We start from the raw sequence: 106063 nt of genomic DNA, 5'->3' as shown, positions 1-106063 counted from the left end.
AGATACTTTAGGCTGCAGAGTTTGGATGCAGTAGGTTCCTGCGTCAGGGATTAAGAGGATTTGCTGGCCGTTTATTGGACTTTCAGTACGCAGCGTGACAATATCATTTCAGAGCAACTGACACGAATGGTGATACAACCGACTTGAGGGGGAGAGATCTTTTGCAGCCTCATATGCGGGAAGTTACTGCATGCCGATACTTGGCACCTGCCAAGTACCAGTGACTGCAAGGACTTCCTGCAGTCCGGGGGGAGGGTGAAGATGTTTTATTATCTTATATGAGATTTTACAAATTATACATTATATTTTAGTGTGATTTATATTATCTTTAAATATTTTATAATATAACACGACCCCACATCATTTTTCTCTATAATTTTTATTTAACATTCTGTGTTTACTTAAATGATACCAATAAAAAAAGTATTTTATTATATGCTGAATAATGTATAAATTATTAAATTATCCTTATCTATTTTATCCTCACAGTGTAATTGTTTACTCAGTTCTTTTGTAAACTGTCGTCTGAATCATGTGAGATGAGAGGGGAACAAAGTAGCCAACCAAATATGGGAAGGAGATTTTGGGGGCAGTCAAGCTAGAGCCGACGGACCCCATACCCCCGGAACTATGTAATCTTATTTTGGAGGAGGCCTCTATCCCGTTAGACAAATAGGCCTAACTTAATATAGCTTGCTATTCAAAAAAAAAAAAAAAATCATCCTCACATCTCTTATCTTCCTCATTGTCTTTACTGACTCATTGTGCCTAAGCCAAAAATTTTGATCCCAAAATCAAAAATCGATTGAGATACTTGATTCGCTCCATCTTCTTCGTTGAACTCTCGATCAAAGTAAGAATAGATTAAAAAAAAAAAGGAGGAAGATGAGAAAAGGTGATGACAACAACGATGTGAGAGGAGGTGGTTGGAGGAATACGAAGAAAAATGGCGGAGGGATAAAGACGAGGGAAGTGACAGCGGGGGTATTATAGTAATTTGGTTATCACTAGTTAGTTAAAATAATATTAAGGTGCAAAATATAAATTATATAAAAAAATGATAGATTAGTTTATAAAATCTTAAAAGACAGCGTAAATTATAGGGTGTGACCAGTCAAATTTTCTATCTCAGGTCGACTCGATAATTAAAGCACTTCGATGGCATAGGAGTGTCGTTACCAAGACGTTCGGCTACCAGACACGGGTCGGTTGCCAAATCCGACGACTAAGGTGGTAGTCTGGATGGTTCTTATATATATTGTCGTGATACGTGACATGGATCGTTTGTAGATGGAACTTTAATCGAATTCAAAGTTTAAATTATACAGAATGGAAACAAAGTGCGATATATATTTCATAATTGGAAGCAAACTGTTGATGATGTTGCATCTCACCAATCTTTCAGCGTCAAACCTAAAAGAACTGTATACTGGTCGTCAGTTACGACACAAGGGACAGTTGCGATGTGATAAGCATCTCAGCACTCTGCCAACAAGACCTAAAACTATGGCCCACGACCTGGCCATCAATTTAGATATCTTCGTGTATCAAACACTCGTGAAAGGAACAGAATTACAAGCTTCTTCCTTTTTTTTTTTTTTTTTTTTTTGAAATTGAACAGAATTACAAACTCACAGCATATCTCAGCTGACAAAGACCTTCCACTTTTTGACTCAACTCTGGTACAAATTTTGGCATCAAAAGTAACCTATTTTACACAGCATAATACTGGAACAACGCTTAACATCTCGTAGCCAACCTTATTTAAGTTCCTCTACAGTACATAAGTTCATGACAGCATGAAAATAGAATGCTTGTTGAGAATTCTGTTTCATCACTTGTAGAAATCGAAATCTGTCTCTGGCTTCTTCACGTTTGTCCGATACCCTTTTTCAAAGTCCTTTGGGAGAATTATATATCGGTTCTTCCGGACTGCATGCATCCCAGCTTCCTGGCAGATAGCAGCAATCTGCAAGACAATTCACCAAATTATCTTTTAAGTCATCCACTATCTTAGGATAATTGCTTCATTTCAGGTTATGCAGCATCATAAATATAGACATTCATCAATAAATCAGCAATCTAACAGATGGAATTACCAAATCAAAAAGTACATTGAAAGCAATACTAAAGCTGTATAGGTTGCTTTGATGCCTAATGATACGAGTGGATACTGGAGGGAGCAGCAGGTGCAGAATGCCCTACAATTTTCAGCTCCCCAAGGCATCAGAAAGGGAAGCACTAGCATAATAAAGATACAGGTTCCAAACATAATATTCATCCAAACCCTGTTGGCTTGTATTACACGATTATATTTAAATTCACATGGAAACCTATATATACCAGTAAAGTGATGCAACTCCCAGTTAAATTACATCTTATTTACCTCAAAAATACTTCAACAATAGCGTAGATTTTTAAGTGCGAGGGGCAAAAATATTTTCTTGCTCTAGTATTCCCTATCAGATCCTATTCCATATAAAATCTAAAAGCCATAGAGAAAGAGCAAGAATTGCTTGGAAGAAAAACTTTATGCCATATGCAGATTATGCCCTTTTTAAGATATTGATGTCAATTTGTTGGATTATAGCATAAGGGTCATTCTGCAGGCCCCATAAGATGATCAGTAAAGTGGACTCTTGAAAAGACCAAGTCTGACACCATGTTGTGAAATGAGATTAGTGATTACACACTCCAAATCTTGAACCGTTAGAAAGTGGGCTAACCATAGAAATCATGCCTTAATATTGTCATTAAGATAGAAGAAACAAAGAACAGTTCAGTGAAACTAATAATACTAAGTATAATAATTTAAAATTAGAAAAATTTGCATATAACACCTTGCTTTTTAACAAAATTACAATTTATATTTTACAAATTAAGCCTTATGATTTAGCGAACATGTGCAGAAAACACTTTGAGTTAGATTTGACCTAATACCGTAAAAATATTACGTTAAGTAGAGACATTTTATTTCTAAATTGATTAAAATATATTTATCTCTAAAATAACTAAAATATCCTTAATATGACTTGATTGAGGGTATTTTTATAAATACTTTACTATAGTTAACTTAACTCAGATATTTGATTAAGTTTAATTAATAAATCTAATAGCATGGTGCTTTCTACACATATTCACTAAATTATAAGACTCAATTTGTAAATAGTGATAATGTAGAGTGTAAACTATAATTTTATTAAAAGACGGAGTATTATATGCAAAATTTCCCTTAAAGTTAATAGATGAAATAGAAGTCAACAACTATCCACAATGCAGATCTAGAGGAGATTTGGAATGAGAAGTCCATTAGTTATCTGCTTATTCATAGTGTTGCCTAAAAAGAACAGCTGACGATAAAGAATGAACTTTGCTAGCTTACCTTCAGCTTAGAAGTCTAGATTTCATCAATTTCCAATAAGCAAAGTTCATAACCATACCATTTAAAAGGGAAAAGTTCCACATATTTAATGCAAAGGGAATGCAAGAGCAACTGACCTCTGCAGCACTGATTTTATCTGGTCTAGAAACATAATCTTCCAGGTCAACCTCATCACTGAGATTCATTTTAGCAGTGCAGACCTGAAGAAAATCCAAAAGACATAAAATTCATTTTTAAATTGAGAATAAAAATATGAATTGGAGGAATATATTTGTTTTCTCAGCACATGCATTGCCAACTGAGAAAAATGGAGAACCAGCGTGGTTAGAAAAGAACATATAATAACAAATGTCTTAATAATGTATGTGATAATAACATGAAAAGAAACAAGACTATAAAAATAGGAAAATCCAAATCACAGTGTGAGACACCGACAACCAAAAAATGTTGTCAGTTAAGACAAATGCCCTTCAAGGTCATAATATATGGTAAGTTGGCTAGTTGTGAGATAAACCAACATTCTCTTTTCCTATTAGAATTGTTAAGTTTAAAAACCCATATTTCATCAGCAACATTGATAAGTAGATCTTATCAATCTACTCAGACCAGTTATATAGCATACCCTATTTCGAACTTCTAAGTATTGTCTACTTAACTTACTTGAAATACTAGCCTCTTCTGCCGTCTGTCTGGCAGCGGAAGTTCAATTTTTCGATCAAGTCTACCCGGTCGGAGAAGAGCAGGATCTAGAGTATCAGCTCGATTTGTTGCCATTATAACCTTCACATTCACCGTCTGATCAAATCCATCCATCTGTAGAAGGGGACAACCATCACAATTTATTAGCACAAGAGCATGAAATCAGGCGAGCTATATGGTACTTAGTACTTACAAATTAAACATTCACTGTCACCCCCACCAACCATAGAAGACATGCTACATTATGGTATTAACAGAAATTGTTAAGATTATTCTCAAAGATTTTGAAAAAACTAAAAAAAAGAAATTACATTAGAACTTATTTATCAAGCAAGACATATTACTTAAAACCCTATCCAACATGAGTTCCAACAAACTATAGGCAGAAGAGGTTTAATCTAAGAAGCTAGACAAGACCAACTAACGATGTGAATGTTGCTAACCATATAATTAGCAATCACACAAGCAAGGGCTGCCAATCAGGTCTGCAGAAGGAAATTCATGAGAAAGAGCAAATAATATAGATTATTTACGGTGAAAAAGGAGGAGTCATTATATACTGATATACATGACAATTTATTTGCTTGGCCTGCTATTAAATCCCTGATTTAATTCATTTTTTAATCACATTGAAAGGGAAGATCCATCAAAAATAAAAGAGACAAAAAATATATGTCAACATTCAACTTCCTAAATCAGTCCCACCTGATTCAATAGTTCCATGAGAATACGCTGAACCTCTCTGTCAGCTCCAGTTTGAGCATCAAAACGTGCGGTAGCTATAGCATCAACCTCATCGATAAATATGATAGCAGGGGCATTTTCTTTAGCAAGACGGAAAACATCTCGAACCATTCTTGGACCCTGTAAAGTGCCAAAGAAGAATTTATGCATGAGAATAAAAGAGAAATGAAATATAGAACTTTGACCAAAACATTCTTTCTCCTTTACAAATTTTTCAATGAACCACTGGTATTATTAGTATGAAAACAAATACTTATGCACTATAATATACAATAGATCTGATTATACAACTATATAAGTAATAAAAATCATACCTCTAATGTATATGAACATTAAAAGTACGAGGATAAATTTTAATCATACCTCACCCAAATACTTCTGCACAAATTCTGATCCAACAACTCTGATAAAAGCAGCAGTTGTATGATTAGCAACAGCTTTAGCAAGCATTGTTTTTCCTGTGCCTGGGGGACCATACAGAAGAACACCTCTAGGGGGGTCTATACCAATCTGCTTGTATAGATCATGGTGTGTCAAAGGTAATTCAACAGCTTCACGAATTTCCTGCTTCTGAATATCACATCCTCCAATATCCTGAGCAGAGAGTTACAAGCAAAGGGAAACAAAAGTTAGACAATGCCTTATCTAAACATAAAATTGCAGCAGACTTGAGAGAAATAGACGAATTATAGTTGCCGAATAACCAACAACACAAACGAGAAGATAGTCGACCCAGTAGTTGCAACTAAAGGCTTGATTGTTGTTATTCTTATTGCTTATAGTTAATATGTCTAAACTGAAAAATACTTGAATTTAAGTGAGTAATTCACAAATAAGTAGAAAGTACAAGTTAACAAATCCGATAGAACCCTCCAAAACACAAAGAAACAACTGTATTATGTAGATTTCTTCAATGTATACTAACGTAATCTCACCCCATTTTCCTCTAGCTCCAAAATTCGAACGGACCAAAAGATATTCAAGAGAATGATGGGAACTCAAGATTTCCAAAACCAACACTAATTATTTATGAGTAGCAGCCAAGGAGCAGATCCTACGGTTTCCGCTATTTAGCAAGACATTTATTTCTCAATCGAAATTTATAATTCTCAGATCAACTGAACTGACGTCAATCCCCAGACCCTGAATAATCAACACAAGCAACTTGAACACCTAGGTGAAACAACAAAAGCAGATCCCATACTTTTATACGACACCACCATCAAATCTTCATTCCTTTAAAGAAAAATCTGATCCCAGAAAACACCCAAATTCGCACCAAGCTCTCCAAACTTTTAAACCAAACTCCAGCAAAAAAAACAAGATTTACGGTGTTAAATCAACTCCAAACTCACATTATAAGTGACATCGGGCTTCTCCGACTGGCTAAGGAGCGATATACTCGAATCCGCCTCGGGCGGCAGCACGTCGACGAGAGCATTCGAGTGGCGGTGGAGCGCAACGGACGCGGAGGGCTTGAGGAGCTCCCTATTGATCGTGCTCAGGATCCGGACGTAGTAATTGGATCCGGTGGTGGACCCGACAATTCCATTGTTCTGGTCGACCATCTCCATGAACTGCCCGATGACAAGGGGCACGGATTGGATCCGCTTCACCTCCTCCTGGGCACGGAGGAGCTCACGCTTGAGGTTCTTCTGCTCGTCCTTGACGTACTCTTCCTGGATGTCGATGAACTCGAGCTGGCGTTGAAGGGACTTGAGGCGGCCGTAGAGGTCATCGTCCTCGTCGGAGCTAGTGGCGTTGGAGGAGCTGGTGGCTGAGAAGCTCGGAGGTGGATAGGAGGGGGTGGGAGTTGGTTTGGGTTCTACCGCCATGGCGGAGGCAGCCATCTTTTTTCTTCTCTTCTTAGCTCGAGTTGGGAGAGGAGGGAGGGTTTCTCTGAGTTACGCAAGAGGAGGAATCGGCTTTCTTGGAACAAAAGCTAACAGCAAACAGCTCCGAAGAGGTGTTACTGTGTTAGAGACCTGACCTCGCTCACGTGGTTCGGATCCGGGTCGGTCGTTTCTTTGCTTCCAAATTGGATCGGATAGATATCGGGTTTATAGTTTTAGCTTAATTATATCTTAGACCCTCTCTAATTATCCAACATTACTTATACACCCCCTAACCATCATAACCTCGAGAAGGGTTAGGTAGCTGGCGTAACAATTGATTTTATAAAATTATTCTCTATTCTTGTGTTAAAGAAGATAAATGTTGAAAGAAGAGGAGAGGAAAATGATTGATAAAAATTGAGAGAAAGAGATTATAAATGTAATAGGGTATGTTTGGAAAGGAATATGAGAGAAATGTTGACACGAATGACCGCAAAAATTGGTCAACATTCACATCTTGATGTGCGACAGTAAAATGTAGAAGTAGAATAATAGATATTAAAGAAAAACATTGTCTTTGATAAATTGTTCTATTTTTTGGATTAGTGTTGGATTAACTATTGACCACTTTTATTTTGTGCTACTGTTTTCTTATTACATTTGAATAGCTCTTTTGCCTAATTCCTCATAGTATTACGTTGAAAAAGAGAGCATCAAATTAACTTTAGACAGAGGTGATGATATTTTCTTCAAGAAGATCATATCCCATAAGCTATAGCAATCAACAAGCATCGAAGATCTTAACACCCACAAATGTCTGCACATATGGACAAAGGAAGCAAATTAACCCATCAAGCAGCCTCGTAAAAACTACCCCCATGAGCTCCCAAACAGAAATCAAGAGATGGAGAACCTCCTCCTCCTCGGCTTAGCCAAGTCAATCCTACCACCCTCCTCGATGCTCGACGTATCCTTCGACCCATTCTTAAACGGGTTCAGCTTCCCCAGAGTGCGCGAAACCGACGCGAAGAACTTGGGCTTCTTCGGCCCCACGGCGGCGGCCGCCGAAGCTGATGGCTTGCTAACGGATCCTCCTCCCCCCTGGGTCCTTTCCAAATCCGACAGGTACATCCGCATCCGTGCCAGCTCGGACCGCAGCACCTCGTTCTCCTTCGCCAAGGAGGCGTCGCCCTTCGCCGCCGACCGCGCTGCTGCGGCAGGAGAGGTGTGGTTGTCCGCCGGCCCGCCGCCGCTGCGGAGCTGGAGCTGGTCGTAGTAGAGGGCGTGGAGAACGATTTGGAGGGGGAGGCGTTTGTTCTGCGCCGCGTGGAGCCGGGCCTCGTAGGAGAGCTTGAGTGGGTCCATCACGCTACACACCTTCTCCCTCTCGATCTCGTCCAGTCCTGGGTGAGCCTGCGGTACATTGTACACATTTTAAGCTTGTGATAGGGACCGAATGGAAGAATGTGGATTATACTAACGTGCGCGGATCGTGTACCTTTAGGTAGATATCGACGGCGCGGTAGAGGTCGTCGTCAAATCGGCGCGCCGACTTAGGAAGCGCTCCGGCCAACCCGGCGAACTTGGACACGGATAGCTCCTCGTCGGTGGCGATCTCCCCGACGAATGAATCCACGACCCTCGCCACCTTCTGCAATGTGGCGGAGCATAGGGCACCGCCGCCACCGTAGAACAGCCCGCCGCCGACGCCTCCTGCGCCAGCGGTCGTCTCCTGCTCGACGAATAAGGAGACAATTCGCCGGACGCTGTCGAGGTCCTCGACCCTCTCCCCGGAGGCGTCGAGGGAGATGGATAGGAGGTCGCCGACGGTGGCCTGGTCGAGGGACGCGGCGATCCGGCGCTCGAGCTCGCGGCGGGAGGCGGCGGAGGAGGAGAGGGAGACGGCGGAGCGGAGGAGGAGGCAGAGGAAGCCGATGGGGAGGGGGGCGTCGCAGTCCGGGGGTAGGAGGGAGACGATGGATTCGAGGAGTGTGCGGTGGCGGGCGGAGGCGGAGGAGGAGGAGTTGGTGGTGATGGCGGCGCCGCCCACTTTGCGGGAGAGGAGGTCTGGGAGGGAGCGCTCGGCGAAGGCGGCGATGGCTGTGGCTAAGGTTTTGGGGGAGGCCCCGCGGGATTTCATGGCGGAGAGGATCTTTTGGAAGGAGGTAGGGGGTAGCGATCCTAATTCGGTGGCCCACCACTCGGGCGGGGAACGAGTCGGGAGGCTAGACTCGTTGCAGGCCTACAACAACAAAAAGGAGAATTAATTTTAATCTAAATACTACTATTATTAACACCCTATCGTATCCTAAAATCCGTAGATATTTAATCCTAACTTACTTAAAATATATCTTATTAATTCACATAGTTACTTAGAAGAACTAAGAATCCAACCTTCAAGCTGATGGCATCAACGCATTGTTGCACGATCCCGAGCTCCTCGGCCATGGGGAGGAGCCCCTCGCACGAGCGGAGCAGCGCGACCGAGGCGGGGAGAGTCTTGAGCGCGGCCTGCGCCACGAACTCCTCCGTCCGCCTCGCGAGGTTGCCCTCGCAGTGCTCCTCCGTCATCTCCAGGTACTCCGCGGCGCATCGCAACGCCGCCACGTTGTACACAGAGATCTCGAAGTTGACGCCATAGCAGAACCTCGCCGCCTTCTCGAACGCCTCCGCCCCGCCGGGCAAGTCCGAGATCTTGATCTCCGCCACGTCGGACGCGCTCGAATCCAAGATCGCCCTCCTTATGAATCCACTCTTCGCCACCAACATGAACTGCTCCATTCTTTACCCAGTTACTTTAGAGGGGTATAAACACAAATATCGAATATGGAGAAATAGTTTTTCATTCCACACCCTATATTTTAACTAGTCTTACAAACCCATTGGAATGGGATTTTCTACGATCTAATGAATAAAGAGCGTTGTAATAAAAATAATGAATGATAGGGTGTAAAATAAATAAATACATAATATGGGGTGTGAAATGAAAAATTACACTGAACAGAGCTCTCCACAGGGGGGGAGAAATCGAAAGCAAATTGATCTTAAATCTAATCAAAATCCAATATTTCACCTATACGCAAGCAAAACGAAGGAATGAAGGCAAGTGTTTACTTTGTGGAGAGGGAAGCTGGAGTTGCCGACTTTAACGACGACATCAGTAGGGATCGCTTGAGAGAAGACCCTGAAAGAGAAGAGAAGAAATAAAATGAAAATTAAACGACAGAAGAGATTCAGAGACCACGGGCACTTTAGGAAGAAGGGGAGAAAAGTAATACCATTGGCCGGTTCTCTCCATGGCTGCAGAGAGATGGGAGCTTGGGGCGGAGGCGGACCTCTCCATTAATGGTGGAAGAAGAGCTTCTAATGATCTTCTTCTTTCTTCTTCCTTTTATTTTCTGCTAGGAGATGACTAGATATATAATAGAGATTCTTGCTACTCTCTCACTCTCTCTCTCTCTCTCTCTCTCTCTCTCTCTCTCTCTCTCTCTCTCTCTTTAAAATATATATATATATCTACGTCGATCCGCTAGGCTTGGTAGTTCCTGAATTAGAGACCATGCATTGGTACTTGGGTTTCGTGGGTTTCTTTACTCTTGTCTGCTAAGACTTTGGTTAGATTATGGAAGGGTCTACCATGGCTCGGCTCGGCTCGGCTAGCTTGACTTCTTATGCCTTATTTTGTCACTGTCAGAAGTCAGACCTACATATTGGCTCGACGGCTGGAGTTAGAAATCAAGTTAAGCGGCTCGACGAGTCGTATTTCCGAATCGCTGTCTCCGCCGCTCGAACGAGTGGACGGAACTGCCCCGTTCTTAAGTTATGGCGCCGAAGTGACCACGTCGGTCAGTCGAGCTGGCAAGGGACAAAGGATAATGTGGTGGGACCCACGGTAATCCACCCATAAGATTACCAGACGAACTATTGTTGGACACGCGTCTCGTCCGAGTGGGGCCAAGCCGCCTTCGTTCCAACAGGATCAGATGGAAAGACATTCCCTAAGATAAATTTTCCTCGATTCTTTTTTTTCTCTCTCTATCACTTGTATTATACATCTAACTAGGGTTTAGTTTCTTTTTTCTTTTTTAATTATTGGTAGAGAGCTCGCTAATCATAGATTAGGCATATGAACTAGTACTCTTAGATTTATACGAGTCACATGAGCTACCATGAGCCATAACTGGCCAAAATAATGGCACACACATGCAATCCATCTAATTTCTTCTCTAAAAAGCTTTTAAACTCATAATTTTCTATTACAAGTGGTCACACTCCTACTACTACGTTACAGCAATGAGTTTATATTCCTTTATTAGCTCTTGTTTTTTTTCCACAAAAGTCAAAGCTGAGAATGATGCTAAGCAGCTCTTTAAGTCCTATTCCATTCACCAAATTTGCCTCATTTTCGGTCCTGCTCATCTTTAGAATACACAAAGTTTGATGCAAATCAATAGATCGCAATTGCTTGCTTGATTATATATATTATATATATGCCTGCGTGGTACTAAATATGCGCGATCAATAATTAGACAGACTAACTAGGGTTAATCTTCCATAGGATTATTAGAAAATTAGTGCTAGTGATGCTCTATGATAATTTTTTAATGTTTTATTACTAAGCATGACAGGAATAAGAATATAATTATGACGAAAAAAATTGTGTTGATTAATTAGATCATGTAAGCGACTTTACTTTTTCGACTTACTTTTGTAGTTTTGTTGGACGTATATCTAAACAAGATCCCAAATCTTAAAAAGTAAAAGGTGGCACATTGGGGAGCATGCATGGTGAGATAAAAAAGATCAGAAATACTAGTTCGATCACATGGGAAACAGTAAAAGTGAGCAATTAAATTTTCAGTGCATGTGAGGTAGAGACAAACTAGTAGATTCGTGAACTTGGGAGAAGAGCGTCATGAAGAAATGGCACTGGGGATGGTCATACATGATCAAAACTTAGCGTCAAAGATGGCAAAGCAACCTTCTTTGTCTTAGCATGGCTAGTGGATGGGTTGGAAAAGGAGCTCAGCATAGAAGAAGAAGAAGAAGAAGAAGAAGAAGAAGAAGAAGAAGGAGGAGGAGGTTTTAATCAATGCATTTGACAAGCTGAGTCGCACCACCAATTCCAACTTGTAGTTTGAAAAAGGTTTTGTGGTTTGGAAACTTTGGGCCCTCACTCTGGAAAGGGTACCTCTAACTTATACAAGTAGAGGTTTACGTATATTTTGTTATTTATTTTTTGTGGCATTTGACTCTTTAATTGTCTAATATCTCTCTCTTTTAAATGGCTAACATTAATTGATCATTTTTTTAAAGAAAAGAGTAAAATTATCTTTTTAATAATCTAAAATTAATCCTGTAACACTCTTTTTCAAAAATATTTAAGAGAGTCGATATATCACCACAAATAAATGAAAATATCTATATGAAAAAGAGAAATAGTTTAAAAGATTTAAATATAATTATCCACTGCGTGCCTCGTATCTAAAACATGGAATATTTCAGTAAAATTTAGAAATAGAACAGAGAAAAAGAAGAAGAAAAATTAGCAAACTTGCGGAAATAGAAGATAAGAAGATCCAAGGATGTGATCTTGAGATAGGGAGGTGTGTTTAAGCATTCCTAAAGAGACACTGTAGTTACAAGAGAATTAGAAACTAAGCATATGAAGTAGTATTTAAGATCTTGAAAGCAACAAACGAGACAAACTGATGCTATATGCAAAAGATGGCCTTGCTTTTCCGTGTACATAAGCTATCTATTCTATCATCTCTGACAGAAATAACAATAAACAGGCTACAATAGTTGAAGGCTTGATGCAAATAAATACATCATTGTGAGGAAGATCCATATATACCACACCATAATTGATTTTGTCTCCTGTGTCCTCTACATGGGTCAATTCTTGTTTCCTCTGAGCACCAACAACCGTCCCTTCTGTATTTTTACTCTCAAATATAGTATACTTAGTATTCCTTCTGCCATTGTTGAAGCTTCGCCACAATTCTTATGGAATTGACCTCCTCTGCCTTCTCCTGCTCTTGCCTTCCGTCCCCCGTGATTTGCTTGAGCTTTTCTGTTGTTTATCAGTGGGGCCAAACATTGCTATCCGGCCTATCCCTCGAGAGATGGATGCAAAGAAGGCTCTGCCATGTACCCCTGACCTACCATCCCTCATGCCATTTTTCATGCATGCTTGTTCCTTCTCTAGTTCACTAAGCCTCACTCTCATTCTGGAGACCTCCAGCTTAAGTTCTCGGTTTTCCCTCCTGAGAGAGGCATAGTTGTCTCTGGGGGATACTGCAGCGCTTGGGACCCCGCTGCTACTGATCATTCTCTGGGAGAATGGCCCATCACCAGTGTTTCCAGAGAGGGCAGACTTTAAGCGAAGTTGCTCAAAGTAGAGGACACGGACAATCATCTGGACAGGGAGACGGTCATTTTGGGCTGCATGGTTGGATGCATCTTGGGACAATTTTTGGCAGTCTATGAGCTTGCACAGTTTCTTGCACTCAGATTCTGTAAGAGATGGATGAGCCTGACCAAGAATCCAAAATTTGGTCAAGCAAAGATAATCAGAACTGCTTAAAAGTATATAACAGAAGGAAATTAGATTATTCCTTAACCCATCTAAAGTATCTCTATATTCACTTAGATGTGAACAAGATTCCCGCCAATGCAATGTGCAAATGTCTAGGGAGAGCAATATGTGTGTGGTATTACCGAGTGGTGATTTGTCGTCCACTAGTCAGCACAAGCACAACTTGATGATTGGTGAGTACAGGATTGGTTTTGCTTAAAAAAATAAGATATCATTCCTAGAATAAAAGTGGAACAACTAAATAGTTCTAAAATGCACGATACTGTCTGTAATTTGTACAAGAAAGTAGAATCAGTACTCATGGTGCTAAAAAAATGAAGAACAAATGGAGTTAGATAATAAGTAACCTTCCTACAGTAGGGCAATATAAGCAACACAGCATATAAGCATCAATTTTAGCAAGAAAAACCAGAGAATAAAACTAAATTATGTTGAGTATATACAGGTATGAAGTCTTTGAAATGAATCGCATAACTTTTCTAATTCCAGGGTCTGCGTCATGCTTTATCTTAATCAAATATGATATACATATTAATATAGTTATAGAAAAGTTAACTATCAAAAGTTTACACAATTTAAAAATGCCAAAGAACTGCCAAGAAAAGCACATGCATAGCTAGATCTATCAAGTATCAATGAGAAACTTGTAATTATGCACTGAACAAAATCTATACAGTACATTGTAAGATTAGAGTCCTATACTCTTAATAGTTACCTTAAGGTATATGTCTATAGCTCTGTAGAGTCCATCATCAACTATACGAGCATAATCAGGCAAGAGTTCAATAATTGCCATAAACTTTTGCAGCTTCAGATATGGATCTGGGGCTATTTCTGCAAGATATGCATCCATAAGTCTTCCTACTTTCAATACTGAGCTGTGACTTGGAGATTTCAGATCTTCAGATTCATATCCACATTGTGAGGAGCCTTCAGAGTCTTCCTCTTCAATCCTCTGTAAGAAATTTACCAGTATACGATGGAAGGTATCAACATCAAACAGTGAATCACAAGTCTGAAATGAGGGAATGAGAAGGTCATCAAGGGATGCCATTTCCAGTTGGAGACCTATCCTTCTTTCAAGCTCAATCCTACAATCAAGGTCTGCATCCACTTCTATTGCCATCCGCAGCATTCCAAATAGAAAAGATAGAGGAACTGATGTGATCTTCTCTGTTGCTAAAAGACCCACAAGTGTTTCCATAATTAATTTATGTTTGTCCCCAACAAGCAGACCAGAATCCCAAACCTGCTGTCTCTCAATACCCTTTAGAGACATTTGAGCATAATGCATAAGTGATGTGACAATGCTATCTGATCTCACACCTGTTCTCCTCATTGCAGATATAACTCGTTGATAGAGGTCAATTTTAAGTACTGAAAGATCTTCCACCCACCAATCCTGGCAATGCATCCGCAACTTTCCAGATCCGCCATCACATTCTAAGTGAGCCAAACCAGAAACCAATTGCTCTTTGCCAGCATTGATAGCTATTGCATCTATACATCTATCTACAAGACCAACCTCCTCTACTATAGGATGCAAGTCCTGACATGCGCATAGAACTTCTAAAGACTTCTCGAGGCTTTGTAGCACTATCTCATTCAAGTAGGTCTCTGTCCGGGCAATAAGGTTTTCCTCCTGGTAATCTTCTGTCATTTCTAGATAATCAGCAATACAACGGAGATGGGCCACATTAGCAGCAGTTATCTCAAAGTTTGTTCCATAACAAAATTTGGCAGCGAGTTCAAAAGCTAAGGCTCCTCCAGGCACATTTAGAAGCTGCAAACTTGAGAGGCTTGGATCTCTGGAATCTGCTACCATTTTCCGAATTCTTCCACTCCGGGAAACCAAAGGAAACTTCAACAAGAACAAGATCAAACTATGTCATGAGATTATCCTGTTTCTCTGCATGTGAAATCTATAAAAGAATGAAGTTTGTACAAAAGTAACAAGCAGGCTACTTGACAATAGATGGTATAGAACTGGGTAACATATGGCCATCAAACAAACAACCACAAGGAAATACATATTAGAAAGTTTAGAAGAAACTTTGAAGAATAAATTGTACTCGCAACAAGAGATCGTAAATTCATGAAAATATCAAATTATTAATACAATTCATTTGCCCAGAGAACTTCTAATAAGCTGAATAAAATAGTATCACAACAAGCTGCCAAAATTAACTGTGAAAAAAAGACGAAAGTAAGGGCTCACTCATCAATTACTTTGAAAAGAGGCAAAACTTAAGAGACACATTATGGACACATAGACAAGCAGAGCACATGGGTTTTTACCTTGTGCATTAAGAACGACTGCCCGTCCACGTAAATCGTGATATCTCCAGCCACATCTGAGAATATCCTGCACGAATACTTGACTATTACAAACGTAAAATGCACCAATATCAGGATTCTTACTTCCAATATTGAGAGATCAAACTGTCAATGTTCATGTATCATAGTTTTTCTTTTTCTTTTTTCATGCATCTATTCTCGAAGTCTCGCAGATTAGAAACAAGAAGTTCTTCATAGATTCTTATAAACAGCATACAACCAAATAACTTTATGGTATAAGTTTATTTTTATCCTGAAAAATAGGCTTAAAAAATGTGCAGACCATGTATCGCTGCTTTTTTTTTTTCTTCGAACGGTTCCAAGGCGACGACAGTAAAGTTAGTAATTACGCTAAACAACAGAACTAAAAGATCTCATCTTTCCTTGACTTCTCATCCTTAGACAACCAAAGATCACATCTTTTTCTTCATGAAGCGCCAATCGATGAGAAATTCGCACAGAAAACCCTAAAAGAACAAAACGCTGTGGAACTAGTGAAAACCCACAACTGCATTTGATCTAAAACGCGAAAGATCTCATCAACCTAACGCAAACTAAGATCAAAAGAAGGGAACGGAGAGCAAAACGAATCGAATCACCTTCTACTAATCGGATTACAAAAGCGAGGAGACGTCGATAGCTTTACGGAGGAGAAAGGAAAAGAGTTCTCGTTCGCCAAAACCATCTCTCTCTCTCTCTCTCTCTCTCTCTCTCTCTAAACTCCGAAGTCCACTGCCGTCAAAAAGAGCGAGCGAGGAAAGGACGACAGCATAACGGAAGACGACGCGTAAATATGTAGTAGTAAGGGAACCAAAAGAGGGAAAGAGTGTGTACCGACAATGCCATCAGATTTTGGACTTTTTTACTGATGTGCCACTGAGAATAGTTTGGAGACTTGGGGACAAAGGCTGTTACTGTGCCTGAGATCAATCATATGATGGTTCAATTGTTTTGGGGTCCATGGGATGGCCATGGAAGAAGACATGGATGGAATAAAGGTTGGTCCATGGCGAAGATAAAAAAAAAAAGAAAAGTTGACTTGGACCTTTCTATAGTTTATATGGCTTTATGACAAAAAGAAATCTCTTAAATTTTTAGTAGAGTCTGCCTTACCACTACTGGCCACATAATGGAGGTTTCCAGAGTGCCGATTTATTAAGAATCGTGTATCCAATAGTTTTACTCATGCCTAAATTAAAATATAGAAATTCTAAATTTTGAGCCTCTCCGACACACACACATATATATATATATATATTTTATTGAACAATTGTGTTAACCATTTTAGCTTTCATGTCCCATTTCTTGTGATATATATACTGCTTAAATCGAACTTAATTTGGGTATTAGCAGGCATGACATGGGATTTGGTGTCGCCTTCCATCATCATCATAATAATAGGTCACCAGGGCCAAGTGTCAATAGGCCCCTGAAAGAGTGGCAATAGTGTAAATTCGTTGATCTCAGAGTGTAAAAGTATATGGGGAAGCGTGAAATGATGCGACAGCAGTGACACGGAACTCGATAAGGAGGTAATGATATGCTCTAGTGCTTCTTTCCTGTCTTTTATCGGCTGTTTAACCCCAAAAGCGTTCCACCCAACAAAGTACGGCCCTGTCTTCCCTGACCGGAGCTCACCCTTCTCCTCATGCCTTGGGACGTATATGCCCTTACATTTTTCATTATTCACTTAAACGCCACTCGTCAGCCTTCATCTGGATTCAAAATAAGCTTAATTACATTTTGATCCCTTCTGCACTACTGTTCTCCCATCATTCTCATCTCCTCTGAAAGAAAAAAAGAATAATATATAAACTCCTGAGTTATCTATCTAATAACATCACTTCTATTAAAATATTAATAAAGAGAACTTAATAATATATTTAAATAGTTTAAGGAGTGTAAGATGATAGTTAAGAAAATTAAAATATAATTACTGTTATGCATCAATGATGCAACCAAATCAACTCTCATTGGCCAGCGTGTTGGCCACGTTGGTCAAATTAGATTGGAATTAGTTGGGCCAGAGCCACATAAAGTGATTTTAGTTAAGTGGTCCGGATGTAACTTGGGTCTCCTTAAGTTGAAGTTAAGAATAAATTAGGGTGAGGTTAAACACGACCACTATAGCTGTTTTATTATTGAAGTGGCCTCTCGTAAGATTATTATCTAAATGAAATATATTAGCACCGGACATAATATTTACTCAATTACTTGGCTTCATCACTAACTTAGTTGTTAAGAATAAATAAAGAGTTAATTATATATAGACTCATTATTATTTTAATTTCTTTTTTTGCATATATTTATTATTTATTTCTCTGATATTTTGATTCTCTTAACTGTGTTATCACAAATGACTACTTCGGTAAAATAAATATAATTAACTTTATTATTTGTGTTGCTATATTAACAGGGCAGGGCTTTGGGCTTCGGTTTACTTATAATCTAGATCCGACCCGTTATGGTGGGTCAGATTCGCCTTATCTCATCTCCTCCGTTGAAATATCGTTGGCTGAGGAGTTCCTCTCTCGAGTCTTCTTCACTGGAGAAAGGAGGGAGACTTCGTTGAGGAGAAAAAGATGCTATCCGCAGCTATTCTTGCTTCGCCTTCTATGTAAGAATAAGTACTCGAATAGTTTCTTTGGTCTTTACCATGGCCATTTAAGTACTGGTAAATTTATCAGTCATACGCTCCTTAATCTGCCTCTTTCTTCGTTTTTCTTTACTATTTTGCTCTAATTTTGTTTACTCTTACTGTGATTTTTATTGCCTTCCATTTGATTGAAGGTATCATTTTTATTCTATTTTTCATATTCTTTTTTTTTTTTGCATGACTAGGGTTTACTTGGATTTAAGCTTAGGGTGGCGGATCTGATAACTTTCGTTTAATATTTCAGAAATGTTCATAAGAAAAGTTTGGGAATGGTTGGAAGATATACATCTTGTAACGCTACTTCTAACAGCACATCCTTTTCTTATTTGGAAGGATCTAGATGTTGTGAACCTTAGATAGGCTAGTTGGGTGTTCAAATTTCTTCGACAAAGTTTGAGAATTGTTGCTTACTTAATTATTTCCATAAATTGATAGATGTTTGAAATTTGCATGCAAGACTTTAAGTGAATTCTGTTAAATACTTCTTGGAAATCTATTTATATTATTTATATTGGTATATTGACTGGGAAGCTTGCTCTTATTTATTAATTGCCACTAATCTAACACAGGTGTGGAGTTCGTCTTGTTGCTTGCAATTTTCGATCTGGGTGTCAGTTTTTGGCTCCTAGAGTAGGTGTTGGCCTGACTCCAGGTAAGCTTCTTCTTCAATCATAGAGAAATAAAATAGATCTAATCATATTTATTATGAATAAAGACTGTGATGATTCGCATGCTTATTTTGCAGCAAACAGAAGGGCAGCTACTTGGCCTTTAAAGGCTAGTTTTTGGGATTCCATTAGATCTGGGTGAGTCAAAGTACAATTCAATGATCGTAAACAGTTAAATATGTTATCAGGTGAATTGCATATCTACAAAATGTTTTCTCATAAACATGCCATTTGTATTTGGCTTTCTCTGTTGATCTGCAGGTGCATTATTGCTTCCAAATTTCCATTGGAATTTATGCCTTGTCTCCACTTGCATTTGACTCTCTTTGAAGGGTATCCTTTTTGTTGAGTTAGATGTTTAGCAAAGCCATTGTATTTCTTTTAACTTGTCATTTGCTGTTGAACATCCTAGAAGTCATGTGAATGAATGATTAATTACTATTTATATTAGTGACAAAATGTGAGGCATTTTTGACCATTTAGCCTGTAAGGTTTAACCTATTACGTTAGGAGAGGATCTTGCCCAACTCTGCTAAGAATGGAATATAACTAGCTTGGCACATTATTGTGTTTATCTGAGCAGAGGGGTCTGGAGGGTTTTCCTTTGTAAGAAGAAGTTATATTGCCGGTAAAAGGATACTTTTCCTTGTCATACTTCAAGCACAAAGTAGTTTTACACTCTATGTCCTCTTGAGGGTAATTTCTATTGCATATAACAGAGATATAGAGATGAAAGACAGTTTCCTTGTAGGTGCTATCTGCTAGAACTTGATTGAGCCATCTTGAGCTCCTATGATGGTTATTGTCCCTACCCATTTACTCATTGGTAGAACCATTTCCTTATGTCTTTCTTGTTTCATATCATACAACTCTTCAGTTTTAGTTCATGAGCTCATTTGTCATGAGAAGAATTAGAACTATAGATCTACTTTGAACTCACTCAGTTTTCCCTCTTTCTTATCAAAAATCAAATGTTACTGTTCTTATTATTTGATAGGTATTTGATCTCCCCAGGTTGCTTTATGTAATTATGTTTCCTTTTAATGCAGCTTCTTGAAGAATAACAACAGTACACAAATAATAGAACAATCTACGACATCAGTAGAACAAGAAGAACCACCCTTGGAGAAGGAAATAGTACTTCTTGAAAGGACTCAATCGGATGGAACCCTTGAGCAGATCGTATTTTCTTCGGCTGGAGAGGTTGATGTGTATGATCTCCAAGCTCTATGTGATAAGGTGATTTTCCTTTTTTATCTCTCTATCACTTGGATATATGAGAATATAATTGCTAAAATCAGCTTTTTAAGGTATCTGTAGCTTATAAGTTCCTTGAGTTGGTGAAACAGAAGAACTTAGTTGCTTAGCCATTTGACTGCAGTCAAGGGAAGAAAATATAGTAGCAAGAATATATTTTAGAGCAGTGGGTGAATTTAGGAGAAACAAATTGATATTTATTTGCCAAATTGATCAACAGTGTTTTGTATAAATTATAACTGTCTAAGTTATTCATTTTAATATTTTGTAGTTTTTCCTCCATGTATGATGTCCCAACATCACTACATCTCTCTATTTGGTCTAGTCCACCTATCATGATGAACTGACATTTTTTCCTTAATGAAACTCATTTCCTCTTTATTTACGAGCTTCTCTAAACAAATAAAAATTTCCAAGTATCAATTGTGTTTAATGCAATTCATAATCTGGTAATTCACCTGTATCTACTTTTGGTGCAAAATTAAATGGAAATTCCACTAGCTGGTCCAGTCAGCTTTCATACAACTCTATCTGAACAAGAGAGGTGAATAGACTGTATACTGGACTCTTTTTAAGAACCTTCAGAGAACAAGAGAATCTCCTTATAACTGTAAGCAGTGTAACAAACGCACAACTGTTCATAATTGAAAAGAATGAGTAAAACACTAAAATGAGCCATAGGAAACTGGTCAAAGATCTTCTATTTTTTCATTCTTTACATAGAAACTCTGAATAGAACTGTTGTCCTATGTGCAGTTGCTTACTAAAGAATGTTCTGACTGCATTATAATTCCAGTTGTGTCCCTCACTATCGTGTTGTATTGATAATTAGGTAGGATGGCCTCGAAGGCCCCTAACAAAAGTAGCAGCATCTCTAAGAAATAGCTACCTGGTTGCTACCCTGCATTCAGTAGCTAGATCACCAGACACAGGTAATTATGTCTTTTATTAATTATTTTATGTATTTTTTCATTTGTCTGGGCTTATACACCATCCTTGTTCATTATCATTAAATAATTGCAGCTGAGATTCATTTATCTACATGATGAACATCTTAGTACTTGGAGAAGTTATTTGACAGAGGGAGATGATAGGAAGCAACTTATAGGCATGGCTCGTGCTACTTCAGACCATGCTTTTAATGCAACAATATGGGATGTCCTTGTTGATCCTTCATATCAGGTAATGTCACAACTGCCTGACAAGAATATAATGGTACCTTGGCCATCTCGTACTTTTCACATTATTTGAATGCTATGAGAACATGCTAATTTCCTTAAAGCAAAGCGGAAAATTATACTTGAGTGTCTGACCAAACTACTACTACAGAAAAATATATTTACTAAACTATTACATTTTCTGTTAGCCCAGCGCCACTTAGAAAATTATTGTCTGAGATAGTGATTTTTTATAAATTTATCAATTTGCCAATATAATGGAAAACTATTATTATTTTTATATTAATCGCTCTCTTAGACTACAATTTATATATAAAGATCAAATAACGGTTTGTATATAAACTAATAAAGTAAATCGCTGTCTCAGAAAGTGGTTTATATATAAAGTAATCATTTTTGTAGACAACGGATTATATATAAAGTAAATTGCTCTCCATGATAGCTGTTTATATTTATTAAAATGAATAGTTTTTATAATGTAGGAAAAGAAAAAAAAGTAGTATAAGAATTGTTGTTTCAAATAGCAATTTTTCACGTCTTGCTGAGGTAGCAAAAGTTATAGTAGTCTTAGAATTACTTTGAATTGGTAAATAAATTTTCCTGTAAGTAGTTTGGTCAAAAACACCTTTATACACATCCAAAGGTTTTGCTGCCTTTCAGGGTCAGGGTCTTGGTAAGGCACTCGTTGAACAGCTAATCCGGACATTGCTACAAAGGGATATTGGGAATATAACTCTATTTGCAGACAATAAAGGTATGAGCAACAAGCCCAGAGCAATGAAATTTTGTTCAATAAATTACAAGTTTATTAAGCTAGAAGTTTCTCCATCTGCATTTCCTTTTTCAAGTGGCATAACTTACAGTAAATAATCTCCATTCTCGACTATAATCATCTAGATTACAAGATCGTAGAATATATACCATGATCCTATTAGATTTCTAATCAGGGACTCTTACTTTTCAGTCTTTTCTAGAAAAAAGATTGGTAAAACAAATATTATGTACTGTGAGAAGAAAAAAAGATCAATATTTTTACTGAGATAATATAAAATTCCTTCTGATGCATTTGTGGAACAAATTTTCATAGTTACAAAGGATTGATTTTGATCCTATGATCTTGTGAACTGCAGTTGTGGATTTCTATAAGAACTTGGGATTTGAAGCTGACCCGGAGGGCATCAAGGGCATGTTCTGGTACCCGAACTACTAATGGTGTTTCTGTATGTCTGTACCATGGTGTATACACTCTGAGTCGACTGAAACGTCAGGGACGTGCTCAGTGGCACTGAAGTCGCCTGTTGGAATCTACATGTGCATTGGGCCTATGGCCGATGCTAAAAAAAGGTTGTAGCTACTCATTTTGTAATGCTGCTGCTGCGATATTGTAACTACTATTTTTAGTCAGTAATTGATGTAATCTGGGTGGCGGTGATATGATGTGTTAACAGATTTCAGTGTAATCGAACACATTTTGTCAATTCATTCATCATCAACGTTCTGGTGACTACTATCATATTCTAACTTAGATCGCTGAAGTTTATATCAGATGAGCTCCAAATCCCTCTTCCAACAATGATTTTTTTGTTATCCATGCTCCTGCTGGGCCTAATGGGTCTGGATTTCCAGTTTCACTCTCGGAACACAATTTGATCTCGGGCTTAATCGTTGCAACGTTTCCTATCTGTTATAATGCTATTCAATTTTAGATAACAGTTCATGCTTGCAGTAGATCATCTGCTGTAAATTATAATTATTGATATAAAGAATATAAAACGCAGTGCATGCTTGGAATCCTAGGTGCCGTAATAAGAACAAACGTGTTGAAGAGAACTATCCGAGGATTGGACAATTCTTTTCCTCAGGTATTAGCTGGCCTACTGTTTGGAATTTCTAGTGTCCTCGCCCTGCATATTACCTACTAGAAGTTAGAATGGTCGACGGCGCATAGTATGATAGTTTTTTAGTTATTTATTTTTGGATGGTTATCTACTTACTTGTTTCTTCTTAATTCTAGTAGGCAGATCATGATTGAAGAGAAGGTATAAATATTTTAATTTCTTCTCCAAGTCGGTGTTGGCAATGACCAGTTGTCGTTCCGGTCGTTGGCAGTAAACAACAAAGCTCATACTTGGCATAAACTACTACTCTAATGTTCATAATGTTCCATTCTTATTTTTTTAGGAATCTTTACATGATTACTATTGAGATCTTTTAAAATATCACGGTCGTCATCGGGAAATTATTGAACCGTTTTAAAATGATAAATATTTTATGTTTTAAACTTCACAAATAAACTAATAACAATAATAATTTTGATAAACTTTATAATAATTTAAATAATACGGTGGTAATTATGTGGCGTATATTTAAAGAACCCTATCTTCTAAGTTTGTTAGTGTGAAAACTTACAGAAAAAAAGAAAGTAGGGATATATCCTCTTGGAGATTTATTATCCCAAAGGAAGTTAAGTGCTCTTCAGATATTTTCATCAATTCCTTTTCAAGCATTATTTCAATCGCTATTCCAACAATATATTTCAATCGGACTAAATGGATGGCTATATAACAAGAAAAAAGAAGAAGAATAATAATAAAATTAAATCTGTTGGTTAACTTTTGGCATATCTACATGAGTTAATGCACTTAATAGACTTTTTTCTTCTTCTTTCCTCTTCTTTAATTCCTTTCCACTGCCGACTAGATTCGTACTTACAAAATGTACGTGGGAATCGAATAGGTGATACTGTTAAAAGTCAAAGCTCGTGGGTTGACAAACATGGAATTAATTAATCAATTATCTTGGGCTTATTCCGAGTGTTTGAAAGGTCAGTAAAATGATTTACTAAAAGAAAAGAAAGAAAGAAAGAAAGAAAAGGTTTCTTTCTCCTTTGATCAAGGCGTGGGTCAAATCAATCTTGTGGTCACGGTGTAGTTATGACACTGAGCAAGATGTTTTTTTTTTTTTTAAAATAGCTAGCTATATTATACTGGCTTATCTGCCTGACGGGATAAAGGCCTCCTCCAAAATAAGGTTACATAGTTTTAGGGGTATTGGGTCCGTTGGCCCCAACCTAACTGGCCCCAAACTCCTCTTCCTGCATTGTTCCCCTCTCGCCTCATATGACTCAGACGACAGTTTACAAAAGAGCCAAGTAACTCCTTACACTCAGCAACTAAACCCCTCATATTTCACGGACAACTGACCATTTTTTTCATGATCCAGACTAACTCCATTGAGTCGGACTCCACTTCCACCTTAGTGTGGCTCGCAGCAAGTCGCAATCTCAACCGGAGGACGTGCCCCTCAATTCGTAGCGTTGACTCGCCGGCGAACGATTCCCATGTTGCCGCTACCAAGGAACTGTCCGCGACCCTTATTATTGCCTTCGCCCCTCCAAGACGATCCACCTCGAAGAAAGCTCCGTCCACGTTGACCTTGACCCATCCTTCAGCAGGGTGTGCCCACCTCGTCGCTTGCAACCTAGCCGGAGTGTTTCTTGGCTTGCCTTGTTTTGCGTAGTCCTTAGCTAGTTGCACTGCTCGCTGGACTGGCATGTCAACGTGAATCACAATGCCTCCAAACACCTTTGCGTTTGCGCTGTTTCCAAAGCATCCACATGGTGGATGCTATAATTGCCTTGTAGGCCAAGGTCTCCTCTGGGTCTACGGTCCATGACGTAGTGATCCAGTCTTCCGACAGCTTGGATTGCCACTCATCACCCTATCCTTGACTGGTTGCCAACAATCCCTAGACCTCCTTTGCAATTCTGCACCTGAAGAATAGGTGCACCACACTCTCTTTATGGATCCCACACAGGGCACAGTTCTTATCCGGCCCGACTCGAATTGAGTGGAGGCGCGCGATCAAGATGGTTTTTAATGTGTCAACTAAGAACCAGAAAGTCAAATCGAGTAAGAGAGAAGGAACTTGGCTCACCAAGGAGGACCGCAGACTATCAGTTCTTGTTCCTAGAAGATAGGTGACGGGGTTGAAATAAAGTGAAAAATAACAATGGAGGGGAAAATGATTGATTTATACTGATCTATTTGTTTTGGTTTCTCTTTGGCATTTTGCTTTATTCCTAAGCTTTTGGAATTGACAGTTAATTGGGCTTCTTTAGAAAAATACTAATTACATTTAGCTCCCTAAGTTATCACTAGTTTTTTGTATACATTTTTAAATTTTTAACACCCACAAAGACTGCAGAACTAAAAATATTCATTTAAGTCTCTTAATTTAGCGGCTTATATGGGAAAGAAATTCCATAATATATAAAAAGAGTTAATAAAAAAAATTAAATGTAATTAGATTTAGAAAAAAAAAAGAGTTTGAAAGTATTAAGATTCACATACTATGGTTTGTTGAAACAATCCTTTCCCACCCACTCCATCTAGCTCATGTAATTAATTAATTTTTGGTCAAACACTTGTTCCAATTCTACTGATAAGCTATATATTAAAAAAATAATGATAAAATTATAAACTTAGACTTAATTTAATCACTTATTTGTGAATTTAGGTTACTTAGATAAGAAGAGTCTTCTTCTATGAATCCATATCGGAACTCACCGAGTAAATAATATTTGTTTAATATTCATCAACTTCAATATGATTCAATGCTGAGCTAATTTAGTAGCACGGGTTTAAAGAAATGAATAGGTCAACGGTCTTAAAAAGATAGTATGCAGGATATATAGGAGTTTTAATAGTTGGACTAGTCTGTAACAATTTAGGGCTTGAGCATCTGAATATTTGCAAATTTTCTCGTCATTTTACAAAAAGGGTCCTTATTAATTTTTTTTTTCTTTATAACAATAGAATCTTGACTTCTTCAAGAATATAAAGACGCCGCTTCACTGGAGAAGGACACGATATCTTCTGTTCACGCATGCATAAAGAAATTAAGTAATCTACTCATCACTCTGTCTCTTTCTCTCATAGTCTCCTTTTCTTTATGAAATTTTTATCTATTTTATTTGACACCTTTTCTTATGTTTTATAAGTTAGAGGAATTTACTAAAATACAGGAGTGAAATTAAAAATAATATATATATATATATATATATGTCTTATCTATATCTATTAGAATTACAAAAAAAGAAGAAGAGAAAGTGCCGACTTTAATAAACATGAGAATTCTTTTTATAAAATTAGACAAAAGAAAGGGTGTAAAACGAAATAAATATAATTGATGGTGCGAAACAAGAAAAAGATTATTATTTTTCATCTTTACAAAAGAGTCCAACATTGTAACAGCTTGGATAGAAGTCAATCGGGCCTTTCGGCAACCGCAAAGGAAGAAAACAAAAAAAAATTTAAGCGCGGAAATGTCTCTTTCGGATTTCTACTTCTTCTTCCCTCCTCACCCTCCTCCTCTTCTCGATCTGGACTGGAATCGTATTAAAATATCTTCTTGTGGAGCCGCTTCTTCTCTTGCGAACCCTCGTCTCTCTTTGAGGGTATCGAATCTCTCCTAATCTCGATTCTTTCTGAAGAATTGCTGGATTTCATCACCTTGATATACGAATCTTTCAAATTGTAGGTTGGGAGCGTTCCCTCGGTGGATTTCGTCGGGGTGGGTTAGAGACGCACATCCTTTGATCGTTGGTCAAGGTACTGTGGTTTGTAATCTCCGTACTTTATTTGGAATTTACGTTGAATTCTAGTGGTCTAGGTGTCGAAGAAATGCCTGTAGGTTTCCATATGAGCAAGCAACGATCGATGAAGCTACTCGATTAGTTGGAAACCTAGAGTGCATCTTCAGAATCATGTTTAACTTTTGAATAATTTAAAGGACTGAGTTGATTCTCGTATAAAGTACTTGGTCTCTTACCTCCTAAATAATAAATCTTTATATAATTGTAAGCTCTAATGGTTCAGTGAATTCATTATCAGCTAATTTGCAGCCGAAGCTTGAGAGGTTATTCTTACTGTGTAAAGATGCCTGAAGCTCGAGTTGTTCTATATGTGGCCATTTTGGCCATGTCATCTCCTTTCTTTTTGGGGCACAAATTCTCTGTCGCTGGGGCACAAAGAACTGACCCATCTGAAGGTAAGTTATTTATTATTTCTAGCTAGGTTCTCAGTCTATCCAATTCTAGACCATTAAGATGCAGGGTAGGAATTGCAATTTTTCTCATCACAGATATGATTTATATGATTATAAACATACAATAACACATATCTAGAAGCACATAAATTTATATATATTGGTATATGTATATATCTCAGTGGAGTTTATGTTTATATATTTGATCTTCTAGCTGTATGTATAGGATTTGGCTGGAATAGAATATTAGCCATGGGATTGGTGACAAATCAAATCTATTTTTCTTTAATCATATCTATGAATCTAGTGTAGGAAAAATGATACTAGTATGCTAGCAATTAAGCTAGTCTAGAATTCAATGTTGCACTTGAAAAATAAATTTATACAATTAGTCATTATATAATTAAGAATTTGACAACTGCTCTTAGGAAATGGAGAAACAAATCGAAAAGATGAGTGCACATTCACAGTTTGTGATGTATTATTTCTTTTAATGAAAATAATGTTATGGTCTGAGTAAACATGCACGGATGACATTCGGATTTAGTGCTTAATCGTGGAATTTCTGTCTATTGAATATAGAAGGTTAGATACTTGGCTAATTGTCCCACTGCTTTTATTTTCTGTTTCATCATATTACTTTCATAGTGCAAAATCTTTATAGTTCTCATGGCGAATTGTTTATGGAAAATGCCTTTATGATTATCTCTCTAAGTGCACATCAGCCATAATCGATTACATGCTTCTGTTTCAGAAGTTAACAATAAAACGAGGTAAGTTAAAATTTGTATTTCCTGTTCCCAGAAACAGAAAGACAGAGAAAATGGAATAGACACCTATTGAGCCTTAAAATTTGGGTAATTACTTGAAAACTACTTTTCAATCTACCAACTAACCCTGGACGTTGTAACAAATGAAAATTCAGATGTAAAAATGAACTACTCATTACTTCTGAAGAATATATTCTTTTACATTATTTATTGAAGTGAGCTTGCAACTAATAATATTTTTCCATACAGTCAATGCACTAAGGATAATCAGAAGCAAATTAATTGATCCTATGAAGAAGCTTGATATGTGGAATAGTGGAGATCCATGTAGATCTAATTGGACAGGGATCTTTTGCGATGCTGTATCAAATGACAGATACCTGCACATACGGGAATTGTATGAATTAGACAATTAACTATTCTTTTAGCATATTTACTCTATGTACTTCTTCTTTTTAACCTTTTCAAACTAACATATGTGCATTTTCTTAAACATACTTAAATGCTTCTTTGTTGCTTAATAACGGTGTACTATTGCGAAGCTCCAGCTTGATTTCTACTAGAATTATTTTCTTGTCTTGAGTTGTTGATAGTTTGATACTGCCAATTATCAGATACAAGTATTTCTACGACCTACTATTGAAATTTTAGGGACGTGGTTCATTGCCTTAGCCAACCCCAAATAGTTGGAACTAAGGGCTTTGTTATTTTTGTTGTTGTTTTGGTTTACTGGCTTAATAGCTAGCGTATGCTAGTTACAGTTGGATGTTGGTGCTCTCTTGCACCATTTACAAAGCCTTTTAAAGTAGTTATTGGAACTAATAATTTCTGTTTAGAAAGAGGTTACTTAGGCAAGTGCAAGTGGAAGAAGCTTTAGTAACTGATTTAAGCTTTAGTAATAACTGATTTGTGTCATAATAGGAGAGCTTGCCATAAATGACCTTTGACATTTTTCATTTTTCATTCTTTATTCGACGATAACATCTGAACTTGGTAAATTTGGATTTATCTATCAAATTATGTTTCTCACAATTTATATGCTTACTAGATCCCTTTTTTGGTTGGACAACCTGGAAAGGATTGTAAATAGTAATTTCTATACTAACATGTTTTATCAACAAAGGCAATGATAAGCAGTTAGTGGAGGAGCAGAGAAGGCGGCAGCAGCAGCAGCACAGAGAGCTATTTTTTTTGGGCAGAGTGTTTGAATGCTCGGTCCGTGGTTCGAACACCCTCTATTGAGAGCAAAGGGCCTTCTATAAGTCCTGGCATTCGAATGCCTGTCCGGTTGGCTTAGGAAAATTCTCGATGCATTCTAAGTTTCGAACACACCTAGGCCTATCGAATGCCCAACGGACACTAAGTTGATTTATTTTAGAGTTTGATTAGGGTTTGACTTGTTTTCTTATGGTGTTTTCTTTAGACTTGTTAGGCAATAAAGTATTTTATTCTTCTCTCTCTTTTCTCTCAAGTCTAACTAGGGGGCTAAGGTTTTTTTTGATCTCTTTTCAACATTATTCTGCCTTGTAATATTGCTTGATAAGGCTCTGCCAATTGGAATCTATCATATGTATGCAGTATATGTGATTTAACGACACCGTTGTTGATGCTCATAAACCCGAAGACCAGTTTTCCTGAAAAAGTCGGAGGCCCTTCCCTTTAACCCGAATAGCCAGATTAGCCCCTTACTATAACCAACCTCACAGATCCCACTCAATTTTTCACTTGCAACAGGTCTGAAAACATAACATGTATTGCAGGCCCAATAGGTTTATCGGTGTGATATATGAAATAAGACCTCCGAAGTGTTATAGTAATCTCTAAGGTGGTTAGGCTGGATAGCTATTAGCCCCCTCATTGTTCATGTTGCCTCAGTGGCCTTCAATATTATGATAATGTAAGAGGTCTTAGAATAGGATCCCTTATCAGTTCCATGCTAGTTCACAAGTTATCCTTGGGTTTAGCTGAATGGCCAAGCTATTATCTCCTTATCCACATTGCCTTCGTGACCTTCAATATCATGATATGGTACAAGGTGTTGGAAACTTGGAATAGGATGCCCTTCCATGTTAGGTGAAAAATTATTGTTGGCATGCTTGTCATAATTTGCTCAGAGGCCAGGAATCAACAAGATTAAATCATATAAAAGAAAAAAATCTAACAAAATAGAAGATATAAATTATATAATTAGGTTTTCGATCAAAAGTTTATCATTTTTGTAGTTATAAATGTGTAAAATTTTCTTCTTTAGTGGGATAGTGCTTATTTGGTTAAACGGGCTCATGTTGTATAAGTATTTGCGGGTTCAAAAAACCAGCGGTATCGGTTTAACCAGGACACTATTAAGTTTCCACTTCTGTCTCAAAAAAATAATATAAAATAGAAATGTTAAATTTTCTTCCGTTCTCTTGGATAATTGAAAGAACATTGTAAGTTTGTTACTCTTGACACAAAATAGACAAAAAATCATACTTACCAACTCCATTAGCCTAGTGTATGCCTAGTTACAGTTTCCATTGAGGGGAAAAGTGGGGGATGAGGCACTTTGAAGTCCTAGTGAAGAGATAAAAATCTGCTCTGTGACAAAAAGGACTGAGCTCTTCTTACTTCCCATAGTTACATTTAAAGGAAATAATAAAGCAACAACAGCCAAAAATATTGCATGCACTAAATTCCATTGTTTGGAATCAAAGTAAAGAAAAAAATAAAATTACAAGTGGTGCCAATGGTCGCTTCTTTTATTTTCACTTAAAGAAGTCTTTATAAATCATGATTCTATAGAATAATTGCTGAGCCATATTTGCTTATCTCTTTCATAATGTGGAATGACCACAATTCTCTTTTAAAGAGTACTATTGATTATTGAACTAGAGAATTACTTTCCAATTAAACTATGGTTTCTTTTGATGAGCCAGCTTGTACTTCTTTTCTCTTTCCTTGTCCTCACCTGCTATTCTGTTGCTCCTGCAGAAAATTTTCTGTTTATTATGATAACTGAATTTCTTTACCTGCGTAGTCAGTTGCTGAAGTTGAATCTTTCTGGAAGTTTAGCTGCTGAGCTTGGTCTTTTGTCTCACTTGCAGATATTGTGAGTCGTCACTTTTGTCTCAGTTTAATGAATGGAAGCTGCTAACTACTATAAATTCTTTCTCTAGCTTTGCTTTAGATACCAAAACTTCAATATTATTTTCCCAATTATTATTAATAGGCAATTCCAACACTCCTAAGTTCTGATTATATGTTCGCTCCGCTACCCCCACAATAAATTTTGTATTTAGATTTTAATCTTTTGCAGTTTTTATTCTCTGCAGGGATGTTATGTGGAACAATATAAGTGGAAGCATCCCAAAGGAGATAGGCAATATCGCATCTTTGAGGCTTTTGTAAGTTGTATGCCCATAACTCTGATATGACAATTTATGATAATTTTAGTATGCAGTATACTTTACTATTCTTATTATCAACCATCAAGTATAGCTGTCATTAACCATTTGTTTGACTTGAATTTCAAAGTCATTATGTATCTCGAGAAGAATGACTGGTGGATAGTGATCACATGATCTTTATGATTCTGTTATTCTTCATCAAGATTTTCTCTAAGATAATAAGATGAACCAATATTCATGGATTAAATCTGACTATCGCATCAAGGAATTACTGGGCAACTATGTTTTGTTGTAATTACAAGCAATAATTCTGAAATTGAAGAATAGAAAATGAACATAAATTAAACTGACTTGATGCATGTCCTAAGGTGGAGGTGACATTGAGAATTGGCCTTTGCACAAAATACAATAAATATTTGACTATTTCTTGTTCTAAACTTATGATTAGTCCAGATATGAATTTATTGTGTTAATGCTTGCACACATTTTTCAGGTTATCTTTTTTATATAATATTGGCTGTGGGCTTTCTTTCTATCTTTCACTATTTCAACTTTAATGTTTTGAACAACATATTAGAAATTGTAATTTGGATTAATCACAAATTTGCAGTAGTAATGTCCTGGCAGAGGTGCGTCATCTAAATCCCTTTTAGGATTGTTTAGGCACACCCATCACATAATGAACTAGTAAGGAGGAGCAACATCATTTATGTAGAAGGTTCTTTGAGAATGATAGGAACACTAAAACTTAATTGGGAGGAAATGCTAAAAAAAATTATGTGAATGCTTGATTTGGTGCACCTTGCGCTAATAGAGTTGAATGGAAGAAACTGAACCATATACCCAATCCTCTAAATAGTTGGAAGTAAGATTTGCTTATTATTGTTGATGACTACTTTTGACAATTTGGGTTCATGTTTGAAGTTGATTAGAAAGATCTGGACCTCAAAATTAGTTAGCGGAGGTTTCTAAAATTTAATGGAAAATAGGTTTTGCAAGACTAAATTAGAAATTTCTGCTCCAATGCCATGGTAGAATTTTACACTTGATGTTTTTCACCTGCAGTATGCTCCTCTTTCAGCTGAATCAGCTCTAGTAGTGCTTAGATATTAATAAATAATAACTTGAGAAGCTGCCTTGCTTATATCATGGGTTTATATGATTTCTTTTCTTGTCACAATGCCCCACCTGTGTTAGACAAGTTGTTGAAGTCTGTATGTTAAAGACAAGTTGTTAGAGAAGTTAAAAATGAGAACTGCATGGGAAGAGGAGAGCAAGTCTGGAGTGGCATAAACTTAATTAAACAAGTTGTTGAAGTCTGAATTAGATGTGCTCCTCTGTCTGCCCCAAAGTGTATGCATTTTCTGATAATCGAAATACTCATTTGTGTGATTCACGTATTTAGCGTCATGTCTATCGTCATATCATGTAATCTTTGTCAGTTATTTTTTTTTTCCTTCTGGTGAATCTCTTAAATGTTCATTTCAGTTTTGAGGCATGAACCCATGAAGTATATGCTGAATTTGAAATATTGTTTCTTGCTTTTGTCTTGTGTAGTTGGCACACTTTTTCCTGTAAAACTACTTTAGTGTGTGGATACTTTCTTCTCTTTCTCTTCCTTTTCTTTTTATTTTCATTGTTTACAGGCATTACATTCTTTATAATAAAATCATGGGTATTATGCCATTACTTTGGAAGGATGCTGAAATGCTTTCTCCATGGGTTGGAAAGTAAGTACTTGCTTAGTTGCTTGTTCACAATTTACATGGTATTTCAATTTGCAGGCTTTTGAATGGTAATCAACTATCTGGGTATTTGCCGGAAGAGATTGGCTACCTTCCAAACTTAGATAGGTTACAAATTGACGAGAACCAAATATCAGGGCCCATACCTAAATCTTTTGCTAACTTAAGCAGGATAAAGCATCTGTAAGTAGATTTTGACTTACGTTGCCTTCAGTCAGAAAGAATGCCTTTCCTAAGTTGATCCTAATATTTTTGCCTTTCAGTCATATGAACAACAATTCTTTAAGTGGGCAAATCCCACCTGAGTTGTCCAGATTACCAATTCTGTTTCATTTGTAAGTGGTTATATTTCTTTCCTGCTAATTTGTATTCCCAAGTACCAATTTTAGTTGATCTATTCATCATCATGATTCTTTGTTGATGTTTTTACAGCCTACTGGACAACAATAACTTGTCGGGATATCTTCCTCCGGAAATATCAGAGATGCCAAATCTAAAAATTCTGTATGTACCATACCATCATGAATCAGTATAAAGAAACTGCTTTCTATAAAAGTGAAATCTTATTTGTAAGTTCTAGTTTTATATTTGTTACTTTAGATGTCATGAGGACTTGGTCTGCCGGTACTTTTTGTTTTACAGAATTACCTAATGTAACTTCTGGGATTTGGATTATTTCTAATAGGTTGTTTTGATCATCATAACAACAGTTAAGACTTGCATCATCCACCAATTTCTCTAGAACATGTAAATCATGGTTTATGTTTAACATTTTCTTGTTTTGTTATTGCCTTTGTTGTTCTTGAGTTGTTTAGCACTTTAGCCCTGTTCTTCATTACCTAGCTTTTCAAGTGCCTATAATCTGAAATCTAGTAACTGTGATGAATAGGAAAAATCTGATCTATTCTCATTGAGAATAAGTATAAATACATGTATGGTTAGGGTAGGTTATCTCTCAGGTACAACATAGGAGTATATACATTAACAGTAACACTTCCATTTAGAAATTAGATCAATTACTTGGCCTGAAGAATCTAGCGTATTTTTTTTTATCTTTAAAAGAAGGTCAATCTGGAGCTATCAAATGTCTTTTTGATTGGACAATCTAGTGATGTAATTAAGCAATGTTGCTTGCAGTGTGGAAGGGATGGATTGTATCCTCCATCACAGCAGATCTCTTTAACAACCTCATGTATCCACATTTTTGTTCCCTCTATTTCCTCCATTAATGTTCTTCCTTGCCTTCATTTTGTTCTTCCTTCCCCATTGACTCTAATATGTTGAAACCAACATATTATAATAACTAATAATATCTCAGCAAATTTATGATAAGCAATTTATGTGCTTATGAATTAATATTATTCTTTGGAATGTGGTTGTTGACTTATTGTATGATATTGCAGAATCCAAATTTCAAAATATGGAACTGATTTATACTATTGGCAATTGACATCTATATTTCTTCCAACCAAGTTGGTCTCTAGTTGATAGGCAGATATTCTAACTACTTATGCCACTTAATTCTTAAATTTACTGAGAGTGTACACATTTTTTCTCTGTTTGCAGTCAACTCGATAACAATAACTTCAGTGGCAGCTCTATTCCTGCTTCATATGGCAACATCAAAACACTTCGAAAATTGTGAGTGCACTCTATTTCGTTCCTTGTGGGTTGGCCAATTAATTGAATCCAATATTTGATTGAGATATTTTTACATATGTGGAATTTATGACAATTTTTTTTGTCAAATTTCCTGATACTGCTTTAACCTAATGTTTAGTTTTATGAAGATTATTGCTACAGAAATTGTTTATGTTTGCACAGCCACCTTTGGTGCCCATGGTAAGTAAGTAGGCTGATTATAACATTGCCTATATCTGCAGTACTTTTGACTGTCTCTAACCATGTAGTAATAGTATAGTTATTAGATAGATAATATCTAGTTTAGAAGTTGCATGATGGCAAAAATTCAATTGACTGTGGTAGGGGCAGTCAGTTGTTTCTTGTCTTCAACAGCATATAACTATGACATTTGCAACATATATTTGAATATATAGTGATCACATAGAAGATATTGTTCTTTAGATTGTAAATTCTATGTTGGCCACGGCCAAATGTAATGAATTCCCAACCTGTAAACCTTATTGGAGCATTTCAATACTAGATATCTGGTAATTCCTTCTTTTCCTACTTAATTCAAAATTTGAAGATGCATGAAGCATGTAATTCTGTTTCCCGGACATAACAAGAGTTGTGTCACAAAAAACTGGCCCTAAATTCGTACAGCCCGTTAATTATCCTCCATTATTTGCATAGCTAGTTTTGAGATCAACCTGAATTTTTTTAGTCAAATTGTATCATAAAGATGAAGATAAATCGCCAAGTTGTCATCTTACTCCTCTGTCTAACTATTCCCATATATAGGGAACTTCCGGGGGTTGGTCCAGAAGAATTTCACACCAGTTTCTAGAGGATTGATGTCAGGTTGACATCTAGTAATAATAGTCTATCAATTCTTCTGGAGCCTTCTCATCCAACTTGCGGTCCACATTCCAGCCAACATCATATTGTTGAGACAAGGCTTGGATGATTCTATGATAGTTACTCACATAGCTAGCTTCAATTGAAGGATATAGATGAGTAGGCAATTGCCTAAATTCCACTGGTTGCCAATTTGTCTTCTACATGCATCTGTTGGTGGTAAAATTACTTTTGTTATTCTATATAGCATCAGTTAACTAAGGTTTCTTCTACTTCTGTTTGTTGGTTAAACTTTATGAGTTCCTCCATCAAGATGTATATTTAGTTGTTAGGATACTTTTGTCAACTGTGATCATCCGCTTTCTCATAATTTACTGTTATACGGTACTTTTTGGAGTTCAAATTTTATATACAAGTGATAAAAGAACTAAAAAAAGGTAAGTCTTCTGTTAACAGGAGTCTTCGAAACTGCAGCTTGGAAGGAACTATTCCTGATCTGAGTGGGATACCTCAACTTGGATATTTGTGAGTTTTTCACTTCTGTCTGATTGATGTTGAAAAAAAAATGCATGGGTACTGTACTTTACACTATTTCTTGGTCTAATGAGTGCGGGATAATGTTTCTTGAGATTCTATCATGTAAAGAGAACTACAGAAGTGCACTTCTGCGCAAAGAAATGTGGAGACTGTTAATTTTGGATAAATCATAGCTTTATGTCTAGTGGTATACACTATGAGTTGCTCATCTCATTTAGATTTTAAAAGAGAGAATGTTATAATTCTACTTGTTATTTTAACGGTGATAGAATGCGGAGATTGTTAATTTTTAATACATCATAGCTTTATGTCTAGTTGTATACACTATGAGCTACACGTCTCATTTAGATTTTAAAGAAGAGAATGTGTAATTCTACTTGTTCTAATCTTATTATTAGGCTCTAAGGGAACTAGCCAAACTTGAAAATAGTCTAAGGAAATTGTAATGCTAATAGTTTCAACTCATTCACTAAGAGGAGAGTAATTTTTTTAAAGTTTTAAATCACATTATTTGGTCTAAAGGAACTATTTAAGCATGACACCAATAAAATGAATTGTTTTTTTCTAAAAGAGATCATACTATGGCAAACTAGATTTCTTGAGTTAATAACTAGATTAGCACTAATAATTTGATTAGTGAGTTAATTGAGTTGTTTATGTTCCATGGTTAAGATTGATTACCAAAGTGAGTGTTTCATTAATTTAGGACTGTATTCTTAATTTCTTATTAGGTTTTAGTGTAATTCAACAAAACTAAGTTGCTTAATTGCTTAGCATTTTAGGTGACACAATATGTGAAATAATGAAAACCTCATGCTATTTTGCGTGGGAGTGGATAAAAACATTTATGCAGCCATCCAATTTCAAGAAGATGCTTTATCTGATGGGATGCTAGTTACTCTAGTTGTTATTGATGTACAAGATTTCTTGTGAAACTTGTTATATGCTTTTAATACACATTGCTATTAATGTTAACGGAAGATCACCCATCTAATATACAGGTTTCATGGTGTTATTTTTCATGTAGACTTCAGCTTCGTCTGGGTAGCTTATTTCTAACTGCCTGCAATACTGCATCATGAGTCTTTGCAACATCAGACAATTTCTCTATGCACTAGTCATATCAGTTCATATGCTATGTTGATTATTTTTGTATTCTTGAGTAATGTATGGCTTGCATGTTTCAGGGATCTTAGCTGGAACCAGTTGAAGGGACCCATACCATCTAATAAGCTCTCAAGTAGTATCACTACCATGTATGTGCTCTGTAGTTTTGAACTTCATCTGAATTTTGTCTTCTCTTGAAACTGCTGTCTATACTAATTTATATATTTTTCTGTCTGAACTCTGAGCCTGTTTGATGCAAGTTATTTATGGTTTATTGTTTGGCAACCTTGATAATTGACTGACTCTCCTTTATTTTGATACTTGGGCAGTGATTTGTCACACAACTTCTTAAATGGAACTATTCCTTCAAACTTCTCAGGTCTTCCTAATCTGCAGCTGCTGTAAGCATGCATACAACTTGTATATTTTCGTTTTCTGCAGATGCATACTATACTGTGTTTACTGGATATATTTTTTGTCCTTTAACCTAAGCTGTAGTCCCCTTCCTGGTACATCCATCTAAATCAGTTTAGAAAGAATACGCAATAATTTGTTCTAGATTGCATATTAGGTGTTGAAAGCTAGAGATTGGATGATTTATGCATAACAGGTGATCAATGTCCTGCAGCATGTGAGGTAGTCTGTAATCATTTTATTTCTCTAATTTTACAGGTCACTTGAGAACAATCTCCTAGATGGATCTGTTCCATCAACTATCTGGAATAGCATAAATAATCTTGGAAACAAAAGTCTAGTCTTGTACGACCTTGTGACTTGCAAATGCCTTTTTATGAAGTTGAGTTTTACTAGTATATAACAATATATAAGTTTGTATTGCAGGGATTTTCGAAATAATTCTCTCAGCAATATGCCTGATTCTTTTGACCCCCCTGCAAATGTCACCGTCTTGTAAGTATTTCTTTGACATAGCTTAATTCATCATGACCATTTATGGTTTTAAATTAGGTTATCTTGACAATGTACATGTATTCTGTTTTGCCAGTATCATAGACTATTCTGAATTGTTCCTGCATGTACTTTTGATTCCTAATTTCACTTGCTTATAGATTGTTTTTTGCTCAAGGATTGTCTTTTAGAGTCCATGCTTGCAAGCATGCACATGGATTCACATACACTTGCACATTCATATTAGTATATATGTTCCGAGTGGCCAAGGCTCTTGTGAATGTAGGTTCCATGGAGCACAAAATATACATAGTACCTCATCCCATAACTGGAGAGGTTGTTTCCATGGCTTACCCAATTTTTCAAGTTGACATAGCAGAACTTATTAAACTCTTATAGAAGTATTTGGTCTCGTGTTATTTTTGCCAATTCCAGCCAAAGCTCGATTTGCATCATTTGAAACTGAAACACACACTTACACATTTTTTGCAAAGTTTCAAAACATGTTGTCTACTATATTGCATCGGTTGGCTATTTAGATCATGGATTTGAAGGATTCAGCTTGGGATCCTTTTTGCACTGATCTTTTGTTTTTTAGGTTGGGTAGTCGTCACCATAATTCATAACAAGTTCAAGCTTCATTAATATTGTTCAAATCTCAAATTATATTGACTCTGTTGAAGGGAAGAAAAATCATCTCTTCTAACATTGTGGCTGGACTCTTGCTGCTACTTTTACTTAGTGATGGCCATGCCATCATGAGCATATCATGTTTGTTAAGAAATGATAGATCTAGCTATAATTATATTGAGCTTGAGATGGTCCATTTCCTTTCTTCTGTCTCTGATAAATTTAGCTTTGTGGTTGTCCAGGTCTAGCAAATGAATTGTCATTCCAATTTTAAAAAATGACAAATAAATTATCATTTCAAAAATGACAAATGACAACAGTTAATTGATGGAAATAAGAAAAAAATTAAAAAAATGAGTTCTACATGTCATATCATGTTTGTTATAAAAATAAGTAAAGTTGATTTGATAAAAATTGATGAAAATAAATTTTTTTAAAAGAAAAGTCTCTACATTAGCATATGACCGGCACGCCCTCGTGCCAGTCGGCACGGGGCGTGTCGACTGGTATGGCCATCCTTGCTTTCACTAGCACTCCTTGTTAATTTGGCTGGCTTGTTGAAACACTAGGAGAACATTATATTTTTGTTAAACCGAAATTTGGGAGACTTTTATTTCTAGCAGGAGGTTTTCGAAATCACAAGAACAGTTAAACAAGTGATAAATGTGGCCTTTTCTATTTTTGAGAAAATAACTTTCTTTTAGGTGTGAAATTTCTTGTATGTTTGTTTTAGTTTTAAGCTCTTGACTTAATAAAGTTCACTATTTTATGATATAACATGTTGTGTATGTTGGCCTTGTGCCGACCCGTGGTCAGCATAGTGTTTTTTTGTTTCACATTTTAATAGTTAATTTGGGGTTCACAAATGATAGATCTAGCTCATTTTGCTAGATCTATTACTTTGTAAGGGTCTTTTGATATAGATCTAGTATTTTGGTGTTATATTTATAAAAAAAATATTCTTTAAAATGTAGGAATCAAAGAGAATAGTTGATTTCCCCCAAATTTTAAATTTTTAAAAATAATATGTCAAATTCATTCAAATTGGGTCAGAATTAGTATACGAACATTTTAGATTATATCCATATGAGTTGATTTGAAACCAAATGTTATAATTTTTAGCTGAAATTTCAGCATGATTATATTTTAAAAAAAATCTGAAATTAATATATCAAATTTATTCAAATTGGGTCAAAAGGAACATGTTAGCTTAACTACATCCAATTAAGTTTTAGTTTTAATTATTGAACTATTGTTAATTAATAAAAATGTCAATTATATTATGCGTTAAATCATGTTTCTGCTTGACTATTACTGTATCTTTGGTAAAATAGGTTTCTAAGGATAAAAAACTTTAAGATGAGCTTTAATACACATATTCAAACCAAAGACATGTATAAAAACCCTAAAAAATATAATAGAGCTGTGATGTTGACACACAGTGGTGTGCCCGACCGGGTATGAGCATGGCCATCCTCGCTTCTTCAAATACAAGATCTTGAAAGGTCAAGCTGTCAACTCCTTTCCCAAAGAAAATTAACATTATTTTTCAGATGTTCATAAGGGCAGAGATATACAAAGCTAAAATTTATTTGAGTTCTAGATATAAGGGGGAAAAGAACTATATTTGTGAGCTTCCACTTCAATATTTCTTGTCAACCTATTTGCTCAAATGACTTACTATATCTACTTAATATTCTGTTCAGGTTATATGCGAACCCTGTATGTGAAAAATCAACCCGAGTTGATATGGCTCAATTTTGTCGTCCTCAGTTTGTTGACCAGGCATATGGAAATCTGGAACTCTCCCCCACAGAATGTAGTCCATGCCCAACAGACAGAGACTATGAATATAACCCATTATCTCCTATTCCTTGTTCATGTGCTGTTCCAGTTGGAGTTGGGTTTCGTTTGAAAAGTCCAGGAATCTCAAACTTCCATCCCTATATTAATGATTTTGAGATAGACCTAACTTCTCTGCTAAACCTGTTTCTATATCAGTTATACATTGATCGATATATATGGGAGATTGGCCCAAGGCTGAACATGCATTTGAAACTATTCCCCAGTAATACTAGCTTGTTCAATATAAGTGAGGTTTTACGACTCAGACGCATTCTTTCTGGTTGGGAGATAACACTTTCAGATGTTTTTGGACCATATGAGCTTCTCAACTTCACTTCGGGGTCTTACGGTATGTCCTCAAAACAATACAAGCACATTGTTTCTGTTCTTTTACATCAAGAGGCATCAACTTTTCTGAATCTTGTTCGAGTATATTTTCAGAGGAAAAGATTTACAATCCAAGAAGTTTGGCAGAGAAGCTAAAAAATCATATGCCCTTTTTTTTCCAGAGATAAAAGGAGAAAAAGACAATTCATTTTTATGAACACTTTCATAATTATCATCAAGATTATTAAAACATTTACTACCTTTGTCACTATTATTCCTGCTTTTACCACTTAATAGCTTGTTGCTAGAACCATTATTGCCAGAATGACTACCTTCACTAATTGTAGCATCACCATATTTTCTTTCTTGATTCTTACTTGTACAATGACCATTAAGTGCTGTTATATTATGACTTATATAAGGGTTGCAATTTGATTGCATTTGATTTTTTGATGGTATATGCATGCTCCGGCCGAAATCTTTGGAGAATGGAGATGATTCTGTGTTTGCAATAATGGACTCTAATGTGTATCGTAATAATAGCCGTGCCAACGATGGGATGGCACCTAGCACAGGTGTGCCAATGGCACACCCCATGTTAGAGCTATGCCTACCGGCACAGGTTACATTAGATTCGAAACGAATTCATTAGAGTGGTAAATCTAAAATATTTTATAAGGTTTTCTTTTTTAAATCATATGGCAAACATAATATGTTATGTGGAGCCTATTTTTTTTATCTTTTTTTTAATTTCAATCATATTATGAAGTATTCAACTAATATTATGGAGTGTTCAATTATTGATATTAATTTTAATAAATATATTCAATCATATTACGTGTTGAATAATGTTTCTATTTAATTAGTGCTATATATTTAATAAATTAGGCTATTTATAAAAATAATATAAAAATAAAAGACTCTAATGTAGGCTTTAGTACATATGTTTAAACCAAAAACCAAAAGTTGACATGCCGAAGACCCAAAAACATATTTTAAATATATTTAAAAGTTTATTAAAAATGGGTTAAATGTGTGCTAATGGTACATAAGGGCATGCTGCCTTCAACATGGCTATCGTTGGTACAACACATATAAAAATTATGTGCATTTCATTATAACAAAATATGCATCGACTATAAAAAATATGCACTTATTTTTATATGCTAAATAAAAAAAGTAAATATTGTTAAATGGTCAAATCCCCAACTTATATAGTACTGCTGTAGTTTTGTCCCACCACATTATTTCTATTTTTGTGACATTTCATTTACCTTCACTTTTTTTATTGTGGACCAAAATTATTAGAACATTTGTGAGCTTCACTACTTTATTCTTGTAATACTACGTTGCTGTGTTATTTCCTATACAGACATCCCTGACGGCACAACATCAGGATTAAGCAAGGGTGCTATTGCGGGTCTCTTGGTTGGGGTAGTTGCTGGTGCAACTGCTCTATCTGTGGCGGTTACAATTCTTATCATAAGAAGGCGCTCTAGATATCGAATGATTTCAAAAAGACACTCCTGTAAGTCCTTTTCTAATCCTGATAAAAGATACCAGTACTAATTTCGATAAACTTGAAGAGAAAAAAGTTCATGAGTTCTTAGAAAGCCATGATATCAATTAATAAGCACTTTTTCCCTAATTAGTTGATCTGTTGGTCTGATTGTAATCTACCACTCTCTTTTTGTCTTGTTTTCTTTTCGAAGTTTTCTTAACCCTTTGTCATCGGAATGTCCTGATCGACAAGATTCTTTGATTCATTCTTGCTGTTCACTTTCTATATCTGTAGGAGTGTAGGCCACCAGTTTAATCTGTTAATTGGTAAATTAATATAGTATTGACTATTGATAACCCTAGGATCACATTAAAATGTCTGTATCACGCCTCAATGCAATTACTTTTGCATTCATGCTACTTGTATATCCTTGCATATATCCATGCTTGTTGTCTCTGCAAAAGTTCATAGTTTTGCTTTTCAAGCAATTGCACTCTTGGTCGCTTACCCATTATGTAGTACATGTATGTTTAGCCCTATGCTATAATAACATACTTCTATGTGACACATTTGAAGACTTTAGCCATATATTGGTGGTATCTGAATATTTTCTTCTTGTATTCATATGGATAGCACTTTGTCCATAAAGTTGATAAGGGTTCATGAACTTAAGAAAACTAATGTATAAGATAATAGTATGCTAAAAATGCTTTGATTACACTTTGATCATGGCTATTTCCACATTGTTCAGATGTTATTAAGATGTAACAAGTTTGTTGTTTGACACTTAATGTTGAAAGGGACCTGAATGTTAAACATAATTGCTGTGAGAGCATTACCAAACAAAAGTTGTTAAAGCATAAATGGAAGCTATTGAGTTCAGATTCTTAGACCCTGTTCCATTTGGGACTCAATATGGAGTAATTCAGAGTTCTGAACAACCTAATGGCTGTTTAAATGCTGGGTTAGATTCATAAACTTGAGCTTTCATTAAGTCTTTAGTGCAAGATATCATGTATTATAAGACAATGGTTTCATCCAAATACACATAATTTCTCAGTTGACTGATGTCAAAATTACTTTCTAAATTGATATTTCTTTTGCAGTGTCACAATTTTCAATTAAAATTGATGGTGTAAAATGCTTTACATTTAAAGAAATGCTCGTTGCAACAAACAATTTCAGCGATTCAACTCAAGTTGGACAAGGTGGCTATGGGAAAGTATTTAAAGGAATTTTAGCTGATGGAACACCTGTAGCTATCAAACGTGCATATGAGGGATCTCTTCAAGGTTCAAAGGAGTTCTGCACAGAAATAGAGTTGCTGTCAAGAGTACATCATCGAAACTTGGTCTCTTTGGTTGGATATTGTGATGAACTAGATGAGCAGGTGCACCTCCCAGATTATTTCTATATATAGGAATTTCTTGATCATTTTTTGACCCTTCTTAATTTCACTCAATATTTTGTTATGTTGAAAATTTACTTCCATAAAGTTAGTGGGTGTTATTTAGAGTAGCTAAATTATTTGAAGAAATATAGAAAAAAGTTAAATAGGGCCAATATTAATGGGATTGAGGCTTTTATACATTTGCTGCTTTACTGCCAGCTTTTTTAGCCAAAAGTAAATTCAGCTGGATTAATGGGCACGAGCTTATCATGATCCTTCACATCACGAGCTGTGGTACTAGAGTTTTGTATTGTACTTGGCAATGCAAAACAAAAATCCCAATGCCTATGAATAGTTTTAGTTGACCGTACTATGTGCATTTTTAGTTTTTTGCCTTTTTGTGATGGAAGCTTGTAAGACCCTTATGATGATGTCTTATTATTTAATTGTGCACCAAAATTTATCTCTCTGAAGAAGTTTGGAATTTTTTATGTTTTTATATAAAGAGTGCCATACCCTGAGGACAGCACACCCTGAGAACAATTAATTTAAAATGGACCTATGTTATTCTCTTTTGGCCTACTTTTTGTTTATCCTAAAAATCAATCAATGAGCTTTCCCCTTTTATAATGCCATGCCAGGTGGCAGCCATTATGACAAATGAAGTATGATTTTATTTTCCAATTTAATAGTGTCCATGCATGTTAAGATTAGTTTTCATGAGATAGGGACTCTTGTGTTGCTGTACTTCCCAGTGTCCAACTCCACTTCTGTTCTATTCAGATATATCTTCACTTGTGTAGTGAAGATAGTATGATGTAACAAATAATGTGTTTTTCTCTTTGCAACAAAGAATTGTTTTTTCAAGGTTTAGTTGAGTCCAAGTTAATCTTGACACCATATTTGGAAAATGGCAAATCCTGGAATTTGGTGAAATTTGAGTTCTAGTTTTCTGGGAATCACTGTTCCAGACTATCAAGTTGTAGATTGTAATGTTTCAGTTTACTTCAGTGAATCTGATTGAATTTCAGGAAGCACAAACCAAATATGATTTGAGGTCAGGTTTGATGGGAATTCATTTTGACATTAGTGATGAACATTTAATATTCCTAATATCTTTTATGAAAGTTCTTTCTTAAATCGTTATATATACATTTTCTCCTCTCTCTGTCTCTCTCTCTCGCACACATGTCTCGACCAAGACCTATTACTGGCGTGACACAACCACTATCATCTGCAGTTAGCACAACAACCACTCTGACTGCAATCATCAGCGGTGGTGGTGACCAAGATTTGTCATACCACAGACACACTCATGCTGATGCACAGCATGTCCAACTGTGCCGTAAGCACTGCAAGCTATTATTGAAGTCTCCTACCTCTGCCGTAGTTCCTTCTCTTTGTCTGTCATATATATTCTTGAAGCTATTCAAGATTGATCACATCTTTCATACATTATAATGAACATCTAGTGCAGAGTATACCCAAGGCTATGTTTAACATGCTTTGGCATGGATGTCAAAAACTTGTACAGAACTATGCAGTATTGTTCTTGAGCTTAATTTATCTATCCTGTGCCCAAATTAGTAGTATTTTCCTGCAGTAACTTCTTATCTTTATCGTTTCCTGAAATCTGTTTGTGTTTTGCAGATGCTGGTCTATGAATTCATGCCAAATGGTACTTTGCGTGATCATCTTTCTGGTAAGTATATGAGCATTATGTTGGTTCAATATCTTTTTGGTACCTTAAGGTGATCTTCTTGAGATGAAGAAAATCACAATTGAACCTGGATTTTGAATTTTGACTATTTTATATTTTTATTATGTATGTTAATTTGCAATAGATATTTTCTTTCATGGTTTATTACAATGTTACTATATAAAATATGTGGATGTGAAAAGAATGATGAAACTTGGTAGAAAAAAATTGTTCTCTTGCACATGTGCATATTATTACTGTTGTCTTTGGGTCCTGTACATTTGATTTACATCAGGTTGATAGATGTATATTTGACTTGATCCTTATTCTACAATTACTAGTACAATCTATGTTCTTCTTTGCTATCTGCCCTTGCTAATTAATGCCTTTTGACATGTAACAGCTAATTCTGTAGCCCCTCTGGATTTCTCTGTGAGGCTGCACATAGCATTGGGTGCTTCTAAGTGTATCCTCTATCTACATACTGAGGCAGATCCTCCGATATTCCACCGTGATATTAAAGCCAGCAACATATTGTTGGACTCTAAGTTTAATGCCAAACTTGCTGATTTTGGTCTCTCAAGGCTTGCACCAGTACCAGATAATGAAGGGACGATACCTGATTATGTGTCCACTCTAGTTAAGGGCACCCCTGTAAGTGTGGCTTACTGCTAGCAGCTTCACATTTTTGTACTTCTTTCACTGTTAATAATGAAAGAGAATTTTCTAATATATCCAGACCTGGACGTCTGCTGGACTGCCTTAGCATAGATGATGATATATAGTTGGTTTTTGTACTTGTCAATTGGGTTCTTCTGCGTCAGTCAAGAATTTGGCACTAGAATTCGTGGTAGCTCAAGACATAAAATTTGATCATGATTTTTCAACTAAAGTTTATCCCATAGTTACAATAAGAATTGTCAAATAAGTGACCAGATAGTACCTCATTATTAACTTGCTACAATTGTTAAAATCAACTGATACTTCATGTGTTGCAAATAATGGGTGCAATTATGTGATTAAGTTTAACATGGTCCACAAGATAGTGGTTAAGTTGGATGACCTGTGGTTGGTCCTCGATGGTTTAAGTAATCAAGGAAAATCCTTCCTTAGCAGGGATATATTCTTTATAGTAAGTTGGTAATATAACAGGTGTTAACCCTTCTGTAGCCGAGGAAAGGGAAAAGAAGGTAAACTGCACCAAAAGACAGAATAGGTAAGTAATAGATATCTTCAATAGCATCTTATAAGTAATAAGTTCATATAAAACAAAAACCAAAAGCATCTTCAATAGTATGCATATGCTCAGTTCTCATTAAAATAGTGGAACAACTGGTGGAGTTAAATACTAAGTTAAAACTTGCTTATTTGACATCTCTTTGTCCAAACTATTTTCCTAATGTGATAGAAATACTGTTTTCCTTTCATAAATACAGCATTGAATATTTCTAACAACTCCCACTGGAGTTAAGCTTGTGTCCATTCTTCTTTGCAGGGTTACCTTGATCCAGAGTACTTCCTAACTCATAAATTGACAGACAAAAGTGATGTGTACAGCCTTGGCGTTGTGTTTCTTGAACTTCTAACGGGGATGAGACCAATCTCTCATGGCAAAAACATTGTGAGAGAGGTACAGAGCTTAATTTGCATAATTGAAGAGCCTATCTTACTTAAATAATCATGATAAAGCTGCCTCTGTTCCATTTACAAAGCCGAGACACTTACATTATGTACTGTCTAGCTGTTAATTCTGAATGAGCTTTTTTATATACCCCCAAACCCTGTCAGTATGCTTCATTTCATATATTTTAGTAGCCTCTCCCAAGACCGGATAAACCAGAGAGCTTAATAGGCATCTTAAAATTTTTATATATCTTTATATAATTTAATTTAATTGTAGCCTCTGGAGGATTGATCTAACAAAGAACGAATGGAATAAAATGGTTCATATAGCTGACCCTAAGTAGTAGTAGTAGTTGTTCTTGTTATTGTCTTTTTATGTTTTCTCATGGCACAATTGCCTCCGGATGTAAAGAACATGATTGATTCATCCTACTGGATACATGCTTCTTACAGACACATCTACTTACTTTATTGTCTTGCCTCCATATGAATAGCTTTAAAAAGAAAATCACCAGCATATGTTAAAAGATTTACTTTGACAGATCCAAAACTGGAATTTGCTGAGGGATTATGTTCTCTTGGTTGTAGGTGAGCATGGCCTGCCGTGCTGGTATGACACCCGTTATAGACAAAAACATGGGATCCTACTCTCCGGAATGTATCAATAAATTCGCGTCCCTGGCACTTAAATGTTGTGAGGATCAGCCTGATGCGAGGCCTTCAATGTCAGAGGTAGTTGCAGAACTAGAAAATATACGGAGAATGATGCCAGAAGCTGATGCTGCCCCATCCGAGTCCATGGTGACAAGTCCCAGTAAACTTGCTGAATCTTCCTCGGCATTCTCAGGGATGGATAATCCTTTCATCTCATCTGACACATCTGGCACAAACAATGTAGACAGCGGCAGTCTGGCTTCTACAACTGTTAATCCTCGGTGATGTAGATTATGTATGCTCTTAAATAGGCAAGTAAATATGTACATATTCTGAATATGAGGTTCTTCCCAGGTGAACATCCATACATGTAATATAACAACAGCTGCTGTTTTCTAAAAATCGAGTAGTTCTGTTTTGTTGTAGCATCAATATTTTGTTACACCAGTTAACAAGGATAGAAAGATATTCCTCTCTTCGCAGGCTCTTATATTAATCAACAAATTAGCACCATCAGTATATTCAGAATTGAGACGAAGGGTCTCTTCCATAATGGATGGCATGAAATTAAACAGTGAAGTGCATCATACCTCTCTCTTCATGCTTTTGTTATGAGTGACAACAATGAAGCTTTGAAGGTACACACTCAGATTATCTTCCAACTTTGGATGAGCCATTACCATTGTTTGGTTGGATTAAATTCGTCTATATTAGGGTGACTGAAAAGACTCGATTATATTATTGATTTCTAAATGTGACAGGACGAATAGTTCTATTGTATGCTAGATAAGGTCTCATACCATTAATCATGATCAAACGCACCTTAGAGCCCATGTTAAAAAAAAAAATTTAATTCTTAAGCACTTGATATTTGGTAGGCGTAGTAAATCCTCACTTGTTGAGAAGAACAATTCAACATGAGTCAACGGAGTTAGGAGCGGTTGGCATGCGAACTATATATATACGTGTTTGAAGCTTAGCGTTTGGTGTTCCTTTGACGCAAGTTTATAGTGAATAAAAGGTTGTATGTAGTGAAAGCTGGTAAAGACTTCTTAGGTTGGCAAACTTTTAGATCTGGAGTTTGAAATTTATGTACCTGTCACTTATAACGATGTGATATATATACGGGATTGGTGATAAAGCGCACAACCATGACCAATAAGGCAATAATAGCACGCATCTTCTATGCTTTTAATGGCACAAAGCAGAAATAGGAATTTATGACGATAACAGCTTTATAATCAAAATGGAATACAATGAATAGGTTTTTTTTTTTTATTATTAAAGTGACGAGGTAAATTTTGATAGAGAAGAAGCATTGATGTGTTAACTGTGTGTTTGCTGTTTGGATTCCTCAATTGGTACCGAGTGATAGTGCTACGGTCAAAAAAGTTTCATAATTGCTCTTCACCAACCGAACTGTTACTTTCAACTTTCAATTTACATTAAGGTCTGCCCAAAGAATTAGAAAAAAAGAAGTGATAAGAGTTCCAACAATGGGCACATTCGATATAAGAAGCAAAGTATATATGAAAAATTTATGGACCATCTTGAACTTTTTAAGAATTCAGCCAAATTAGTGTGACCAAAATTAACAGGCCAAAAATTATTTTAGATGCAAAATTTCAACATAACTGAAGACTGAAAAGGCTTCCAATTGCAGCAACTCTCTATATGACGCCAAAATTTCAATAGGTCTACTGAATTGTCTTGTTCAGAAACTTCTGCCTCTCTTTTGGATCTGACATCTTTGATGATGACAGAATGGTTGTTGTGTTGTTCTAGTATTTCCTTGATAGCCTCATCTGATGTCTTATTAAAGAAAGGCTCAAACTGTTCGGGACTTCATCTTTCAATTGATTAATGACACCTTCGATGTTACAGCTTAACTTCTTCTAGTTTTCTGTCTCTATCAACCATAAGAAACATATAATTTTAGTATGTATGGTGGGACATCTTTTTAAGAACATCATTATTTATCCCCCCAAAAATTCCAGTCAGTTGCTTCCACTGTTTTTTGGATGGAGGCCCTTGAATGCTTACCATAGATTAAAGTACTAAATAAGATACCAAGTATCCTTTTGACATCTAATGAAATTGCTTTACAAATAAAAGAAGTTACAATATCAGAGGGATGAGCTTTGTAAGTTTTCTATCTATATTATTGCTGATTAACCATTATCCAGTAGAAGTCATAGATTACTATCACTTAAATAGGCTCTTTTATGTGCATTATAATTCAGGTATACTTCTCATAATGCAGATCAACATTAGCGCTCAAAATTAGTTAGCTCAGCCAAATTTGATAGGAATATGATACACAATACTCAAAAATATTAATGCAAGGGCTAGAATTTGTTTTACCTCTTCCTCTGATCTTTTGGCAACATTTGCAGCATGCACTGCCCTATGTTTTGCAATTGTCAAAAGTTCATCTGACTCCTATTAGTTGATACATATATTAAGATTTATCAGAATACAAGGTAATTCATCTTTACTATTCCAAGTTGGTGATTCAAACAAAATGAGCTAAAAGGAATCTTAAAATAGTCATACAATCAACAGAATTATGGAGAAATCCAACTTATGGCAAGAATATAACAAACAGGCACCAACTAGAAGAAATGAATGGTACCTCAACTTTATTAGCAATCTTGATTAGAATCGAGCACCTCGAAAAATAATTGAGATGTTTCAGACCAGATAGATTGAGAAAGTCCTTCACCAGGGTTTGTTTTACATTACAGTAGGTACTTCCAATCAGATGAATATGTTACCATGAATAACTATCAGGTCTGAAACAATCCAGACACCAAGACCAGCTGACTCAGAAGAATGTGTAGTTCGTGTATACAACCTGCAAACAGAGAATCCTTTCCAATTGCATTTGTGCAAAAGGAACATTGCAATGACTATTTACTGGCTCTGTACATATGAGACACTTGAAAAATGGCCCTCTGATTGCTCCTTGTTTAAGGTGAACCTTCGTGTTACTAATTCTCCAGCAGCAATTTATGCAACATACTCATTCTCGAGTACAGGTTGCGTCCTTGTCCCCAACGCCACAGGTGCCTGAGTGTTGCCAATCCGTGCCATGTGTAAAGTCTCGCCAAACTCAGCATGGTGTTCCATCTCTGCCACCTTCCTATTCTGTCTATATCGACGCAGCCATACCACAAGCAAAGCTAAGAGAACTAAACCAATGAGCCCACCAATAGCACCTCCAACAATTTTCCACACTTTTGAACTGCTCTTACCATGTCCGTTCCGTGGACCTGGGGGTATACTTGGCGCAGGAGAAGGAGGAATCTCGGTAGAGTTAACCACAATGGAGAAGTGGCCTTGTCTATATGTTGAACAGACATTGCTCGACACCAAATCTCTGAAATGTGGCATGCCATCTAAATCAAACCAAACACATTTGGCAACCACGTCACTAGGCACTGGTGTTACATTTGAGAAGTTGATTGAGATTGGTGACTTCGAAGCCACAAAATCTAATTCAGGCAAGTTGGTAGCCGATAAATTTGCAGCATCATAAGCAAGGAGGCCGAGAACAGGAGTCAAGTAGGTGAATCCAGGAAGAGGATAGTACAAAGCAGACCAGTTGCCCAGATTATGATAAACCAGGACAAGCCTTTCAACATAAGGTTGCACAATGACCCCAATTGGGATTTCAAATTCTTTGTAGCTACTCACTCCCCATCTTCTCAAACTCCCACTCCGAAGCCTTACTGCAGCAATCTTGATGCCAGTGAGATTGGATGGGACCTGACCATCATAAGGGATTCCAGTATGAGGGTGAACAAAAGCTCTGTAAGCATAATCCTGGAGGAGTGCATCCAATTCACTGGCAAGGGTTGTAGAAGCTTCAGGTGGTTGGGCCATACACTGGTATGCCAACAAGATCCCAATGAATGAAACAAAGACCATGACATGGTGAATGGACTTCATGGATTCCATTACCAACCCAGATCCCAGCAACAGATGGGATCCGGGATAAGAAAGAAAAGATAACTAAATGAACTCCACAAAAAATGACCCTATACCATGCACCTGGTCATGCCCATTTCTGGAGTAAGAAGAAGCAATGTAGATGACCAGATCAAAGCAACAAAGAATGGAAGTTACTGCTAAGAGAACAAGTCCAGATGACTGCAAACCAAAGGCAACCCACTTCTAATCTCACAAAGAAGCTCTCAACTTTCAAGCATTATACTCCAATCATTGATAGGTTGAAGTGAAAACATCAAAAATACAGCAGAGATGAAGCTAAAAAACCAAACTTTCTTCCAAGTACCTGCATTAAGCTCAAAAGAACCCTAAATCCACCGAGATTAGCTCCAAGCTTGAGGAATGCGTATGGTTTCAGAGATCCGTTGCTTAAATAAACCCGCTAATCCTTCAAAATGTTCTCTCTCTTTTTTCCAATCGTTCGACTTCAAAAAACTCACCAACCTCCAAAAATAAATCTTACCAAAAGAAACCCTGGCAACGGCGGAACCCGGATTAATTCTCACAGAGAAATCACCGCAGATCTCAGGGCAGCGAGAGGAATCGAAACGCTTCTCGAATCGTATCCGAGCATTTAGTAGATAATATTTCCAAAACAGCGGTAGAGATTACAATCTAGGAGAGCCAAAACCAAGAATTTGTCCACAAAAAAAAAATCGGAATTTTTTTGCTCGTACGAAGCAGAGGAATGAGAGAGAAAAAGATCACGAGGGGTTGCCAAGTAAAACACTAGTAAAGCCCACTGGCATTCTCGAAATCCCCAAACTACCCCTATCACTGCCTGGAGTCGGGCCTCGCGGTACGCGCGCCTTCGCACTTTAACGCCGTAAAAAATTTTCCCTCTTCCTTTTGGTCCTCTTCGAGGACCTTTTGGAGGGCTATCTAGGAAACCTTTTCGCAAGCCAGGGATGTTTCTAAAAAGTTGCCAGGAATTGTTTGGTGAGCACTGATCACAACCGTCCGATAGAAAAGATTGCTACATATCTTGGCCTTTTGTCGGTGGGCCCACCAGTCCAGCTCACCAACTGCCGTCGTACATTTAATGGCCTACGGAATTTAGCTGGATTATTTTGCATAGAAACTTCCCTAAATGCTAGGGGACCAAGAAAAGAGACCGGCCTCACACCGGGACCCACAGGATGCGTCCTGTGAGTAAATTACAGATCTGGGTCAGAAATTGGGCCAAATAAACCGTCTCTAAGGGATAGTTTGCGAATTAAAGTATTTATTTTTGGAAACTGGGTTGATTTAATTAGCTTCGCCAGCTCACGGCTCTGATACTGTTATTAATTCGTTCTCCTTTTGGATTCCAGTAGCCCTCCTGCCCCTATGAACAATTGTAGACCCTCACGGGTCCATTTTCAGTATGGGCCGTCCGATTAATACGATTTTTTTTATTTTGTATATTAATAAGATTAATATGCAAATTATCTTACACATGGGATGTAGGTGCAAAAATATCACCCCCACTTGTTCAAGAATTTATAATATTTTGAGTGAGTGAGTAATAAGTGTGCTCAAAGAGGAGCACCACCAAGAAGTCGGTGGAGCTTTGACTGGGTACAATGATTCATTGGATGGTCAAGGATCATCCTGATATCGTAGTGGGAGAGGATGGGCGGTGTAGAGGATGTGGAGGTGGGCCCGTGCTCTCGTGGCAATTCTTTCGTCGCCTTGCTGTCGCCACGTGTCACGCCCGTTGTCACTTGCTCGGGGGTGGGGGCCAGATTCGAGCTGGATTACACATTTACTTACACTGTTTGCTCTGGGCTTTTCCCTTTCCTACGCGTCCACTTCGATCGAGCAGTGGACGCTTGCTTGGCTGCATTCACATGTGTGGATCTGCCATTGGCTCTCAGGCCAGCTGGATTCCTCCAATAATTAGCAAAAGCCACACGTCCCATATTCCCCAACTCCCTTGCTCTCGATTTGTCTCTCGATCATATGGTGTAAGAATTACAATCTTAACAATGGAAAAAGGAAATGTTTATAAGCACTCGTTACTACTTGAATGCCCTTAAATCGGAATTGTTGCTTAGTTCACTAATTGTAATGCTAATTTTGCTCAAATGAAACTTGACAAAGATGTAATAGAAAAAGCATCTGTTCAACTGTTCTATCGTTCCAACATCTAGTCGCTACAAATGTAATCATATGTATAAATTTGACAATCTGAAGCTCTATTATGCATGCGGACGCAAAAAGATATGCAGCCCTAACCACATTTCACTGCTGGGGAGGCTGTTCAACTGCGGCCAACGACTCGCACAGAGAGAAAATTGAAAAAAGAATAACCTTTACCCACTTTTATTAACTCCAATGAAGTTTGGACGTCTCACAACCAATTTCAACCATCCTTACATTAAAAAGAATCATAATGCACATAAGAAGAACAAAAACCTGTACCGTTTTCACGAGTATGGCAAATGAATCAGAGAACGAATTACAAGCAACTGCAAGAGTAAGAATGGACATAATTTTACAGGCACAAACAAACCAGGCACACTCGCAGGGGAAGGGTCCCGAAAGAAAGCTCTGATTTTACTTCAAATAAGTAGGGCTTGAGATTATTGTTCCCGTGAACTTTGAGCTGTTGGAGCCAGCGGTGGACTCGACTCTGATTCTGCAGCTTGAGTATTTAAGACATCCTGATGTGGCAACTTAAGATTGGAGGGGCTACCTGGTACAACACTAGGATCTGGGGATGATAGCATATCAGGGTTGGCGGTGGGAGACCGTGGACTAGCAGGAGAACCTACTTCGTGCACTGAATGAGATGGTGAGAAGGGTAGTATTTCATTGGGATCGACCTCGGTTACCTCTTCAGCATCTTCATCCAAGTAGACCACATTCTGCATGGTGAGCTGATGGAACTCTACAATCTCCCGAAGAAATCGGTTTTCTCGGGCATACATAGAGTTCTCATGTGCCAACCTTGCCTTCTCAGATAATAATGATTCCAACTGGAGGCGAATCTGTTTTGATACAGAATAAAAATAAAATATTACTAAAAAGAATGCATAAATCTCCAAAATTGTCTCTTCTATATAATTAGATCAGAGAGAAGGCAAAACTATACTCAGACCACAACACAGACATTCTGCTGCCCACCAATTTATTGGACTTTACTCTTAACAGATCAAGATTATTATAGAGAATATTGAAACTCTAAAACAAGAGTCTCCTTCAACAAATGAGAAACCAAAGCAGATTCAAAGGCAGGTGGAAAGTATAATGTCTTGCAGCGAATGAAGTTAAGGCATTATTTCCACTCAGTGCTTGACTTGGAAGTATGACTGATAGAGAGATTATCGGCAAAATGACCTTTGTCATATGCATCATATGAAGACCAATTGGATGGTAAATCAAGGATGTTAGAACAAAGGCAGGTATGCTTTACTAAGTCCTCAGCTGTGTATATGAACATTCTTGAAATGGAAGGCTTGCAATGTCTGAGGACAGTTGCCAGGATCTAAACAATATCAGCAGTTAATCAATTGAAGGTGACAAGATAACTGTTAATTTTATGAACATTATTTTCATCTCCCGCTCTTTCTTAAATAATTTTCTCATGCATAGAGGAACTTCTAGAGGGTTTCTCCAGGACTGCATGAGCCTTGACTACAACCAAGAAGAATACCTGCCAACAACTTTAATAGCTTTTATTGGAGATCTTTCTCCAGTCTGCTTTTGCTTTGGCCATTAAATTTTTTTTAAACACAATTAACAAAGCAAATTATATAAGAAAACCCTATTTTGTTAAAGAAGGAAAAAGATAATTGCAGCAGACATGGTGGTAGCATCAGTTCAAGTTTCAGAGCATAAGAAAAGAAAAGGACAAGCATACCAAGTCTTCGTCCTCACTGTGACCTCCCTTGTGGCGATTCTCCCGCAAGATTTTGTTCTCCTCTTCAAGTTGAGCACAACGTTCCTTTGCAAAAGTCAGGTCTGCTTTGACGGTTTTTAGTTCCCTCAAAAGAAGTTTGGCTTTAGCAGCCATTGCATTTGCAACCTGCAAGAAATAAGAAAAGAGCTATTCTCCACTCACAGAAAGAAAGAAGAAAAGATGCATTTTTTTCCCTTGAAGGAAGATATGGACTTCTAAAACCAAATCTATTACCATTATAAAATCTCACGAAACTAGGAAAAAAGAAATATCAGGACCCAGATATTGAAAGAATAACAGCCTCTTGCCTCAATGACAACCAAAAAATTACAACCGAGAATGAATCAAATATTGACTAATTATTATAGATTAGCTAAGAATTTTGTGTGTCGCTCTATATGTAATTCCATTCTGGTCATATGCTAAATACCATGAAACTTTAAGATATCAAGAGGATTATGTTTATAAGAAAATTCAATTTGGTTTGACAAACCACATAACAGCATAGACATTCTAACACCTGCAGAAATTCATTCCTACAGAATCTAGCAACACATAGATGGCACCTTACGTCGCGAGAAGCTTTCAGTTGGGTATCCTGTTCGGTTTGATTGTGAGAGAGATTTGCTGGACCAAATGCCTCTGTAGCCTGATTCTGTAAATTGGAATTGCTAGTCTTTCTTCTAATTTGCAGCTTCTTTGTTTCTTGGATTATATCAGCTGTCTTATTTGCAACAATTGTTCTACCATCCTGAGATTTGGTAAAGCATAAAATATCTCTTAGAGTACAAACAAATGAGGGAAAAAAGAGAGAAAACATAAGCATGATCCGTTCCTCTGATAAATTAGATATGGGATTTTAAAAAGCTTATAATGCTGGTCTAACCCTGTATTAATCAACAACATAATTATTTAAAAACTACATAATACATGACCACAGAGAGCATTGGAAGAACTTACTTCTAAAGCATTTCTGATCCTTCCACCAACATAGTCAACAGAAGAAGCAATCGCTTCTGTCCGTTTTTGAAATGCAAGTTTTTCTGGCTTCCGATAGTTTTCAAATGACCAACGGGATTGAGACTGCAGCAATCAAGATTGAAGTAAAAATGCATATATAAAATTGTACCATACCATAAGAAATGTATCAGGCAAGCACTGTGCAAGAATGAAATCGATAATAAAAAATACGGGCATGCAAGGTCTAACAGAGTTAGTATGATGAGTGTAAATGGACATGTTAGAGACAGATATTCTTAAAAAGTTTGCCAGAAAACTGACTCTCAGACTTAGGTCAGACAATGCGCTATTAATCAACTATGTAATTGGTTCAAAAGTAAAACGAAATCAGTGTATTAAATGAGAGGAAAATCTGTTATGAGTCTCACCTGAGAACCTGTTGATGAGTCAGACATCTCAGGCTGCTCCGTACCAAAGTTGTCAAACTTATGGGAAGCAGTATCATCTTCAATAATTGCTTTGGCTTTTTTCGCTAAAACATCCCAAAATCCATGCTTAGATTCGTTCAAGATTTTCATTGATGTGTACTCGTACATATTAGAATCCTATATGCCCAATGACAAAATATGTAACTGTCAATGAAATGACAATATTTTTGCAAATATAAAGAAATATGAAACAAATGCATGCTCACAGCATTCCATAAAAACTAGAACTAATGTAATGTAGTAATGTGACAAATGTGTTTTCTAAATAAACTTCTCAGTAGGCCAGTGGCACAGTACTCCATCTAGTACAGTTGCACATTAAAGGAACTACAACCATGGATGAAAATTTCATGGGGTTTTCCCCTTAAATAAGAATAAGTAGCAGAGCTATAATACTGTCAAGCTCTGGTCTTTCCACGTATCCAATAGATTCTTTTTAAAGAAATTTAATAAGGCAATCTGTACGTGCAGGACCATTTAGTCAATCTTTGCAGTAAGCTATGCATGTTAAGCATCCTTAAATAATAAATAATCTAATGGTCTATTTGCTATGTCCGATAAAGAGAGAGAGAGAGTTAGTGAAGGTTTACTCAGACAACTTCACATACTTAAGATAATTTGCTGTGTAAGGATTCATAAAAGGGTGGAGAGCAGCGGAAGCAATTCTCAATTACCCACAATACAATCCAATAGGAATAGCAATAGCAATAGAATAGGGTAAACAACATATTGACAAAACTAATATCAATGTCAAATAAAAAATTCGCAATTAAGATGCTAGAGGTAGAGAATTTTTTAATATCCAAGCTAATCATATATTAGAACTTTAAATATATACAAACCACAAAAAAGAGAGAACGAAAGGTGAGATTTACGTTGTTCGGAGATGCGTCTACATCCATGGGCGATCAGAACTTCAATCCACTAATAGACAACAAATACAAGTGTTTTCATGCTTCAATCTCTCCAAATATAATAGATGAGTGCTCTCTCAAAAAACACTCTCATCTTGCAAAAGCCCTCTCCTTTATTTCTCTCCTTATTTTTCTAAAATCTAACAAAAAATATTTCTAGATATGACTTGGAGGAGAATAAATCAATGGGCCATTCGGACGGGGTGATGGTGTTCGAATACCCATGCACCATTGCACACCAGTTTCGTAGACCGTTTGAACGGGTGGACAACGTTTGAACACCCGTGCACAATTAGAAACCCGTTTGAACAAATTTCGAATGCTGGCCTCTTCCAGACTCTCAGGTTATCAACTGTTTGAATGTTGTTCCAATACTTCCATCTCTTTCGAATGGAAATAACATCATTTGAATGCTGAAAGAAAATTTTAAAATGCCAGCAATATTTAATAAACTCGTTCGAACGTTGTTAGCCCGTTGGAACGATTTTCTAGATTCGAGCCAATCTTCAACATAAGTGCTATGGCGGCTATATTTATAAACAGAAAGGAAGTGCTAATATCGATCTAAACATTTGAGATCCATTATATGGAAGCAAGAGAACGGTAAGCAAAGACATATCAAACAGGATAAATAAACAAAGTTATACAGTGACTTGAAAGGACCACCTAGAGTACAATATGAGATAGACATGCCTTTTTGGTTCCGCCAAGTGCTATAAGAGTAATTGAGTAAAGAAGAACTTGACTCACTCAAACATAAAAACTTCCTAAATGCGTCGTTATAAAGTAATAGAATTAGTAGCCCCAAATTCTGTCATATTTAGCCTGCAAAAAGCTCTCATGGCGTCGTAAATCTTATTGCTTGACTTCATTTGCATCACGCCCCGAATTGGTGAGGAATTTCAATAAAGACACAAACAAATTCGCTGCTCTCTTTGATCGTAAGATCCTATTAAATCTGTTATATCGATTAAAAATAGCATCGTTCTTCTATTGCATAATTCATCATCTCCTTGATCCAGTTTAATCAACTGGAATCGATCAATACCGACTAACTCATCGCTATCCCTATCCTCTAGGTTACAATTAAACTAACAAATCCTAAGGGAAACCGCCATGAAATTGCATCAACCAAGGACATAGAGAAAGATTGAGATCGCACCTGGGAACCTTTTGGGCGATTGGAATCGGCGGAGGCGGCGGAGGCGGCGAAAGCGGACTCAGCGTAAGCAGAGGAAAGAGAGGAGTCGCGGTGTGCGGCGGAGGCGCGAATCGCCTGGGCGGCGAGCGACGACGAGGAGTCATCGGGACTCGCAAAGGAGCGGTGGTCCTCGACGAAGGTGGCGGATCGGGTGACGGATTGCTTCCTCCGATACGCCATGGATTGGCTCTCGAAGTCACCTTTTCTTTGGTTCGTTACGACTTGCGAGTCGCGGAAATCTTTGCCTAACGAACCAAACAAACCCCTTCTTGTCCGTGCTCAGGGGCGTGGAGACCGCTTGGAGAAGTGGACCCCGTGCTCCTTTGCTGTCGTGGATCAATGGATGTGATCTCCACTTCCTTTGTTTTAGACTGGCTAAGATGGATCTGACCCGTCGGTTGGGTTCCTAACGGAAAAAGTTGACAGCTGGAAAATATTTGCAAACTTGCACGAGTTTTTGTCTGCCCACTTTTTTACCCGTCTAAATTCACCTACCGGATTACGTTGGTTTTGTCGTGTCAATAAGATAACTGAACTATTTTAACAAAAAAAAAAAATAACTGAAAGAAATTCTCATTCGAGCCAAATAATAATCTTTAAATATACATTTTAGTAATTTACTCAGTAATTTCTAACGTTTTTAAAAATTGAACACAGTAAAATTCATATAGTTCGTATTTAATTTTTAAGGCGTAATAAATAAAATAAAAAATTAGAAGGGCTATGGATAATTTATAAGAAAATCTGCAAATAACATCGTATATTTTAGCAGTTTATCTCTCTCTCTCTCTCTGTATATATAATCAATCTTCAACAACATATATTGAACCTCAATAAAATGAGGCTGCTGTTGAGCGACCCCACCAAGAAAGTGGGTTAAGATGCCATAACTTTCCAGCTATGAAGTGACAGATCCTCCGCTTGAGATCTGGAGATATGGTATACATGTTCGCTTGGACCCGCCGCTTCTCTGAACTCTTAACGTAGTACTGTTCTATCCGCCTATACATAACAACAAAGGGCCAGTCAAAGTTGCTCGACTTCGCCTCCGTGGCTTTTGGACGGATCACCGACACAGCCTGCAACTCTCCCTGCTCCAAGATTAGACGACTCGACAGTCTACTCGTGCTGCCTTGCATTCCGCAGTTTGCACTCTCGGGTCGTTTTCCCTATATCTAACTTCTATTAAGTTGAGATTTAGGCACTCTGTTTCTGCCGTTTTAGCTTTCTATTGTATGATCTTATTATAGATGATTATCGGGTGGGCCAGGCCTACCAAGCTAATCGGGTTGTACATTATATTTGCCTACAAGTGGATCAAACTGGGCTAAGTTTGAGCTGGGTTAGAATAGGTTAGTTTATTATCGTTAATTGGCAAGCTAATCAGGCTGTACATTATGTTCACCCACAAGGGGGTCGAACTGGACTAAGTTCGGGCAGGGTTAGAATAGGTTAGTCCATTATCACTAACCAACAAGCTAATCGAATTATACATTATGTTCACTCACAAGTGGGTCGAATTAGGTTGAGTTCGGGCAGGATTAGAATAGGTTAGTCCGTTACCATCAATCAGCCCGTGAGAGAGCAGGATGGCCGGACTGGAGTGGGCTTAATGGGCTTAAGCTCTTATCCCTCCAACTATTTATCTATCTAGCGTGTTTATTGCTGACATAGTGTTGTCCTTCTCCTGTTCCTCCTATTCACTCTCTTCCTCTCCATCTTCCTTGATTGTCCATTATTGTTATCCACCTGATCACTATATGTAGTTGCTCCCACCTCACTGTTGTTCACTGACCTCAGTCGATCTCTTTCTTTTCAAGCACATTATGTGGCCATGAGCGTTTGCGCTTTTATTTTCGTATTTTTTCTTATTTTCTTTTTTCATGATAGGTTTCTGTTGGAAGTAACTGTTTCTTTTATAGCGTTTTGAGATCAACATGGCTGTGTACTTACAATTGTCAAAATACAAGCCTTTGCATATATTTATATTTCAAGTTAGTCTTCTGTATTTTGTTTATGCTTTAGGGCTTAATATCTTAATTTTTTAATTTGTTTATTAACCAACTTTAGTAAAGTTAGTAGTTATCATTTTCCAAAGATTTAAGCATGGCTCAAACGGTATTTAGTTTAGGGTAATTATGTCTAAATATTTTTGTATCTAGAGATGATTAATATTTTATTCCATCAATATCTAGTCTTCAGGCTTACAAATGATTAAAAAAAAGAGCCATCGCTGCTTATAAGATCATCTCATGTGGCATCCCATTTAGCTCCTCTTCTCTCTTCTAGTCTTCTATGTTGCATGTGGGGGTGATGGCCATGGCTTGATGGGTTCATGAGATCACGAGAGGTGCAAACCTGAAAATTTTATGACTTTTGTCATTGACTTCCCTCACAAAGACTGCATCTCACAGGAACTGCTGAGTATGCTTGTAGTTAGTCTAAAGCTTTTAGTGTTAAAAAATGCAAGGGCCTTGTATATTCTATACCCTATAATATATATCTCTCATATATTTGCATTTTCTTATCTAGAGGTATTCATCTATGTACATGGCAAGATAGGTTTTTCCTCCTTGTGCAGCCAAGCTTGGGAAGACATGAGATTAGGGTTTTGAAGGTGGGAATCCAAAGAACTCCCGACAACCACAGATGGAGATCAAAGTTCAAGAATCTTTAGAGGTTTATATTACTTCTATAAGAAAGTCAGGTTTTGTCCTTTCATCCCTCCTCTTTTCTTTCTTCCTCTTCACCTTCTCCTCCCCCTCACACCTCTCTCTTGCTCTCTTTTCTATTTTTAGTCTTAGCATAGCATGTTCCGCATTCCTACCGGCACTATGTCCATGTTTGAATAATTTTTATTCGTTTTCCTTGAAATGGTTCAGGCTGTTGCAGAAAGAAATAATCAGGGTTCTATCCTCTTTTTATAAATGGTCCTTGTTTTACGGTTGAGAACTTCATCAGTGAAGTATTTAAGTGAGATTTTTTTTCCGTGGCATAGTTTATGTCATGAAGTCGTGCAAAAATTAGAGACTCAGTTTTGTATACCTATATTTTGGACAGTTTCTGGTTTAGCCTTCGGGAACTTGTGACAGTAGTTTGCTTGGCAAACTAAGAACTAAGTAAGATCAAATAGAAACTTTATCAAGTACTAATTATTAAGAAATTTCTGCATGTTTCAAGCATAAAGTGATATATTTTCAATAAGAGGATATTGGAAAATTTCCATCTAGCTAGTCATTTGAACGATAATTTTTCCAACCTTTTTGGTTACCTTATTTCTAGACTATTGTTTGAAAGATCTCAGAGATTAGTCTGAGAGAGCTTTCTTCAGCCCACTCATGGAAGGTTATGGGATTAGAATTAGCTGCCGACTCATTCACTCAAACACTTAGTAGAAATTAAGAGAGAGTCCTCCACTGCAGCAATATCCTCACAGAAGTTTTTAGATACTAAGTGAATGAGTGAATGATGCGGGAGATTATTCTCTCCTTTCCAATCCCATGCTTGGACTGAAGGGAGCTCCTTCTTCTCTTCTTTGGAACTTTTACTTCCTTTTGTTTCATTCTCTTAACCATTAGTGCTTCATATGAATGTATGATCACTTCCTTCTTTGAGAGAAGTCATTACTCTCTATTCAATTTCCCCTGCAAATATAAATGGTTACTTCCTCACAGGGTCTCAGTTCTTTTCTGTCTTCCATTTACATGCACGATTGGATGAAGAAGACTGTAGTCTCACATCTTTATTTTTTCTTTAAGTGATAGTGACTGTCTTCTGAGTACTTTTAAAGTATCTTCTGCTACTGTTTGTTACTGATCTGAGTGGTCTTTTCTTCTTCTCTTTGTTAAAGCATATAATGGTGGTGATCTCCACACAAGCTGATACTGACAACCACTTCAATATTTTTATCCATTTTGGATGGTTTAAAAAACAAACAATCCATCTGGATGGAAAAGAGTGAGGAGAGCACTAACCGTAACAAGAACAGAAGAGCTTTCTTTTCACTTCAGCCTGGCCGGCCGTAAGTATTACTAGCGTCTTGCTTTCTGCTACTTGGGTCTGAAAAAGATTTACAAAAATAGGGACTTTTCCTGTTCATCAACAGTGGAAGTACAGTGTCTAGGACTTTTAATAAAAAAAAAAAGGTGGAAGTACAGAGCTTTCAGGTTTATAATCTTATATATATTGAACTGATGCATGTTTGCAGTATAAAGTTCTTGGAAATATCATCAATGGACCACGTCTACGACATTACCTGGAAAGGTGTGGACAGAAGGGTTTGTTTTATTTGCTATATTTTCCCCCCCTCTCATTACTGGAGCAGCATGTTATTAATTTATGCGTTGTATGATATAAGTGTTGGAGGAGTAACATGAAGTACATATCACCTCATTATTTTATCGTGTATGAAACCTGTAGTTTTTCCAAAGTTTCTTTTGCCAGTTAATTTGGTATAGATTCTTGTTTAAATCAAAACGAAGTTCCCTATGTTCTTAATGAGATATACTCCTCTTGGTTGGAGTATAAGGAAGTTGTTCTAAAGGGCTTTCATCATGTAATCATCAATCTTGATCTCAACTTTTATGGAGTTTTCACATAAATTCAAAGAAGGAAAATTAAAGATATAGCAAACGTACAATAGCTAATAGACCAACAATGATCTTTTTGGCTCCTAGAAATTAAGAAGCTCATACTCTCACTCCTTGTTCACCCAAAGGAGGTGAGACAATCTCCTCTATGGTCTTCAATCCTGGCATCCACTGAGACCTCTTCATGTTACAATCTTCATGCGACAAAACCAGGCCGGCTACCGCCATCGTCTCATCATTACTTTCCGTTGACCTAACCGGCGGTAGCAACCCTTTGGACTCGCCGGCCCGCCAGAATTTCTCATACGTCTCCGGGCATCCGGCCATATTTTCCGGCATCAAGAAGTAAAGCCGGTTATTCTCGAGCTCGGCCCAACCCGGCACGATCCTCCGGTCCGACCCACATCTGACCAGGCTATGGCCTGCATGGCTTTCCACCACCTCATGTGCATGGACTCCTTTCTTGTACGTGATCAGGGCTCCATCTGCTCTCATTACAACTACTCCCTCTTGATCAGATGCATTGGAGCATGGGCATGGCAATGTATTGCCCATTTGGGATGTTTGTCATCTTAGTGTTGGAGTTGGCATTACACTAGCTTTTAAAGTTAGTTAGTACGGAATAGTGATGATATCGATGCAGATTGGGGGAAAGTTAATTTAACTAGGTCGTTCTGGTGGCCGTTTTCTCCTTGGACAAGAGGATATGGTTCAAATTGAGATGTCAAAGATATTATAATTAAATTTTAAATAATAATAATTTACAAATCGGGTGTTTGGTCTAGTGGTATGATTCTTGCTTTGGGTGCAAGAGGTCGCGAGTTCGATTCTCGCAACACCCCATTAACTCTTTATTTTTTATTCCAGGGAAGATATTTGCAAAATAAGTTCATACTTAATGCAAATGTAAGGGCCTATATATGCAAATGTGTAAATCCGTATAAATATGACCGTGCAATTGAGGCAAATAGATCCAAATATAAGGACAAAAAGGACACAGTTGCCCTTTATCTTTCGCTCCATCGAATCCGAGGCAACTCCGTTCTCCTTCCCCTTTCCGGCCACCATCCGTCGTCGAAACCCACCTTCCGGCGATTAGCGTCTCCAAAATCTTCCCCAAACTTTCCCAAACTCCTCGCAAGAGATGCTCATCGCACTCCATCTACTTCCCCACCTCTCCTCCCAACTCCCCAAATCCAATCCTACCTCTTCCCGCCACTTCCCCCTCCTACCCGCTAACTTCCTCTCTTTCTCCTACCAACTTCCACACGAATTCAACTCCCGCTTCATTCCAAGAGCCGCCTCGATCGGTAGTTCTGGAGCTGAGTACTCTGGTATGGTCTAAAGGTGCCTCCCTTCTCCTATTTCAATCGAAATTTTTTCTAAAAGTGCTTCCCGTTTTGCGGGAAATTCGCAGAACCATTGGTGGTCGATGACCGGGGGAGGCAAAGGAGGCGGCGAAGCGTGGCAGGCATCGACCAGGACGAGTTGGTAGACCCCGAGAAGCTTGCCGACCCCGATAGCTGCTTCTGTGAGCTCAACGGGATCAAGATACACCACAAGATATGCCACCATGAAGCTGAAGGGGAGATAAAGGAGCCGTCTTTGGAGTCTACAGAGAGTGGAGTGAGGAAAATTGGATTGCCCATGATTCTTTTGCATGGTTTTGGGGCTTCCGTCTTCTCGTGGGATCGCGTAATGAAGCCCCTGGCACGGGTGGGTGGCTCAAAAGTTCTCGCCTTTGATCGGCCGGCCTTTGGTTTGACATCAAGAACATGTTCTTTTGAGGATTCAAAGCCTTTGAATCCATACTCGATGGCATTCTCCGTGTTTGCGACACTCTCATTCATTGAAATGTTAGGCTCAGGAAAGGCCATCTTGATGGGGTATGTTATGTTCTCCTTGTTGCTTTCAATTTGCTGTTGTTGTTTTTATGTAATTATGCAAGCCTGAGAAGATTGAAGAGGCAATTTGGGATCTCAGGCACTCAGCTGGTTGCCTTGTAGCAGTTAATACGTACTTTGAGGCACCTGAGCGCATTGCGGCACTTATCCTGGTGGCACCTGCAATTCTTGCTCCTCTTTTACCAAGGAAGGTGGTGAAGGAGAGTGCAATGGAGAAAGGAGAGCAGAGGAAGGAGGGAAGCTCAAGTGCTGATGTTTCTGAGAATCCCTTTGTTGGAATCTGGAGGGGCTTCCTTGCATTTTTTATGCGTCTTGCAAGGCTTGCAACGGGGATGTTGAGAGGGATGACAGATATGGTTGGATCACTCTATAACAAAGCCTTGTCTGCAGTTTTGCGATCTACAATTGCAGTAATGCTGGTAAGCAGACAGGATGATTTCTCTAACACTTCCTTTGGTAGAGCATTGGTCCAGAGTTATGTGATTGATTCTTCGTTTGATAACATGATTGGTTTTCTGTTCAGATGAAAAGGTATGACGTGCATTAAACAGTTGCCAATATGCATGCATTCTTGTGACTTGACTCTTATGCTTTGGTTGCAATTGTTTCCTAATAGGAATAAAGATTATGCATTTCTACCGGGAGGTTCATTCATCTGTAAAGCATACAAATACTAGATAAGTAAAGGTGTCAGGTGAAACATAGTCCAATTAGTAGTACTTTCCACCTTCCATAATGTATTCCTGAAGGATGGAAATTTGGATCCTAGTAGCTTTTGCTATTTAACATTGCTTGACATTCTGTAAATAAGATATGCATTCAACTAACATGAAGGTTGAAAACATTTAACAAGAACCTTTTTAGTATTCCTGTGCAAAATGATGCTGATACCTGATTTGGTAAAAGTGATCCTTTTGTCATCCATAACTGCTTTCATCTATTGCTTAGCTTGGACATCCTTTTACTGTTTAGTGTTTACTTAGCTGAGCATTTTCAACTATTTTAAGCATCTTCGTTATGCTGCTCTATTGTTGACTGGTTGTTGGTGAATTAGATACGAATGATCATGGACAAATTTGGCATCCTAGCCATTCGTAATGCATGGTATGATGCAAGCCAAGTCAGTGATTATGTCCTTCAAGGTTATACGAAGGTGAGCTTTCATTTACAATTTGCCACATCTATATTTTGGATGTAAAATAGATAAAGAAGTCTGTTCTATGTTAACCATTTGCTTTTGTGCAGCCACTAAGAGTTAAGGGTTGGGAGATGGCTCTTCTGGAATATACTGTAGCCATGATTACAAATTCTACATCAAAGCCACCACTTTCTGAAAGGCTTTCAGAGATCTCGTGCCCAGGCAAGTTCTTTTATTGCCTAGTATAGCTTGATGCTATGTATAATTGATAAGCACTGAGGTAACTAATACATAGTAATTTTTATTAGTAAAAACATTTTTCTGCATGTTAAACTTGTAATTAGATCATTCCCATTCAGTATCTTTTGGCTTTTGGTTCATCACCTATGTAGGTTAACACTCGAAGATTCTAAGTCATCCAATTAGTTACATATCAAAGGTTCTTCTTTAGCCACTTTATTGGTGCCACGAGCCATCTCATGAAAGAATTGTCATTTCATGTTTTTTCCGACAGTTCTAACAAATATTGATTGCAGGATATTAGTCGTAAAAACATATTAACTAACAAATTACTCAATTAATCCAGTACTGATTGTGACTGGTGACACCGACCGTCTTGTTCCTTCATGGAATGCTGAGCGCCTATCACAAGTGATACCTGGCTCTGCCCTCGAAGTAGTCAAGAAATGTGGACACTTGCCCCATGAAGAACGGGTAGATGAATTCCTATCAGTCGTTGAAAGGTTCCTGCAAAGGGTTCTTGGAGTTCCGAATGAGCAGCTTCTCCAAACAGCAGCTTGACTATCATTGCTTGTGGGCTGTAGCTAAGGAAAATGTTGCCTAAATAGACTCATAAAGTTATCTTTATACCATACTGAGCCACAGATTGTGAATTGCAGAGTGGAAGCAAAGAATAATGCTCTTCAATGTTTTGTTGCTCTCGATGGTCTTTTGTGCAAACACTGGGTGCAGTTCAGTCCCGTTTACAAATACAAACCATAGGATAGAATAATTATAGCAGAATCAGACATCAAGCTCAGCAACTTATCAGCAAAGTATGAGATTGGAGGATCCATCAGGCTTGCCACTCGATAAGCCTGATAAAAGTTCAAGTCAATAAGTGATCACAAAATGACAGCTACTGCAGCCAAAGCTCCAGTTCTCATTCCATGGCATAGTCCATTGCTAATGGTGGTGGTGGACTTGGAGGTTGTCTATGCCCTGTACATTAGAATAGTCAACCGGCAATGGTGTTATTGGAGAGATGACTGGTTTACTGTTGCTGCCAACTTGGTTCAGGACAGGTGATGAGGTAGATATTTGGAGAAGCAAATACTGGCTCATATTCTATAGATAGCATGAACCCATTATATGATGTAAAGATCTGGACCTGCAGAATTTGTATTATAGCCATCTTGTTTACAAGTTCAGGATAGTCATTGATTAGTATGTCTTGTCTGTTTATGCTGTAAGTAGAACAAAAATTAAATTTCGAGAATTTACTGCATATTGCTCGGTATAATGAACATTTGTATTGATAGATGATGGTGTAATCACAGTTATCAAGACTGAAACTGCTTATTTCCTAGTAATAGTAATCTTCATAAATAGATGAACTATATTAATAGATAAATGATGCTGTGGTCAAACTTAATATATTGATTGCAGTGTGGAAATCGAAACCTACACCTGCTACTTGAATTCTACCTGTATGTCTTGTCACAGCCAACCTTCAAAGTGAATCTTGGTACTGGAAAGAGAATACTAATCCTATTCCATCTTTTAATATTTGTATCTTTACCCAAAGGAAAATCATACAACTAGTGTGTGAGTTAAGTGCCACTATTGAATTTGTTCATCTCTGGTATGTGGGGAATTTCATCCCCTACATCCTATCCAGAATAACTTACAAAAGAATAAGAGGCTAGACTGAATATTATGGTGCATAATTAAAGATAGAAAATTAAAGAATTGGATTTAGGCGTGCCAGTGAAAGTTTTACCTTAAGTAGAGATTATATGCTGTTTACAAACCATGAACTGAATCTGAATAGGTCTTTTGGTTAGGAGAGTCTTACGATAATCTTGGAAAATTAGAACAGAAGATGCATAAAACAAAAAGCATATAGAACTTGTTTTATATCCTTTACAGCAGAGTATATAAAGTATAACATTGTGGATTAATTTTTCACAGTATGACGTCGAAGTTGAAGCTTGCTTCCTCCTGTTTGCAGTTTATTTTTCCCATTGAGAATTGTCACAAAGAGTGAGATCACTTTAAGGTTGAGACCATCCTTTTCACTTATACTCTGCAAGCAATGGTGAGCCATCAAAAATGTCTTAAACTTGTGATACCTTCTTCCTCTCATAGCTGTTGATAGCGACACAGAGTGGAGCCTCAAAATAGTACAAGATAACAGAGGAGAAAACGAGACTTTATGAATGATAAAATCTGCATTGCTACCTTAGAGAGATCGAGTTTTAGATTCTTTCAGATCATCTCTATCAGCAGAAATTCTCTTGGACGGTTGTGGCTCTTGTGAGGGTGGTGGAACCAATAACAACATTCGACCAGCAGTTCTGACGATTGTGTTGTCTAGACAGTAATTAGGTGCAGTTCGGGTGTACATCATTGTGGAAGATCCCAAGTAATCATCCCCAAATCCACATGATTTGAAAAATAATCTGAAAGAGCATCACAAGTTACTAAACCTTTTAAGTATGGGGAAACCATAAACTGCTAGCTAATGTGTACAAGAATTCCTAATTTTGCATGAGCATGGAGAGAATATGTACTGCATCCCAGTGGAAGCAAAAGAAGTCTCTTGAAAGTAGGGAAAAAGAAGATGTGAATATCTCAATCTACTCATCTACGAAGTGCTAGGAAAGGAGTAAACTCGATCACCGAGAAAGACAACAAAAGGAAAAATATTGATATGCCAGAATATGATTCTGTAACATTTCTTATTAGTGCAACAAAACTTCATCATTTCAAGAGAACATCGTGGGAACACAAGAATGTAAGCTACCACTGTAGAATAGAGTCAGTAACACAATAGTCTTAATAACAATAAGGTAAATTCTAACCTTTGAAACAATTAAAATGCAGGGCCGGCAGCTAGTTTTTTTTTCTAAATATTCATTTTCAACGGCAAGACCAACTATGGCCTAGATAGTTGCTCTAACTAAGAATATCAGAAGTTCAAAAACCAAATCTCCCAAACAGAGCAAGACACATTAATCCTCCATAACCAATATGATGGAATTCTTAATGTAAAAAAATGGCATCCCAAGTTTTGCTCAACTGAGTTAGTGCAAGAAGATGAAAGATGAAAAAGGCCATAGCCAGCATACCTCTCCTTCTCCGTACACAAGGCTGAAATGTCATATATGTCTCTGCTGGTGAGTAGCCTATAAAATTGTTTCAAGAAAAGAACATTATGTCTAGGCTAATAAATATGAGATCAATGAAGAACCAAATGCCACTGGCGCAGTGAGATTAAAACTAAATTCAGCGTCATGCTTCCTGAGCAATCGACCAAAAAATGCAACTATAAACTCAATATGTATGCTAAATCAGTGTCAAGATTATCTTGTAGAAGTTCAGCAGCAAGAACAGAAAAGATGTACATTAGCAGATAACAAAATTAAAAAAAGAAAAGGTAAAGAAAAAAATTGCTGATAGTACAATTTTCACTTCAATATATGAGGTGATGTTTTAGAAGTGGAATCAAAAGCTTAAAGGTAAAAAAGGGCAACTACTGAAGGAGGGTAAATTAAGGGGCTCCTTTCTTCACGCTGGCACATGCACACAAGCAAGAACAGTGCGCTCAGAAAATGCTGCCATCGCATGTATACAAGCAAGAACAATAAAGCTGAAGCTTGAAGGTGAATAAGATTTCAAAACTAAAGACAATGTGATATATTAGCAGCTTCTTTATATACCTGATAATTCTTTCAACTATTTTTCTGCCAATGCCCCTTCTCTGCAGTGAGGGAATTACCTGAAATGCACTGAATACAATTCAAATGAATATAATTAACACAACCCTAGGGGAGAAAAGAAACACTCGTTAACAATTAGCCATCAGTTCTCAAGCTACGAAATTGAAAGACAAACATAAAAAAATTTCCACCAAGAATTCCGCATAAACAATCAATAATTCTTCTCGAAAGCATCATAAATGAACCGTCTTTAAAGCAAAAGCAAAGAATACGATCCAGAACCACACATTACCGCGACGTCATGAATCGAGGCCGTCAATCCACCATCTGACACCGCTCTCCCGAACCCCACCAACCTGTGATCCATTTCCGGCACCGAGACAACCCTCTCGAAGAGTTCCTCCAATCCAGATCCCAAAACCTCGCCTCCGTCATCACGATCCACGAACTTGGCCTTGCAGAAGACGGAGACGACCACGGAGCTGTGCGCGAGCGCGACGCGAAGCTTATCGACATCGACGGGATCCACGCGGCCGTCCGGATCAAGAACTGGGAATCTGTGACACGAGAGGTTACAGGCGCTGAGGAGATCTCGGATTTGGAACGGGTCGAGGTGAGATGGGTTGGTGGAGATGGAGATTGGCGGGTGTCTCCTTCGAAATTTTAGGGGTTTTGGGTGAGGAGAGAAGTCAAAAGAGGCGGAGATGGGGCGGAGAGAGGAAGTCGCGGCCATGCCGGAAGGAGACCAACTCTATCTGAGTTAGATTAAGGATAGGTCGTTGGCGGTTAGTTGTTACATTTTGGAGATTTTGGCGCAAGAGAAATGGTTGTCGATGATTTGGATATTTTATTGTCACAATAATAATATTATTTTTCTTATTAAAGGTGACAAAATAACAAATTAGTTAGATTATATCTACCATTTACTCAACAGAGGGACGTCTAGTATTCAAATGACATTTGCTCAGTAAATAATAAAATCTTCTGTGGTAAATTATTTTATTTTGTTAAGCACATTTCTGCACTTCTAACTATTGTGATAGGAATAAAAAAGAGGCATTAATATAACAAGAAGTCGGTTAGTTTTAATTTAAAGTGAAAAACTTTACAAACTCTGGTGGCAGCAAAGATCTTTCAAAAAGTTCTTAGTAAAATTGAGTAAAATTTAATGCATGTCAAGTAAGGATACTGAATAATAGATTCATTGTGATTAAGCTAACAGCATCAGCATTCAAGAAAATAGTATGCATAGCATCACTAAACATGGTTGATCGCCTATCTAGATAATCCTTCAGAGCACATTCAAATGTGCAAAATTAAACTCTAATTCTGAAAAAGATTACAGAGCTCCAAGATATATACAGACAGACAGACGGACGACAGGATATGAACACAGGAATTGATTCCTCATCTGTTTGATTTAAGACTTCAGGCAATAAGAAGACAGCATAAGAATGCTGCGAAAGCAATTATGAAGTCAGCTAGTCTCCATGCGAAGCTTGTATCAGCTCGGCTCCAAGTAGAATCCTTGACCAAATGGGTATCAAAGCAGTTTATCTTGGTAGAGACCAGTTAACCAGATATCACGCAATACTCATCTATTGTCCTAGTAATACCTGTTCATAACACGAGAACAAATAAGATTGTTATTACTAAGTGAGCAGCCCTCATAATCAATCAAATTTAACAGGGTACCGGAAGTGTCCAAAACGCAACCAATGACGCAATCATTATAGTTCATATTATTCTGGCGGAAAACAAATGTTGCACAAATCAAATTATTAAGTATGGTCGGTACCAATAAAAATGATGAGGTCCCTCAGAAAAGCAAGCCTACATATAGAATGATCCATCCAGCCATGGAGAAGACTGCAAATATGTGTACCCAAAACAAAATAGCGGCTGATTCTTTTCCGCAGCCTCTTAAATTGGCTACTGCACCTGCATCAAACGAAGAACGTGCATGTAATCACTCCTTACTAACCCGCAAGTTGCACCTATTCTATCTTTTACACTGATGGGTAATAGCATAAACCAGAAAATTCTAAAGAAAGATATTAAAATCACAAAAAACTTCAGTTATTACAGAGCAAAAATATCATTCTGTCCCAAAATAATAGATTGGAGTTATAATGCTATACCTGAAAGCACAGAAGTGGGCATGGTATGTTGGATTAGAAGGACAAACTTGAACATTTTGTCACCCGCTGGAAGGAATTCAAGTTTATCAGCTAATGTGACAATACCAAGCCCAGCAAGAGGAACTAAGATTAACCTCCCAAATATAATAGCAGCAGTTGTGCGGCATCCAAGCCTAGCACTTCCTGCACCTGGACCTGAAAGTATTGAATTGGAAGTAAACAATGTAACATTAAATTTGAGATTGACAATGAAGCTTGGGACGTATTGCACTTCAACAAAATAATTCAGTTCATGTCACAAGTTTTTCACTATGATTCTTTCAACTTTTAACATAAATTGCTTCTCAATTATGCATCTCAGCATCAAAATGTCCAAGTTTACTTTCATACAGAAAGTAGTAATGATCCTTCTTGTGGTGGAATGAATAAACTAAAAAAAATGCTCACCAAATTTTTTATAGAGGATCTAGAATGCACCTAGTCATTCTGCAACCACAACTTGGAACAGCTTGATTCATTCAGTATAGGTTGTACAGAGATTTGGATAAGATTTTAAACTTACCATCAACAAGATTACCACCCAAAGCAAGTAAAATGCATGGAATCATTGCCTCCCTGACAAGAAGAACGCAGTATAAGAAATCTGAAAAATGAAGTTGAGTGAAACTTAAAGGATATTGTTTTCTGTTCAACCCATCCATGGTTTTTTTAATACCAGCCAAGGATATGTACGCAATAAATGATAGATCTCAGGAGTCAGGATAACTGATTTTGAAACTTAATATAAGAAATGGATCGATCCAGAATGCATCTCAGAGATGATAATCATACTAGCATAGCAACTAGGAAATGGCAAGCTTGTATGCATGCTCCTGCCAAATCTTAGGAGTAAGATGCCAGGAGGTTTTAATGGAAAAGGCTACTCCATAAATTCCAGGATATGCCAATCAACCTGAGTACAAAAGAATAACACTGCTGTAATAAAATTGATGCCACATCTTGTAAGCCCGCTTTGATTCCCTACATCCTATTAGCTATTTTACAATGGTACGGAGGGGCCACACGAGGGGGGTGTGGCTTAAGTTTTTGGATTAATTGGTTATAGAATTACAAAGAAAAAAAGTGTGGATGTGAGGTAGCTACGAAATGAGCTATTGGAGGATAGAGGTGTCAATGTGGCTTGAAAATATAGGTTCACCTCTTCTGATCAGTCAAGGATACATTTTATTTTTCGAATAAATGAATGGCTAAATTTTCCATAGTTGAAAATGTAAAACAAATAAATGAATCTGTAGATGTAGATCAATACCCAAGAATAAGGCAGCTGTCCGTTAAAAAGAAGAATGGAGCATCATCTGTAAGGATTAAATTCTTTAAGAATGGTATAACACCAATAAAAATCGCCAAAATCTGTTGCAAAACATAGATAGATATTTGTTAATAACAATTATAATAAAAGGTTAATATGGCACAATTGTCCAAAGTCAACATCAACAGGTTATTCCTAAACATTGAAAGTTTATTTATGAGGATGTTCCAGTGTGCAAGACCCCCTGCACAGTCAGGTCTCAGGACCCCAATAAGTACATGAACTCTACCATTAGTGGAGGCTGTTCCCTTGAGTCAGACTATACTGCATTAGAAAAGCCGAACTAAAACCAAGTGATGCCTATAGAGAACAAAAATGAGGGGTAAACACTTTTTTAAGAGATCTATAGTATGTTATTTGAGAGTCTTCTGAACTTAAGCAAGATGAAGGTTAGGATAAGGAATCATTGCGGGATCAATTCATCTACAGGACATCCTTGTAAGAGAGCCACTGTGCACTATGTGGTCACATGCTTTAGCTATAGAAATAACCTATCCACTGATGGAGATAAGTCAGAGAGTCAGACATATATTGCCTCCCCAAACCTTAGTTAATAGGAGCCTCATGTACTACAATGCCATTTCTTTTCTAAAGAGATCAGGTTATTGAACCTTCTAACTAACTCCAGATAGATCAAGTAATCAAGTATGCAAAAATAGGATCACATCATAGGGAACAAAACTGCCAACTGCTTGGATAACAGAATATTGCACATCGGTGTCCGAGCTTGAGCATAAATTTGTTACAGTAAGATTTGTTGCGTAATAAATTAGGTAATAATTATCATAAATCATCTAATGTTTTCATGTGGCTGAACTTGAACCTTTTCAAGATATGACTTTATGTTTAGGTAAGAAGACGTTTAAACCAAAGTTGTACAATATGACACCATACTGCTATCTTTGAATCTTCTTTAAAAGGTGGTTGCTACGGAAGCTAATAACTGAGAGATGTGGTCAACTGGAATTGACTGTGTTGAGAAGAGAATACTTACTGATGCAATTATTGGGGGTTGAAAGATCTGTTTAATTTTTAGTTTCCCCATAAGATGGTGTAGCTTGCCAATTATCTGAATCAAGAAAGTGTATCAGTATTTAGGCCTGTCTTGAACAAGGGGTTAATTATGAAGAGAAATAGCAATACTATTCAGGAAAATGGAGATCAATATCTGGAAACCTAAATATTACTTAACAAAGATATTAACGAAATAAAGAATATGGCGTTTTTAAGACCTCAACTTCATAAATTCTGGTCCTTGCTAGATAAGGGAGAACCAAATGTTCTACTGTTCTAAAAAATAATGTTAAAGCGGTATATGATCCATTGGAGGAAATTAAATTTACAATTACCAAGAATGAAAATCAGTTGGTAGTAAGCCTTTTTCCGATCTCTCAAATTTGGTGTCACAATTTCAAATGAACTTCAAAACATCATAATTCTAAAGTCAAAACTCATTCCATTGCAATCTCTTTGCTTGAATTGCAATCTAGGGTATCATGTGGAAAGGAAGAATTTCGAGCTATGTATAGAGTCTCTAGCTTAAATGCTTTATCTATTATGAACTTATGATCATCCCCTTGTATACCTAATGGTGCACCTATTATTAATTGAGATGGGAGCTTAACTATAAAACATGTAACCTAACTTACAATAAGAATAACCTATTATAGTTCTGCAGTTATATTAGAGTAACTAGTATCAACTTCAAAGTTGGATTAATACGAAACTAGTTTGAGAAAAGTAGCTTACTTTTGACCTTTCAGAAGACTCCAGTCCAACTACATAGGGCTCCTCTGTTGTTAGCAAAGGGACTTGCTCAGGCACAGCACCATGAAGTTTTGTTGGAAGCTTCTCTTGCTCAACTGAAGCAATACAGGGAGAAGATTTTGTTTGAAGTTTCTCCTTATAACTGCTATCAAATGTTTCTCCTGGTGGTGGAGCGAGCATTTGAAACACATAAGTGTAGAGAACAATCGCACCGACCTGTCATATAGCCAAATTATAGTTGATGAATTGTTATGTGCACAGATAAATGCCATTGTGATGTACAGTAACAACAACAAAATTAATGACAACAACCGGCTCCTTATAGTCCCTACTGTTGGAAAAATGAGAGATGTGGAGAAACAGAGATGCAAAAATACCCTTTACTAATTAGAAGGATAGCAATTGTAGGGCTTTAAGCAAAGGAATTCAACTGTATACAATCGGTGCTTCTAACTTTAAAGGATAAAGCAATTTAACAATAGAACTGCACCAAGTTCTCATCCTTTGAAATGCACGGTCAGGTTGGCTACATCTAAACTTGGACAATAAACAAAAGTTCTGAGAAGAAATTAAAGGAAGATGAGAAATATAGCATGTTGATTTTACTAGGTAATCCAACTAGAAACTGTGCAAGGATTTTCTGAATCACAAAAGATCTGTAAAAGTAATATGCATTGTATTGCTCATTAGTTAGAGAACCCTATCTTTAACAAAAACTATAATCACTAAGAAGCCCTTTACTTAGTGAGCTATGTTGAAACCATCACCCAGCTACCTGAAAGAAAGAGCAAATATTCTAAGATAAAATATAGCTAATGTATTTAAGACCTCAAATATGTTACTAAGATCAAACATTTTATAGCATAATGGAAAGGTGAAAAGTTATAAACTGAATCAAAAAAAGTATCATGCTTACCCACTGACCAAATGAGATATATGCATTTCCATCTTGACTGCATTTAGTAGGGTCACCAAATGGATTGGATTCGTCTCGACACAATGCTGCAATAAGGACAAGAGGGACATTTCCAATATTTCCTGCATCCAGTGTCGTACAAGACATTATTCCCTAAATGCCTACAGCAAAATGGTATCCACATAGTTCATAAAGTGCTTCATCTCATGTATAACAATAGTGTTTAGTTATATCAGTAAAGTGAACGATTATTACAGGAAACTTCTCATAGTTAAAAATGTTTGATGCAATTATAAAACATGCCATCACTACTTTACTCCTGATATTGCCATAAAGGAGGCTAGTAATGTTATGCATTTCAATATCACTACTTAAAAAGAAGTCTATGTTAGTGTATTGAATAGAAGAAACACAGATAAGCAAGCAAATAAACTTTCTGAGAAGATGAAAGCACAAAATGGTCCTATTCCTGTCTTCTCGGAAATAGAATGGCTTACCTATTCCAATGTGCACAATAGTGAACTTGAAATATGGATAAGGGGGCTGAACAATAAATGCAACTATTAACCCAATTAACGAGCCTGAAATTGTAGTCATAATGACGTTGACTGGAATGAACCACCTACAAGTACAAAATTATCAGTCCCAAGAAGATAAAACTAATACCTTTGCCAAAACTTATTTTTTTCGCTGATCAGTAAACCATGTATGAACATTTGTATGTGACCCCATTCCTCTTATACAATTGTCAAGAAGATCAACATTTTCTTACTCGACATAAATATTGCAATGAGAGAGAGAGAAGAGACATTCTTACCATTCCAACAGTTTTTGAAGAGTTATAGCCCTTCCAAGCTGAGAAAATATAAGACAAGGGAGCAGGAGAGAGAACACTAGCTGCAACATGCATTAGAAATATGCCATTAGCAATCTTAGAGGATAATGTATAAAGCATGCCGAAAGGATGCTTGAACACATGAAATTTTACCCCATTTAGAAGCTTCCGACCATTAGCAGGAAGGATATTCACATACTTGGAGGCCATAAGAAACCCCATAAAGCACATTGTGAACACCTTAGCAATAGGTAGGATAGCATACTTCAATGTGGCCAAGATGGATTCTCCTCCACCTCCTTGCCCCTCTATCATGACAGACATCAGAGACTTCTCCATTATCGTCATCAGAACCTCAAGGCCAAACAATCAAATTTCTCCAGCTGCACTATGACCCGCACCAATAAGGTCAACAGAGATAAGCAGAAAATTGGGAATTAAGACTACAAAAAAATAAGGAAAAAAAAAAAACAGTTCTCCAAATCCAAGCCCCAGAAAAACCAAATAGTCTTCTCTTCTCTTCTCCTCTTTTTTCTCTTTCCTTTTTAGAAGTACAGAAATTTCGCATGCTAAGGTTAGAAATGGAATCTCGAAGAAGATCAAGTCAGGAGATAAGCTCAAAAATCATATTTTTCAAGCAGTTGTGTCCTTAATCAACAACTAGACAAAAAACAGAGAGGTATCTGAATTCTTCAAAATCTTAATCTTTTACCGAAACCCTTTGCAATACTCTCCATACTAATCTCCATCAGAAAAGAGAGAAAAAGGAAATCCATTATGCATCATAAACTTACCAAAAAACTCGGGGAAAAAATTCCTAAACCCCAACAGTACCAAATCTTCCTAGATTTCAAGCAATAAACTTTGCATTGAGCAGATATATATAAATTAATAGAAAAACAACATTGCTTCAGTTCGAATCCATACCAGAGCACGAAATCCTCCTCCAATATCGAAATCGACTCCTTTCCGAGATTATTATTCGCGCGCCCTTTAAAGGCTTCAACTAACAAACACTCCAAGAAGTGTAGATATTAGAAGGGTCCAGCAGAATAACCACGAGGTTAGGAAAATTTTCAATGATGCCACTCTCTTTCTCTCCTACATGACCCTGCTTCTCCTGTCCCTTTCATGGGGAAAGGAAGCAGCAAAGCAATGGCGAGAAAAACTTTGAGCCTATATATGAAAACCTCGAAGATTTTTCAAGATTAAGAAAACAAAATATCCCATACTTTGAGCATCTCCAAAATTAACTTTTTAATTCTGAAACTCAAACTAGTTTAAAGGATTCAGGAACTCTTATGCAAACTCTTATAGGGATCACAGAATTCAGCAATGGTGTTCGCAGCCTCACAAGCCACGTTTTCCCCATTTTCTTGGAGTTTTCCTAAAGACGTACTCTGGGGCCATAAAATGGACTGCCAGATCCACAAACCTTCCAACATGGGTACTGTATGTGAAGTTTCGAAGGAAATTTTTGTAAATATTACCTACAAAAATTCCTCTTGATGCAATATTTATAATTTCTCTTTATAAAATCTATTGAATATCAATATTGTTAGTATTTGAACTCGGTATCCCCGTATAATATAAATCTCTTTACTCCATCCCATTAGTCACCCTAAGACATCTAATGTTAGTGGAGACCATCTGGTGATACGGAAATATAGTGTTAATTTTATAATTCAGGAGTGGCATCTACACCTGAATCCTGATGTGAGGATATAGGAATTAATGCGTCAAATGTAACAGGCGAGAGATATAAAAGCACTTCAAGAGTTCAAGTACCATCCAATTTAAATAGCTTTACGTGGGCAACTATCTTTCTTCCCAGAAAGTGACAAAAGCATTGATGTGGTCACCTGCAGCTCTGCTTGGGGATGAAGTTTCCATACGCTTTCACATATTATTCTCCTTCATAAGTGGTCCGTCTTTTCCCCTGATTCTCTGGAAAGTCTACATTGTAGGAAGGTTGTGGCACTACCCAACTCCTTTTTTTTTTTTGGTCCTCCAAAATATATTTACAGTACCGACATACTATAACAAGACAATATTTAATTTAGCAATACTTATAATGCCTATGCCCCCTTGTAGTTTTAGCTCGAACTTAAAATTTACTCAAGAATATTAAGATTATTTTACATCTATAGTTAATTAGCTCATCTATATGATATATGTCTGTTTAAAAAATTAATGTCACGATGGTTTGAGACTTCAAAATAAAATACAGAGGTTGAATAGTAGATATGCATAACATGAGAATGATTACACTGGTAAAACTTTTAAAGTCATTATAAATATATAAGAGGGAGGGTATTGGCAATAATGTTAAAACAATAGGTTCATTGTAAATTTGAAAATGGGAGGGGATTTTTTGCAATAATGTTAAGAATGGAACAGTGAAAGAATCTTTACATTAAATATGATATATATTTTGTTGATGGATAAAAAGAATATATTGGCATCAAACTACTTTAGTAAGATAATATACTAACAAAGGTGGTGTTGCTCTTATCTTTTATGGGTTAATTATATCTACATAACTATACTCAGTTTTTACGGTTAACATTTGAACTCAGTTTTTACCACGTCATCTCTAAACTTAAAATTTACTTCAATAAAACCTCTTGTTAGTCTATCGTGTGTCTTATTAACAGATTTAATATATGCGGTATTTATGATAAATAATAAAATTGAAATTCTTATTTGGAGGGAAAGATATTAATTTTATTTTGGTTCAATAGTAGTGGACCAAAATACTCTTCAATTCTCCTCCTTACCCCTTCCATTTGGCCAAAATACATCTTTGTTTACCACCACTTCGCCATTGGCCCTCCTCGGCCTCAGGGGTCTTGATGAGACCCATGTGATGGTCCCACCATGGTGACCTATCCAATCACCTCCTTCCCCATGGCCCTCCTTGACCTCAAGAGTAGGGCCTTAGGACCAAGACCCACATGGCAATCCGCTGTGGCAACCGATTCTAGTCCCTCCATCACCTCTTTTCACATAGTCCTCCTTGGCCCGCTGTCTCCTTCCCCACGGCCCTTCTCAGCTAGGTTGGGGTTGCCTCCACCGCCTCTTTTTGTAAAACCCTCCTCGTCTTCAAGGGTTTCAAATTTGAGATTCGTTGGATCGGATCAAATCCTAGTGCCTTTCCTTTGCCCGAAAGGTTGAAGGAAGTGAAGTGAAACAAGTTAAGTTGTTGAGGGTGACTACATAATTTTAATATTTTAATTATTATAGGTATAATAATCATTTGGGTGTACTCTGGCACTATTGTTTGCTATTTCACTTAAATCCAAAGTTTAGAGGATACATCTTTTTTTATAAAAAAAAAAGAAGATCATCTGGTGATCCAAAATATCAGGTATATTTCAGGGGGAATAGGTGGTCTTGGCTTTTTTTCCTTGTAAGATGTTCTCGTATTCTCCGTCATAAGATCTATCCAGGTCTCTTATTCTGGGAGCTTATTCACCTCGCCACATCCAATGGAAGGAGTTCCATGGCTAACTCTACTCCCTGTCATCATTACGGGATTCATGGGCTTAGCTCTATTCCAATTCTTTAATGTATTCTGGCTGAGGCCAGAGAAGCTAAGGGAGAAGCTGAGACTCCAAGGGATAAGAGGGCCAAAGCCTACCTTGATCTATGGGAATATACTGGAGATGAAGAGGATCCAACAAGAGGCGAAGAAGGATCCAATGGAAGGGAGTGATCGCTTTGTGATCAACTACGTTTCTACTCTGTTTCCTTACATTATCCACTGGAGGAAAGCTTATGGTAGGCTTGAGCTCTGGTTCTATGCTTTTCCTCAATATGGTATCATTTATTCGCTGTTTTTTTTTAATGTGGATATCATTTATTTTCCATCCAAATATTCATTTGTATGTGCCCAGCATCTGTTTGACATTTTGCCACAATAGGATCTGATTGATGTGAGTTTGGGGCAGGGCCGATTTTTATGTTCTCGACAGGAACGATGCAAATATTGCATGTGAGTCGCCCAGATATTGTGAAGGAGATAAGCCATTGCACATCCTTAGAGCTGGGGAAGCCTTCATCCATGCAGAAGGCGCGCAGAGCTCTTTTCGGTGAAGGTATTTTGATGGCAAATGGTGATCTTTGGACTCACCAAAGGAAGCTCATTGCACCAGAGTTTTTCATGGACAAGGTTAAGGTAAAGTCAACTCCTGTCTTTTACATAGCATTCTTGGAACAAATTTAGATTACCAGGTTACTATGTGGCAACATTTGAGCAGGTTGCTAATTTTAAGATGGCAATACAATTTTTATGCCAATTCATTATTCATCGTATTTTCCTGCTGCTGGTTTCTGATCGTCATATACATGATTGGAATAACTTCATGTTAGTTCTGAACGCTATTTGTCGAAGTTCAAAATCTATTTTTTTGTCAAAGTTCTTCTTGAGAAACTTATGCATCAATATATCATATGTAATCTGAAATATTATTGTGTGCTTTTATGAGTTATTAACTCATTAATTCCCCATTTGTAACTTATACTTTTAGTAGTGTTACTGCTTCATGACAGATCTCCAGAATATTGTTAGGAGAGCAAGAGTAGCAAGACAGTTATATTCCCCCTCAAATTTATTTCCCTCTTTCTTACTAAATTGGTTTTAACCTTTTAGCCACATTAGTTAGGTTGGTAATTGGTTCTGTGTATTTGCAGGGCATGGTAAAGTTAATAGTGGAGGCTGCTGTCCCATTGCTGAACTTATGGGACGACATAGTTGAGAGTGCTGGTGGGAGTAGAGAAATAGTAGTTGATGATTACTTGAGAAACTTTTCAGCAGATGTAATATCAAGAGCTTGTTTTGGGAGTAGTTATAATAAAGGTGAAGAGATATTCTTAAAACTTAGGCAACTTCAGAAGGCAATGTCAAGCTCACTTATTGGAATTCCTGGCATCCGGTATGTTTTACAAAACCTTTCATTCACACCTTTATGTATAAGACTTGATAGATACTTATATGTTTCCTATAGTTTATTGTTACATTTAACATCAATGGACTTTTCTTTACAGGTCTTTTGATTCTTTTCTACCATGAGCATTCAAAAGTCAAAACTGAATAGCTAATACATCCAGCTGCATTTAAAATGATTCATCTGAATGCATTTGCAGTCTCACATAACCTAGCAATCAACCAGAATGCTTGAAAGTAAAGTTTGGACATCTTATGCTAAATACAAAAAGAAAATAACCATCTCAATCAAATTCTTGTATCGCATATTCACATGTCATCCAGTGCATTTAGTAATATGTAGTGCATTTAATATTGTAATATTCTTTTATTGGACATTGCATATATCTGATCCAATTTATATTGCTATATAATTCTGCGCTTGTAGCCGGTAAATTCAGTATAATTATCTCTTAAGCATAAGATCTATTCTACTGGTCCATTACTTAATATTTGATCACCTAATGGACTGTTCAGAAGTTCCCACAGACGCAGCCATATTAGGTGGAGAGGCTTTAGATTCTTCACTTTTGAAGTCTGTGCATAAGATGAGAATCAAGACTTAATCTTGTCCCATGCTGACCATCATTACAAAATAATTACAACACGGCCAGAGCTTTGTCTGCTGTAGCTGTAAAAAAAATTGAGTTGGCATGTCAACAGCAGAACAGCTTGATAAATAAAGTTATCTTAGAAATCTGTCAGATAATTAATGGCTTAAAAAACATAAGAACAAAGTGAAGCTGACATAGTAAATTGATACGTTATCACTACAAAGGCTATTATTACCTTCAGTAATATAATGTTGAGGGCGCTACTCCTTTTGAGGGCATGGTTGATTGAACAGTATGACTCCTTTGGACAAATTAGGATTGTTCTCATTGGTCTGTTTCTCCTTATATTGCTTTTCTGAGACAAAAGAATCCAGTCTGCAGTATTAATCTCATGCTTTTCCTTGCTGCTGACAGTGAATAAGATGTATTATTTGCTCTTGGGAAGAAATAAAGAATGAGTATGACAAGGGAATGATAAATGTCATGATTTGGGAGTTTTTTAAATATTAGAGGTCAATTCTTTTCAAGCATATAAGAGATTTCAGTAGTTTGCCTGGGCATACAGAATTATTCATTGAACAATGATGTAATTGTACCAGATATTTGCCAACAAAGAACAACAGAAAGATATGGACTCTGGTTCAAGAGATCAGGTTACTAATTTTAGATGTAGCAAAGGAACGTAAAGAAGGATCACCAGCATCACCCAACAAAGATCTCTTACAATCAATTATTGAAGGGGCTACTGCTGATTCTGCAAGTTCTGACATGATTGACAACTTTGTTGTTGACAACTGCAAGAACATCTACTTTGCAGGACATGAAACCACAGCAGTCACCGCTACATGGTGCTTGATGCTTCTTTCATCGCATCCAGAATGGCAGGCTCGTGCTCGATCTGAAGCTTTGGAAATATGTCAGGGAAGACCACTGGACGCCAACATCCTTCGTGGATTGAAAACGGTATGTTAATAGTGAAATGGGTGTCAGTTATCTAACCCAACTTGCTTCAACAAAAGTTATGTTTGATGACAGATAATTTTACAAGCATACAAACTATGGCCAGTAAATTTACTTCAGTCTGCATAGTTTACATGTTTGTTAAGTCATCTTAGTTGATTTTGTTTTCTGTTCCCAAATCTTTATTGGGTAAGTTTATTCAAAAACAGTTTGAGGTCGATTACAACAAGATTCTAATTTTATAAGTCCTAGTAACAGAAGCTTCGAATGTCACATTCTAGTACCTCATTCTAACCAAATTCTTTACAAGTAAACTGCTTGAAAGAAGAAATATAACGCCGCAGTAAAGGATGCTTTGAAAGACAGATGGTCAAATGGAAACGTCAGGTATGCTATTTTGGCAGTGAAGCAAGGGTAACTACATGCGGGAGAGCTTAATCCAAATGCAAACTAACATTCTTTATCAATATGTTCTGCTCTGCCATTATAGCTAACAGTGATTTCAAAAATTTCAGTTGACTATGGTGATCCAAGAGACTCTCCGACTGTATCCTCCAGCCTCATTGATAACGCGCGAGGCTTTACAAGATATCAAGCTCGGTAACATCTACACTCCAAAGGGCACTATCGTCCAGATCACGTCAGCAATGCTGCATTACGACCCAGAAGTATGGGGACCTGATGCCAATGAGTTCAACCCTGATAGATTTGCTCGTGGCATTGCTGGGGCTTGCAAGACTCCTCACATGTACGTACCCTTTGGCCTGGGGATTCGGACTTGTGCAGGACAGAACATGGCCATGGTGGAATTAAAGATTATCCTCTCCCTTCTTCTAACCAAGTTTTCTTTCTCTATATCGCCAAGCTATCTCCATTCCCCTGCATTTAGATTGACCATAGAGCCAGAGCATGGTTTACCACTCATAGTTAGCAGGTTATGATAAATAAATCTGTATGTTGGAAGAGATTGTATCCCTTTTTCCTTTTCGTTTTTTGTTCCTTTCATTTTATTAGAGTACAAGAATCTTAGGATATGACACCACAATTTGAGTGGTAAGCTGAACTTTGTGAACTACATTTGTTTTTAATTGAATCCCGCCTCTACATTTATATGGGATTTCAGTTGGATTGATCTATTATCAATGCAGGCCTGAAATATTCTCTCTAACTCCCGTTCACTTATAGAATAACGGTGGAATAGGTATGAGTATTTTAATTTTTAATATCAGAAGAAGATGGCTAATACTAATATAAGTTATTGTAATGTTTAGTTCAATACTAGTATAAAAAGTGATAATTATATTTGATATGACATAAAGTTAATATTAAAGTATTAAAAAATAATAAATTTGCATTAGAAATTAGTGATGTTTTATACCAAATAACAAAAATATCCTTGAGTATATATTAAAGTAGTAGTAGTAGTAAATATTATTTTTTTATTGAAACTGCAAACTTAAAATACTCTATATAACTAATAACTATGCATTGCAGAGTAATGCGGAGTTATAAGTCTGCACTGCGGAAAAATAACTTCGCACTCTTTATATAAAATAACTATGCATTAGATGAAAATGCATTACGGGTTAATATAATGTTATAAGCCTGCACCGTGGTGTAACGCAAAGTTATAAGCCTGCATTATGTGTAGTGTAATGCAAGGCTATAAATTTGCGTTGTGGTGTATTGTGAAGTTATAAGCCCACATTGTGTAGGCTTAATATTTTTATTTTTATTTTTACAGAACTTATTAGTTTAAAAAAAAACTCAATTGTAGATAAGATGACTAATATTTAAAAGAAGAGATAGATAAAAAAGAAAACCTAAACTGTAGCCGAAGATGGTCGATATTTAGTAAAGGAGATAGTGGGGAGAGAGATAATATCAACTTTAGCTGAGATGATGTATAATTAATATTGTTTAATCTATGAGCAAAATAGTAATTATAAATTATTATTATTATTATATTTTAAAAATTGTATGAAATAAGGTGAGAGAGAATTATTGATTGCTATACTAAAATAGGGTAAAATATTGTCCGGTTACAGTACCAAAATAAGGAGGCTTATTCTAAAATAAGCTTATTCTTATTCCATAAATAAACGATGGTTTACTTTGATATTTGCCTCTCTCTCTTAACAGGAGAAGGAGGCAAAAAAAGAGTAATGAAATAAGATGAGAGAGAATTGTTGTGATTGCTATACTAAAATAGGGTAAAATATTGTCCAGTTACAGTACTAAAATAAGAAGGCTTATTCTAAAATAAACTTATTCTTATTCTATAAATGAACGAAGGTTTCCTTTGCTATTTGCCTCTCTCTTAAAAGGAGAAGGGGGCAGAAAAGAGTAAGATCATGCATGTAATTATTTCCTATCATAGGAAGCTTGACATTATTAGGGTGAAAGTAAAGCAGAGGACGAGGGTTACGAGTCGCATATAATTTCCAAAATTGCAAACATGAGGGGTAGGCTAAGGGAGAAGCAAGACCACATAATCGCATATGGTTGCTTGAGCTACTCATTCAAAGACTTAAATAGCTTCCTTTTTTCCTTTTCCAATTAATTCATCTTTTGCTCTAAGAAGTCAGGAACTCAGCATCATGCGAATATGGGAAACGAAGTTGCAATGACTTTCTGGTGGTGTGTACATTTAAAAGGTCCAGCTATATACATCACTAATCTTAGGAGAAAGGATAATTCCCCACGCAAGCTCTCATTATGATGTCACACGCTACATCATATATAAAGTAAAATAATAATAATAATAATAAAGCTATCTAGAAACTTTGCATATAAATGCAACGCATAAGAGAGAACAAGAGACCAACGGAAGAAATGGACAGTATCATAACAGATTACTTGTCCTCTGTGATCTTGCTAGGGTTTTGCAGCTCGGTGATATGTTTGTATGTCACTACATGGCTAAGGCTCAGAAGGGTCCAAGATATGCTCAGGAAGCAAGGCATCCAGGGTCCTCCTCCGTCACTTTTCTCCGGTAATCTCTCGGCGATGAAGAGGATTTTGCCGACCAACGAAATCGAAAGGGGATGGTACCATGACTATACCAAGTATATTTTTCCGTATTTCGATCATTGGAGGAAAGATTACGGTATGCAAAATTTTATTCATTTTATTTATTTATTTATTTTGATGTATTAATTTTTTTATAATATAATTTTTAACAATATGAGCAACAAAACTCGGTAAGATTATATATCGATGTCAATATCAAGATTGTCATAATATGAGATTATTATCTTGGGAGGTCAAACGGTTGAAGTTTATCCAATAACCTGGCCGGTGATCTGATGAAAGGAAATGGAAGCTAATTGGTACTTGCTACTAGAAGATTGTTCCTAAGTTGAATCATAAGCTCATATCAATAAAATATGGTCATTGCTAATCATAGTAACTTGCTTACTATAGAAATGATGTCTTTCTGAAGAAATGAAAAAGAAAAGAAGGTGATAAACTTGATATAATATCTATATCATCTCAAGTAGAACACAAACTACAGTATATAGTTTATCATACAGCATTTGATCGATGATCTACCTCATTGACCAAGTAACTAACAAGGGAATTATACCATATTTCTTAGATAACAGCTCACCCTGTCATGTTATGTTTGACTAAACAAACAAGTAGATGGTGTCACCTATCATATTCAAGAGACAAAAGAGTACATGTTTGACCCTTCAATAATATAAACCAATGCTGTGCAAGGATATTATCTTTTTTCTTCTATCTTCTCTATTATTCCATGCTCTTTTTTCTTGACAGAGACGTAGAAGAAACATATATATATATATATATATAAGGAATTGATTATACTAAGTATTCATCTGTTCTCATTTTCTAGGTGACAGCAAGTCCCCGTATTGACCGTTTTAGGGGTCATTTTTCATTTATAATGTTTCAGCATAGAGTTTAATATAGAGAAGAACTAATTTTATAATGTTTCAGCATAGAATTTAACTTACAGAAAACTATAAATTATGCCCTGCATTTTTACTATATCTAATAATTAATAAAATTATTCTATGTTACTATTTACAAAATAATAAGCCACACCACACCCTGAGTTGAGTTTGACTTAACAAATATATACTATTTTACTGATATTTATTTATGAAGCTGTAGGATAAGGTTTGGTGTTCTTTAGCAAATAGAGACTTTATGTATAGTAAAGTCAAAATATACAATGTTATTTTTTAAAGAGATTTTATGATCCAAACCCTAAATTTTCAGTATTTGCAAATCAACCCTGCCTAAAGCCACTATATATTTTTATATATAGGACCAGTTTATTTGTACTGGATGGGAAGGCGACCGGCACTCTACGTCACAGATCCTGCAATAATTAGGGATATAAGTCGTTGTGTATCTTTGGATTTGGGAAAACCTAGACACCATCAAAAGGGACAAGAGCCACTCTTTGGCCGTGGAATTTTGAAGTCAAATGGATCGATTTGGGCTCATCAAAGAAAGGTCATTGCCCCAGAATTCTACATGGGTAAGGTAAAGGTGAGTGATCCACACACACACACAAAAAGAAAAGAAAAGAAAGAAAAGGATACGATGATGATCTGAATAAAATACTTATTCACCATCCATGCAATGATCATAGGTTATGGTGGAGTTGATGAATGAGATTGCCATGAAACTTGTGAACTCATGGGGAAGCATGGTGGATCACCAAGGAGGCACTGCGGTCATAAAAGTGGATAAGGATCTCATGAGCTTCTCTGCGGATGTGATCTCTAGGGCAATTTTTGGAAGCAATTATGCCACAAGGAAGGAGATCTTTCTCAGGCTTACTGCTCTCTCGAAAGAAATGACAGCAAAACGAAGTTTCCTCTTTGAACTCCCTTACTGGAGGTCAAGATTTTGCAACCTTCTCAAAGCTCTTATCATGCAGTAAGTACTTCAAATGACTGATGAAATGCCAAATCTAATATGTTGGTAATGTAAATATATTTTAGATTCCTGCCAACTAAGAGAAACCGAGTTATACGAAGACTAGAGCAAGAAATCCACTCTTTGATACTGGAGGCAGTGCAAGAACACAGAGAAAGATGCACATCTTTGCAAGATGAGGATCTACTGCTCTCTATACTAAGGAGTGACAGCATGGCTGATCAGCTTAGCTCTGATGCCTTCATAGTGGACAACTGCAAGAGCATCTACTTGGCCGGCCATGAGACGACGGCTGTAAATGCGACATGGTGCATGATGCTGCTTGCGGCGCATCCAGATTGGCAAGCCCGAGCTCGAGCCGAGGTGGTGGAGGTCTGCGGTGGCCGGATGCCCGATTTCAAGATGATCCAGATGATGAAAACAGTACGTGGATTAATTGTATATGATATATATACGTTTCTAAGGATTCACAGTCATAATCTCCTAGTTACTTTAAAAGCTTAAACTGATAAAAAATACTGACGGTTTCATTCTTTCACTCTAACTTCTTTACCTCTTTGCAGTTAACAATGGTGATTCAGGAGACCCTAAGGCTCTTTCCACCCTCTTCCTTTGTGGTTAGAGAGACATTCCAAGACATGAAGTTTGGCCACCTCCATATTCCTAAAGGGACCAACCTATGGATCCCTATCAGCACAATGCACCATGATCAAGCCCTATGGGGGCCGGACGCCAACGAGTTCAATCCCGAGAGGTTCGCCGGCGGGGTTTCGGGTGCATGTGAGCTTCCACAGGGGTACATGCCCTTTGGACTAGGGGCTCGCACTTGTGTGGGTCAAAACTTAGCCATGGTGGAACTCAAGATATTTCTCTCCTTAATTCTAGCTAATTTTACATTTAGTCTTTCTCCAAAGTATTGCCATTCCCCCTCTTTCCAGCTAACTGTTAGGCCTGAGTTTGGGTTGCCTCTCATTGTTAAAAGAAGAGTAAATTAAGAAGTGAATTCTTGTTACGCAACAAACTGCACTTCTTAGGGGTGAAAGTGGAACAAATATCATATGCCTATGTACTTTGAAATATTTCAAAAACAGTGATATAAAATACTATTTTTGTATGAATGAAGTGGACGTGTAGTTTTGAAGCATAAAGGTCTCCTCTTTCTCCCTTCATTCGCTTGATTATTGTTGCTTAGGGTTGTATGTATATATATATATATAAATAAAATTTTCTGACAGTAATCACTAAAGTCAGGATGGCCGAGTGGTCTAAGGCGCCAGACTCAAGTTCTGGTCCTCGTGAGAGGGCGTGGGTTCAAATCCCACTTCTGACAATTAATTTTTTTGGTTTTTTAATTTTACATTTTTAGAGACAGATCTCTGTCATCGGTTAATGCCATTCTTTTGTTAATAATGCTTATTATCTCCCCCAACAGTTTAGACATTACAAATGAATCTTTTACTTTCAATATTTTACTAATTACGAGATCAAGAGAAGGTTTAGGTGGAATTACGGGGATTTTATAATTACTAATTGCACTGCCAAGGTTGCAGTTATTGATATATACTCGCCGATAAACAAACAGCTACAAATTGGGAACATTGGAAAATACATTAGCATCGTTGGTTGAATTTAAAATAGAAAAGTAATTTAATATCCATACCTGATCTATTTATTTTATTAGATCATGTCGGACTCGGATCAAATATATATACTATGCCTATGAATCAGCAAACAATCACCACTTGGAACCTATAGGGACAAGATTAGTGACTAATAAATAATAACCTCATATTTTCGAATGGTCTAAACGTATCAACAGCTAACAGCTGACATAGAGCTTAGTCACTATGCTCCTATTACGTGAGAAGGGATCAACTCTCCTGATGTGATAGTATATAAGACTTGAGATATGTCTGAAGAAAATAATGCGACTCCGGCATGATTCATGACCGTGTGCTTACGACTAAGCAAAATATGCCAGGTAAAAAGAGGAGGTCGATAAAGGATTTATATATATTTATATACTACGTGATTTGACTACGTCTACATGTGAGGCTGCGACTTTGAGGAAATTTTGATGGAAAATAAGAGGAAAAAAACGAATTAAACAATCGCCATCCACATAAGAGCGCAGCCCACGCTCCAAACTTTCCTGTTATAAATGATCTTCCACTTCTTTCTCCTCTTCCACCATCTCCTCTCCTCCTCTTCCACTTCGCGACCCGATCCGGATTTCTGAACATGCCCTCCTCCTCCGCCAAGATCTCCCCATCCTCCGGGCTCCGAACCGAGAGCCTCAACTCCGTCCGCCTCCGCCGCGTCTTCGACCTCTTCGACGGAAACGGCGACGGCGTGATCACCACCGCCGAGATCTCCCGAGCCCTCGATCGCCTCGGCCTCGGGACTGACCACGCCGAGCTCTCTGCCACGGTGGTGGAGTTCATCCGCCCCGGCCACGCCGGGCTCGACTTCGACGACTTCCAATCGCTTCACCGCCAGCTAGGCGACGCGCTCTTCGGATCCGATTCACCTGCGCCGACTTCCTCGTGGGAAGAGGAGGAGGAGGAGGCGATGAGGGAGGCTTTTAACGTGTTTGACGAGGACGGAGATGGATTCATCTCGGCGAGGGAGTTGCAGATCGTGTTGGAGAAGCTAGGGCTAGCTGACGGGAGGAGCTTGGATGGGGTGAGGGAGATGATTTGTTCGGTGGATGCGGACAAAGATGGACGGGTGGATTTCGGGGAGTTCAAGCACATGATGCGGAGCATCTCCATCAAAAGTTCTTGATCCCATGGGATTATCAATAAAAGTCGGGGTTGAAAACGGAAATAGTGGCCCTTGCTTTTCTTTTTCGTTTTAGTCCAAGACCTATATATATATATATATATATATAGCCACAGAGATTGAGGCTCGTTCTCCATTAATAAGGACCGGGACGAAGGTTTAATTTGCTGTTCGATTTCGTCGTAGTTTGAAGCACTGATGTATTACTGTAAGTTGATCATGCTTTCTACAATTTTATAAAGAAATGAGCCAAAAGATTCATTTGATACACTACATTTTAGCTTCTATTCAGATTTGAGAGAGATTATAATATAAGTGGGAGAATAAATTATAAGATTTGATGGACCTAAATGTGCATATTAGTTAAAAAAAATAAGATAAAACTAGAAGCATAACTAGTTGCAACAAGAGATTATAATGAATGCAAATTTCTTTATAAAATAATTTTAATAGATTGTATATGTGTATGTCCGTCTTGGTCACATAAGGCTTTACTTATTTATCAACTTTATGTATGGTGAAGGACTAACCATTGTGTATAGCATATGATTAGTCTATATGCTTTCTATCAATTAAATTAAAAAAAGCTAAATAACAGTACACATACAATTATGTTTATTTTGTAAATTATTGTTTTATTTTTAGAAATACTTAAAAGAATTTTAACCAGACAATCGACTGATTGAATATTTGAATGTATAACTCGCCTAATCTCTAATACTGTTTCTTTTTTTTATATAAAATAAATATATTAATTAAATGTAAGGGTTATGAAATGAAATGCTTTGCTAAGAATTAAAGTTTAAAAAAATAATTAAGAAAAACAAGTACATCCGCATTCATATTTCTGCCTAGACCCAAATCTCCAATCGGATAAGCTTTGTTAACGGCTTTGCCAAACTTAATATATACGAATATTACAATCACATCCTGACCGTTGATACAGAATCTAACGGGGTGCGAACTGAGGGGTAACTACTGGGAGGATTCGACTCGTGGCGAAAGACCATTTGCTGGAAACAGCAGTGGTGGATCCTGAAAGCCTGATGCAATGGTGGCCGTCGGATTAGTTATTCTGCTTCATATGGGAATAAATTGCTCGCTTCGCCATTACCATCTCTGGTTTCCAAAAGGGCGCGCCGTCTCAGTCTCCCGCCACTACGTAAAAATCCCATTTTTACCTCTCTTCTCTGTCGTTCGCCGGTGTTCGCTGTCTGGTGTGAGGTATGCTTCTCTTCGCCATTTCTTCTTCTCGAGTGGTTTCCGAGGTGACCGTGGGTGGTCTTATATCTTTTGGGATCTTGTTAGTTTTTGAGGATTTGAAGGATTAGGTTAATGTAGCGGTTCTTTGCTTGGGTTGGATGGGATTTTTGTTTTCTTCTTTTGGGTTCAAATATGGGGGATTTGCTATTGGTAGCTGAAATAGGATCACTTTGTGTGTATTCATTGGAGATTTAGAGGGATAAGATTCAGATTTTCATGGTTACGGTGATGGGATAATGTTGTTATTTTCTTCTTTTGTTTGGTTTATTATTGTGTAGGTTGGCCTTTTCTTTATATATGTTCTTAAGGAAGATGAAATGTGATGCCTCTGTACTATTGTGGGTACTTTTGAAGGCTTTAAGAAGAACTGGGGTTGATTAGATCAAAGTCCTTCTCTTCTGATGTAATATTGTTTACATAGGTTTTTTTTTTGGCTGCTTCAGTTAATCTAATACAAATGCTGGCATATCTCGGTTCAATAATTTTCTAGAATGTTTGGTTATTTGAGTTTCTTTCCTTTTGCTTCATTAAAAATCTTCCTTCCTTTTCTCTTACACTTCAGAATGTGATTATTTAAATAATAATAATCTCCTACCTGTTTGTAACATATTTCTCATGTATGCGTCTTTTGTTAATGCAGAGCATACACGCTGGTGCCTTTCAGCCGATTGAACGTGAAGATCTAAAATTTACACCATCTTCTGTTCAATTATTCTTTGGCTCAAAGTTTAATTAGAGTTCCTAGAAATTAGGACTGCCCTTGCTCCTCCTAAAAGCTGTGCTTTTAGGAAAATATCTCTCGTGGATTATATGCAAAGAGAAGATTAGGGGTCACGGAAATAGTATAACTGCAATTGGAGATATGGAACCTGAATCTGGGGCAGTTATGATGATTAGTGTGGCAGATGGTTCACTTGCTAAATCCTCTTGCTTTGAGAAAGTTAGAGCTCCAAAAGCTGATGAACTTGGTGCTTTGAAACTGGGTTCTGAAGCTATGGTGAGAAGTCATGAGAATTATATCGATATAGTTTTGTCACAGACTCCCTGCTTGAAGAAAAACAGAGACACAGAAGATATAGATGTTAAGATATGCAATTGTGACAACAGAATGGGTCCTGAAACGCCCTTTCCAGATAGAGAAACATTGGAGCCATCAGACTCTTCTGATAAAACTGAGGAAGATTTCATATTGGGCTGTCAGACTCCGTCTGAAAGCATCTTTGATCCCTTTGCTCCTGGCCCAGAAGAATTAGCTTTTGCTCCCAAGAAGAAAATGATGAAGGGAACACAATATCCTCTTCGCAGGCAGCTAAATTTTGACATTTATGATGCCTGTGTAAAGAATTTGGAGAGCAATATCACTGAAGATGCTGAAGAGGAGGATCGCTTTGTTGAGTTGGTTTGCAAGTCTTTTCTTGACCTGATTATTTCAAATCAGCTCAAAGAGATCTCTGATCAGATGTTCCTAAGTGAGCCCAGTCCATCTGAATGTTTTAAAACACCCACTTCTACACCTATCCTGTGCGGCATTGCAGACACATGCCCAGCTGCACCTTTGAGACAAACTTTGAAATCAAAGAGAGTTGGTCAGGGGATTTGTCGGAAGCTTGATTTTGGATCTAACATTGTTTGAATAATAATGCTGCATAGGACTATAGTTGGAGAACAGCTAAAATACTTTTGGGACAGCTTTTTGTTATTTAGTTGTAAAAAGAATGTTAGTTTTGGGCACCCCTGGTTTATGGCCTGGTGGTGTTGGCTGATGGGAGTAGCAGCCTCTGTTGAACTTTGTTTATTTTACCTTTTAACTTTAGCTTTTGCTATTATAGGGCTGCAAATATCTCAATATTCTCAGAGGGCATGAAAAGGCCTACCTGGCTATTGTCTTTAGGACCTTCAGTGCAATTGGAGATTGATTTTGGCATGTTTGATGAAGTCAGCAACATCTGCATGATGGTTTATTGCATTGAACTTGTCCTTAACTAGACATTGGAGGAATGATGTGTAACAGTTGATCTATGTTTTACTTGTATGCTTTCTCCTTAAAACATCTGTGACAGATTGACTTCTTCCTTAAGAGTATATCAACCAATGTTGATATTTATTTCCATCTGTATTAAGGCTTTTACTCTGCTTTTTTATTTATGTTCTTTCTAGTGGTCTTTTACTGTGCAAAGTACTAGTGCAAATTTATTTGTTGAAGTAAATATTGTCATGTGTGAATTGATTATAGCATTAATGCTTGAAATCACTTAGTTCCATGGCGTACCCTTTTATAAGCTTTGTGGACTGGGAGATGTTCGAAATAAGTTTTTATGGAACTCTGGATATGATGAAAAGATGTAGTTGTTTGTCGATGCCAAATTTAACATTTCTAGCTCTTGTTGGTACTTTAGGGTAACTGATATTGCTGCACTATTCTTGTTTGTACTTTATTACACTATTATTTTAGTAGTAGTTGAAATCACTAGTAAGTTTCATGATGTACTCTTGTAAAAGCTGTTTCATTTGGAAGATGTTGGAAATATGTTTTATGGAACTCTTGGTATGATGAAATATAATTTCTTTGTGGTGCCAAACTTAGCCTGCCTATATCATTTCTTTGGTTCTCGTTGGTTGTTCTTGGAATTTGCTGGTGAGAATAGGCAAAGATAATTTCTGGGAAAGAGCAATCATCTTTCTGATTGTACTATGCACAAAGTATGATAAGTTTTTCTGGTGGGTTTTGGCAATGTTGTGAGGATGCTCTAATTAAAGACATCACTATAACTGACTAGTTGAGTTGCACTAGTTTATGATGAGATTATAGAATAATTTTTCTGTCTAGCTTATCATAAATACATAAAAAAAATTTCCAAAAGAAAGTAAGATGGGCTAGTTCTAAAGACCCTTGTCCTTTGAGGTATAGAAAGAGTTTTTTCTTTTTAAATAATGGAAAGGAGGCCCACAAGGTTTATGCCACTTGGATTTGGATGTGCTGTGTGCATAAATGAGGGTCACCAAATGGGCAAATGGTCCATGAAGTCTGCCATTGGAGGGGGGGGGGGGGGGGGGGGGGGGGAGATGTGGTAATGAGATACCACATTACGCTCACAGTAGTGGTTAGGTGCCCAATTAAGTTTTTGCCATGTCCCATGAGTTCATGCTATCAATGCAACGATAAGGACTCGAGTAGGAATCACTTTCCAATTTTTGCCAGCTACATCTACTTATCTATCAAGCTTAAATTGTTGTGTTTCCAGGCAAAGAAAGAAATATAATTGAAAAGGAAAAGATTCAAAGAACAAGGCAGGTAGAGTATATGACAGAGACAACTAATTCGATGGTCATATGAGTTTTTTTTCTTCTTAATTCATCAAAAAACAGTACTCGGAATAGTAATTTCATTTACTCCAATAAGGTGTTACATGTTTGATACATGAAAAAAAATGAACTATAATTTAGAATAGCCTTACTACCGGCACAGTATAAAGAAATAAACATCAAGCCTAATGGATAAATAAGATCTAAAAGGGACAACACCCGTAGTGCATACATAGAGTCAGCTAATTATACCTTCATTGTGAATGACGAGGATCCTGAAGCATTATAGCTAACCTGCAAAAAAATAATAAGAAAATAAAAGGAAAACAAACAGATCATCGGTCACCAAAAGGTTGACACCGACAACAATTCTTGTAGTCGGAGCGAAGGGAGGATGATGCGGCAAAGACTAACAGGTTTGACATGGGAAGCACAGCAAAATGATAAGGGCAACGATAGAGGAGCGGCGAGGTGGGAGCGACATGGCATTGAGGACGGAATGAACGACAGAGAGGATGACGGACGGCATAGAGCCAAGATAGGACAAGGCGCAAGAAAGAGAATAGATTCAACAATTGGAAGGTCAGCGATGATGGTTGCAATGGAGATTAATGAATATTGACTAAGCTAGAGGCAAGGGGTAACAAGGCACAAATCGGTGAAGACCTGCTAAGACTTTGGAGAAGATAATAGTAAGGGATGTGAAATGATACGGAGAAAAAAGAAAAGTGAAAGAAAAGGAGAAAATTGGAAAACTTCTAGTGGAGGGAAAGTCACCAACGACAACAGAAAGAAGAAAAAAGAAAAAAAAAAAAAAAAAAAAAAAAAAAAAAAAAAAAAAAAAAAACAAACAAACAAACTCTCAAGACAAGAAAAAAGATCAAACCCTAGCCAAGTGCTCTGTAATCCTACGAGTTAATACTTGATATCTATATAACTTATAATTAATATCTCATTGTTGGGATTCGTCACACCTTTACAATGTATTAGCTCCCTACATATCTCTTATAGGATAGTCCACTAGCGCTTTCATGCTCATGTTAGATTAGCAGTGTGCCCTATGCGGTCTGCACCTCTGCATGTTTCTCTATGCTCGTCGTGCATCCATTGTGGACTCCCAAGGCCACTCTATTCATAAAACCAAAGACAGATGGATTAAGTTTCCTAATCCAACCACCATGGGACATTTAGTGTACTTATGGAAATAAAAAGGTGATACGTTAGCATAAATTATTCATTCCATCAAGAAATACAAAAAAAAAAAAAAAATCAACACTGTAAACCATCTTTTAAGATATTTAAGAGTAGACTCACAGCTAAAAGTTAGATCCACAATGTTAATGACTGCCAATAATGACAGCAAAAATCTTTATATCACAAAGGCTTTCCTCTAGACTTGTAGTTACAAGTAGAAAATAGTAGATGATACATGTTCTGTTCTGAGAATTCAAATACATTTCTCGGAGTGGGAGGATGAGTCCCGAATAAATGCTAGTTTTCCTTCTGCTACCTACTCTGCTCCATTTAATGTTGTTTGAATATCAACATCATAGACACCCAACTACTCTTTTACTCAAAATAAATAAATAAATAAAACTCGTTGAATACTCGATGCCAATGCCAATTATTTTATCACAAACACAATTCTAAATGTTGAATCCCATGGAAATTGGTATTCTAATCGAAATGGAGTGAGAAAAGTTATATTATTATGTTATATAATGCACTCGTTTTCTTATACTATCAATATAGTACATCATACTCCGGAGATAGGTAGTTACTAGATAATAATGTAATAATTTAATAAATTCTGGTTATTGTGTGGGCTTTGTTGATATCTTTACTTTAATATGAAAAACAATCTTGCTGTAGAAAAATCACCACAAGTGTTTATAAGAAAGATAATGATGTAATCTTGACTAAAATATTTTATTCTCATGTTTACTGCTTGCATCATTTACTAATCCGATAATTAAGGATGAAAGCTATTACAATTAAGAAAAACTAGTGCACAAAATATTAAAGATGATAAAATTTTAGTAATGTCAGAAGAGCACAAATTTTAGTTGGATCTTATAATTAAGAAAGGTTAGTTCCCAATTTGCCGCCTATAACCTAACATTCACACCTCTAATCGAAAGACATATCCTTTATTTATTTATCTTGTTGCTATTTGCAAATATATCTCAAAATTGAAGAGGCTGTCTCAGTAAGACCGAAAGATTAAGATAAAATAATGTATATTATCATAAAGATTCTTCTTTAATATTATATTTCTAACAAAATTAAACAGTTGTTAATTACTAGTGTGAGCCGGGGCGCCGAATCCCATCGAGTCGAGTCGACTCGGCCAAGTCGGCAAAGGAAATAATTCTTTTTCCCGCCATTTCTTTAATCAAAACAACGGAGATCCCTGAACCGCAGCCTTCGGAACCCATCACAACGACCACCCGGGCGTCGTCGACGGCTCCGATGACCCCTCCGTCGTGGACTCGGTCGACGGCTCCGCCGTCGCTACGTCGCCTGCCCTCGCCTCGAGATCCGCGAGTGACTCCTTGAGCACCGCGAGAACCTCAGGCATCCTCGGTCGCTCGTTCTTGTACGGCCGCACGCAGCGGAAGGCTATCGCGAAGACTTTCCCGACGGTGGCGCGATCCCACGTGGGGCCCAGCCTCCTGTCCACGAGGCCTTCGAGGGCACCGCCGCTGGCGTCCGATCCGGGCCCCGTCATCGCCACGTGGGCAGTCTGCACGATCGACTCGGCCCCACCGGAGGGCGTGGAGACCACCGCCCGCATCCCCGTTACGAGCTCGAGCAGCACCACTCCGAAGCTGTACACGTCGGCGGACTCGGATATGTGGCCCACCGCGAAGCTCTCCGGGTCGACGTACCCCATCGTCCCCCTCACCTCAGTCGACACGTGCGTCCCCTCGTGCGGCATGATCCTCGAGACGCCGAAGTCGGACAGCTTCGCGGCGCCTGAGTCGGAGAGGAGGACGTTGGTTGGCTTCACGTCACGGTGGACCACCGGACCCTCGGGGAACTCGTGGAGGTAGACCAACCCCTCGGCGACGTCGACGGCAATCTGGAGGCGGCGGTGCCAGGACAATTCGCCGTGAAAGAGCGCGCGGGAGAGGTTGCCCCCTGGCATGTACTCGTACACGAGGGCGTGCTCGCGATCCCCGAGGCAGTAACCGACGATGGTCGTGAGGTTCCGGTGCCGGAGCTTGGCGAGGATCTCCACCTCGCTGTAAAACTCGGCGATCTTCTTCTCGCGGTACACGCGCTTGATCGCCACGTGCTGGCCGCTAGGGAGCTTCCCCAAATAGACCTTGCCGGCGCCGCCTTGTCCTAAGACAAGGCGCTCGTCGTAGCCGTTTGTCGCCTGCTTGAGCTCCGACCTAGTAAAGATGTAGAGGCCGTCGGTGGGGAGCGGCGAAGCCGCTCCGGCGGCTACCGGCGATTCCTGATCGGTGCCGTCGGTACGGATCACGGCGGATTGGCGACGGTGTTTGACTATCGCAATGGCGAGGAAGGCGATCCCGGCGATGGAGGCGAGGCCGGCGGCGGCGGATCCGGTGGCGATCTTGATCGTTCTAGATTTCGATCTGGAAGGCGGCGATATAGAATCCGGAGGAGGATGCAGAGGAGGAGGGGGAGGTGATGGGATGAGGTTGCTAGTGCCGAGATCATTGATGTTTTCCAAGATCTGGACCATACAAAGGGCGTAGGAGCGGAATCGAGGAAGAGAAGGTCGGGAGGAGGACCAGATCCCAATCGTGGCGGCCATGCCGCAGGGGACGAACTCCTTGCTGTTGGTGTAGTTGAGGAGGGAGAAGGTGGCCGCTATGACGGCGTTCTGACACGAGGCGCACGCCGGTGGGTCGGTGAGGTCGGTGGAGTTGCCGGAGGGGTTGTCGCAGAGGCGGGTGGCCTCGTGGATCGCGGCGGGGGTGGCGGCGAGGATGGAGGAGACAGCAAGGTACTGACAGGGGCGGTTTCCGGCGGCGAGGCGGGTGGGGTCGCCGGAGAGCTCGCAGGAGCCGTTAGGGAGGAGTAGGGAGGGGCGGGCGAGCCCGTCGCGAATGAGGTAGGCGGCGAAGGCGTTGGAACAGGCGGAGGCGGGGGCCGATGGGAGGAAGGCGGCGCCAGTGAGGTTGGCGTTGCGGATGGCGGCGTAGAGGAAGGCCGCGTACACGTACCAGCAGCAGCTCGTGGCCGTCGGCGCCGTGGCGTTCGCGTAGCACTCCGGCGGGATCATCGTCGACGCGTAGACTATGTCGTACGGGCACGTGGCGTTCTCCGACGCCAGGAGGACGGCCGGACGCACTACGACGATGAGGAAGAGGAGGAGGGAGGAGTACCGCCGGCTCATTTTAGCGTCCCCTGGACCTTTAATTTCTTAATAAATTTTTTCTCCTTGTTTAATATTTTTAGGAAGCGGAACAGAGGACGAGGGACGGTTGCCACCCCTAGTGGTGAGGATGATGTCTTTTGTTTGCTCACGAATTGGTGGTTGTCGGTGTTGACTAGAGACTGAGAGGGTTTGACTTAGGCTAAAATCTTTTCACACAGTTTTTAGAGAGAGTTTTTAAGTAACAATCTATATAATATGTTTATTTTTAAATATTTTTATAATCTAACCTCTTTATTTTATTTTATTTTTAATAATTCTCTTGTGATTTCTGAACTATAATACCAATTTTTACATATCTCGTTGAACTTTTTTTTTTGTATATTAAAATTCGCTAAAATTTTGAAAATATCAAATTGTCCCCACTTATAATGACGCGAGAATTGACGGTTTAGCTAATAAGACAAATTTTTACTCTTTTTTACAAATTCTTTTATTGTTCTCAGTGTCCTAAATACCATAAAACCCAAGCTTGATATTAAAATGCTGTAGACTGTAGACGATTCTTTCGCCCAAGATCCCAAGCGACTGCGCGGTGATTAGTTCTTCAATTACGAGAAGGCCACAAAATCCTTCTCTACTCCCCAAAATCTCAGTCTTCTAATCTATGCCCTTGTTCTCCTTCTCCTCGAGCCGAGTTCAGTGCCCCAAGAAGGTACCGCCATGTCCTAGAGCTCGACAAGGCCTTGGATCTCTCCAAGAAGCCCGCCATTCTCCCCCTCCAAAAGTGGATTTCTTTATGCGCCTCTCATCTAGCGCGCCCGAAGTGAGTCGAGAGTGTCTCGAGGAAGAAGGCGCAAGCGAGAGAGTTACGGAACAATTTTGGTAAGGAATCTTACGAAGCTTTTTTATGATGTCCACGAACTATCAGATTCTTTTGGAGAAGATTGAACTCATTGAATCATGTGTGTGATAACAGGAAGAAAAGGATTGTAATCTTCTCTACCGTGCACGGGTAGTTTGTTAGAGAAGGAATAGATCTTTGGATGGAGGTGGAACGCTGCAGAAAGGAAGGATTAGAGAAGAAGGGTGGGACGCAAGTAGTTGGAGAAGCGAGTGAGACACTGCAATTTAAATCACACAAAAGCGACAGATTTTATTCAACAAGGTAATGAATGGTATTTTAGTTCACCTAAACTTTTCACTTGAAATATACATGTTATATAATTATCTAATAAAACCAATCAACTTGTCCAATTATTTATTATAGTTTATTAGACTGGAATCCATTTATGGTTGTTGGTTAGTTGTGGGCGAGACATTTTAATTAGAGGATACCATGAAATGCGATGGTAGCTACTTAATTCCTCCAAGTCCAGTTGATTGGTTAAGGGTTATCCAGTGTTTTCAATTAGTTGGCTTCTTCAAATAGTGGTCTCTACTCTCTAGTGCTTTGATGGTGATTGATGCCACTGCATGAGACTTATATTAAGTTGTAACAATAATAACATTAGTAGCTTTGCCTGGGGAGTTTTGACTTTGTAATTTTTACTAACTAGCACCTCATGGTGATTTAAGTAACATCACACAAAAGTTGGAAAACTTAATTTCGAGTCAAATCTAGTTAAATGCTGACTCTAGCACACGTTTCTTCCTATTAGCTACATCTTTGCTGACTATATATTTGTCTTTCTCTCAAGATCAAATAGTAAGTAAACCCTTCAAGCTTCTAGAAATTTTATCCCTTTTGTCATTGACGGAATAATTGGGAGAATCTAGGCCCAAGTCGGAGCTAAGTCCAGTGCAAAAGACAATATTAACAAGTCATGATATACGGCAGGAGTTTATACTTGATATATATTCTCTTATTTTAGTGATGAGATCTGAAGTATTAATTTGGCAATACAAAGAGGTCAATTTAATAGCTTGGAACTAATTTTTGTAGTCATGAACTCCACTACCTTGTCAACTGTCAAAGCTAAAAATGATCCAATTCTTTATCCATTGAAGTAAGCCCAATAATGAATAGTTTTACCCTGGTCCATCTCTTGCCCAGCCATGTAAAGGGAAGTACTATACTGAGGCCTGGCCCAGTCCACACTATAAACTCGTTACTTTTGAAAACTCATATTCGACTCCAAAATTTATTTAAAATTAATTTGTTTGTTTAATGAGTCTAAGCTTAATATATAAACTAGCCGATATATATAAATTTATTTTTTTTATATTTAAATCTAATTATTGAAAATTGATTAGTTTTTGTGTTCTAAGAATTTGTTAGTTTATCCTATTGCTTTTTATTCTTTTCGTGTTGAACATTAGTTAGGATTTTAGTCTATATTTTCTAGCTTGGTTGACATTTGAGTTTGATAAATTCAATGACAAGGTGAACATGAGAACGATCTAGACTCTTTGGCAACCCTAGTTGGAAAGCTACCAAGTTATTCCAGATAAGTTGCCACTTGAGAGGAATAACATATAGGTCAGCAAAGCTAGCATTTTTGAAATCCCACCAAATTGTTCCAAATATATCGCTTTTTGAGAGGAATAACGTACAGGCAAAGTTAGAATGCAAATGTGATAAATAATCAAAGAATGTAATATGTGAAATATTTGAGTTTTCTTCTTCATATAAGTCAATTTTGTCAACAGTAAAACGCCAAATTTTATTGAAAAAGTGTATATACAAACAAATTTATTGAGATAACAAGGGGACCCAGAAATTATTCAAAAGTCAGAAGAGAAAGGCAAGTAGTTATTTGGTGCTTCCGTGTTTAGATTCGATCTTCTGACATTATCTTGACGATCAAATTGCCCTTACTACTGTTGGTGGTTAAAAGAGGCAGAAGAGAATCGTGCTCTAAAAGGAGTAATATTATTAATTTAAAACATTAGATCTTTGCAATATATATTAGTTCCGTTGATAGAAGAATATTTCTAGATTTCTACTTCCATTTTTATTCAATTTGTGTACAGAGATGGAAGCTTCCCTGAGTCATATATTAATATAAGCGCAAATAATCCTGATACGATCTACATATATATCTCTCTCTACGTATATGAAAGAAATTAAATACGAAACCCCTATCCAAACAAAAAGAAGAAGAAAAAACGGAGGACCCGGTCAACGCCCGGTAAATCAGAGCTCGGCCTTTGTGGAGCACTCCTGGCTCCGCACTTTGAGGTCCGGGAAACCGATGGCCACGTGACACGTCGATTTGGCCACGACGTGGTGCTTGATGAACCCCAGCACGGTAACCCTGCCGGCAACCGTGGACAAGGCATCGAGGTCGACCTCCCCGGCCGCGACGTCAGCGAGGAGGTTCCCCATCTCGTTCCCGAACCGGTCGGCCTGGAGATTGAGGTTGAGGTGGACGAGACCCGACCCGTGGCTGGGGATCCGACCAGGTTCTACTTCAGCCTCGCCTACCTGGACCCCGCGGTAGAGGAGGACGGTGTGGCCGACGCCGTGGGAGAAGGCGGCGCGGTTGAGGTTGTAGACGCGGACGACGAGGGCGAGTGTGACGTTGATCTGGATCTGGATTGCGGGGAAGGTGAGGCGTGGGGCGATGCCGGTGACGACAGCGGAGACGGGCTCGATGGTGGGGTCGCGGACTCGGAAGAGGGTGAAGTAGAGCACGACAGCGAGGACGGCTATGGCGACGAGGACTGCGAGGAGGATGAGGCAGATGGTTCGGCGGCGGCGGCGGCGACGGTGGGCGACGGGGGTGGGGTAGATGGTCTTGGTCGCGGAGGTCTCCTTCATGGCGATTTCTTTTGTGGTGTCGGGAGGGGTTCGGGGGGAGAGAGAGAGAGAGTTGGTTGGAGTTATTAGTAGTGGAGGGAGGGGAAGAGAGGGGAGTTGGGAGTTGGATTTAATGCTAAGGATGGTATCCGCATAGAGTTTTTTTCTTCTTTTTTTATTTTCAAAATTGATAGAGATTAATAATAGACTAGCTGTACGTGTTAACACTTTCACAAATAAGTTAAATATTACGAGCCAAAAGACTAGAAGACGTATGCATAATCCATTTTTTTTTCACATGATCACATCACCTGCCCGGGTAGATCCACTCATACCATTGCACTATAGTAGTGGTGGTTTATCAATATGAATTTATAAATGGGTGTGATTTTACGAGAATTATAATCATAATCGTGGTAACAATATATACTAATGATGACCACAATATCTCATATGACATAATAATAAGTGTAATACAAGAAAATATAATTTTTTTTTATAAGAACAGTACAAAAGATTGAAGCAATTTCTTTGCAATAATGATGTATATTAGTGGAGCAAACCCCCACGTCGGCCTTAGAAGATCTTTGCTTTGGTTTCAATTTTTTCTTTCCTCATCTCGTACTTTCTGTTGTTTATTTATCTCCTTCTTTCCTTGTCAAGTAGCTAGGTCGAGGAGAGGGCTATTTCTCTCTCCTTTGAGTTTTCCCTTTTCTTCCTCTCTCTCTCTCTCTCCATATTTTTCTTCTTTTCTTTTTCTCTTTTTCTTCTCATTGTCTTCTACATGACTATTGTTGAAATCTCTTCTTCAATAGTTTTCAGAGGTCTCAATATGTCTCCTTCACTCCCTCCTATTTACTTTGTCGATCTGATCTCCACCCCTTCCTCCTTTGTTCCTTAGGGCATCGCCTTATCTTTCTCCTCTACATCCCCTCCCTTTCCTTTTGTCTCTATCTCTTGGTCATTGCCACCACATCTCAGTATCTCCTCTTTGCCGTATTCGCCATCCTCTAGCTATGGACTTAGTCATAAGTATAATGACTGGTTTAAAACTTTTTAAACATAATAATAAATAATTTTAGGCATAATTACGTAGAGATAAAATATATTCAACCCTAAAA

At 37.7% G+C, this 106063-nt stretch overlaps 15 protein-coding genes and 2 non-coding genes across 25 annotated transcripts; 9 read left to right on the top strand and 8 right to left on the bottom strand.

Moving 5' to 3' along the window:
- Positions 1 to 1572: 1572 nt before the first annotated feature.
- On the bottom strand, positions 1573 to 6782 carry LOC140776767 (26S proteasome regulatory subunit 6B homolog). Its single transcript, XM_073120617.1, has 6 exons — positions 6181 to 6782; positions 5189 to 5419; positions 4787 to 4945; positions 4043 to 4195; positions 3499 to 3582; positions 1573 to 1969 (listed from the first exon to the last, which is right to left on the bottom strand). Exons 1-6 carry the CDS (start codon positions 6673 to 6675, stop codon positions 1835 to 1837), a joined length of 1257 nt encoding a protein of 418 aa, XP_072976718.1. The 5' UTR covers positions 6676 to 6782; the 3' UTR covers positions 1573 to 1834.
- A 596-nt stretch (positions 6783 to 7378) lies between these two features.
- On the bottom strand, positions 7379 to 10114 carry LOC140776692 (root phototropism protein 2). Its single transcript, XM_073120501.1, has 5 exons — positions 9939 to 10114; positions 9775 to 9844; positions 9055 to 9432; positions 8159 to 8902; positions 7379 to 8073 (listed from the first exon to the last, which is right to left on the bottom strand). Exons 1-5 carry the CDS (start codon positions 10001 to 10003, stop codon positions 7558 to 7560), a joined length of 1773 nt encoding a protein of 590 aa, XP_072976602.1. The 5' UTR covers positions 10004 to 10114; the 3' UTR covers positions 7379 to 7557.
- Positions 10115 to 12269: 2155 nt separating this feature from the next.
- Positions 12270 to 16346, bottom strand: LOC140776808 (BTB/POZ domain-containing protein At3g08570-like). Of its 2 annotated transcripts, XM_073120668.1 has the most exons (4): positions 16198 to 16346; positions 15560 to 15626; positions 13977 to 15122; positions 12270 to 13198 (listed from the first exon to the last, which is right to left on the bottom strand). In XM_073120668.1, the coding sequence occupies exons 1-4, from the start codon at positions 16281 to 16283 to the stop codon at positions 12668 to 12670; spliced, it is 1830 nt and encodes a 609-aa protein (XP_072976769.1). In that variant the 5' UTR covers positions 16284 to 16346; the 3' UTR covers positions 12270 to 12667. The 2 variants fall into 2 exon arrangements, with proteins under 2 accessions (XP_072976769.1, XP_072976770.1); XM_073120669.1 differs by lacking the exon at positions 16198 to 16346 and having other exon boundaries at positions 13977 to 15170; positions 15560 to 15607.
- A 1751-nt stretch (positions 16347 to 18097) lies between these two features.
- LOC140776696 (serotonin N-acetyltransferase 1, chloroplastic) lies at positions 18098 to 22882 on the top strand. Of its 2 annotated transcripts, XM_073120505.1 has the most exons (9): positions 18098 to 18215; positions 18824 to 18906; positions 19000 to 19060; positions 19184 to 19255; positions 19972 to 20161; positions 21012 to 21111; positions 21261 to 21361; positions 22018 to 22111; positions 22488 to 22882. In XM_073120505.1, exons 1-9 carry the CDS (start codon positions 18181 to 18183, stop codon positions 22565 to 22567), a joined length of 816 nt encoding a protein of 271 aa, XP_072976606.1. In that variant the 5' UTR covers positions 18098 to 18180; the 3' UTR covers positions 22568 to 22882. The 2 variants fall into 2 exon arrangements, with proteins under 2 accessions (XP_072976606.1, XP_072976607.1); XM_073120506.1 differs by lacking the exon at positions 19184 to 19255.
- A 3788-nt stretch (positions 22883 to 26670) lies between these two features.
- Positions 26671 to 48438, top strand: LOC140775476 (probable LRR receptor-like serine/threonine-protein kinase At1g06840). 4 transcript variants are annotated; one of them, XM_073118797.1, is made up of 22 exons: positions 26671 to 26815; positions 26899 to 26969; positions 27263 to 27408; positions 28425 to 28572; positions 31192 to 31263; positions 31487 to 31558; positions 33346 to 33489; positions 33570 to 33641; positions 33739 to 33810; positions 34873 to 34947; positions 36244 to 36312; positions 37512 to 37580; positions 37761 to 37832; positions 38104 to 38190; positions 38272 to 38340; positions 40674 to 41161; positions 42512 to 42667; positions 43747 to 44030; positions 45681 to 45732; positions 46133 to 46383; positions 47225 to 47359; positions 47941 to 48438. In XM_073118797.1, the coding sequence occupies exons 3-22, from the start codon at positions 27297 to 27299 to the stop codon at positions 48289 to 48291; spliced, it is 2850 nt and encodes a 949-aa protein (XP_072974898.1). In that variant the 5' UTR covers positions 26671 to 26815; positions 26899 to 26969; positions 27263 to 27296; the 3' UTR covers positions 48292 to 48438. The 4 variants fall into 4 exon arrangements, with proteins under 4 accessions (XP_072974898.1, XP_072974897.1, XP_072974899.1 ...); XM_073118796.1 differs by having other exon boundaries at positions 27252 to 27408; XM_073118798.1 differs by lacking the exon at positions 38104 to 38190 and having other exon boundaries at positions 27252 to 27408.
- A 1118-nt stretch (positions 48439 to 49556) lies between these two features.
- LOC140775365 (uncharacterized) lies at positions 49557 to 52725 on the bottom strand. 2 transcript variants are annotated; one of them, XR_012106742.1, is made up of 2 exons: positions 50642 to 52725; positions 49557 to 50448 (listed from the first exon to the last, which is right to left on the bottom strand). XR_012106742.1 is itself a non-coding variant. In XM_073118612.1 (1 exon), exon 1 carries the CDS (start codon positions 51967 to 51969, stop codon positions 51019 to 51021), a length of 951 nt encoding a protein of 316 aa, XP_072974713.1. In that variant the 5' UTR covers positions 51970 to 52725; the 3' UTR covers positions 50474 to 51018. The 2 variants fall into 2 exon arrangements, 1 of the variants encoding a protein (XP_072974713.1); XM_073118612.1 differs by lacking the exon at positions 49557 to 50448 and having other exon boundaries at positions 50474 to 52725.
- Positions 52726 to 54305: 1580 nt separating this feature from the next.
- Positions 54306 to 59726, bottom strand: LOC140775298 (uncharacterized). Its single transcript, XM_073118500.1, has 6 exons — positions 59431 to 59726; positions 57295 to 57471; positions 56867 to 56989; positions 56478 to 56657; positions 55868 to 56032; positions 54306 to 54995 (listed from the first exon to the last, which is right to left on the bottom strand). Exons 1-6 carry the CDS (start codon positions 59647 to 59649, stop codon positions 54588 to 54590), a joined length of 1272 nt encoding a protein of 423 aa, XP_072974601.1. The 5' UTR covers positions 59650 to 59726; the 3' UTR covers positions 54306 to 54587.
- A 5102-nt stretch (positions 59727 to 64828) lies between these two features.
- TRNAP-UGG (transfer RNA proline (anticodon UGG)) lies at positions 64829 to 64900 on the top strand. The gene has a single exon. It is a non-coding gene; the product is annotated as a tRNA-Pro (tRNA).
- A 133-nt stretch (positions 64901 to 65033) lies between these two features.
- Positions 65034 to 68640, top strand: LOC140775643 (uncharacterized). Its single transcript, XM_073119027.1, has 6 exons — positions 65034 to 65392; positions 65476 to 65944; positions 66042 to 66381; positions 67017 to 67115; positions 67208 to 67322; positions 67687 to 68640. Exons 1-6 carry the CDS (start codon positions 65203 to 65205, stop codon positions 67899 to 67901), a joined length of 1428 nt encoding a protein of 475 aa, XP_072975128.1. The 5' UTR covers positions 65034 to 65202; the 3' UTR covers positions 67902 to 68640.
- LOC140775644 (GCN5-related N-acetyltransferase 3, chloroplastic) lies at positions 68325 to 71867 on the bottom strand. 2 transcript variants are annotated; one of them, XM_073119028.1, is made up of 5 exons: positions 71337 to 71867; positions 71045 to 71103; positions 70454 to 70510; positions 69564 to 69784; positions 68325 to 69470 (listed from the first exon to the last, which is right to left on the bottom strand). In XM_073119028.1, exons 1-4 carry the CDS (start codon positions 71775 to 71777, stop codon positions 69565 to 69567), a joined length of 777 nt encoding a protein of 258 aa, XP_072975129.1. In that variant the 5' UTR covers positions 71778 to 71867; the 3' UTR covers positions 68325 to 69470; position 69564. The 2 variants fall into 2 exon arrangements, with proteins under 2 accessions (XP_072975129.1, XP_072975130.1); XM_073119029.1 differs by having other exon boundaries at positions 68325 to 69408; positions 71337 to 71866.
- A 357-nt stretch (positions 71868 to 72224) lies between these two features.
- LOC140775864 (protein PIN-LIKES 6-like) lies at positions 72225 to 79374 on the bottom strand. 2 transcript variants are annotated; one of them, XM_073119336.1, is made up of 12 exons: positions 79000 to 79374; positions 78226 to 78460; positions 78055 to 78134; positions 77735 to 77859; positions 77238 to 77359; positions 76304 to 76537; positions 75549 to 75623; positions 74495 to 74595; positions 73748 to 73800; positions 73186 to 73380; positions 72843 to 72985; positions 72225 to 72660 (listed from the first exon to the last, which is right to left on the bottom strand). In XM_073119336.1, the coding sequence occupies exons 2-11, from the start codon at positions 78418 to 78420 to the stop codon at positions 72864 to 72866; spliced, it is 1302 nt and encodes a 433-aa protein (XP_072975437.1). In that variant the 5' UTR covers positions 78421 to 78460; positions 79000 to 79374; the 3' UTR covers positions 72225 to 72660; positions 72843 to 72863. The 2 variants fall into 2 exon arrangements, with proteins under 2 accessions (XP_072975437.1, XP_072975436.1); XM_073119335.1 differs by having other exon boundaries at positions 78226 to 78455; positions 79000 to 79373.
- A 1694-nt stretch (positions 79375 to 81068) lies between these two features.
- On the top strand, positions 81069 to 85741 carry LOC140776400 (cytochrome P450 714C2-like). Its single transcript, XM_073120102.1, has 5 exons — positions 81069 to 81855; positions 82026 to 82252; positions 82768 to 83009; positions 84213 to 84576; positions 85089 to 85741. Exons 1-5 carry the CDS (start codon positions 81564 to 81566, stop codon positions 85512 to 85514), a joined length of 1551 nt encoding a protein of 516 aa, XP_072976203.1. The 5' UTR covers positions 81069 to 81563; the 3' UTR covers positions 85515 to 85741.
- A 1672-nt stretch (positions 85742 to 87413) lies between these two features.
- On the top strand, positions 87414 to 90611 carry LOC140776263 (cytochrome P450 714D1-like). The gene is made up of 5 exons (XM_073119908.1): positions 87414 to 87682; positions 88874 to 89100; positions 89204 to 89454; positions 89559 to 89916; positions 90057 to 90611. Exons 1-5 carry the CDS (start codon positions 87520 to 87522, stop codon positions 90486 to 90488), a joined length of 1431 nt encoding a protein of 476 aa, XP_072976009.1. The 5' UTR covers positions 87414 to 87519; the 3' UTR covers positions 90489 to 90611.
- Positions 90612 to 90739: 128 nt separating this feature from the next.
- Positions 90740 to 90823, top strand: TRNAL-CAA (transfer RNA leucine (anticodon CAA)). The gene has a single exon. It is a non-coding gene; the product is annotated as a tRNA-Leu (tRNA).
- Positions 90824 to 91547: 724 nt separating this feature from the next.
- LOC140776067 (probable calcium-binding protein CML27) lies at positions 91548 to 92750 on the top strand. Its single transcript, XM_073119626.1, has one exon. It carries the CDS (start codon positions 91735 to 91737, stop codon positions 92278 to 92280), a length of 546 nt encoding a protein of 181 aa, XP_072975727.1. The 5' UTR covers positions 91548 to 91734; the 3' UTR covers positions 92281 to 92750.
- A 502-nt stretch (positions 92751 to 93252) lies between these two features.
- Positions 93253 to 95617, top strand: LOC140776066 (uncharacterized). The gene is made up of 2 exons (XM_073119625.1): positions 93253 to 93501; positions 94181 to 95617. The coding sequence occupies exon 2, from the start codon at positions 94403 to 94405 to the stop codon at positions 95171 to 95173; it is 771 nt and encodes a 256-aa protein (XP_072975726.1). The 5' UTR covers positions 93253 to 93501; positions 94181 to 94402; the 3' UTR covers positions 95174 to 95617.
- An 8719-nt stretch (positions 95618 to 104336) lies between these two features.
- LOC140775747 (uncharacterized) lies at positions 104337 to 104963 on the bottom strand. The gene has a single exon (XM_073119160.1). The coding sequence runs from the start codon at positions 104961 to 104963 to the stop codon at positions 104337 to 104339; it is 627 nt and encodes a 208-aa protein (XP_072975261.1).
- Positions 104964 to 106063: the final 1100 nt, after the last annotated feature.

This window comes from Typha angustifolia, chromosome 14 (assembly GCF_048772165.1).
Source record: "Typha angustifolia cultivar Huaian chromosome 14, ASM4877216v1, whole genome shotgun sequence".
Classification (NCBI taxonomy): domain Eukaryota; kingdom Viridiplantae; phylum Streptophyta; class Magnoliopsida; order Poales; family Typhaceae; genus Typha; species Typha angustifolia.
This window is presented reverse-complemented; position numbering and strand designations above follow the sequence as displayed.

Bases quoted from the DNA above. Each gene is read 5' to 3' on its own strand.
- LOC140776767 (XM_073120617.1), bottom strand. From the start codon at position 6,675: ATGGCTGCCTCCGCCATGGCGGTAGAACCCAAACCAACTCCCACCCCC. The intron at 4,946-5,188 runs GTATGATTAAAA...GGCACTTTACAG, and splicing joins TGCAGAAGTATTTGGGTGAG to GGTCCAAGAATGGTTCGAGA. The intron at 1,970-3,498 runs GTCAGTTGCTCT...ATTGTCTTGCAG, and splicing joins ATAAAATCAGTGCTGCAGAG to ATTGCTGCTATCTGCCAGGA.
- LOC140776692 (XM_073120501.1), bottom strand. From the start codon at position 10,003: ATGGAGAGGTCCGCCTCCGCCCCAAGCTCCCATCTCTCTGCAGCCATG. The intron at 9,845-9,938 runs GTATTACTTTTC...CTTCTCTTTCAG, and splicing joins ATGGAGAGAACCGGCCAATG to GGTCTTCTCTCAAGCGATCC. The intron at 8,074-8,158 runs GTACACGATCCG...AATGTACCGCAG, and splicing joins CCGTCGATATCTACCTAAAG to GCTCACCCAGGACTGGACGA.
- LOC140776808 (XM_073120668.1), bottom strand. From the start codon at position 16,283: ATGGTTTTGGCGAACGAGAACTCTTTTCCTTTCTCCTCCGTAAAGCTA. The intron at 15,627-16,197 runs GTGATTCGATTC...GTATTCGTGCAG, and splicing joins TGTAATCCGATTAGTAGAAG to GATATTCTCAGATGTGGCTG. The intron at 15,123-15,559 runs GTAAAAACCCAT...TTCTTGTTGAAG, and splicing joins AGTCGTTCTTAATGCACAAG to TTTCCTTTGGTTTCCCGGAG.
- LOC140776696 (XM_073120505.1), top strand. From the start codon at position 18,181: ATGCTATCCGCAGCTATTCTTGCTTCGCCTTCTAT. The intron at 18,216-18,823 runs GTAAGAATAAGT...AATCTAACACAG, and splicing joins ATTCTTGCTTCGCCTTCTAT to GTGTGGAGTTCGTCTTGTTG. The intron at 19,061-19,183 runs GTGAGTCAAAGT...GTTGATCTGCAG, and splicing joins TGGGATTCCATTAGATCTGG to GTGCATTATTGCTTCCAAAT.
- LOC140775476 (XM_073118797.1), top strand. From the start codon at position 27,297: ATGCCTGAAGCTCGAGTTGTTCTATATGTGGCCATTTTGGCCATGTCA. The intron at 37,833-38,103 runs GTAAGCATGCAT...CTAATTTTACAG, and splicing joins CTTCCTAATCTGCAGCTGCT to GTCACTTGAGAACAATCTCC. The intron at 44,031-45,680 runs GTGCACCTCCCA...TGTGTTTTGCAG, and splicing joins GTGATGAACTAGATGAGCAG to ATGCTGGTCTATGAATTCAT.
- LOC140775365 (XM_073118612.1), bottom strand. From the start codon at position 51,969: ATGGAATCCATGAAGTCCATTCACCATGTCATGGTCTTTGTTTCATTC.
- LOC140775298 (XM_073118500.1), bottom strand. From the start codon at position 59,649: ATGGCGTATCGGAGGAAGCAATCCGTCACCCGATCCGCCACCTTCGTC. The intron at 57,472-59,430 runs GTGCGATCTCAA...TTGGGCATATAG, and splicing joins ATCGCCCAAAAGGTTCCCAG to GATTCTAATATGTACGAGTA. The intron at 54,996-55,867 runs GTATGCTTGTCC...GTATCAAAACAG, and splicing joins ACAGTGAGGACGAAGACTTG to ATTCGCCTCCAGTTGGAATC.
- LOC140775643 (XM_073119027.1), top strand. From the start codon at position 65,203: ATGCTCATCGCACTCCATCTACTTCCCCACCTCTCCTCCCAACTCCCC. The intron at 65,393-65,475 runs GTATGGTCTAAA...GGAAATTCGCAG, and splicing joins TTCTGGAGCTGAGTACTCTG to AACCATTGGTGGTCGATGAC. The intron at 65,945-66,041 runs GTATGTTATGTT...TTGGGATCTCAG, and splicing joins GGAAAGGCCATCTTGATGGG to GCACTCAGCTGGTTGCCTTG.
- LOC140775644 (XM_073119028.1), bottom strand. From the start codon at position 71,777: ATGGCCGCGACTTCCTCTCTCCGCCCCATCTCCGCCTCTTTTGACTTC. The intron at 71,104-71,336 runs GTAATGTGTGGT...AGTGCATTTCAG, and splicing joins CCTCGATTCATGACGTCGCG to GTAATTCCCTCACTGCAGAG. The intron at 69,785-70,453 runs GTATGCTGGCTA...ATGCTCTTTCAG, and splicing joins TTGTGTACGGAGAAGGAGAG to ATTATTTTTCAAATCATGTG.
- LOC140775864 (XM_073119336.1), bottom strand. From the start codon at position 78,420: ATGACGATAATGGAGAAGTCTCTGATGTCTGTCATGATAGAGGGGCAA. The intron at 78,135-78,225 runs GTAAAATTTCAT...TGCATGTTGCAG, and splicing joins GTCGGAAGCTTCTAAATGGG to CTAGTGTTCTCTCTCCTGCT. The intron at 72,986-73,185 runs GTATAGCATTAT...CGTTTGATGCAG, and splicing joins GCCCACTTCTGTGCTTTCAG to GTGCAGTAGCCAATTTAAGA.
- LOC140776400 (XM_073120102.1), top strand. From the start codon at position 81,564: ATGGAAGGAGTTCCATGGCTAACTCTACTCCCTGTCATCATTACGGGA. The intron at 83,010-84,212 runs GTATGTTTTACA...TAATTGTACCAG, and splicing joins ATTGGAATTCCTGGCATCCG to ATATTTGCCAACAAAGAACA. The intron at 84,577-85,088 runs GTATGTTAATAG...CAAAAATTTCAG, and splicing joins TCCTTCGTGGATTGAAAACG to TTGACTATGGTGATCCAAGA.
- LOC140776263 (XM_073119908.1), top strand. From the start codon at position 87,520: ATGCTCAGGAAGCAAGGCATCCAGGGTCCTCCTCCGTCACTTTTCTCC. The intron at 89,101-89,203 runs GTGAGTGATCCA...CAATGATCATAG, and splicing joins TCTACATGGGTAAGGTAAAG to GTTATGGTGGAGTTGATGAA. The intron at 89,917-90,056 runs GTACGTGGATTA...ACCTCTTTGCAG, and splicing joins TGATCCAGATGATGAAAACA to TTAACAATGGTGATTCAGGA.
- LOC140776067 (XM_073119626.1), top strand. From the start codon at position 91,735: ATGCCCTCCTCCTCCGCCAAGATCTCCCCATCCTCCGGGCTCCGAACC.
- LOC140776066 (XM_073119625.1), top strand. From the start codon at position 94,403: ATGGAACCTGAATCTGGGGCAGTTATGATGATTAGTGTGGCAGATGGT.
- LOC140775747 (XM_073119160.1), bottom strand. From the start codon at position 104,963: ATGAAGGAGACCTCCGCGACCAAGACCATCTACCCCACCCCCGTCGCC.